This window comes from Eutrema salsugineum, unplaced genomic scaffold, assembly GCF_000478725.1.
Source record: "Eutrema salsugineum unplaced genomic scaffold, Eutsalg1_0 scaffold_7, whole genome shotgun sequence".
Classification (NCBI taxonomy): domain Eukaryota; kingdom Viridiplantae; phylum Streptophyta; class Magnoliopsida; order Brassicales; family Brassicaceae; genus Eutrema; species Eutrema salsugineum.
The window spans coordinates 7,024,161-7,167,547 of record NW_006256486.1 but is presented as its reverse complement, the minus strand read 5'-3'; the positions used below and the strand labels follow the sequence as shown (position 1 = coordinate 7,167,547).

Below are 143,387 nucleotides of genomic sequence, written 5' to 3'. Positions count from 1 at the left end.
GAGCCGACCGGATTGGCTAGGGCTGTGTAGGATCGAGCGTAGAGGAAGCATAGCGAGCACAACAATCGAATGTGATTGAAAGTACGGGCGCATTTTGCGAGCTGACGGCTAGGGCAACCTTCTCGATCTGAGGGTAGCGAGTCTCGGCGTCGGTCAATGTCTGGCTGATGTAGAAGATGGGCTTTTGCTCGGATCGCTCTTCTCTGATAAGCACTCTGCTTACAGCTGTGGGAGATACTGCGATGTAGAGGAAGAGCGGCTCTCCTTCGACTGGTTTTGCTAAGATTGGTGGGCTCGCCAGATAATTTTTCAACTCCTGGAAAGCTGCTTCGCATCGCTCGTCCCACTCAAATTTCTTTTTTCCTCGGAGGGTGTCGTAGAAGGGCAGGCACTTGTCTGTGGAGCGGGAAATGAACCTGTTTAGCGCGGCGACTCTTCCCGTGAGCCTTTGCACTTCGCGCTTTGTCCTTGGAGAGGGCATCTCAATCAATGCCTTGATCTGCTTGGGGTTTGCTTCTATGCCTCGGTGAGTTACCAGATAGCCGAGGAATTCTCCCGAAGTGACAGGGAATCTGCACTTCGCCGGGTTTAATTTCATGTTGTGCTTGTTCAGTTGCTCGAAGCATTCCCGTAGATGAGCGACGTGGTCTTCCTCCTTGAGTGATTTGACTAACATGTCGTCGATGTATACTTCCATGGTTTTTCCGAGCTGAGCCGCGAACATTTTGTTGACGAGCCGTTGATACGTTGCCCCTGCGTTCTTGAGCCCGAACGGCATGACTTTGTAGCAGTATATCCCGCGATCAGTTATGAATGCCGTTTTTTCCCGATCATCAGGATGCATCAGGATCTGATTGTAGCCGGAGAACGCGTCCATAAATGTTAACAGTCTATTCCCTGTAGTGGCTTCGACGAGCCGGTCAATGTGTGGCAAGGGAAAGCTGTCTTTCGGGCACGCCTTGTTGAGGTCGGTAAAATCCACACATACTCGCCACTTGCCGTTCTTCTTCTTCACAACCACCGGATTTGCGAGCCAGTCCGGATATTTGGCCTCGGCGATTGATCCTACTTTGAGTAACCTTTCGACCTCATCGTTAACTGCTTTAGCTCGTTCGGGACCAAGCTTCCTTCTTTTCTGCTTGACTGGTTTAAAGGTCGGTTCCACATTCAACTCGTGACAGGTCACGTCGATGCTTATGCCTGGCATATCTTCCGCTGTCCAGGCGAAAGTGTTGATGTTTTCCTTGAGGAGGGAAAGGAGTTCACTTCTCAGAGGCTCTTCCAGTTTTGTTCCTACTTCGACGCATCACTTCGGGCGCGCCTCGTCTATGCACACCGAGTCCACCGCGTCACATACCGGCTCAGCGCGTGTTTCGCGGCTCTCTACGATCTGTAATTGCTATAAGAGTTTCGAGAGCTCGTTCGCGGGCTCTCGGTTTGTCTTCATCTTTTTGCGATTGATGTCTGCTCGTGCGTCGGGTGACGGGGTTCCTCAGCTTGTGCTCGGCTAGGCAGCACATTCGTGACTCCTTCTGAATCCCCCAGATCGTTTTAACACCTGCTGGAGTTGGGAATTTGAGGTAGAGATGATAGGTAGAGGGTACCACCCTCATCCCGTTGATCCACGGAGTTCCCATGATCACATTGTAGATTGCTGGGTGATCAGTGACGCAGAATTCGACGATCTTAGTGACTCCGCCAGCTACCACAGGAAGCCTGATCGTTTCCCCTGAAAATCCAGTTAGAGGTTTGGGGATTGCTTCCACCTCGGAGAGGTCGATTCCCATTCTTCTGATTATTTCCCTGAAGATGATGTTCACTGAGCTTCCAGTATCGATGAGCACTCTTGCTACATCATGATCCCTGATCGTTAGCTCGATCACCAACGGATCGTTATGAGGTCGATCGATTCCTGCCGTTTCCTCCTCGGCGAAGGAGATCACTGTGTTCGGGATGTCAGTTGGTTCTGTCCAATTCTCCTTTGCTTCGGCTCGGCGCTGATAGGCTTTGATGGAGGACACGGTATCTTGGTAGTATTGGGATCCACCCATGATCATATTAATCCTTTGCCTCGGCTCGGGTCGCTCTTCGGGTTCGCCTCTCCTGTCGCGCTTGGGGTTATCGCCTCGTCGGGGAGGATTCGCAGGTTTTGTCGTGCCGCTCGGCTCGGCTCTCTCTTGTTGTTCGTTAGGGACGAGGTCTTTGAGGCTGACTGCGTTTTGGAGCTCTCCCGCTGTCATCTTTCCTGCGAGCTTTGCTCCTAAGGTTTGGCATTGAGCCGTTGAGTGCCCGTACGTCTGGTGATACTCGCAGAAAGCTTTCTCGTCGTAGTTGGCGGACTTTCTCACCCAAGTGTTGTTGCGCGGCTCTCCTCTTCCGCGTCCGGTGCCTACCTGGTAGTTATGGGCACCTCCGCTTTTAGGTTCATCCGAGCTCTGCGTTGTTGTGTTGCTGGATGGGTTGCCCTTCTTCGCGGGGCGCGGCAAAATTGAGCTTCGGATTGCTGCTTTCGTTGCTTCATACTGCTCGTCCAAGTTTTTCATTTCCTCCTCGTTTACGACGAAGTCTGACGATCGGTGCAAAGCGTCTTGAATTGTTTGCGGCGTGTTGAGAGCCATCTCCCGTCGGAACTTGGATTTGTACCACAAAGATCGTTTCAGAGCCTCGAGCGCAGCCTTGTCGCTTATCCCTTCTATTTTGGATTCGACTGCCTTGAATCTTGCCATGTAATCCCGAAGCGGTTCGTTCGGTCCTTGGGATAGCGTCCACAGGTCGGCATCGGATGTTCTTCTGTCCATAAACATCGAGTATTGTTTAAGGAACAAGGCGGAGAGCTGTTGAAAATTGCCGATTGAATTTCGTTCCTGCCTCGAAAACCACTCGAGTGCGGCTCCCTTGAGATGCTCCACAAAGAGCAGGCAGTATCCGGCGTCTACTTCGCGCTCGGTGAGTTTAGCGGCGTTCTTTGTGAAGGCTCGTTCCATTGCTATCCGAAACGCTGTGATGTGTGCTTTCGGGTCGGTTGTCCCTTCGTAGAACGGGATTCTCACCTTCCCCGGCTAGGGAATCCTGACCTCCGTGATTCTTGCAGTGAAAGGGGTTCTCTGAGTTTCTTCAAGCATTCGGTCGATTTCGGGCGCGGCGCTCGTCGCGTTGTGCACCTGGGAATTCATGGCGCGTATTTCAGCTTCTGTCCGAACCATCGAGGCTCGCAGCTCTTTGAGTTCGAGAGTTTGTGTGTGAGTCATTCCCTTTGATTGGGGGGGGGGTCGTTCCCGCTCCTCTCTCCTCGGCTCGTCTTCGCGTTCTGCCTGCTCGATCCATTGGAGGTTTTCTTCCTCCTCTGTTGGATTGTCGCCGCGAGTCGGGTCAGAAACTTCGTCAGTTCGGATGCCGTTTAGTGCCGAGGCGAGGTCTTCTTGACTTATTCGCCGAGCCGAGCCAGTTTGCTGCGGATTGGCGGTTCCGTCATTCTGCTGGGCGTCTACGTCGGTCGCATCGTTTTCTTCTTCGCCGGCTCGTCGCCTTGAGTTTCGGCGGAGAGGGGGCGGCTCGGTCATGTTGACTCGGGTCGCCGCGGGGGTCTGTTCGTCGAGGAGACGAGACATTGGAGGAGCTGAGGGGTTTCTTGCGCCGCTCCCTGAGGCTTCTGCAGGTGTCGAGAAATCAAAGCGTCTCCGGATTCCATCCATCGGGTCGGGAATTCCGGCTCTCCAAGTTGGGTGTAGTCGCTCAGCCGCCATCGCGTCGAGCCTCTCCGTAATCGCCTCGTTTCTTTTATCCTGTTCGTCGATTTTCTTTATCAACGCAGCCATCATGTTTCGCATCTCCTCTTGGGTTTCGATCGTTGCCGTCGTTGTGCCCGATGCCGGAGCGTCCTTCTCCGCGCCGTTACCGGTGTTGTTGTTGTTGTTGTCGTCGGGGGTGTTGCTCGCCATGTTCTTCGGATCTTAAAGTCTTGTCGATTTTGAGTAAGAAAGTTTCGAGTCCCCACAGTCGGCGTCAAATTGTGTGAGCCAAAACTCGCACAACCAAGGATTTGTGAAGAGAAACTAAGGGATCTGAAACTTCTAGGAAAATCACAAGAAACAGTAAGATTGAAAGAGGATTTTTATTGCTGTAAAGTGTTTAGTCCTTATTGCTTAGGGTTTCCAAAGTTGGCCGAATGAATTGCATACATCATATATTTATACTAACTTTCTAAACCGCCTAGCCGAAAATTTTGGGCGAGATTTTCGGAATATTTCCTTATCGCCTCGTGCGGCTGACCGCCTTTGTATCTCGCCTAGGGTTTTTCATGGGCTTCATCTCTCAAGGCTTTGGTTCGGCCCGTCCAAGCTTCTTTACGGCTCGGCCCACTTGCCATGGAGACATGTTCTAGCCCGCCGCACCGATACACGGCTCGGCCCAAACGTGTTGAAGTGGGGCTCGGCCCATTTCTTTTGAGCGGCTCGGCCCACCTGTCTCCTTTCACGGTTCTCCCTACTGGCCTATCTGCATGGCTCTCCCATTTGTCTTGGTGAGAACGGCTCTCCACTTGTCATGGTGAGAACGGCTCTCCCACTTGGCGACCACGGCTCTCCCACTTGGCGACCACGGCTCTCCCACTTGGCGACCACGGTTCTCCCACTTATCTTTCTTCCATACTTAGCCATTCTGAGGTGGTTTATCTACTTGGGGTGAAAACCGACCCAACAATTGCGAATCGTTTCATATTCTCATTCATTTATTCCATTTTTTCAATAATTTTTTTTCTTCTTAAATTTAAAAGGTAGGAAAAGTGTAACCCAAAATTGAACCCAATAGAAAACGATAATTAAAACCCAATTTGAACAAAAATTTTCATAGAGAGCCCAGTAGCCCCATATCCCAAAGACCGAAGAAGCCCAAAATGCTGAGAAAGGTGAAAACACCAGATTTGTGCTAGACCTATATGCTTGAGTGATGAATGAATAAGAGCATAAAGTAAAGAAGACGAAGAGACAAAGTGAATAGAACTTGTGCGGAACTTGCAGTATACCTTGGTCTTGGAGTCTTGGACAGGTAATGGATTGTGAGCATTGTTGAAATTACATGGCTGCTATGCTCTGCATCTTGTCTAAAGAGGAAGTTTTTCATATGTTGTGCTTGTAGGAGACTAAACTCCACATCAAAACATAACATTGTCCTGCCTTAGGTTAAAAAATGGCAAAGGATGGAAAATCACTTACTTTTCTCTGTAGAATAGCCTTTTGGATTGTGTTTTGCTATACCTGTTCAGATTATGGTAATCGGAGAGTCTGTAGTTAGTGTTTATTTTTTAGAAATGTTTAGGTTCACTGTTGTATTTTTTTTTTTTTTTTGCTAAAATGTAAATATCATATAAATGAAAGCAGATTTACAGACAGCAAATCTAGAGTTTGTTTCTACCTTGGCAAAAAAATAATAAAAAACAAGGTAGAACTAGAGTTGGGAGCAATACAAAAGTGATCATCTAATCCAGAGGGACATAAGATCAGCAAAGCCTTTCCTATGTCTTTTTTGCAGAGATCGTGTTTCGCACCTCACTGTTATGCAGAATGTTGTTTCTCTGTTTCCATAGCTGGAAAACAATCGCCTGAGCTGCCAGCTTTCTAAAGACTGCAGGGGCACTCGCATTGGATTGTCTAATCCAAGATTGGAACATCTGGTGGTGAGGCTTAAGTCTCGCGAGAACCAGTTTCCAGACGATTATACTATAGTCACAAGTACGCAGCAGGTGATCGCAGTTTTCTTCTAGCGTAGAACAGAGACAGCAAGTCAATGGAACCTGAAGACCACAAGAGGCAAGACGAACTCTTGTGGGCAGTCTGTTAAGGTTTGCAACCCACATCGTGAAAGCGTGCTTTAGGACCGATACTTTGAACCAAACCAAATCAGCCCAATCTTTTTTATCCGATCTTGGCCTGAGAACCTCCCAGGTGCGAGAGGAAGAGTATAACTCACTTGAAATGCCATTGGCGGACCATTCGAAAAAGTCATCTGGAGCTTCAGAAGTAGGAGGGGCGATTGTGGAGAGATGCGCATGGAGCTGCAGGCCCTCTTCAGACCTCAGATCCACTAAATCCATCCCTGGTCGTTACACGCGTTCATCACCAGAGCGTGCAAAAGGATACGAGCACTTCTAGGACCCCCCATCGCCGGAAAACTCAATCAATTTCCCAAAGGGGGTCCAACAATCAAACCAGAATCGGATACATTTACCATTCCCGAGGACCGCTTTGGAGAAACTGCTCGCCAGAGGTCTCAATTTTAGAATCTGCTTCCATGTCCAAGAGTCACGGTTGGATTCGTTAAGCGCCCAAAAGCTTTTTGTCTCACAGGTGAACACGTCTGTTCCATTGATCCCACAGAGAATCCGATCCCGAGAATAACAACCAGATAAACCTGAGGCAAAGAGCTCTGTTCCATACTGAATAACTCCGAAGCCCGAGCCCACCTTCAGATTTTGGAAGACAAACCATACTCTAAGCAACCTTTGCACCTTTAACCCTTTAAATATTTCCAGACCATAGAAACTTGGCACAAAGAGCTTCGATCTTTCTGATACAACCCTTCGGCAGAACAAAAGCTAAAATCCAAAAGTTAACTGCTTCAGAGATAACCGAACCAATCAACTGAACTCTGCCTGCAAATGACAGCTATTTGACAGCCCACATCTTGAACTTCAGTGTGATCTTATTAAGCAACGGCTCATACTCATTTATCTTAACCTTACGGCTCATCAGAGGTAATCCGAGATACCTGATGGGGAGTGAACCAACCGGGAAACTGTAGCTGGTGATAGCATTGGATTCCCGGTGGTTCAAACCTGCATAAAAAAGCTCCGTTTTGCTCATGTTCATCTCCAACCCAGACCAACTCGCAAAATCTGCCATACATTTAGTAATCCCATGAAGCGAAGAACTACTCCCATCAAAGAACACCATGACGTCGTCGGCGAACATAAGGTGTGATATTTTAAACTCTGCAGTTCTCGGATGGTAGGAAATATAACCCGACTTATATCTGGAGAGCAGCAATCTCGATAAAACTTCCATCGCTAGAACGAAAAGGTAGGGAGATAACGGATTTCCCTGCCTGCTGCCCTTAGTACTTTTAAAAAACCCACCAGTAGAACCATTTACGGACACAGTGAACATTGGTGTCGATATGCACTCAGCAATCCAATTGACAAATTGATCAGGCAAACCAATGGCTCGAAGAACTTCCAAGATGAAGTCCCAACGGACTGAATCGAAAGCTTTCCTCAGGTCAACTTTAAGCATTGCTCTAGGATCTCTTCTTTTTGCATTGTAGCCCTGAACCAAGTCTGTAGCTAGAAGCATATTTTCCTCCAGCAAACGACCAGTCATAAAGGCCGTCTGTGAGTTGGATATAACAAGAGGGAGGATAACCTTTAAGCGATTTGCCAGGAGTTTCGAGATGACCTTGTATACCGTGTTCAAGCAAGAAATGGGTCTAAAGTCCGAAGTCGACGAGGCGTTTGCAATCTTTGGGATAAGCACTAGAGTTGTTGAGTTCCATTGCTTAAGAAGCTTACCAGAAGTGAAAAACTCAGCCACTGCATCAGAGACCTCAGGCCCTACTACATCCCAGCACTCAGTAAAAAATTCAGAAGAATAACCATCTGGGCCACTGGTTTTGTTTCTTGGCAGTGAGAAAAATGCATTCCTTATGTCCTCCGTAGAAAAGGGCTTCACCAGGTTCCTTTTCTGATCAGGGGAGCAGGTGAACTGAAGGAGCAGATTCAAATCACATTGCTCAAAAACGGGTGGCACTGAATCACACCCAAGCAGCTCCGCGAAGTAACTAACACACTAATCTTGGATGTTCTTTTGCGTTTCAATCTTAGCACCATTTCCATCAAAGAGATAGTGAATGTGATTGAGAGCTTGTCTCGTTGACAGCATTTTGTGATAATACGCTGTATTGCTATCTCCCAATCCTAGCCAAGCAATGCTTGAACGTTGGTGGAAGAATGATTCCTCGGCTTGGGCAAGCTCCTGCCACTTCTCAAGAGCTGCCATCCCGCGCTCAGCATTGGTTGGAGTTGGATTCCCAAACATCATATTTTGGGACCGCAGCAAGAGGTCATGAGCTTCACGAGTTCTTTTCTCGATCCCTGAGTAGTTATCTTTGCTGAAATCTCTGATTGCCTTCTTCAATATCTTGAGTTTTTTAGATACCTGAAACATTAAGGAACCCACCACATTTATAGAATACCAGTTTGCTGCAATAAAGGGCACAAACTCCTTGTTGTGAAGGAGCAAATTGAAGAATTTGAACGGCTTTTTTGGCTTCTCCATGAAAGGATCCAAAGCAACCGTGCAAGCTGCATGATCAGAGAAGTCAGGATTATCAAATGACGCAAGAGCCGAAGGGAAGAAGTTATACTAAAAATCATTCACCAGAATTCTATCTATTTTCTTTTCCACAGGACTAGATTTCCGCTTGTTCCACCATGTAAAGGTGTTTCCCCTGAAGTTAAGGTCGTGTAAATCTGCCTCCACCAAACATTGCCTGAAGACCCTTGTTCTTTTATCAACGTTCATACTGGCAGCCAGGGAATGCTCCAGCGGGTCTAGTACTTGATTAAAATCTCCGATAACTAGCCACGGTTTACCCTGAAGGATACTGCTTGAAGTAAGATCAGTAATGTTGGAGGTGAAAACCGCACCCCCGGTTTTCTCCGGTAAAAACCGAGATCGGCACGACGTAAGCCCGGTTTACGAAGGGAATGTACCGAGAAGACTGGGCCGAGCGCAGCCCATTAAACCGAGGTCGGCTAGAAACTTCTCGAAGGAACTGGGAAGTCTTTTCCGAGTTTGGTGAAAATAGAAAGTTTCCGAATGGAAAAAGGAAACTGTTATGAGAAAAGGAAAAGGACCGAGAGAAAAGGAAAGTCCTCTCGGTCCCATATCGTAGAAGGTGTACTCGATGACCGACTTAGAAGATATATATAAAGGAAGAGGAATCGACAATGGAAGACACAAGATATTCCAGAGAAGACTTAGAGACTGAGAACTCACCACTTTAGATTCCTAGTTTCATAAAGTCTTAGTTCGTTATTCTCTACTTAATAACCGAACTCAGTTGTACTCTTTCAATTCGATCCAATAAAACCCGAGTTTACTGTGTTGCCCCTTGTCGATATTCACTTATCAACAATTGGCGCGCCAGGTAGGGGGCCTAAACAGAATTTTCAGTTTTAGATCGGACTTCGGATAGATCGAATCAGCAATGACGGACCAAGCCAACATTCAGGAGGAAGGAAACCCTCTCGGTGGAGAGAACGCTAACGTCCAAAACCCTGCAGAGCAAGGAGAAGGAATTCCTGGGGAAAACGCGGGGACTGAAGTCGGCCAAACTCCCGTAGCCGTAGGAGGTTTTGGAACTGAACTATTGCTCCAAGTGTTCAACGCTCAGTTCGAGGCCATTAACAAAATGAGCGAGGAACGTTTCAGTCAGATGGCAGCACAAATCGCCGAGCTCAGTCAAGCACGAACTCCCCTTCGAGTTCGGAACATCATTGACGACCTCAATACTGACGGAGACCCAGCCGGAACTATGAGATCTACCGCAGTCGGATCAGCGAACGCACCAGCATCGGATCTAAGTCGTGACGCTGAGTTTGAAGCGATGAAGGCACAACTTCGCGAGATTACCTCGAAAATACATCAAGCAACAAGCGCAGCTCCGGAGATCGAGCGCGTCATTCAGGAAACACAAAAGACACCCTTTACACCGCGCATAGCAGGAACACCAGTCAAACACATGGAGAAACTTAAGATGAAGATCTATGAAGGCAATACTGACCCCCGGCACTTTTTGACATCGTTCGGCATCTGCATGAATCGATACCAGTTCAAATCCGCCGAGGAGAGGGATGCGGTTCAGTGTCAGCTGTTTGTGGAGAGTCTGGGAGGAGTGGCTCTCGAATGGTTCTCACGACTTGAGGCGAACTCGATAGATAACTATAAGGAGTTGACGACGGCCTTCATTAAACACTTCTCAATGTTCATCGGGCAGAACACCAAGAATTCTGAGCTCTGGCAAATAGCCCAAGGAGCAAGTGAGAGCCTACGCGATTTCATCCAGCGTTTTAAGACGATTGTCGCTATACGATCAGCGATGAAGCCGCCCTCTTGTGCCTTCAGAAAGGAGCTCGGATAAAGACTAGCTTCCGAAGCGCGATCACGCATAACCCTCCACAGGCGTTAGAGGATGCACTACACCGAGCTAATACTTACATCGCCGAACAAGAAGAGGAGGCCGCTTATGAGCAAAACTATTCGGCAAAGCAGTCCGAACGTTCTAAAGCAAGAACTAACGAACTACAGTCAGGCTACAGCAGAGGGTACGAGAATCGTAAGAAGTTCTATGCTAATGCGATCCAACAACCAACCAAACAATGGAACAATAAATGGGTCTGTGGCGAAGACGATCAGGACGAATCCTTGTTCTGCGCATTCCACAACTGTAAAGGACATAGCACCGAAGAATGCAGACACCTGCGAGAATATCTACTCGGACAATACCGAAAGGGGCCAATCTCGGTTGACGATCTCCGTCGCTCGAACACGCCAAGGAACAGTGGGCAAATCTCGATTGATGATCTCCGTTGGTCAAACATGCCTCGACCAAATAACGTACAGCTCGAGAACGCCATCGCCAAGGATCCACCAACTCCACCAGCTTGACCGGCGTTACCACCGCCTCCACCGAATCCGCTAGCTTTGCCCGAACAACAGAAACGCAATCGCGACGACCGAGCACAAGAAAACCATGCTCCCAAAGCAAGGAAACGTGTCAACATGATAATGGGGGCTATTGAAGCTTGCAGCTATTCGGTTCGGGCTATCAAATAATACAGTAGACAGGCCGCCAGTGCGCCCAAAATCCCGCACGATCCGCCGAAGGGAACACCCTTGGTATTTACCGAGGCCGACACAATCGGGTTGCATAAGCCGCATAACGACGCCCTCGTCGTCGAACTACTTCTCGACGATGTTGAAGTTAGCCGCATTCTGATCGATACAGGCAGTTCGGTCAACATTATCTTCAAGGACGCACTTGACCAGCTTGACCTACCATCAGATAAGATCGAGCTTTTTATCGAGCCACTTACAGGTTTCGACGGCGAACGCTGCATGACGGTCGGCATGGTTAAAATCCCGATCTACCTCGCCGGAGTCGCGAAAATCATCCAGTTCCTCATCCACGACAAACCAGCGATTTACAACGCTATTCTCGATACACCATGGTTACACGCGATGAAGGCAGTGGCCTCAACGTACCATCAGTGACTGAAGTTCCCAACTCCCGACGGTGTTTACACTCTCCGAGAAAACCAAGCCGTCGCTCGATCATGTTACATAAACGAGTGTAAGCTTCGTTCAGCCAACCAAGCTTGTGTCATCATTTTGCAAGGTACGACGACCGAGCTCATCGTTCAGCAAACAAAACCCAAGCAGGAGTCCATTATTCAAGTTTGCATCGACGAACTAAGGCCGGAGCGTCAAGTCGGTATCGGTGCCAAACTCGACTCAAGTAACCGCGATGCACTCATTCACTTCATGAAACAACATTCGTCCACCTTCGCATGATCGGTAGAGGATAAGCCCGAGATTGATCCACAGATCGCATGTCATTAGCTCAACATCGATCCGACGTACAAGTCGATCAAGCAGAAACGCCGAAAGCTCGGACCAGAAAAGGCACAAGCCGTCAACGATGAGGTCGAGCGGTTGCTCAAAGCAGGATCTATCACCGAGGTCAAATATCCTGATTGGTTGGCAAATCCCGTAGTTGTCAAGAAGAAGAACGGTAAATGGAGGATTTGCGTCGATTTTACCGATCTCAATAAAGCATGTCCGAAAGATAGCTTTCCTTTGCCTCATATCGACCGCCTTGTGGAAGCAACTGCCGGAAACGAACTACTCTCGTTTATGGATGCATTCTCCGGATACAATCAGATTCTTTTGCATCCACAAGATCGGGAAAAGACATCGCTCATCACGGACCGCGGCATATACTGCTATAAGGTCATGCCTTTCGGTTTGAAGAATGCTGGAGCAACGTATCAACGACTGGTGAACCGGATGTTCGCAAGCCAGCTCGGGCGAACTATGGAAGTTTACATTGACGATATGCTCGTGAAATCACTCATCGCTTCCGATCACGTCGGTCATCTTCGCACCTGCTTTGATATTTTAGACCAGTATGGCATGAAGCTCAATCCCACTAAGTGCACGTTCAACGTAACGTCCGGAGAGTTCCTCGGACATATAGTCACACGGCGCGGTATTGAAGCTAACCCGAAACAAATCGCAGCTATACTCAAGCTCCCATCTCCAACAACCAAACGCGAAGTTCAACGACTCACTAGACGCATTGCAGCACTTAATCGGTTTATATCTAGATCGACAGACAAGTGCTTGCCCTTCTACCAACTTCTTCGCGGTAACAAACATCTCGAATGGAATGAGAAGTGCGAAGAAGCTTTTGCCGAACTTAAGAAATACATGTCTACGCCACCAGTCTTATCCAAACCCGAAACCGGCGAGACACTTTACCTCTACATCGCAATTTCGGAGTACGCGGTCAGCAGTGTTCTTGTTCGAGAAGATCGTGGCGAGCAGAAGTAAATCCCTTGATGGGTCAGAGTATCGTTACCCGACCTTGGAGAAGTTCGCCTTTTCCGTGGTTATTTCCGCAAGGAAGTTACGCCCGTATTTTCAATCTCATTCAATCGTCGTCCTGACTGACCACCCTCTTCGCACTTTCCTTCACAGCCCAAGTCAATCCAGCCGACTCGCCAAATGGACCATCGAACTTGGCGAGTATGATATCGAATACCGCGGAAAAACTGCAAAGTCTCAAGTCTTGGCGGATTTCTTGGTTGAACTCCCACCTGAGCTCGTCGAAACTAATCCGGTCATACAACCTTGGATTCTCCATGCCGATGGCTCCTCTTCCCATAAAGGATCCGGCATCGGGATTCGTCTTAAGTCTCCCGAAGGAGAGGTTATCGAACAATCATTCCGCCTTGGCTTCTCGGCATCCAACAACGAAGCCGAATACGAAGCATTGATTGCCGGACTACGACTTGCTAAAGGTATTGGCGCCGAGCATGTACATGCCTACTGCGACTCTCAACTTGTAGCTAACCAGTTTCACGGCGAATACGAGGCCAAGAACGATCGCATGGACGCGTACCTCAAAGTCCTTAAGGATGCTGCTTCGGAGTTCTCAACCTTCTAGCTTACAAAGATACCTCGTGATGAGAATGCAACCGCCGATGCCTTAGCCACTCTCGCGACTAATTCCGATTCTGATCTTCGGCGAACTATCCCAATCGCAGCAATCAAACGACCAAGTATCGAGCCTAGTCCGAACTGCAACGTCGTTACAAAACGACGTGATTACGAACCCCAACCCAATCTCACTCCACCCCTCACCCGGAAGACGAAACCCAGAGAAGTCGTCACCGATCTCAACACCAACATGGACGAATCCGATCTCGAAGACGAGTCCGAAGGCCAACACGTTTCAATCGATATCGAAGCCGAAGGTGAAGATGAGCCTGAAGATTGGACCTTAGAAATTGTGGGCTACATTGGAGATGGAACTGTCCCCGCAGATAAATGGGCGGCTTGGCGCCTCAAGGCGGGTGCAGCTCGGTACGTGGTCATTAAGGGCACTCTCCTCAGATGGGACGCGTCCAGTGTACTCTTGACTTGTGTTCACGGCAACGACATCATGGAAGTAATGCAGAAAGTACACAAAGGAAAAGGAGGGAATCACTCCGGAGTTCGGTCTTTGGCGTTCAAGATCAAAAAAGCTGGCTATTACTGGCCTACTATGCTTTCTGACTGCGAAAAGTATACAGCATGCTGCGAGAAGTGCCAACGACATGGCCCAATGATCAACCTTCCTACCGAGCTCTTGATGACCTTGACCGCACCATATCCTTTCATGCGTTGGGCATTGGACATCATCGGTTCTTTTTGCCGATCTTCAACTCAGAAGCAATACATTCTGGTCGTCACCGACTACTTCACCAAATGGGTCGAGACCGAGGCATACCCCGAGATACATGGAATCGATGTCAAGAAGTTCGTATGGAAATTTATCATCTGCCGACACGGAGTCCCATACGAGATCGTTACGGACAACGGAACCCAGTTCACTTCGATAATTTTCACAGATTTTTGCGCCAAGTGGAAAATCCGACTAAGTTTCTCTACCCCGCGATACCCACAAGGAAACGGGCAAGCCGAAGCCACGAACAAAACCATTATTGATGGTCTGAAGAAGCAACTAGATACCGCTAAGGGAACTTGGGCGGACGAACTCGATGGCGTCTTATGGTCCCACCGAACTACACCACGGCGTTCGACCGGTCAGTCACCTTTCTTCTTCGCATATGGAACGGAAGCTATGCGTCCAGCCGAACTCAACGTCCCGAGTATTCGCCGAACCATGCTCACCCAGCAACCCGACGCAAATAACGACATGATGCTCGACACAATTGACTTAGTCGAAGAACATCGCGAACGAGCATTACTCCGGATACAAAACTACCAACAACTAGCAGCTCGTTACTACAACAACAAGGTTAAAGGCCGTCACTTTGAAGATGGCGATCTCGTACTTCGCAAAGTCTATCAAAACAGAAAAGAAAAGAATGCAGGAAAACTCGGCGCGAACTGGGAAGGACCATACCAAGTGATGAAGGTTGTTAAGCCCGGCGTTTGTCAACTCATGAAGTTAGACGGAACTCTGATCCCCCGATCTTGGAACTCAATGCATCTCAAACGATACTACTACTAGTTCGTTACGAGACCAAAAAAAAAAAAAAAAAAAGCCTCCGAACTACTTAGTCCGGAGCAAAAAAATTTTTGTACTTATAACTATGAATGGCTTGATCTCTTTAAGGGGTACGTAGGCAGCTCGTTACCGAGTCCAGCTATAACATCAATAAAGTTTTATTAAGTAAAAAAACATCCAAGTTTTAGTTCGGAAATCACAAGATACTGAACTCCTTGTTTTTACATCGACTTCCTGGCCAGTTGTTCGATAGCGTTCCACATGAATGCAAACTTAAAAAGCCGAGATCCGTCTCGCGAACACCCACATGGTGCCGTGGTAAAAACCAAGTCGGGGCCAGTCTCGCAATTAAATTTATAAGTCACCAAGAACAATAAGCCGAGCTCATCTCGCATACTTAGGTTCGACTTAGAAAAACCTTGAACTCGTTTCGTGCGCTTACAAGAGTTCGAGTAAATTCACTCTTCCAGTACGACACGATTCACTTGGGTTCCCCAGGCCGAGCTCAAATGCTCGCACGATAAGCCGAACTCCTCAGATTCGCACCGTAAGCCGAGTTCTCAACACTCGCAAATGTAAGCCAAATTATCGCAATTCGTTACCGAAAGATAAAATTATGTTCAAACGTCACTTGCTAAGTTACCGATCTACTACTTGCGAAAAGAACAAAAACAAAAAAAACTAAGGAAAAATTAGATACCATCAAAAGAACGAAAAGACATATTATAAAATCTTGCGAAAAGCAATAAGTTCAAGAACCCACCGAGGGTCCGGAAATAAAACATTACATGTAAAATATGCCCATGAAAGGGCAAGTAAGTTCAAGTATGAGAAGAAAAAGAAAAAGACTAACCCGTCTTGGAAGTCGCAGCCTGATCGACATTGAGCATATCTTCGTTTGAGCCGAACTGTTCGCCCCTCAGTGGATCTTGCGCACTCTGAGTCACATTCGCGATCGGGACATCATCCTTGTCCGGGAAAGGAGACATCCGCTTATCCTCCTCGGTGAGAACGCAAGCATCGATTGAACGAAAGTCTTCCAATGCCTTAGCATGCTTCGCCTCAATGTCAGCTACCATCTCAGGCGGGACCTCGTACAAACCTTTCTTCTTCAGCTGCTTGATGAAGCCGAGAACCCCAGTAAGCTGGTTGACCACCAAGTAAGGCTTGCGGGCTCGATCTGCGTCATCCAAGCTGCAGATCACCTTCTCCAAACGTTTGCAAGCCTTCGCGTGAACGCTCCTTGCTCTACCTTTCCAGTGGGCCACCAAGCCCTGAAGCCGCTCCTTGTCCTTCTCGAACTCCCGAGAAAGCAAGCCATGTGCCTCGGTCAATTCGGCTCTCACTGCCTTGAGCTCCGAACTCTCCTGCTTCAGAAAATCGACAGCAGTATGGAGAGAGTCGTTGATCTGGAGCTCGGTGGCGAGACGTTCTTCCGCCTTGGAGACCCTCTCCTCAAGCTCGGCGACTCTAACCTGCTCGTCGTATAACGCAACTTCATACGCCGCGACCAAGTTGTTGGTCTGACTGGCGAGCTGCACAAAGTAAAGCATAAGTTAGAGCTCATACTTAGAAAAAATATTAAAATAAAGAAAAGGTATAAGGAAAGTACCACGGCAGTTGTGCGAGCAATCCCCTTGTACAGGTTTGGAAACTGGAGTTCGGAGATTGCCGGGAGACTTGGAACCTCAGAAGAAATCTTGTGGTAGAGGTCAGAAGGGAGAGCAGCGTACCTTATATATGCTTGAGCGAGAATAATGAATGCGTTGGGGATTTATTCCTTTATAAACAGTGGGAATCGTGGTTCCTCGATTTTCGTGAAATCCCGGAATTCACGCGCCTCATTAAAGATAGGTTGCAAAACGTACGGGAAAACGAATCGCTTGCCGCTACCGAGCTCGGTTCGTGACTAACTTTTAAGTTTAGATCAAATGAGTTTGACAAAAAGCCGTACCCTTTCATCGAACTGAGGGGGGGGGGAGGCTAACTGTTGGAGGTGAAAACCGCACCCCCGGTTTTCTCCAGTACAAACCGAGATCGGCACGACGTAAGCCTGGTTTACGAAGGGAATGTACCGGGAAGACTGGGCCGAGTAAATTCTTGGGCCAAGCGCAGCCCATTAAACCGAGGTCGGCTAGAAACTTCTCGAAGGAACTGGAAAGTCTTCTCCGAGTTCTGTGAAAATAGAAAGTTTCCGAATGGAAAAAGGAAACTGTTATGAGAAAAGGAAAAGGACCGAGAGGGTCCTCTCGGTCCCATATCGTAGAAGGTGCACTCGATGACCGACTTAGAAGATATATATAAAGGAAGAGGAATCGACACCGGAAGACACAAGATATTCCAGAGAAGACTTAGAGACTGAGAACTCACCACTTTAGATTCCTAGTTTCATAAAGTCTTAGTTCGTTATTCTCTACTTAATAACCGAACTCAGTTGTACTCTTTCGATTCGATCCCATAAAACCCGAGTTTACCGATCTAAAATACTGTTTTGCCCCTTGTCGATATTCACTTATCAACAAGTAATCTCTTTCCAAAGAGTCACTCTTTCCTCAGCCATATTTGAGGCGTATATTACCGAAACAATGACCACTGTTTGAGAGCCCAGCAAGATGAGCTCACAGGTAACCATCTGCAGGGATTTGAAGATGATCACTGATGCGTGCTCGTATCAACTGTGTGAGGGAACACGTTTTACCCTTAACAAAACAAAAGAAAGCCGCAAGTGCACAGCTAATCAGTTGTAGTATTTAGGGATTGAATCCATAGAGATTTGTGTGCCTGGTATTCTTCTACGGTTTTTAACTTTATGTCTAGACTAAATTGGTTTTAAAGGTTGGTTGTTTTTCTTGCGAATTAAACTAAAACAAAGGAAAGCAAATAAATCTATCCTAAAAAGCAGGTAAGAAAATCGAATGGAATGCAATTAGAATAGGCAAATATCGAATGAAAGACTAAATAAGCAAGTAAGATATCGCATGAAAAGTAAATAAGGCAAGTAAATAATGAACTAATGAAATTGAAATGCAGGTCTAAGAAAACAAGTAAAAATCAATGGAATAGTAAACTATGGCTAAAAACGCTGAGCTTTTGGGAATTCTAAGGGATCATAATCGGTTTTAACACTAAGGTAGATAGATTGGGATTGACGGATAACAATATAAGGGTTCTAGAGCTAGAGTACGGCGGTATGACTACGTCACTGTCGTGATCATAACCAACTGTTTCTCGCAACCCTGACCAGTAGGTTTCCACTCTGGCCCTGGAAGGGAGAAAACACAAGAGCTGCACAAGACTCGTCAATACTCACGATCTCGCCGCAGGTAGGTTTCCACTCCTACGGAAAACACGCCTGTTTCATTCTAGGGCTGATACTTAATGAAAACTTTCGCAACACTAACTATCTAGATCAGATACTAGGTGATCAATTAAGCATACATGCAATAAGAACAAGAATAAACAGAGAACAGGTCAAAATCCCAGATCTATAAACTTAGATGTCTTAATCGATTATGAGAGCCCCTTTCGAGAACCCTAAGCCCAACTTGGGATCTACTCAGACATGGCTGAGTTCGACATCATCATTGGTTTTAATAAAAGTAATGAAAAACAGTAAAGAAAAGAGATAAAGAAAGCTTCTCTATTGAAGAACTCGGACTTGAACAATCTTCTACAAAAATCTCATAAAAACGGTTAAAGGAAAAGGGTTTCTGTAAAGTATGAAGGGTTCTCTCTAAACGACCTGATGACATGTATTTATAGTCTCCAATACTCCATGGTCTCTAGGGTTCCGGAATTGATGCTGGGAATGACTTTGGGCTTCAGATAAGTGGGCTTTAAGTCGGAGCTTGAATGCCGCGGTCGGGAGTGTTGTGACCGCGGCAAATAGCTTGTTGGCCGCGGTCGGGAAGCTTCTGACCGCGGCAAATAGCTTGTTGGCCGCGGTCGCGTGAGCTGCTGGCCGACTCTGCGTGGCTCCGGGGCTAATCGAATATCTTGAGATCCAACTGTTGGAATGTCTCCAAACCAAGTGCATTTGAAAGCTGGTTGATTCTTCTATAAGTTTTCCAATTTTGAGGGTGATCAGACGGTGAGAAGGTCTTCGTCTCTCCATGAGAGTTCTGACGGTCTGCATTTATCCAAAAGAGTCTTTTTGTTCCACTTTGTGCCTCTTTATCCCAAATTACCTGAAAAGTCTTTTAAAATCCGGAAACATAGAAATCCTTTGAAAACCTTTGAAAATGGAGTAAAAACACCTGTAAAATATATTAAATGATCCATAAAAATGGTCAAAATCCGGTGTTATCAACTCCCCCAGACTTAGTCTTTTGTTTGTCCTCAAACAAAACAAAGGCTAATCTCGGCGAGAGGTTTGAAAACGCAGGAACTAAACAAAATCTCAGAGACCAAACTTCTAGACCAATATCAATCAGTATGCATCAATCGGGAATAGCCTAGAAAATTCTCACCATCAATACAGGCATAACTAGTCCGTTAATCCGTCATGCAGAAATCTATGCACTAAGATCTAACTTCCAGTCAACTAGCTCTTAACATTCATTAAAAATCTCGGTGGAATTCTCATCAAAGAAAATCTAGGCAAGGCAATCTAGGCTAGGTGTAAAGAAGGATTATTTTGGGGGTATGGCTTAAAGTGTTTAAGGGTTACCTGAAGATCTGGAGGATGCAGGACATTATGCAAAACCGCAAGAGAGAGTGAAGCTGTTGGTATCCACAGTTTTCAGTCACTTTTTTCTTGACATAGATTCATGGTCTTCTTCCTCAAGTTCTCTCCAAACTCCCCCAGACATAGATTTTTGTAAATCTTTCAAAACAATAGCTCCTTAAACGAATAGCGGTTGCTCATTGCTCCACAAATTTCGACAATCTAAGACTCATTAGGCTTTTTGTTTCCCTTTCTCTTTTCACGTTTTTTTTTTTTTTTAGATAAAGAAAGGGAACAGCTTTAGATATAGTCTTAGAGAGCACGAATTTACCAGTTAATATCTGTCTTGTAAAGCTTTATTATGTTTCTGATACTCTTCCTTCCCAATTCCATTCAGTCTCTTTTGCGAGTGACTGAAAACTGCGTCGCTCCTCTTCTCTCCGACGTTTTTGCACATATCTGCTGATATAAACTAAAGAGAGAATGCATGAGGATTGAAAACAAAATTTTTGGGTTTAGGGTATGGTACCAGATAAAGATAAACTGGTCATCTAGGACGATAAAGAGTGGTTAAAGTGATGGTAAAAGACGTCCTAGATGTGTATGTCGATGCCTGCCTAAAATCAATGATGAGAAAATTAGATATCAATATTAAGTCCAAATAAAATGAGCTAGTATATCCTGTCAGAAAGAATCTCCATGAATAGAAGTCCTCTGGTGGGAGTTCGTAGTGCAAGTACTCTAGCTACCGCCTAGTCTAGTGCTAACCACAAATGAGCTATCATGCATAGTGTAGAAGTGTGCAGGTCTAAATCATTATAGTTTTGCGTCAAACATTCCTGAAAAATACTTAATGTCGAATAGGTTACATACTAAAATTTAAAAAGTACTTGAAATTAAAAAGCAAAAGCAGGAAAATAATTAGTACGGATAGACATCCTCCCCCAGACTTAAATCACACTGTCCCCAGTGTGAAAAAGTTGGTGAGAAGATGGTGAATAAAAGCGAAATAAGATAAAGGAAAAGAAAATGATGATAGAACCGTGATGGTAGTGAAGTGCTGATCAATCACTCATCTTCCGAAGTGTCGTCTGCGAACTGGTGCTGCTCCTGTAAGAAGGTGACAACGCGCTCAAAGCATCGTCCCTGTCTCTCAACTCTGCGCTTCAGATCGGAATGAGTGTGTGATGATGTAGATGATGAGGTGTGGCCGGTCGGAATAGATGGCTGAAAATGAGCACGGGCTGCAGCTGCATCACGCCTCGCCTTGGCCACTATGTAATGGCCAATGGTGAATGGTAGACGAGGTACGGATGGAAGAACATCATCGGATTCCGGAGTCCATCGAGGGCGTCCTCCGTTGCACAATCGCGGGATAGACGCTGAAGGTAAGCGGACTCGGTGCTCCTCGGTGCCAGTGCAATACTTGTAACCAAACCTGTCTGGATCGAAAGCGGCACGAAAGATAGTGTGATCGTGAGAGAGGTAAATTAGATCATACCAGACATCGGGAAGTGGTTCGTCAGATGAGAAATCGAATCCTACAGCCTGTAGTATAGCTGTAATAGCACTCCCGAAAGCTGGAGTAGCGTCATCGCAACCATGTAAATCATGCTTCACCTTTACCATATTCTGCGATATGATCCAGGCAAAGCAGGCAAGTCGTGGGTCGTCCATAAATGGGATCTGAAGTGTAATGAGCTCAGTCTTCAAAACACCTCCCATGTTGGCTCTAGAGAAGATCGTGTGTGCTAAGAGTTTGTGCACAACTCTCACTGCTGGGTGGCTAAGAAGGGCTGACTTAGATCTCCCACTATCATAGGCTCCATGACCCATCTCTCTCCACAGGTTAAGATCAGGTTCATCTTCAAGATAATGCCATCAGTGTATGGAAGCTTAAGAGCTTCACAAACCTCGGAAATGGTGAGAGAATAAGGCTGTCCGCGGATAGAGAATGACAAGATGCCATCTGATGCTCTGGGGTTCCTCCTCTTCGTGTGGTGGAGTGTAACGGTCGCTAAAAGCTCACAGACTAGCTCAGGATAAGTCGGAAGGTTCAGCTCCAAGTAGGGTCTCAGCTTAAGTTCATCGATGTACCAGATCACATCCTCTCTGATTCCAAGCATCTCAAGTGTATGATAATCAATGCAAGGCGTGGGTTTGATGTTCAGCTTCTTGAAACGCCTTGCATAGTCCACTCTCGGGTTCGTCTCCCTCCCAATGTATCGAATCTGTGGTGGCTCAGGAGGTGCTCGTGTTTCCCTCGAGTGTTGGAGCAATCTCATCACATAGCTTCTTCTTCTCGGTCTGGCTTGGTTCAGCATGTACTCTCCTAGAGTAGCATCGTCGGGAATGTCATCGGAGCTGCCACCAGTTCGACGGCTCCTTCGGGATCTGGTTTCGTCCATTTTCTGCAAAATGAAATGATTCTTGGAAAAAGAGTGAGTTTGGATGCTAATTTTAACACATTAAGATCTGTTATACTAATACTAGTATAAAGAGATTAATTAAAACTATGAGCAAACAAAATTGATATTAAATCAGAGAAATCAAGTAGTTCATGACTAAATTCGGATTTTTGATGTTCTCAACATAGAAATCTTCTAAAAATCGGTTTTAATGAGCAATTTCCATGTGAATTCTAAAGATTACCCAATACTAATCACTAATCACACAAGAATAAATCAAATTTATCAATTTTGCTCTTCCAAATTCGATTTTTATTAAGCATGTAGAATCCAAATTTCAAAAATTTCAATTCCTCTTAAGCTAGGTGATAACACCGTATTTTGACCACTTTTATGGACCGTTTTGAAATACTTTTTCTATGTTTTTAATTGCTTTCAAGTACTTTTATTACGTTTTTCTAGTATTTGTAGTTCCAAGACTCTTTTCAGGTAACTTAGGGAAAAGCTTAACAAAATGGATAGAAAACCAGATTTTAGCTCAGAGTCAAACCGTCAGAAGTTCACCCCTGATTGAAGGCCTTCTCACCGTCTGATCCAGCTCAAATTTGGAGACCTTAAAGATGGAAGTATCAGCTTTCCAGTGCACTTTACAGCTTGGCAATCCAACGGTTCAATCAAAAGATACGCGAAGATCAAGATGTCCCGTAAACCAGCTGGCAAGTACTTCCACCCGCGGCCAACAAGCATTTTCCCGCGGTCAGGAGCATCCCGACCGCGGCAAACCACCCATTCCCCGCGGTCACAGCACTCCCAACCACGGCCTTCAACCTCCAAGCCCAAAAAGCCCATTTCTGAAGCCCACATTTGGAGAAACCCTAAGTGACGTCCAGAGAGGTCTTGAGCACTATAAATACGTGTCTTAGGAGCCCTAGAAATCGTGTGCAACCTTAGACCACCGAAATATTTACTCCATACTTTTATTGTTTTTGCTTTAGCTTTTAGGGAGAGAGAGATTTGTTCTCTTGAACCCTTGTTCTTTCTTTTTCAATTTCGGTTTCTATTCTACTTCTTAATACTATGTCTTTGATTTCGTTTATTATGTCTGAGTAGTTTTATTGTTGGGATTAAGGGATTTTCGATGGGGATTTATATGTTCGATGAGGATTCCATTGGCTATTGAGCTGAATCTTATAACTTTTTCTTCTGAATTCGTTTTTACTGCATGAGAGTAGCGTCATGAACTACAATCTGATCCAGATGCTTGGTGACACGAAAGTGTTCATCAGGTATCAGATCTAGTTTGGGAGAGAAAAACAAACATAGGAGTGGAAACCTACCTATGGGAGATTTGTGAATTAGGACGAGTCTTAAACATAATGCATCTCTTCTCTTCCAGGGCCAGAGTGGAAACCTACTGGTCAGGGTTGAGAGAGATAGTTGTCTATGATCACGACAGTGGCGTATTCATACGTCCGTGACTCCAGTTCGAAAAGTTTAATCTAAGATCTTACAAAATTTCCTCTCTAGCAATGTTTTGAATCGTTCGTACCCCTGAGAAAAGTCCCTGAACCCCAACGCTTTCTTCTCCATTGTTTTACACCGATTTTTCTTTAAGCTTTAGTTCAATATTGTCTTTCCTTTTTAGTTCATTTTCATTTAAGCATTAGAATATCCGTTTTTATCATTTTTAGTCATTTTCGTTAAGTTTAGTTATTACGTCATTTAATTTCCGTATTCTCTTTTAATATTTCATTTTTTACATTTTAAAGACACCACCAAACCCCCATCAAACCGTTTTTGTTCTAGACTTCCTTACTTTAACTTATTTCAAAGGCTTTTTGCAGCAAAAGATCCTCTTTCCCTGTGGATTCGATCCCTAAGTACTACAATTGATCAGCTGTGCACTTGCGGCTATTGATTTCAATTAGGGTAAAACTTGACACCCACGACACACCACATCAAGTTCACCATCACTAGGGGCTAAAATCGATTTTTAGATAACCTAAATGGATAATCTATCATTTTTAAGCTATTTCCACCATCAATAGACCAAGATTTTGGGTATTTAAAGAAAACCCTATGTTCAAAATCGAGTAAGAATGGTGAGTTTGAGGTTCATACCTTGCTGGAAATAGAGAATTGATGGCAGAATTGAAATCAGCTTTGAAAAAGAGTGAGGTTTGAGCCAAAAATCTCTTAAAAAGCTTAAGAATTGAAAAATGTGTTCTTTCTCCTAAATCTCTAAGTCTTTTGGAAGCGAAGAGAAGAAAGAGTTTTGATCCAAAAAGTTTGTTTCTTTTCTTTAAAAAGCGTTTTTGAAGCAAAAACGGAAAATTTCTGGAAATTTTTAAGTTTACGGGAACTTACCTTTCTTGTTTGCACATTAGGAAAGTTTAAAACTTACGGAGGATCTTTTCGGGTTTTACCGGGAACATTTCCGGAAACACCGGGAATCACTGGGAATCACCAGGCAAACACCAGGAAAACACCAGGCAACACCGGGAAATCACCAGGCAAACACCAGGCAATACCGGGAAATCACCAAGTAACACCGGGAAATCATCAGGTAAACACCAGGCAACACCGGGAAGCGGCAGAAATCTGCGGCGTCACCTCAACGACCAACGGCCGCGGTCAAGAGACGCGCGACCGCGGTGGCTGAGGGCTCGGCCGCAGTCACATTCACGGCGCCGCGGTCGATGCACCCTTGGCCGCGGGTCGAACGGTCGCGACCGCGGCTCTTCCTCCTGCGGCCTATTGTCCGATCTTCTCGTCTTTGCCGGGCCGAGCAGCTAAAAACCTACCTTTTTCTCCTTGGTTTTTTTCTAATTTTCTGATTTTTGTGTTTTTGTTTTATAAAATACCTAATACTTAAAAAGAAGAAGAAAGCATAAACTCTAAAAAGGAAAAGAAGGAGTCAATCTGTGTTACCTGATGAACGAGATGCCTAAAGAGGCACTAAACGATGCAATGCAAGCCCAAGTCATATCTCCTGCTTGGCATATCGCATCCTATCTCCAAGCTGTAGCCTTTTCAGCTCTAGGTCAAGAGAACGAAGCTCACGCTTCTCTAAAAGACGGTGCAATGCTTGAAAGCAAAAGAAACACTTTGTGATCTAATATATAAAAACACTTGTCCAACTATTAATTACACTAAAGAATTATTTTTATTTTTAATTTTAATATTTTAAATCATTCAAAACAAATAAGTTAAAAGAAAGAGTACCTAAATGGGTTGCCTCCCATTAAGCGCTTTTGTTTTAAGTCGTTTAGCTCGACGTAAGCATGAGGAATCAGGCTGATTTGAATGGCACCCAACTTGATGTGCCTTTATCACTTCCGGTTGGTGGAGGTTTTACTTCTTCTCCTTGAAGAGAAGTCTTTTTACCTTTAATCTTCTTTCGGACTTTAATGTTTTTCAGAACCCTTTTTGTGTTTTCGATCAGCTCCTGTATTTGGTCCTCACTGGTTTCTGTTGCATCCGGTGGAATGATGATCTTGATCTTTGCAAAAGCTTTTGGCTTCTCCTTTTCTTTCTCTTTTGGCCTGTTTCCTTTACTTGGAAATTCATCTAAGATAGTAGGATAGTACCTTTTTCTGTCCACATTGAGGAAAACAGCATGCCGGTTTGCGTGATCGATTATTGCTCCTACTGTAGCTAGGAATGGTCTCCCGAAAATGAGTGGCCTCTCCTTGTCTTTATCCATCTCCAGGACTTGGAAATCTGCTGGAACAATCTTATCTCCCACTAGAACTTGTAGATCATGAATCGCCCCTTCAGTATCTTTTTGAGATGAATCTCCAAAGATAACCTTAACTGTCGATGTCCTTAAGGTTTTTATGTCCAATTTTTCGGCAAATGTCTTAGACATGATGTTGACATTGGCTCCGGAATCGCACAAGCAGTCTGTAAACTTGATTCCTGAAATGAAACACTGGAAAACAAAACGTCCCGGATCATCGGCTTTGGTAAGCCTTTGAAACGGTGATCGTTCAGGTACCTTAAACGGTGGCTGCTTGGGATCGGTATCCTTGTACAGTGGTACAAAGATTGGGGTTTCTTCTTTCTTTCCATCGGTTCCGGACTCTTCTTCGGGCAATGTGGTTATGGCGTTGCAAAACTTCTTAGGGTTATCTTCAACTCTTCCTGGAAGAACTCCACTTTGCCTCTTCATAGAGTCGGCTGTTTGGGCGACTTGCACATCTAACTTTTTTACGTGCGAAGATAAAGATTCAAACTTACCATTCAGATCATTGTACATGCAGTCCACTTTCACGTTCACGTCTTTAGATGCTTTTTCGTTCGTCATAACAAGCTGTTGGATTGACTGTTCAAGTCTACCGATTTGTGAAGCTAGCTGGTTCGTCGTGACTCCCTGCTGTTGTACAAATTGATTGTTAAAACCCGTACCTTGGTAGTTATATGGCTGTCGCGGTTGATATGGTACTATTCCCCCAAAGTTTCCACCTTGAAACTTGTTTTGGAAGGATTTTTGCTGAGGTGGGTAGTACTGATCTTAAGGATTCTCCACATTTGGATTGCGGTAAGAGAGATTGTTGTAATTTGCATTCCGGAAGTTGTTGTTGAAGTTGTTGTTGGAGCGATTTTGGTATGGCACCAGTGCTCCTACGTAGTTCACATCTTCTTCTTGAAATGCTTGATTAATGTGATCGATATCACTAGGTCCTTCCTCTTCTGCGCCATTGTTGGTTTCACAAGCATGGATCGGGCGATTGTTGCTCTTCAGAAGCTGGCTCACCATGTTCTTCAACTCGGTTATCTCCTTGTTGTCTATTCCGGCTTGCTTCATCGATCGATCGTATTCAGGACAGTCATTGCTATTGGCTTGAGCCAAATTTTCGATGAGGGCTCTTCCTTGGGTTATCGTCTTTTGCCCAAAATCTCCATTGCTAGCTGTATCAAGTAAAAGTTTGTATTTTGGTTGCAAACCTCGGTAAAATGTGCTCAGTAGGCTTGATCCATGAAATCCATGATGGGGGCAATCACGTTCATACTCCTTAAAACGTTCCCAAGCTTCATAGAAAGATTCAGTTGGCCCTTGTTGAAAGGTTGAGATCTTCATTCTCAAATTGTTCGACCTTGACTTAGTGTAGAAGTGGTTCAGGAAAGCAGTTCTACATTCTTCCCAATTAGTAATCGATCCTGCAGGCAAAGACTTCAACCAACGGTGAGCTTTATCTGCTAATGAAAAAGGGAACAACTTACACTTTAAATAGTCAGGTGGAACTTGGTTTGTTCTCATCATGCTGCAAATTTCTTCAAAAAGCTCGATATGGTCCATTGGGTGCTCAGAAGGAACTCCATGGAACTGGTTTTGCTTCACCAATGAGATGATTTGAGGCTTGACTTCAAACTCATTCCGGTTTGGAAATGGTACTTGAATCGCAGATCGATTCTGAAAATTTTGAGTAGGTGCATCAAAATCAGCTATGCGATGGTTCCTGGCTTGTCTTTGGTGTTGATTTGCTGGCGGAATGGGGCGGTGAACGCGTTCATTCGGCTGCATTGCTGGGTGGTCACCATCGGCTACATTGATAGGTGGATCAAGGTCTTCACGTCCTTCTCTCTCTCGGTTCTGTTGGTTTCTCGGAAGAACCTCATCCTCCTCTCCATCTTGTCGAGCATGATCACCTTCTATGTGATCATTCTCTTTGTTTTCTCCATGTTCGGACCCGTCTTGGTCCATATTTAAATTTCGATTAATAGGATCTCCAGGCTGGTCGTCGTTGGCCATTCCTTGCGTTCGTCTAAGTCTTCGAAGTTCTCTTTCGTGCCTGTCTATCTTGTCTAGAATTGGAATGTCTCCTGCAGGTCTACGCCTGGTACATGCAATTCAGAGAAAGACAAAAGAAGGGAAAGATAGTTCAGAAAAACTTTAAGAAATAACTAGAGATCAGGTGTCTAGAACAGAAGTTAAAACAAGAAAAATAGCAAAAGGCAGCGAAACAAATCCCCGGCAACGGCGCCAAAAACTTGATGCGTGCTCGTATCAACTGTGTGAGGGAACAAGTTTTACCCTTAACAAAACAAAAGAAAGCCGCAAGTGCACAGCTAATCAGTTGTACTATTTAGGGATCGAATCCACAGAGATTTGTGTGCCTGGTATTCTTCTACGGTTTTTAACTTTATGTCTAGACTAAATTGGTTTTAAAGGTTGGTTGTTTTTCTTGCGAATTAAACTAAAACAAAGGAAAGCAAATAAATCTATCCTAAAAAGCAGGTAAGAAAATCGAATGGAATGCAATTAGAATAGGCAAAAATCGAATGAAAGACTAAATAAGCAAGTAAGATATCGCATGAAAAGTAAATAAGGCAAGTAAATAATGAACTAAGGAAATTGAAATGCAGGTCTAAGAAAACAAGTAAAAATCAATGGAATAGTAAACTATGGCTAAAAACGCTGAGCTTTTGGGAACTCTAAGGGATCATAATCGGTTTTAACACTAAGGTAGATAGATTGGGATTGACGGATAACAATATAAGGGTTCTAGAGCTAGAGTACGGCGGTATGACTACGTCACTGTCGTGATCATAACCAACTGTTTCTCGCAACCCTGACCAGTAGGTTTCCACTCTGGCCCTGGAAGGGAGAAAACACAAGAGCTGCACAAGACTCGTCAATACTCACGATCTCGCCGCAGGTAGGTTTCCACTCCTACGGAAAACACGCCTGTTTCATTCTAGGGCTGATACTTAATGAAAACTTTCGCAACACTAACTATCTAGATCAGATACTAGGTGATCAATTAAGCATACATGCAATAAGAACAAGAATAAACAGAGAACAGGTCAAAATCCCAGATCTATAAACCTAGATGTCTTAATCGATTATGAGAGCCCCTTTCGGGAACCCTAAGCCCAACTTGGGATCTACTCAGACATGGCTGAGTTCGACATCATCATTGGTTTTAATAAAAGTAATGAAAAACAGTAAAGAAAAGAGATAAAGAAAGCTTCTCTATTGAAGAACTCGGACTTGAACAATCTTCTACAAAAATCTCATAAAAACGGTTAAAGGAAAAGGGTTTCTGTAAAGTATGAAGGGTTCTCTCTAAAAACGACCTGATGACATGTATTTATAGTCTCCAATACTCCATGGTCTCTAGGGTTCCGGAATTGAGGCTGGGAATGACTTTGGGCTTCAGATAAGTGGGCTTTAAGTCGGAGCTTGAATGCCGCGGTCGGGAGTGTTGTGACCGCGGCAAATAGCTTGTTGGCCGCGGTCGCGTGAGCTGCTGGCCGACTCCACGTGGCTCAGGGGCTAATGGAATATCTTGAGATCCAACCGTTGGAATGTCTCCAAACCAAGTGCATTTGAAAGCTGGTTGATTCTTCTATAAGTTGTCCAATTTTGAGGGTGATCAGACGGTGAGAAGGTCTTCGTCTCTCCATGAGAGTTCTGACGGTCTGCATTTATCCAAAAGAGTTTTTTTGTTCCATTTTGTGCCTCTTTATCCCAAATTACCTGAAAAGTCTTTTAAAATCCGGAAACATAGAAATCCTTTGAAAACCTTTGAAAATGGAGTAAAAACACATGTAAAAGATATTAAAATGATCCATAAAAATGGTCAAAATCCGGTGTTATCAATCACTACCTTGACACTGGGATGCCAAACTACCTAGATCTTTCCCAACTCCGAGTACTCATAATTACATTCAAAAGACTAGCCTGGAAAAATAGCAGTTATGAACTTTTTCTCCTTCGGCTGCTTGGCATGAGTTTCTATTAATCCGCCAAAAATGTGTTTGTTAATATTAAACCACTTCTTAAAACCGCTGCGATGACTATATACATTGAAACCGCGGACGTTCCAACAAAAGATGTCTTTACACATAAACTAATGCGTTTTGGGGCCCTTGCCCCTAGCACCACGTAAACCCACACTCTGATTCTTCGGAAGAGTTTTCTTGGTCTGAGACTTTTCCACAAACTGCCCCTCCTCCTCGTCATCATCATTAAAACCAACCTCACTGTTGTTTTTTTCACACTTAGTTTTAATCTTACTTGAAATTCAGGGTGTTCAATCTGGATTTCAATTCGGGCTTTTTAGTTTTTCAATTATTTTTTCACTTATACACATTCTTATAACGATTCTTCTATATAAAGCACAACAATCTTCTGCACCTCTTCTATGAGTATTTTTGCTTCTTCTACACGTAACCTTCATGACAAGCTTCATCTTTAACTAATCCAACTTAAACCCTACATCTTCCAGATTGAACATCATATTTTCTGCTTAATCTAAATCTTCATCAGTGTTCTCTTAAGGTCGAACAGTAACACTGGCTTCTATTTTGCTTCTGCACCTCTTCTATGAGTCCTCTTGCGTCTTCTACATGTAACCTTCACAAGCTTCATTTTTAACCAATCTGACTTAGACCCTAGATATTGTTTGCCTCATCTAAACCTTCATCAATGTGCTCGCGAGGTGATCAGCACAAATAGGTTGCAGAGCAAATCTATGTATGCTGTTTTGAGTCGTTTTTTTATTTTAAATCAGAGTGAAAACTAGTTTAATACTTACCTTTGAAAATAGAACACGAATCACATTGACGTTCACTGTTTCATCATCACTACCTCCAATCATCGTCATGAACTAAATAAAAGTTGATTGTGCTACAAAACACTTCCTTTAAAATGTAAGAACTTCTTCACCTTCTTAAATTTAAAAGAGCTCTCACTTAAAAATCAAGACGCCAGCAAACAAACCAGAACACCTAGCAGAAGCTAAATATATCCAAGTGACACAGAACTCAAATCTTCAGACAATGTCGTCATCGTCCAAAGAGAGGATAGCTTTAGCTGACGCTGCCTTTGTCTTAGCAGTTTGAGCCTCCAAGTCTAAGCACTTCTGCTTCAATGGCTGAAATTGTTCCACTATTTCTTGCAGCCGAGACGAACAAGCTTCTTCTTTCCTTATTTTCCTTTACTTTATCAAGTTTCATCTCCAACCAACCCAACTCAAACCCCGCCTCTGTCAAGTATGCCAGAGAAGCATATTGGTCTGCCATATCATTCTTGGAGACTTCCTGAGGTGATTGACGCAGTGTCTGGGTTAAGTTTAGGAGGACATTCATGTACGCCGTCTTCAGAAATGGATTCTTTGGATGAAAGTTTGATGAAATATCTTGGTGTCTTTCAAACAAACGGTTCACAGATTCTACCTGCAAGTGGAAAGTGGATATTATATATCGTAAAATCATCAAAGTATTAGACCCACAAACCATATTTTGAGCTTCTCATAATTTCTTACCTGTGAAGGAAGAACAAGAAACCCATTGACATTTATGGTTTCCATTACTGGTGAAGATTCCTCTAGTTTACCTACAACTTCAAGAACTTCAACTTTGACAAGAATTATGAGTTCATCATTAACCAGATTTCATTTTCTGGCATTAATTTCGGTAAGGGTAACCATTTCTGTAAACCCCCAGCCGCTATGACTGTCCTGATCAAACCAGTGTTAGTTTCTGCAAAATCACAAAACATATTTCATCTAATGATTTGCAATTCTGAATAAAACATTGAATATGACATGAGATATACTCCAATATATTTAATATCAACTAGGTGGTAGCACGCACCATCTGCGGGCGGAAATATGTTAAAAATGAGTTTTTTACTTGTTTCAAAAGTGATGATCATATACTCTAATTTTTTTATAAATTTGAACAGTTAATATTGATGCATAAAGAGATCGTATTTAGATGTTTAACTTAAACAGGCGAAAAAATTAATATCGTGAGTAATTTACATAATACTATCCAATGTGAAAATAAGAAAACTTGTAACTAATCAAACTAAACAAAAAACAACAACAAAGACAAAGAGAGTACCGATCCAATATCCCAAAACCCTAAGATAGAATATTTAATGTGTTTTTAAATTCGCTAAAAGATATAATGTCAGAAGATTTAACACAAAATATAATTGGGTGATTACATCATTAAATTATTAACTTTGTTACAAATAAAAAACTAAACGTAAATATAACAACAATGTTAGATATTCAACCAATAAAAAAAATCCAACAACCATAATAAATATATTGTTCTATTTACTAAAATATTGTAATTACAGAAGTTTCTTTTTCTGTAATTTTTTTACCTCTCCCTCGCAAGAGTTCTCTTTTCTCGTAAGTGTTTGTCATTCTAATCGGTTATTCCACATGTTTCCGTTCTTCTTCTTTAACGTATTTGATTTATGTTTCTTCTTCTAGTTAATTGTCTTTGACTTTGACTTATTCTTTATCATCTTTTTTTCCGAACAATTGTTCTTCTCCATCTCTTTCGGTTTGTCATTGTCTTTCTCTTCCGATTATTCTTTTTCATCGTTTTCGTCTTCTCTGACCTATTATTTTTTCCGGTTTTCTTTATCTTCTACATTTTCATCTCTATCTTCTTTTTTTTCTTCCTCTTCTTTATATTCTTATTTTTCTTCTTCATGTTATTTTTCTTAATTTTTTAATCATCTTGAGCTTCTTGGTTTTTATAATCTTTGTCTTCTTCGATTTTTTCTTCTTTCTTCTTATAATTCATCACATTTTTCTTCTTTGTTTTTTTTTTAACTTCGTGTTCTAAGTTTCTCTTAGCTTCTTTTCCCAGCTTCACCTTCTCATACTTTGTGGCGCAGCTTAAGATTGTGAATTGTAGCTCAATCAAGAAACTTAGACAAATCTCTTGAGACCTACTTTCGCTCAATCAAAAGATTTGGTGAAAATCTTTTGAGACCGAACTTCTTGCTTCGATGAAGTTAATCAAATCGACACAAGGCTTAAAAAGAAACTCTCTTATTATTAATTCTCAAAATCTGACTTACAATGAATGAAGTAAAACCCTTTAAATAGAATTCTAAGTCGGTATCAACCGATGCAAGAAAAGGAAAAAGACTAAAAAAAGCTAAACTTGAAAGCCAAGTAATGTTTAGAAAAAAAGGAAATATGAAAGCTCTGAAAAATGGAAATAATAGCTCACGATGCTGCTGCATCACTTTGTCATCTTCAACTTCCGTTTTCCTTCCTTATCTTGAACATATATATCCTCGTATTTTTTTAGTTTTTCTTAATCAGCTCTCTCTTCTTCTCCTCCTCTTTTTTGCTCTCATCTTCCTTGTTTCCTTCTTCATCTTCATCCTCTACAACATTGATTTCTACTTCTTTATCGTCTTTTTCTTCTCCAACACCTGCTTCTTCTTTTACTTTTTTTTCTTCATTTTATTTCTTTTGAGTTTTCTTTAATCTATCATTCTTACTTATCTCGTCTTTGTCTTCTTCCTCTTCTGCTTTGTCTTCCTTTTCTTCTGTTTTGTCTTCCTCGTTTCCTTCTTCATCTTCATCCTCTGCGACTTTGACTTCTACTTCTTTATCGTCTTTGTCTTCTCCAACACCTGGTTCTTCTTTTAGTTTTGTTTTTTCTTTGTCTTATTTCTTTTGAGTTTTCTTTAATCTATCATTCTAACTTATCTCGTCTTTGTCTTCTTCCTCTTTTGCTTCCTCTTCTGATCTTCCTCATTGTATTTTTGTTCTTCTTTTTTTCTTATTTTCTTTGACTTATTTTTCAGAATATTCATAATCTCAACTTCTTCTTTTTTCCACTTCCTTACTCCCCCTCTTCTTCTTCTTATTCTTCTACTACTTTGTTTTCTCATTTTTTCTTTTTCTCTAACCTCTCAAGTGTCTGATTCTTTTTCTTCTTCTTCTTCAACTTCCCCATCTTGTTATTCTTATGCGTCTTCATTAGTTTGGGTTATCCACCTTATTTTTTTTCAGAATTAATTAATTGATATGACTTTATCTTTGTCTTTTTGACTTCTTTGTCGTCTATTCGTCTTCTTTTCTGCTTCTTCTTTTTTTATATCCTTCGACTTCTTCTGTAGTTTCTTTTTCTCTTATTTTGAATATGATTTACAATTGATAGTTGTATGGATTTGTACAAAATCAATTTCTTTAAAGATAGTATAATAATTCTTGTGCAATAAAAAAAACGAGAACGTAAGATTTGTGGGCTAACTTGTTTTTTAAATCGTTGTTTGCTCTGATTATGCTACTTCTAATGAGGTTTTGTAAGACTTTTTTTTCATTCAATTAAAATCAAATTCAGATGAAACACTTACAATACACAACTTTTCAAAATTGATATCTCATTGCTTTCATTGGAAATTTGACCATAATGTCCGTTTCACATGTACAATAATAATATGATCAAAAAATTGCAACAAAGCTGTAGAAGTTCAGGAACAAATTTTCTGTCATGCTTATTTCCTATTTTGTTCTCTTAATTTACTATCAACCATCTTGGCCATCTCTTCATTCTCCTTCTTCATATCAGTTGCATATTTTTTTGACATCAAAACAGCTTCATCATTTTAAGTATTATTTTCTTGTAGCTTACGTTCATGAAACCACTTATATATTTAAATTATCTAAATTTAAAAAACAATTCTAGTTAATATATAAATGTATTATAGTATCTATCATATATAAATAAAATGGTATTAACATGTGTTGCCTCCGATAAAAAATATTGTACAAAAAAAAACAAAATCCTAAAATATGTTTTTTCCTTAATTTTTCTTTCTTCTTCAATATATGTGATTTCTTCCTGCTTGTTTTTATCGTCTTCATTTCTTCCGACTTCTTTTCACTGTCTCCAATTTCTTCATTTTCTTTCTTATCTTTCTTTAACATATTCGTCGTCTCGATATACTATTATTCAGGTTTTTCTTCGTCTTTTACTTTTCTACTTTGTCTAATTTAACTAATTTCTTTTTGCTGTTATCATGTATTATATTAAACTGATGAGAGTGTTGTATCTATTAAAAAAAAAAACCATTAAGACCGTCTTAGATTGATCAGTTGAATTGACTTTAAAAGCTATATTTTTAGTAAGATTAGTGAAAATGAATAAAAAAAAAGCTATAACTTTTTAGGAAAAAATTTAATTAAACTGGTTTCACTTAATCGATTTAAGAAGGATCTAATTTTTTGATCCAAAATCTCAAGCCTTGTATATATATATATATATATCAAGACTAATATAAAAAAAAAATATATAAAGTAAAGCTCTAAAGATGGAGTTTGTTTTTTTTTATTTTGTATGTTTTCTTAATACATATGAAAAGGGGAGAGTCGATCAAGTAGTGTCCCTGTTCTTGTTATGCTCATCAGATAAAATTCCTCAGGTATATATTTTTTTACTTTTAAACATCTGATAAGCAAATATCAAAACATAAACGTATTTCAAAGTCCTCGGTTAAAGGAATAGTATCAACAGAAGGACACAAAAAGGATTATACTAATGTTTTGTAAATGTTAAGAACCAGAGAGATTCAGTAGTCAGTCACATTGTTGTCGCTTCTAAGATTGACAAATTTTAAATCACGGTCAGTGTTTACTTACACACATGTACATAATAGGTGCCACATAAAGCACCAGACACAGAATACAAAGAGACTAATTTTAGCTCATGATTTTAAAACTAACGTGAGCTCCAATCTAAATCAAAGAATGCTACTACTCTAACAATGTTTACATATACACATTTCCCGCTTTTGTATATTTGAACTGGTAAACCGTAGTTATGGAACACCCTAATCCTACCGGCCTAAGTTGCTGACACGATCACAAGCCCCCACAGGTGCAGCGTACAAGGGTTGACGTTCTCGCATATGTTCCTCAAGAGCCTCAGCTTAGACCTGATGCTGGTTTTAGCTGAAATCGCTGCTGCACCTGCACCTGTTACTACGCCAAGCTTCTCTTCTGACCACGTTGTTGCTTCTTTCATTGGAGAGAGACAGTCCATCCGCAACATGAAATGAGCAACTTTTTTCGCAAATCAACAATGAAACTGTCCCCCTTTTTCCCCTTGCCTAGTCAAGGTATGACAACAGACATAAGACCTGATTGTTTTTGGTTTCTGAGTAGAAACAACCTTCTTATTTGGTTGAGAGTAGTCCCATACATGAATCACTAAGCCCTCTACTGCTGACACAATGTGTTTCCAACAAAGCAGAGGTTGGTCTCAGTGTTGTCCTAAGACTGGAAGCTGCAAAACATCCACCAAGAAAATAAGAAAAAATATTATATCAAAACAAACTCATAGAATAATGTACCTCAGCACTGAAATTCCACTGTCTTTAGAACTTCAAACAAAACCGAAGCAATTATGCGTGCAAACCCTCAAACGTGATACATAAGAACTTGTACCTCGGTAAACTAAAAGAGCAACAAAGAAAAATAATCCAATATCCCAAGAGTTAGATCCACCAATAAAGAAACAAACAAAGTTCTTTTATCAAACACAGTTTTATCTAATAATACATGGCCTATATCTGCTCATGTATTCTGTTAGGATCTAGAACATAAGTAAATGTAACAATGGAAGAAACTAACGACAGAACCATGTATTTAAAAAAAAAAAGAGGAGGGAGGCGCACGCTATACAAAAGTTTTTAGGAAATGTCTCAAGAATCTAGTAAACAAAAAACAGAGACAGCAGAACAGAATACACAAAGATTGTGCCATTAAACGTTGAGTGATGGGAATTCTGAATACTAGAGAATTCGAGCTTCGCAAAACAAACGATTATAATCCATCCAACCCATAAATCGTGTGCGCCTCTCAAGGTGTAAACTTTGACATGTCAAAATTGTAATAATCTTTTAGAAGAACATCAAACTATACATGTAAGTGAATAATAACGAAATACAAACGCAAGTAATCACGAAGAAAAGAAAGTAGTGGAGCCAACTTACTTTTAGGGAACAATAACGTTGTAACAAAAAAAAGGAATATGGACTTACGCTTACCCTTCAGGTTCACGATCAGGTTGAGGTAGGTGGAAGCTCAAAACAGGAACATCTGAATTAAAGAGAGAGAAAATTCAGACAAATTACTTGAAGCTTTAAAATTCAAACGATGCATCATTCAACTCGACTTTGCAATATTAGCGATGCATCTTAAAATCATAACCACGAAGTATAGAATTATAATTTTTTTATACAAAACGATGCATCTCTAAAAAAATATATACGATACACCATAAGTTGTCTAACTGTATAAAAAATAAACCGAACGAATATAACAACAGAACAAATCGATAAGTCTACCTCTTGACATGTTGTCCATTCTATAAACCACCAACGAATATAACCTAATCAAATCAGCATGGTGGAAAGTATATATCAATATAAGACTACAAACTCGAATTAAAAGAAACAAATTCAAACACAAAACAATGAAAAGAACATAACAGAACTAAATATGTGCTCGGTCATGAAGATTGTTTTAAGGAAAAACAATAAAGAAGCTCAGGTCAATTTCTATTTACAAACAATAACTGATTACTCCAAAACATTTACGAACACAAATATATAAAAATATGTTTAGGAACAATAAAGAAGACGAACACAATACGAGCATATATAGAGTAGGATATATGCTTTAGGGTTTAGAGTTTTTATGCTGGTGACTCTTAACAGATTTGGTTGCTATGATCGAGATTAAAACCGCTGGTCTATTAACAAATTCAATGGCCCATAATCGATGAAAAAGATCATGTCATACATATTGACACGTAGGATTAATGATCGTTCTATCAGAATTAATTAAAATGACACATATATAGATTTTAACAATGACACATAAGCAAAACGCTTTAGAGACGACACATAGGATTTTTGACTTCGCAAATAATAGTATAGATAGTAACAACTAAACAAGCTCTACTTAACATGTAAATAAGAATCTGAAACATACTTTCCCACCTTAATAAAATAATCATCAAGCAACAATCACCTATAAGTTGGGACAGTTTATTCGAAAAATGATTTAGGCCCTGTTTGTTTCTGTATCTGGATGCTGCATCTAGCTGCAGCATCTGGATGCAAATTGATTAGCATCTCAAAAATCTGGATATTATAGATGCTGAGAAATAGAGAGTTCAGATGCAACGTTTGCATCTGGTTCATGTAAAAAACGAAAAATCTTAATTTTCCATCAAAACGTTAATTTTTAGTTTTTCGCCAAAAATAAAAACTCTCGTTTCCTGCCAAAGACGAAAATCTCGGTTTCTCGTCAAAAACGCAAAATCTCGATTTCTCGCCAAAAACAAAAACTCTCGGTTTCTTGCCAAAAACCCAAAATCTCGATTTTTCGCCAAAAACAAAAAATCTTGATTTTCTGCAAAAAACAAAAATGTTTGTTTCTCGCCAAAAACGCAAAATCTCGATTTCTCGCCACAAAAAGAAAAATCTCAGTTTCTCGACAAAAACGCAAAAATCTCGATTTTTCGCCAAAAGCGCAAAATTTTGATTTTCCTCCAAAAACGAAAAATCTACGTTTTTCACAAAAAATAGGTTTTTCGCCAATAAACAAAATCTCGGTTTCTCGCCAAAAACGCAAAATCTCGATTTCTCGCCAAAAACGAAAACTCTTGGTTTCTCGCCAAAAATGCAAAATCTCGATTTCTCGCCAAAAACGAAAAATCTCGGTTTTCTGCCAAAAACGAAAAATTTATGTTACACGCCAAAAACGCAAAATCTCGATTTTTCGCCAAAACGAAAAACTCTCGCTTTCCCGCGAAAACGCAAATCTTGATTTCTCGCCAAAAACACAAAATCTCGATTTCCTATCAAAAATGAAAAATCTAGGTTTCTCGCCAAAAATACAAAATCTCGATTTCCCGTCAAAAAAGAAAACTCTCGATTTCTCACTAAAAACGCAAAATCTTGATTATCCGCCAAAAACATAAAACTCTTGCTTTTCCGTCGAAAACGCAAAATCTCGATTTCTCGCTAAAAAAAATAATCTCGGTTTCTCGCCGAAACGCAAAATCTCGATTTCTCGCCAAAATAGTAAAATCTCGATTTTCCATTAAAAACCAAAACTCTTGGTTTCTCGCCGAAAACGTAAAATCTCGATTTCCTGCCAAAAACACAATATTTTTATTTTCCATCAAAAACTCAAAATTCCAGTAAAAAATTTTCTCGTCAAGTATAAAAAATCATGTTTTCCCACAAAAAATGCAAAAAAAAAAAAATTCATGTATTTTTAAAACTTAATTGGGTAAAAATATTATTTATTAAAAGGGAAAATTCCATATAAAATCATCAATTTAATTTCAATAAGCTTTTTAAATCCTCAACTTTTCTTGTGCCCAGAAAAAAAACTTCAAGTATTTTTTCTACTTATTTTGAATCCTCAATTATTATCCGTGTGATCATTTTGCTTCAATTTGATTTGGGAATTTGCTTCAGTTTTGTCAAAATTTAGTTTATATCGAGTTTCATGTTAACCATTGCTTAACCACAACGAGTACTGTAGCTAGTTTGTTAACGGAATTTGAACGATGTTCCCATTTTTGTTTAGTATCATTTGTACATGGTGTAAACTAACTATACGAATAACAATTGAAGATTTAAAATGGATAGAAAAAATTCTTAAGGTTTTTTTCTGAGCACACGAAAAGTTGAAAATTTAAAAAGCTTATTGAAATTAAGTTGATGATTTTATATAGAATTTTCCCTTATTAAAAGATAATAATTCTTTTTAGTCATTTTATATATTTTGCATCCAACTATTTTTCTAAATTCACAAACGAACAATTAGTATCTAGATGTAGCATCTTGATGCAAAATTTAGTTTTAAAAACAAACAATATCTAGATGTTGTATCTAGATGCTGATCTAAATGCAAAATCTAGATGCAGCATCTAGATAAAAAAACGAACAGAGCCTTACTATAGTAAAGAAAACTTTAGCGTGTCTTCTCCATCCAATAGGCAAAATATCGTTATTCGGAACAGCCAGAAACAGAGAGAAATGATTCACCTTTTTCATTCCCTTGGGATAGGCCACAAGACGCCTGCAAGCAAACAAAAAGACATAAGAAGACAATCAGCAACACGAAGACATAATTATCCTGTAAAACCTAAACTGGAAGAAAAAAAACATTGTTAAACAACTTCTCGTCTTCTTATCATGTGCAGCTACCCACTACGAATATATCAGAATGTATTGTCCTTGGATTCCAAAGAGGAGAAAATTTTAATCACCCAAGTGAACTTTTCCTTAGGTTGGTTTCCCATGGCACCTAAAAGACTTAGATTGTAGCCCAAACAATCAAACAACAATATCTAGAAACAAAACAAAAAAAATATTGGGACTACACTATGAAACAGTATTGTAATGTTTCCAATAGTGGCCAGTTTTGAAACAGGACCTTCATTAGTGGCCAGTTTCCTATTTCCAACCTTGAAGACAAGGTTGATTTCAAAGGCGGGGGTAATGATACGTATGAAGTCTCTGCACCGTCGTTTTATCTAAGTAGAAATGAATAATCCACAGTCGTTTTATGTTAAGTGTGTCTAAAGTTTAGAGAGAGGTTACATTAAGAAGTAGTAGAGCATGTTCAATGCAGGTGGCTTAGAAGGAGTGCTAAGACAATTTAAAAAAAAAAATCTAAATAATACATTAATTTAAGCAGCGACGCTTAAATAAGCGTCTTAAGCACCGGTGCTTGCCAGACACGTGTCAAAAGTGATAGGCTTCAAGATGTAGAAAAATTTTCTCTCTCTTCTTTCATCTTCATCGCTCAAAATTCTTCGATCAATATTCTCCGTCACCATTCTTCTTTCTCCGTCAACTTTTCTCGCCGCCGAGGGTAAACGACCTTCTTCCTTCACTCTGCATCAATGGTGTCTTCTTCTCTATCCAACTTTTTGCAGCTTGACCTCATCTTCTCTTTGCAGCTCGACCTCATCTTTCTCCGTCGCCGACCGTCTTCTTTCACTCTGCATCAATGACGAACCATTCTGAAGTTCTAGAAGCTCTGTCTCGAGCTCTGAGGAAGACGGAAGAATCATATCTTGACACTGCAGATAAGATGCTCGATGAAAATCCTGAACTAGCTTTAATGGGTTATTTGTGTTCTGGTGATGTTGATGGAAGGTGAAGACATTTATGTGATGAATGTTGGAGATTCTACCATTGGAGCTTACACAATCAGAATTGCTTAACAAAAATTCTTAACTTCAAATTAATAATTAAATAATACTTAAGCATCCTTTAAAAGTTGCTACCATTGAACATGGTTTTAGCGTGTCTAAGGTTTAGAGAGAGGTTATCAAAGAATTGGAGTCTTTGTTCAAAGAGGGGGAGTGGGAGGAGCTCCATTATCAAATTCCTCAAGTTCCTTTGTAATCCAATCGTTACCTTTAATACATCAGATATTTCTATCCCTACACGTATCAAGCTTGGTATCAGAGCCGTCAATCTTCGGCAATGGATGTGATCGATGTTTCGTTGTTCTACGGCGACGACGATCGGAAAGAGTGGGTGTCTTGGATCGAAGAGTTTTGTGCTCAAGGCTATTCTGATCTGGAAAAATTGCAGTTCGGTTTCGTGGAAGAGGATGCTCTCGCATGGTACAATGGTGAGACTTCACAATCTCCGTTCACTAGTTGGGTTGACTTCAAAATTTGCTTGTTCCAACGATTCAGCAAGGACAGCGAGATTGAGGCTCTTCTCAAACAGAAGAGAGCAATTGACTTTGAGAGAAGGATGAGAATTCTGGAGAGGTTAGAGAAATTACTGCTTCCAACTGAAGATCGCTTGGAAAAGGAGAATCTGGGTGGTGAAGAGAAGAAGAATACATCTCTGGGTAATGAGGAAGAGCTGTTTGAGTTTGTCAATACAAAGCGAAAGGAAGAGCACCAGGAAGAGGAGCAAAAACAGATAGAGGATGAGATGGATAATTGTGCCCACCAGGTGTTCGACAAAATGATTCTTAGTGGAAAAAGGGTGAAGAAGAAGAGAAAGAAGAAGAAGTTCATGGAGCCTAAGTGATCTAAATACAAACATGGAAAAAGGGAACCTATGCCTCATCAAACTCAAGAGGAGAAGTTCAAAGAGCAAAACAACAGAGTGAAGAGATGTAAGTTAGTAAATTGTCATGCTTTTTACAACAGCCAAAGGTCTTAAAAAAGGCGTATGGGGAGATTTACAAAGAAAAAGAAAAAGAGAACAAGGCTGAAAACGCATGAGGGAAAGTGTGCCAAGCCAAACCAAATGCGGCAATCACAATGGGAGCATGAGAGGAACGAAAATGGAGTATGAGAGGAAGGGAATCCAGCATGAACGGTTGTCTGCAAAGCTGCTATTTGGACAAGGGACAGTTTTGAAGAAGCTTGCAAAGTGGAAGAAACATAAATTCAAGCAGAAGCTCAACAAGCATAGGGAAAAGATCAAGGCAAGGTTGTTGAGTATTGTAAACCTTTGGGAGCTCAAGGCTGAACCTGGATTTTTAAGAAAGAACTTCAGCGAATGGTGTAAGAAAAAGCAGGGCCGTGAGAGAGCCTACTTACGGTGTGATAAACTGCTGCAGCTGAATGGTCTAGTGATTCAGAAAAGGAAGTTGTTAGTTGCCAATACCAGAAAGAGAAGAGAGTCGAAGTAAATGTGTGTGGTTTGTGGCAAGCTACTTTCGTTTGTTACAAGAGCATGGATGAAGTTGATGGAATGGAAGAAACAAAAGGCCAAATACAAGTACATGAACAAGCACTATGCTATGAACAAAAGGAGGTCTTCTAGAAATCAAGATACCTTTTCATTGAATTCTAGTCTTAAGCTCAGGTACTCTGAAAAACACTCTAAGAAATGGGGTAAGTACAAACCATGGAAAGAGAAGCATCTCAACTTTCAGTCTCTTATAAGGAGAGATTTCAAAAGTCAAACATGAGGAGAATGAAGGGCTGTAAAAGAGCGAAGTGTTGCTGCATTGTGCTTGATGAACTGCTGCTGTGGGAAACTCAGTTAAAGAAAAAGAAGTCACAAATTGGAAACAAGATGTTGTCTCTGCCAGGAGTTACAAGGAAGAGAGAAGAGGCTTATGCACAGTCCAGGAAGGTTAAACACAATATGTGGAGTAACTCTCAAGAAGAGGTTGTTGAGTTGATGAGTTTCAAATTTCCAAGAGTAATTCTCCTTGAATATCCGAGAAAGCTACACATTATATTGGGTTTTAAGGAGAACACTTACTGTCGGGAAGGTTGCTGGAACTTGATACTGCTTAACCTATTGGTTGGTCAGAAGGGACTGAACTGTATTTGGCCTTATGTGGGGAAAGTAAGGATTGCTGGGAATTGGGCAGTAAGAGAGCAAGTGACCGAGGAGCTGGACACAACGAGGAAGGGCATGATGATTGAAATGTTCAAGAACTTTTGCTCTTTCTTGATGCATAATTCTGAAAACCAGAGCAGGGAATTTGCTTCACGTATGTTTCATGTTAAACACAGTGATGTTGGGGCAGTAAGCAAGAACGTGGAGCTCACTTTGAAAAATTACAAGGGGATTGTTGATTTCTTACCTCGGGAGTTGGGCAGCGCAGGTGTAACTATGAAAACGCCATGGCTTGAGACTTCAGGGAACATGGAAGTGAATTGGAAGAGGCAAGAGATGAAGTTCCAAGTTAATGGAGTTCCTATCTCAATTCATGGAAATCCTGAACAACTAAGGGATAGACGTTCCAAGTTCATGGACAGCAGCAAGGAGAAAATGAACGACCATCCGGTCACATTTGTAGCGTTGAAGCGACTCACATCAGATTGAGTTCTCAAGGCTGAACCAGAACAGACTTTACAGGTTCAAGACAATCAAATGACCGGTCATGAGGAAATGTTGGTAAAATGGAATGAATTTCCAGATTATGAATCCTCGTGGGAACTCAACCTGTACTGGCTACACAGTTTCAACACGTCAACCTTGAGGACAAGGTTAATTGATTTTTGAGGGCCGGGTAATAATATGTGGGCTATATGAGGGATTAGATTTGGAGATGCAGCTACAAGGAAGAGATGCAATGCTTGCACAACTCAAGGACCATCTTTATCGAGCCAGACAAGGTGTAAAAGCTCAAGCAAACCTGCAGACATGAGACTCGATTTGAAACAGGACCTTCATTAGTGGCCAGTTTCCTATATCCAACCTTGAAGACAAGCCTGTTCGTTACGTTGTCGCTGCGTCAGCGTCCGGCGACACAAAATTATAACGTACTTCACAGCTCCAAATTTGTGGTGAGTGTAGAACGGCAATCAACACGCAGCGCCGATCGCAACCGATCGCAACCATTAAAGTGGACGCTGTTTTTGTTGACTTAAACTTGAAGTTAACTTGGTAAACAAGTTTGATATTTCCTTTTAGGATTAGGAATATGTTTAGGAGTTATCTAGACATTCTTAGGAGTTATCTAAAGAAAAGAAAATTCATAATTCTATTAGGAAAAGGTTTAGGTTTTGTGTTATCTATATAAGAGTTGCCAAAGTTGTGGTAAACCTTATGAGTTGTGGATTTGAGAGCTTTAGTTTTTGAGTGATTTTTCTAAAGCAATAAAGAAAAGTTGTTCTTTAATCCTTGAAGTTCTTAAACTATTTTGCTTGAATTCTAGAATTGGTATCAGAGCTTTATCTAGGGTTCATATACGAAGATCATAAACTGCAACGATGGGTGATATAGTGCCAGCGGCTGACAAACCAAAAGAAGGAGGAGGATTGTCCTCAATACAATGTCCTATGCTGACTACAACAAATTACACAGTTTGGGCGATGAAGATGCGTGTATGTCTTAAAGTACACAAAGCTTGGGATGTTATAGAAGCAGGGACAGCGGATGAAGAGAAAAATACTATGGCAATGGCATTATTATTCCAATCTATACCAGAGACCCTAGTTCTACAAGTTGGTGAGCTAGACACAGCAAAGAAGGTTTGGGATGCGATAAAGTCGAGACACATGGGAGCCGAAAGAGTCAAGGAAGCAAGATTACAAACTCTCATGGCAGAGTTCGATCGCTTGAAGATGAAGGATGATGAAACAATCGATGACTTCTCTGGAAAGCTATCTGAGATTTCATCAAAATCTTCTGCCCTAGGAGTAAACATCGAAGAACCTAAGCTGGTCAAAAAGTTCCTCAAAAGTCTTCCTCGTAAGAAGTACATACACATAGTGGCGTCCCTTGAACAAGTCTTGGATCTTAATTCCACAAGTTTCGAAGACATCATTGGACGCCTAAAAGCCTATGAAGAACGAGTCTTTGAGGAAGAAGAGGAATCTCGGGAAGATCAGACCAAGCTAATTTATACTGAATCTCAAAACCGAGACTTCAGTAGTAACAACAGGGGCAGAGGACGTGGAGGTCGGTTCTCAAGAGGAAGAGGCCGTGGACGTTTTTCGGGTGAAAGAGATCAGGCAAGGAATGTTGACTTATCTAAGATTACCTGTTATCGATGTGACAAGCAAGGTCACTATGCGTCAAGTTGTCCGGACCGTTTGCTCAAATTGCAGGAGACACAAGAAAACAGTAAAGAGGATACCGAAGAAGCTGATGAACTCCTAATGCACGAGGTGGTATACTTGAATGAGAAAAATTGCACGCCAAGCAAATATGAGACAAACACCGGGGAAGAAAACATATGGTATCTAGACAATGGTGCTAGTAACCACATGACAGGTGATCGAAGATATTTCACTAAGATCGATGATTCTGTTACCGGAAAGGTACGTTTTGGAGACGATTCAAGGATTGATATCAAAGGAAAAGGATCTATATGCTTTACCGATAGGAATGGTGATCCAAGAGTGATGAAAAACGTCTATTTCATTCCGGAACTGAGGAGCAACATAATTAGCCTCGGCCAGGCTACTGAATCGGGATGTGATATACGAATGAAAGGGGATTTTCTAACAATGCATGACAGCGAAGGAAAACTACTTGTCAAAGCAAGTAGATCACGAAATCGTCTCTACAAAGTTCGTATGGGGATAACCGATAATGCATGTTTACATCTAGCAACAATGAGTGATTCAGGAAGATGGCATGCCAGATTGGGGCACATCAACCTTCAAAGCATGAAGAACATGATCCAGAAGGAGCTTGTCGAAGGAATTCCTCAGCTAAGTATCGAAAAAGAAATCTGCGGGTCATGCTTACTTGGTAAGCAAACAAGACATGTATTCCCACAAGCTACTTCATACCGAGCTAGCAAGAGGCTGGAGCTCATACATGGGGACCTTTGTGGACCTATAACACCAAGCACAGCAGGTGGAAATAGGTATATTTTCGTCCTCATTGATGATTATTCGAGATACATGTGGACAACCTTATTGAAAGAGAAAAGCGATGCTTTTGATAAGTTCAAGAGGTTTAAAAACTTGGTGGAACACGAATCCGGTGCAAGAATTCATACATTCAGAACCGATAGAGGGGGAGAGTTTGTATCACAGGAGTTTAGTTCGTTTTGTGACGACAAAGGCATAAAAAGGCACCTCACCGCGCCTTATACCCCTCAGCAAAACGGGGTAGTAGAGAGACACAATAGGACGCTAATGGAGATGTCGAGAAGCATAATGAAGCATATGCATATACCGAACTATCTATGGGGAGAAGCAGTGAGGCATTCGACCTATCTTCTAAACAGAGTGGCCACAAGAGCAAACAAAGATAAAACACCGTATGAAGCATTCCGAGAAAAGAAACCAAACATCACTCATCTACGGATTTTTGGATGCATAGGATATGCAAAAACAGAAACGCCACATCTAAAGAAATTAGATGATAGGTCACGCATGCTCGTTCACCTTGGAACAGAACCAGGATCCAAAGCATATCGAATGCTAGATCCACAAAACCGGAAAATAATTCTGAGTCGTGATGTTGTTTTTGATGAGACTAAAGGCTGGAACTGGAACTCGAAGAACTCAGATCAGAAGCAAGACGGAAGTTTTAAAATTACGCTGGGAGAGTTTGGAAATCGAGGAATCCAAGAACCAGGGGGAGATGTCATTACAGAGCAAGAAACAAAGACACAAGAACAGAGCTTCCCGAAAACAACTTTGAGGAAGACGATCATGGGTTCAATGGTGAACAAAGTACAGAAACTGCAGAAACTCGAGATCAATCGCCTTTAGTTCTGAGAAGATCGACAAGGATACCAGTAAAACCCAAGCACCTGGAAGATTTTGTAATGCTCGCTGAAGAGGAAGGAGAAAGATTACTTTTTACAGTAAACGAGGAACCAAGGAATTTCTTAGAAGCAAAAGATTCAAAGGAATGGATGCTTGCTTGTGAAGATGAAATTTGTTCTATCAAGAAGAATAAAACATGGAGCCTTGTCGACTTACCAGCTGGAGCAAAGCCGATTGGCCTAAAGTGGGTCTTTAAACTCAAACGTAGCTCGGGAGTATTAACAAGCATAAAGCCCGATTGGTTGCTAAAGGGTATGTGCAGAGGTTTGGTATCGACTTTCAAGAAGTGTTTGCACCAGTAGCTAGACTTGAAACAGTGCGACTTCTTATTAGTCTTGCAGCATCAAATCAGTGGGAGATACATCACCTGGATGTTAAAACCGTTTTTCTACATGGTGAATTGAAGGAGACCGTTTTTGTGATGCAGCCTGAAGGGTTTGAGGAGAAAGGATGTGAAGGAAAAGTCTATAAGCTTCATAAGGCTTTATATGGCTTAAGACAAGCCCCAAGAGCATGGAACAATAAGCTAAATCAGATATTGCAGGAACTAAAGTTTGAAAAGTGTTCAAAAGAGCCATCAGTGTATCGGAAAAGAGTGAACAAAGAACTTCTCCTAATAGCTGTTTATGTCGATGACCTATTTGTCACAGGGACAAGCATTGTTGTCATTAATGAATTCAAGGAAAAGATGGCATCAAAGTTTGACATGAGTGATCTTGGAAGGTTAACATACTATCTTGGGATTGAGGTTTGTCAACACAAAGAAGGAATAACTCTAACACAGAGAAGGTATGCGCAAAAGATCTTGGAAGAAGCTCAAATGGAGAACTGCAATCCTGTTCACACGCCAATGGAGGTTGGATTACAGTTATCAAAAGCTGATGGTGAAAAGGAAATAGATGCAACAAAATACAGGAAGAATGTGGGCTGTCTTAGATATCTCTTACACACAAGACCAGACTTGTGTTTCTGTGTTGGTGTATTAAGCAGGTATATGCAGAGTCCAAAGGAGTCTCATGGAGCGGCCATGAAGCAATGTTTGAGGTATCTGCGAGGTACTACCACACTCGGCTTGGTATTTAAGAATACCACCTCAAAGATACCAAAACTAGTAGGCTACAGCGATAGTTCTCACAATGTCGATCTTGATGATGGCAAGAGCACTGGGGGACATGTGTTTTACTTCGGGGAAAGCCCAATTTCTTGGTGCTCACAGAAGCAGGACACTGTAGCATTATCAAGTTGTGAAGCCGAGTTCATGGCTGGAACAGAAGCAGCAAGACAAGCAATATGGCTTCAGGATTTGCTTTGTGAGGTTACTGGTTCATCGAGTGAGAAGGTAGTCATAAGAATCGATAATCAATCGACCATTGCCATAACAAGGAATCCGGTATTTCATGGAAGAAGCAAGCATATACATAGAAGGTACCATTTTATTAGAGAATGTGTAGAGAATGGCCAAGTAGAAGTAGAACATGTTCCAGGTAATGAACAAAGAGCAGACATCTTGACAAAAGCTCTTGGTAGGATTAAATTCAAGGAAATGAGAGAGTTACTTGGTGTTCGAGATCTAGAAGATGAAGGCTTCAAGCTTAAGGGGGAGAATGTTGACTTAAGCTTGAAGTTAACTTGGTAAACAAGTTTGATATTTCCTTTTAGGATTAGGAATATGTTTAGGAGTTATCTAGACATTCTTAGGAGTTATCTAAAGAAAAGAAAATTCATAATTCTATTAGGAAAAGGTTTAGGTTTTGTGTTATCTATATAAGAGTTGCCAAAGTTGTGGTAAACCTTATGAGTTGTGGATTTGAGAGCTTTAGTTTTTGAGTGAGTTTTCTAAAGCAATAAAGAAAAGTTGTTCTTTAATCCTTGAAGTTCTTAAACTATTTTGCTTGAATTCTAGAGTTTTTTTCAGCGTCACCTGCGATGTCGACAACACAAACGCCGCGTCATCTATTTTAATTCTCCACCATTTGTTTTGCCTGTGATGATGTTGTAATTATTGGTCGCGATCGCTGACGCAGCGGCGACAGTACAGACCCAAGGTTGATTTCAAAGGCGGGGGTAATGATACGTATGAAGGCCCTGCACCATCGTTTTATCTAAGTAGAAATGAATAATCTAAAGTCGTTTAATGTTAAACATTAAGATGTAGTATATAAGCGTGTCTAAGGTTTAGAGAGAGGTTATCAAAGAATAGGAGTCTTTGTTCAAAGAGGGGGAGTGGGAGGAGCTCCATTATCAAATTCCTTAAGTTCCTTTGTAATCCAATCGTTACCTTTAATACATCAGATATTTCTATCCCTACAGTCCTACACGTATCAATATACTCCAGTGGATTTAATATCAGTGGTAACAACTTAACATATAAATAAGAATCTAAAACTTACTTTCCCACCTTATTAAAAGAATCATCAAGTAACAATCACCTTTAAGTAGGGACAGTTTATCAGAAAACTGATTTACTATAGTAAAAGAAACTTTAGCGTGTCTTCTCCATCCAATAGGCAAAATTTTACAATTCGGAACAGTCAGACACAGAGAGAAATGATTAGCCTTTCCCTTGCAAGCCAACAAAAAAAGACATAAGAAAACAATCAGAAAAACGAAGGAGATTACCCAGTAAAACCTAAATTTGAAGAAAAAAACATAAGTAAACAACTTCTCTTATTCTTACCATTTGCAGCTACCAACAACGAGTTGATCAGAATATATTAACTCGGATTGCAAAGAGGAGAAATTCTTAATCATCCAAGTGAACTTATTATCAGGTTGACTCCCCACTGATCTTGATGATGGCTGGTTCGCAATGTTTTTAAACCCGACCCGGACAACGACCCGGAGTGTTCTTCGGGTTGCCGGGTCACTAGATCAACCAGGATCAATCCGGATCAACCGCGGATCAACTAAGTATATATATTTGTTATGTTTTTTAATAAATTTTATCACTTTTGTTACATTTTTTCTGTTGTGTAAAAAAAATATAAATTTTACTAAAAAGTTTTGTCACTAAATCGCATTAATTATCATATATCTTTTTCTGTATAATTTTTTTTTCAATAAAATTTAAATAAAATATACACTAAATATAGTGATCATAACTATATTTTTGAACATTTATAATTATATATTTTATTATATATTCTTTTTCCTTCTATTTGTTTTCTTTTTTAAACAGTTAATTTTTTACTAAAAAATTTGATATTATAAAACTTACAATTGTATAATTGTGAGAAAGTAACAAACCATTCAATAAAATATAGAAAAATAAACCGTTATTACTACTAAAAGCATTAAAATAAAAGTATATTAATTATCTCATAAAATCTAAAAATAATATAAAAAATTCTAGCAATATTTTTTGATTTTGCTACCGCCTCGTTTTCTTCATCTTCTGTTATTCTAAGTGTTCTGCATCTTGTTCTAATTTTGTTTTTCAAAACTATATATATATATTTTTAAAAAATATCATATATTCATAAATAAAGTTATAAAACTATTAATTTTTTTTCAAACCAGAAACCCATCCGGGTCGGGTTTTTACCGGTTCACCGGGTTTAAGCGGATTTTTCTGGATATAAGCGGTTTAATAGCATTCCGGGTTTTTAACAAAAACCAAATCGGAAATCTTGCCGGGTCACGGTTTAACCGGTCGAACCGTCCGGTCCGGTCCGGGTCTGAAAACATTGCTGGTTCGTAAACGCCAAAATTTTGTAACTCAAACAAACAAAAAAAGATATTAAGAAACAAAATCAATATAAAATAAACGAGACAACTCTATGGAATAGCATCGTAAACAGTTTGTTTCTTGCACAAGTTATACCAAATTTAACAAAACGAACAGAATCAAAGCGCACGAATGAGTAGAAATTCATACCCCTCTGAATGTTGAAAAAAGAGAGACACGGACGTTTTACTCAAACAAGTTTGTTTACTAAGTCGAGCGCTTCAACTCCTCTTTCTAAACCCTAAACCCACCAATTATATAATTTTTAATAATTTGTTCCTTTATTAATTTAATATAAAAAAATCCATAATAATACACAACTAAATTTTTATTACCATTTTTATACACTAACTTTTTGCATACCAAATAATACATACACCAACTATTTTTTGTATCCATTTTAATTCACCAACTCGTAACCGTCTTGGGGTCATAAAATATTGTCTATTGTATGGCTTTGTAGGGAAATCGGCGAGTTGCTCATTAACATATTGACGCCATTTTCAGAGTTACAAGGATAATGACGTGTCATATACTCAAATACATACTTGTATAATCAGTAGTAGAAAACGGTAGTTTTATACTGGTTTATATACAGAGATGATTTTTCTTTATTGAAGAATTATATCTTCCGTATCCAACTTCTTCTGTTATAAACTGCCTTAGCCAATTCACTCTTTAGACAAAAATTTGATGCCGACTCTGGATGTCTTTCAAAGATTCGCTTCACTCGACCAAACTTTAAACAAAAGTAAATGGAAACCAGATGATTCGGTTTAGATATTCTCTAATCATGTAAACTTTACTTGGTTTTAACAGCAATAGTACCATATCTTTTATCCAGGAGAATCAGAGTATGTTATAACTTATAACGCTTCACTTATATTTGAATGAAAAACCCAAAATTCCATTGAAGTTCATGGTTTTATCACTGTCATCTGTCAACTCCTCACCTCAATGTAGTATTAGGATAAGAGATTGTTGATTCAGTCCTCCACATTGCAATCAAATTAAGGCAATACAGAGAAGCTGTAATTACAGAGTCGGTGACAGAGTTTTGCCTTCCTTGCAACAGGAACATTCTCAAGACGATGAGCGAATGTGAATAGTTCTCGCTCATCTTGATTTGATACTGACCTGTCATAATTACGATTTAAAATAATTGCAAGACCGATGGATATTATTGGTATCGACGTCAAACTATTCTTCGAGTGACACTCTTCGTTCAGACACAAAGACATCATTTTCCAATAAGATACTTTACTTTACAAAATGTGGAAACTTACAAAACAAGTCTCCACAAAATGTGAAAACTCTACATCCTTCTCATTCGCCAGTTTGTTTTCAAAGTGCAACAAAAGCTTCTACTTTGCTTATGCACCTCTTCTTCCAGTTCTCTGATCTAGGCGCTAGTCTCTTGCTCTTGTTTCTTCTTCACGTAAACTTTCACGAGTTTCATCTTTACAAAATCCAACTTAAACCCTACATTCTCCGGGTACAAAAGCGTGGTTTCTGCTTCATCTAAAATTCTAAATCTTCATCAATTTGCTTTTGAGGCGACCATTACAAATTAGGTCACGTAGTACATCAATGTCTGATGTGACAACAGGATTAAAATTAACATGTGTTAAAGAAACATGAAACCCATTGAAGTCCACTGTTTTATCATCAATATCTCTAATCATCTTCATATGCATAATCTTCATGAGCTAAAGTAATGCTCCTTTTGCAGGAAAGGAACGGAGATAGAGAGGCTAGAAAATTTTTATGCAAAATGTTGGAGCATCCTTTACAAGTCTCTTCATTTTCTTAAACTCAAAAGAGATCTCATTTAAAAATAAAGACACAAGCAAACAAACCAGAATACTTAGTAGAATCTAAACATCAGACAGCATCGTCATTGTACAAGGAGAGTGGAGATCTAGCTACCAACAACTCGACATTCGCCTTATCAATTTGAGCTTCCAGGTCTAAGCACCTCTGCTTCAATGGCTGAAGTTGTTCCTCCATTTCTTGAAGCTGTGCCAAACAAGCCTCCTCTTTATTCTTCTTTTCCTTTACTTCATTAAGTTTCTTCTCCAACCAACCCACCTTAAACCCTGCCTCTGTCAAGTACGCTAGGGCACCATATTGCTCTGCCAGATCATCCTTGGAGATTTTCTGAGGCGATTGACACATCGCCTTTGTTAAGCTTAGGAGGTCATTCATGTAGGCCGTCTTCAGAAATGGGTTCTTTGGACGAAATTTTGATGCGATATCTTGGTGTCTTGCAAACAAACGGTTCGCAGAATCTACCTGCTAATGGAAAATGGATATCATATAAAGTAAAACCATTGCGTAAGAAATAGACCCAACTTTATCTTGGGCTATAAGACCATTATTATCGGAGTCTTTAAGGGGTATTTAGGAGCGTTTCTTTAATTAATTTAATATTAACTATAATCAAGAAGTTAAAAATTGTGTTGGAAACATTTCTTATCTGGCGACGATAGGAATCCGTCTCTTTTGCCACGTGTAGATCGGTGAGAGGGTAAAAATTTTTGGGCAAAAAATTATTTTCTCATAGCCAATGTTTTCAGACCCGGACTGGACCGGACGGTTCGACCGGTTAAACCGCGACCCAGCAAGATTTTCGATTTGGTTTTTGTTGAAAACCCGGAATGCTATTAAACCGCTTAAATCCAGAAAAATCCGTTTAAACCCGGTGAACCGGTAAAAACCCGACCCGAATGGGTTTCTGGTTTGAAAAAAAATTAATAGTTTTATAATTTTATTTATAAATATATGATATTTTTTTTAAAACATATATATAGTTTTGAAAAACAAAATTAGAACAAGATGCAGAACACTTAGAATAACAGAAGAAAATGAGGCGGTAGCAAAATCAAAAAATATTGCTAGAATTTTCTATATTATTTTTAGATTTTATGAGATAATTAATATACTTTTATTTTAATGCTTTTAGTAGTAATAACGGTTTGTTTTTCTATATTTTATTGAATGGTTTGTTACTTTCTCACCATTATACAATTGTAAGTTTTATAATATCAAATTTTTTAGTAAAAAATTAACTGTTTAAAAAAGAAAACAAATAGAAGGAAAAAGAATATATAATAAAATATATAATTATAAATGTTCAAAAATATAGTTAATATGATCACTATATTTAGTGTATATTTTATTTAAATTTTATTGAAAAAAAAATTATACAGAAAAAGATATATGATAATTAATGTGATTTAGTGACAAAACTTTTTAGTAAAATTTGTATTTTTTTTACACAACAGAAAAAATGTAACAAAAGTGATAAAATTTATTAAAAAACATAACAAATATATATACTTAGTTGATCCGCGGTTGATCCGGATTGATCCTGGTTGATCCAGTGACCCGACAACCCGAAGAACACTCCGGGTCGTTATCCGGGTCGGGTTTAAAAACATTGCTCATAGCTCTACTTCGTCATCTTCTTCGCCGCCTCCATTAGGTAAGAAGAGTATCTCGATCTCTGTCTCCTCATGCTCGCCAAAGACCAGCCCTCTGATCACCAGCCGCAGATGCGATTTCAACCGTCACCGTCACCATCGATGATTCAACAGCTCCGAGCATCTCCGTCATCGGAGACAAACCTACCAATTCCAACGCCGTCGCTCCCTCGGGAAGATCCACGAGTGCTCCATCTGTCATAAAGTGTTTCCGACGGATCAAGCTCTCGGCGGTCACAAACGCTGTCACTACGAATGCAACCTCAGCGGCGGAGGCGGCAGATGAAGCAAATCGTCGACGAGGAGATTCATTGACCTGTAAAAATCTAGGATTTCTACCATTGGAGACATCAAAACAATTGAGTCTCTTATTCAAGTTTTTAAATCAGATTATTAATAAACAATTCTATAAGAAACCCAAATGGATTTCTCCGATAATGATGCTCTAATATAGTAAGAGACTCTTTTATTATTTGTTATTTCCACTTTCTTTATTGATATCATCAAAAAAACAAAGAATCTTGGATTTCTCATAATTACTTCTGACCTGTGAAGGAAGAACTTGAAACCCATTGACATCTATGGTTTCCATTACTGGTGAAGATTCCTCTGATACTACTACTTCACCTTCAACTTCAAGAACATCAACTTTGACAACAATTATGAGTTCTCCATTCACCAGAAGTCCTTCTGTGGCATCAAGTTCAGTAAGGGTAATCATATATTATCAAACCCCCAAGCAGGACTCTGCTTATCAAACCGACGATCATGGTTTTCTGTTAAGTCACAAAACAAATTTCATCTCATGATTTGCATTTCCGAATAAAACATTGACAGTATGGCATGAGATATACTCCCGTGGAGAAATTTAGCAATCATATCACCTCGAGTTTGGGACAGTTTATCCGATCATTGATTTACTATAATAAATGAAACCTTAGCGCGTCTTCTCCATCCAATAGGCAAAATTTCGCAATCAGCAACGGCTAGATACAGAGAGAAATGATTAGCCTGTTTATTTCCCTTGGAAAAGGCCATAAGATGCCTGCAAGAAAAAAAGGAACATAAGAAAACAATCAGCAAAACGAAGGAGATTATCCTGTAAAAGTAAAATCTAGTTTGGAAGAAAAAAAAACATTAGTAAACAACTTCTCTTCTTCTTACCATTTGCAGCTACCAACCACGAATTGATGAGAATATATTCCCTCAGATTGCAAAGAGGAGAAATTCTTAATCACCCAACTGACCCAAATAAACTTCTTATCAGGTTGATTCTCCATTGATCTTGATGACGGCTCCTAAACAACCAAATTTGCAACTCAAACAATCAAACAGTGATCAAGAAACAAAACCAAAATAAAAATATTGAAACTAGACTACGGAAAACAATTGGATTTTACTTTCACAAGTTACCAAATTTAACAAAAGGAACAGAGTCAAAGGTAATGGAAGAGTAGAAATTGTAAAGTAAGAATAGTTTCTTGATATTGAATGAGAATCGAAGGTACAAATATATACATCATCAAAGGAAGGTACTAGAAGAAACTATTTAGGGAAGGAGAATATATATTACGACATTTATACAGAGGATTCTTCATATCCTTAACAGAAATTACTTGCCTCTCTGAGTCGCTTCAAAAGAGACACGGACGATGTAAAATCAAACAAGTGCAGATACACAGCTTTAAAGGCATCCAAGTTTGATTACCAGAGGAATGTGAATCGCTTCGACTCCTTTAATTACTTATTTGGTTTTTATTTTTATTTTTTTTCTTCATTAATGTAAAATTGTTGTTTTTCTTCTCAAAACAGAATACTCTGTTTTGATATAGTGCATAGCTCGTTTAGAAAGAAGGAGAACAAAGAGTTTGAACAAACTTGTTTTTCATTTTTGCCAAAAAGTGTTATCGATTACAATGCAAAACATTAGACTTATACAAGAAATAAAAGACAACAACTTTTCTCTAGCTTACACCTTTTCCACAAAATACTCGACATAGTCAAAAGGCTAGATATAGCTTTATCTTTTTCTATACCTTCAACTGTTCCACCAACTCCTTCTTAACTGGATTTCTTCTAGTTTGGTTTGAAACCAAAATGGTATTGTTCAACACTCCCACTTGCCATTTTGTGAATCAAACCGAGCTTGTTACAAAATCTCTCAAAGCTTAGTCCACTCAAAACTTTTGTAAACACATCAGCTAGTTGTTCCTCTCCTTTGCAGTATCTCAACTGAATTTCCCCGTTCCTCTCATAATCTCTAACGACATGGTACTTGATTTGAATGTGTTTAGTTCTTCTGTGCTGAACTGGATTCTTCCCAATAGCTATAGCCGATTGACTGTCACAGTAAATAGGTACTCCCTCTTGAGAGTTTATCCGCAAATCTTCAAGTAATCTCCTTAACCATGTTGCTTGGTTTGATGATGCACATAACGCCATATACTCTGCTTCTGCTGTTGATTGTGCAATGGTATCCTGCTTGCTAGTTTGCCAAGTAAATACTGCAGATCCAATACTGAAGCAATATCATGTGGTTGATTTCAAATCCTCTCGGCATCCTCCCCAATCACTATCAGAGTAACTGACAAGACTTGCTTCGTTCGCTCTAGTAAACCATAGACCCATGTCAATAGTTCTTTTGATGTATCTCGGAACTCGCTTTGCATCCTTGAGATGAGATGTTGTTGATTCCTTCAAGTACCTAGACAAGTAAGAGGCAGCAAACATCAAATCCGGTCTTGTAGCAGTTAAGTATAACAGACCTCCCACTAGACTTCTGTAAACCTTGCCATCAATAGATTCTTCTTGTTCTTCCTGATGTTTGCGTTGAGGTATCAATGGCGTAGTCATGATTTTACAGTCCTCCATGTTGAATTTCTTCAATAACTTCTTGGCATAACATTCTTGTGAAAGAAATATCCCATTCTGTTTTTGCACAATCTCCATTCCAAGAAAGTAATTCAGTAGACCCAAGTCTGACATTTCAAACTCATCCTTCATAGTATTCTTGAACTCATTTACCATGCCTTCATCATCTCCTGTGACAATGAGATCATCAACATATATACATACGACCAAAAGCTTTCCATTGCTTTCTTTTGTGTATAGAGCATGATCATTGTCACTTCGCTTGAACTTTTCTCTTTGGAAGAACTCGTCTATTCTGCTGTACCAAGCTCTATGAGCTTGTTTAAGTCCATAAAGAGCTTTGTGCAGCAGGAGGACATGATCTTCCTTTCCCTTCATTTCAAACCCGAGAGGCTGTTCAGCATAAATCTCTTCTTCTAGCCTCCCATTTAGAAATGCCGATTTGACATCGAGTTGGAAAAGTTTCCAACCCTTTTGAGCTGCAACTGCTATGAGCAATCTGATAGTTTCATGTCTTGAAACCGGAGCAAATGTTTCCAAATAATCAACACCATATTGCTGAGTAAAACCCCTTGCAACTAATCTTGCCTTATGTCTCACCACATTTCCTTTTGCATCTGTTTTCAATATGTAAATCCACTTTACTCCAACTACATTTTTGTCTGATGGTCTTTTAACCAATTCCCATGTTTCATTCTTCTCTATCATTTTGATTTCTTCCTCCATTGCCTCACTCCATTCGCTGTGTTTGACTGCTTCTTCAAATATGGCTGGTTCCTCCAAGCCACTGTAACATCCTTCCATTACAGCCGAGTATTCTAAGTCTGCATACGGAGCCGTAAGCAGAATGTCTGCGAGTGATCTTGTTCTCTTATTAACACGACTAGAACTTCCTCCTGAGCTTGTTTCATTTGAACTTTGAGAAGTAGGTCCTTCATCAGCAAATTCATCATGGTTTGGCTCGACATCTTCAGTTCTTTGGTCTTTTTCTCCTTCCTCATTCTCAATAGATATCTTGTAATCCTTTACAGCTTCCTTCCTGGTTCAATCCCACTGACTTTCTTCATCAAATATGACATCTCTTGAGATGTCTATTTTGTTTTCATCCAAGAGATATACTCTGTATCCTTTAGTTTGTGAACTATATCCAACAAATATAGCTCTTCTTGACTTGTCATCCCATTTTCTTCTCTTCTCATCAGGGATGTGAACATAGCACAAGCAATCGAACACCTTCATATGTCCAACTGATGGTCTTGTACCGTTCCATGCTTCAAGAGGAGTTTTATTCTTGAGAGCTCTAGTCGGCGTTCTGTTTTGTACATAAGCTGCATTATAGACAGCTTCTGCCCAAAATTTCAATGGAAGACCTTTGGCTTTAACCATTGCTCTAGCCATCTCCACCAAGCTCCTGTTTCTTCTTTCTGAAACCCCATTTTGTTGTGGAGAGTAAGCCGCTGTCAGTTGTCTTTCAATGCCACAATCCTCCAAGAACTTGGTGAATTCTCCTGATAGATATTCTGATCCTCTATCTGTTCTGAGCCGTTTAATCTTAGAGTTTGCTTGATTCTCAACAAGATTCTTGAACCTCTTAAACGTTTTGAAGACCTCTGACTTTGCTTTAAGAAAATATACCCATACCATTCGAGTAGCATCATCAATAAAAGTAAGTATATACCTGTTTCCGCTGGAGGAAGTGTTTTGCATTGGTCCACACAAGTCACTGTGGATAAGTTCCAGCTTTTCATTGGCTCTTGACTCAGACTCTCTTGGGAATGAGTCACGGCTGTGTTTGCTGATGATACAGCTTTCACATCCTTCTTGAGTTATGTTGAACTTTGGTAAGCCTGTGACTAACCCTTTTGATTGCATAACCTTCAAGTTGTTGTAGCCGGTGTGACCGAGTCTTCTATGCCATAGTTCTGCACTTTTATCTTTGGCCACCATTGCAGTTTCTTCATTTGCATTCCATTTGATGTGGAAGCTCTTGTTTACCATTGGCACTTTCCCTATTTCTCTCCCCATTTTGTCATGAATGATGCAGTATTTTTCTTGAAAGATGACTTTGTATCCATTTGTGATCATTTGCGGTACACTTAGCAAATTCTTACCAAGTTTAGGAACAAGGAAGACTTCTCTTATGATCCTTTTCCCTTTCTTAGTCATTACTTCAATGTCTTCTTTTCCTTCTGAGATTAGCACAGCTCCATTTCCAACCTTTATGGGAACCTTTATGTTTGTGTTAAGTCTCACAAACATTTCTTTGTTTGGCGTCATGTGATTAGTGCATCCACTATCAATGAGCCAAGCATTTCCTTTGCTTGATTCTTCATCTCCTTGTTCTGTGGTGAACATGTAATTCTTCTCTTCTTCATCATGTTCAACATTCACTTGAGTTGTTCTTTTGCCGAGTTTGTATCTTCTTTCACCATCTTGTTCTTGTTGTTTCTTTGAACCATCTTGATTTTCTTTGTTGCTGAGTCTTCTACAGCCACCATCTTGTTCTGTGAGTCTCCATGAATCATCATGAGCTCTGATACCATGTTGTTTTTCTTCTCAAAATAGAATACTCTGTTTTGATATAGTGCATAGCTCGTTTAGAAAGAAGGAGAACAAAGAGTTTGAACAAACTTGTTTTTCATTTTTGCCAAAAAGTGTTATCGATTACAATGCAAAACATTAGACTTATACAAGAAATAAAAGACAACAACTTTTCTCTAGCTTACACCTTTTCCACAAAATACTCGACATAGTCAAAAGGCTAGATATAGCTTTATCTTTCTCCATACCTTCAACTGTTCCACCAAAACAATAATTAGAACCCAAATTGAACCAAAAAAATTCCATAGAGAGCCCACCAAAGAAGCCCTGAATGCTGAGAAAAGTGAAAATATTAGAGATTTGTGCGAGACCTATGTGCTTGAGTGATGCAACAAGACCGAGAAACAAAGTGAATGGAATCTATGCGGAACTTGCAGTATACCGTATACCCTGGACAGTTAATGGATTGAGAGAATTGTTGAAATTATAGAGCTGCTATGCTCTGCAAAGAGGAAATCCTGATATAATGTGCTTGCAGGAGACCAAACTCCACATCAAAATATAACACCGGTTTGTTCTCGAAGTACAACAACATTAGCTTCTACTTTGCTGCTTCGGCACCTCTTTATTAGATAAAATGATTTTCTTATTCAATTCCTCAAAGATTGTTTGTTACAAGATACATATATATACATGGTAAGCAAAAGGAAACTTAACCATGATATAAACCCGGAATTACATTAAACCAATAGTAAACCGACTATTTACATCTAATACACCCCCCCTCAAGCCTCTGAAATCAAAATCGGTGTTGGAGGATCAGAAACCGGAAACAGAGTAGACTTCGAAACTGGTTCGGTATCTGGATGAAAGAGGCTTGAAATGGACATACGATTGAGAAGCGAGTGAAAAAGACCTGGATGTAAAGCTTTTGTCAAGATATCCGCATGTTGATTGTTGCTTGATACATGAAAAAGCTTCATAAAACCATTCTTGACTTGATCTCTCACAGTGTGACAATCAATCTCAATGTGTTTAGTCCTCTCGTGGAATACTGGATTCGTTGCGATGTGAATAGCCGATTTGTTATCACAGAACAACTTTGCAGAGCGACGAACTTGAACCTTCAAATCTTGTAGCAACTGAGCTAACCATAGCAACTCACATGTCACAAGCGCCATACCTCTATACTCAGCTTCAGTACTACTTCGACTCACAGTCTGTTGTTTCTTTGACTTTCAAGAAATCAGGGATTTGCCAAGGTAGACACAGAAACCCGTGATCGATCGTCTTGAGTCTGGAAAAGTTGCCCAATCCGCATCAACAAAAGCGTTTAGACACACTTCAGAATCAGCTGCATAGAATAATCCCTGGCCTGGATTTGTTTTCAAATACCTCAGTATCCGATGAACAGCTTGAAGATGAACATCCGTCGGACAAGAGAGGAATTGGCTCAAATAATTCACAGCAAATGTGATATCTGGCCGAGTGATGGTAAGATATAGAAGACGACCAACAAGTTCCCGATAAGATGTAGGATTCTCTAATAACGTACCTGAATCCTTACTCAAATGAACAGAAGGATCCATAGGCACAGAACATGGTTTGCAGGCTAACATTCCTGTGGAAGCCAAAATATCCAAGGTGTATTTCCGTTGACATATCGAAATTCCAGCAGCACTACGTGCAATCTCAATGCCTAAGAAAAATCTTGGAGCTCCCATATCTTTTATTTGAAACGCACCGTGTAACGCTGTCTTCAACAACTGCAACTCATGATCATTGTTAGATGCTATGAGGATATTGTCAACATAAACCAAGAGAGCAGTGAAGGAAGTTCCAGTCTGTTTCACGAACAAGGTATTATCTCCTGGAGATTGGATAAAACCAGCTTGCAAAACCACCTTTGAAAAACAATGATATCACTGGCGAGAGGCCTATTTTAGGCCATATAGAGATTTGTGCAAGCGGCAAACAGGATTAGAAGGAAGAGATCCTAGCGTGGCTGGTGTATAACCTTGTGGAAGGCTCATGAAAATCTCCTCATCTAAGTCACCGTGTAAGAACGCATTGGTAACATCCATTTGCGTAAGAGTCCAGTTGTGACATGATGCTAATGCGAGGATGAGTTTAACACTGCCAAGTTTGGCCACAGGGGAAAATGTATCAATATAGTCGATTCCCTCTTGCTGCATATAGCCCTTGGCAACCAGACGCGCCTTATAACGATCAATAGATCCATCTGGATTGTACTTAATGGTGTATACCCACTTACACCCGATCACATGTTTACCCGAAGGTAATGTTTCTATACTCCATGTCCCTTTGGACTCAAGAGCATTCAATTCCACATCCATGGCTTTTGGAAAGTGTGGATGAGCCATAGCTTGCTTAAATGTAGTAGGCTCCGTTTCAATTGTGCAGGAAAGAGCAAAGGATTGATATGTAGGTGATATTTTTGAATATGTAAGGACTGATGAAAGAGGATAAAGAGGTTGGGAAGTGGGAATAACCTGTGTAAAGTTGCAATGGAAGTCAGACAAATAACCGGGCGCCTTCACCTGTCTCCGAGGTCTGTCATTGCGTAATGCTACAGGACCTGTACCATCAGTTACAGTCTCTAGTGGTAATGATGAGGCACTAGAGTATGATGCAGATGATGTAGATGCAGGAATATGTGTAACAGGTACATGTGCAGATGATGTAGATGCAGAGTCCATATATGAGGTATTATGTTCATCAAGAACAACAGGTATGGGTAAAGGTAAAATGGACTCAGAAAATATGTCTGATTTCGAAACAGAAGGAACATTCTTAAAAGGAAATATCTGTTCATGAAAAACAATGTTTCTAGAAATGCAGACTTCATTCGTGTCAAGATCAAGAACCTTATATCCCTTATAACCAGCTGGGTATCCTAAGAAAACAAAAGATTTAGCTCGAGGAGTAAACTTATGTCTATCCTTAACCAAAGTAGAAACATAACAAAGACACCCAAACGATCGTAAGAAAGAATATTCAGGTTTCTTCTTAAACAACAATTCATAAGGTGATAATTTCTTCAACACAAGAGATGGGGTTCTGTTAATCAAGAAGGCTGCAGTAAGTACACAGTCAGACCAGTAAACTAAAGGAACATTCGACTGAAACATTAATGCACGTGCAACATTAAGAATATGCTGATGTTTGTGTTCAACAACAGAGTTTTGCTGTGGTGTATATGCACAAGAGAAGTAATGAATCATTCCATGTTCTTTGACAAGATTAGTAAATGCAAGTTCAGGTGCATTATCGGTCCGAATTGCCTTAATAACTGACTGAAACTGTGTCTTAACATGCTTGAGAAAATCAGGAAACAAACGAATGACATCATTTTTATTTCTCATCATGTAGATCCAAGTAACTCGAGTACAATCATCAACAATAGTCAAAAAGTACTTATATCCTTCTACAGACTCAACAGAAAATGGACCCCAAACATCTAAGTGGACAAGATCAAATGGTGAAGATGAGAAATGATTATTAGACACAAAAGGCAAATGTTTTTGTTTTGCTAATGGACAGACATTACAAGAAGACTGACTCAGACGTAAACCTGTAATATGCTGTAACTTGGCAGTAGATGGATGCCCAAGGCGTTGATGCCAAAGTATACCATCATCTATCAAGGATCCACATATGTTGGTAGAGGTAGAAATTACTCCAGTCTCCAAGATGTAAAGACTGTGTATAGTGATTCCTCTACCAATCGTCAAGTCCAGAAAATGGTCCTGAATATAACAAGCATCAGAGTAAAAATGAGCAGAGTATTTGTTATGACGTAAAAGAGTGCTAACACTAAGTAAATTGAACTTGAAAGATGGCACAAAGAGAACATCATGTAAAATGAGATGCGCAGATATATGAATGGTGCCTGTGTAACTAATAGGTACTCTAGTGCCATTTGGGAGAGAGACTGTAACTCCTGTTACAGGAAACGTTTCACTAAACAATGCCAAATCCGAACAAACATGGCTAGTGGCTCCACTATCATTTATCCAAGCTCCATTGGGAAGGATAGAATAAAGAGTTGAAAGGCATTGGTGTTGAAATGTAAATGAATGGTTCTCATAGCGAAGGCTAGAGGATGGAAACACAATTGAAACATTACCAGATGAAGATGTGGCAGCCATGACTCCATTTTCAGTAATAGAAGCCGTAGGATAAGAAACAGAAGCCGTAGGTTGCTCTGGAATCCGAGCATGAGCCGATAGTTGTTGAATCAAGGATTGCACTTGATCAGGAGTGAACTGGCTTAAATCCAGATTGGCAGAGACAGCTGGAGTTGAAGAAGTTACTGCATTCGCAACAGCTCCAGGCTTTGAATAAGTCTGTTGAAAGTGAGACTGTGGAGGAAATGCAGGACGAGGATTAGTCGGATACTGGCCACGGGCTTGAAACTGGTGCTGCTGAGAATTAGCACCAACATTATTATTCTTATTAGCCATCTTATGACCCGGTGGATAACCAGTCAACTTGTAGCACTTCTGAATAGTGTGACCAGAACGGCCACAGTGAGTGCAAATAGGACGTTGTTGTTGAAGTCTATAAGTAGCCGCATAAGCCATATTCTCAGCAGGTCCATTATAGAATCCCTGAGGTACATTGTCAGATCCGTTGTAAGGAGCAACATGAAGATCAGTTGAAGTAGAAGCTTGAAATGCCACATTATCTTGTCTCGTTGGTGGCTTGATAGACTTCTGTCTCTCATCTTGTGCAACCATGTTAAAAACATCTTCAATAGATGGTATTGGCTTCAGCATCAAGATGTGTCGACGAGTTGGTTCATACACTTCATTGAGTCCCATTAAAAACTTAGTAACACGACTCCTTTGTTGAAGTTGCTCCCATAATCCAGCTGCATTACACTCACATTTGCCACAAGTACAAACAGGAAGTTCCACATAGTTCTTATACTCTTCCCACAAGGTAACTAATTCTGTGTAAAATGCACTCACATCCATTGAACCTTGTTGAATCGAACTCAGACGCTGTTCTATTTCATAGACTCTAGGTGCATCATTTTGCTTAAATCGAGACAGCAAGTTCTTCCAAATAGCTTCAGCAGTTGACATAAAGAGTAAACTCTGACCTATTTTCTTAGATACAGAATTCATAAGCCAAGTCGCTACCATATCATTGCACCTAGACCAAGAACCAGCATCACGATGAGTATCAGAAGGTTTTGGAATCGTAACATCGATGAATCCAAGCTTGTTTCGAACATTCAGAGCCATACGTACAGACCGACGCCAAGAATGGAAATCGGAACCAGAGGCTAATCGATCAGATACCAGAACAAGACCGGCATGATCAGACACATGAAGAAAATAAGGATTCTCGTATTGATCTAAAGATCGAAGGACGGTAGATTCAGTTGACGCATTCGCTGTGTTTGATTCAGTATTCGATGCCATTTCTGAGGTAGAAATTGAGATCGACGAAGAAGAACCGAATCGTAAAGACGTGAATCTCAGAAACGAAATCGGATTTAGGTCAAGAAAGAAAGAAAAATCGGAAAAAGAAAGATGAAAGAAAGAAATGAGAGAAAATCAACAACAGCGAGAATGAAATTGGTGAGGAAATCGATATACAGCTGAGAAATTGAAGAACTCATAGCTGAATCGAGGCTCATAATCCAAATTCCATAAGAAAAACGAAGGTCGAAGCTCGTAACAATGGCGGAAAAGCGAAATCTCTATTGTAGCCGTTAGAGATGCTCTGATACCATATTAGAGAAAATGATTTTCTTATTCAATTCCTCAAAGATTGTTTGTTACAAGATACATATATATACATGGTAAGCAAAAGGAAACTTAACCATGATATAAACCGGAATTACATTAAACCAATAGTAAACCGAATATTTACATCTAATACTCTTCTATGAGTTCTCTTACTTCTTCTTCACGTAACCTTCACAAGCTTCATCTTCAACCAATCCAACTTAAAACCCTATATCTTCCAGGTCGAACAACATATCTTCTACTTCATCTAAATCTTCACTAGTGTTCTCGTGAGGGGATCAGCACAAATTAGGTAGCAGATAGCACATACATGTACAGCTATTTTGAGCCGTTGTTTATTTGGACGGTGCAATGTCTGATGTGAAAACAGAGTTAAAATTAACCGGTGAAAAAAGAACATGAAACCCATTGACACTGTTTCATGATCACTATCTCCAATCATCGTCATGAACCAAATTAAAGTTAACTTTGCGGCAAAGGAACGTAGATAGAGAGGCTACAAAACACTAGCAAAGAGCCCTTATATAGAAATCAAGAAGCAAGCAAACAGAACATAACACCTAGCAGAACCTAAATCCAAGTGTCTAAAAACTCAGATCTTCAGTAAACATCATCAATGAGAAAAGAAATTGAGCTGCCAACAACTCGACCTTCTCCTTATCAATTTGAGCTTCCAAGGCTGAGCACTTCTGCTTCAATGGCTGAAGTTGTTCCTCCATTTCTTGCAGCCGGGTCAAGCAAGCTTCTTCTTTCTCCTTCATTTCCTTAATTTTATCAAGTTTCTTCTCCAACCAACCCAACTGAAACCTGGCCTCTGTCAAGTATACCAGAGCAGCATATTGGTCTGCTATATCATCCATGGAGATTTCCTGAGGCGATTGACACATTGTTTGGGTTAAGCCTAGGAGGACATTCATGTACGTTGTCTTCAGAAATTGATTCTTTGGACAAAATTTTGATGCAATATCTTGGTGTTTATCAAAACAAACGGTTCACAGATTCTACCTGCAAGTGGAAAATGGATATATAAAGTAAAATCATAGCGTAATCGACCCACAAAACCATATCTTGACTCTTACGATTTTATATATATCAAGAACTTGAACTATTTTTAGCGAAAGACTCTTCTACGATTTCTTGTAAGAACAGGATATCAATAAAACAATAAAAAGTGTTATATTTCTCAGTTGTGACCTGTGAAGGAAGAACTTGAAACCCATTGACATCTATGGTTTCCATTACTGGTGAAGATTCCTCAAATTTACCTTCAACTTCAAGAACATCAACTTTGACAACAATTATGAGTTCTCCATTCACCAGAAATCCTTCTCTGTCATTAACTTCGGTAAGGGTAATCATTTCTTTCCACCCCCAAGCAGGAGTCTTCTGATCAAACCACTTTTGTTCAGATTCTGCAAAATCTAATAAAAAAAATCTTCTCATGATTTGCATTTATGAATAAAAAATTGTCAGTATGACATATTGACATGTGATATACTCCAGTGGAGAAACAATCACCTTTAAGATGAGACAGTTTATCCGAAAACCGATTTACTATAGTAAAGGAAACTTTAGTGTGTATTCTCCATCCAGCAGGCAAAATTTCAGAATTTGCAACGGTAAGAAACAGAGAGAGGACAATTTATCTTTGTTGTAGTTTTTTTATTGTGTGTAGGACTAGGTTAATTCTTCTTTTCCCTCTCCGCCATTATTATTTGCTTCTTCGCCATTCTTCCCTTCATCTTCTTCTCTGCTTCTTTTGTTGAACACATTATGTTAATTTTCAGATAATGCAACACTGATTTGATTAATCTAATTTTGCGATTTAGCTTTACGATTCATATTTTCTCAAAAAATTATACATGGTGCCCATTAAACCTAAGTCTATTTGAAATCTGTGATAACTCTATGGTCACAGTTGACTATTTTCATAAAAACAATCATTTGCTCAGAGTATGCGACCGCATAGTAAACGACTATTTTCATAAAAAAAAACTGCATCCATTTAAGACGAACAGCATCTCACTCCGAAAATGTGAGACATTGTGGACGATACTTTCTATGGTTGCACCAAGGTAAATAGATATAACCAACTAGTCGCATATCGCCTATGTTGTGTTCATATATTTATAGTAGATGACTACTAATAGGTGATTATGTTTAACATGTAGGTGACTGTTTTGGGCACGATGAGTATAAAGTTTACAACAGGAAAGGGAAGAGGTTCAAAGTGAACCTCTGTTCAAAGATATGCAGCTGCAGAAAGTTTCAAATGCTCCTCATACCATGTCCTCATGCAATGACAACTTCTTCTTACAATAACATTGCAAATGAGAAGTTTTTGGGGAGTTGTACACAACAAGTTTTCAGATATCTTTTTATGAAGGACATTTTCACCCAGTACCATCTCATGTATGTTCTGGTAACTCAGAATTACTTCCCCCATTAATGTGCCGACCACCTGGTCGACCAAAGAAAATAAAGATCCCATCCCGAGGAGAAATGAAGGTAATGTAGTCAACTATTTAGTGTTTGTAACGTAGTCAGATTTTTTATAGAGTTGTAGTCGACTACTTTGTGGTAGAAATGTGGTTGATTCAATTTGTTTGTATGACACAGAGACGTTTAAGGAAGGCGGCAAGGCTTCGCAGCAGGTGTCTTGGGAGAGGTCACAATGGTAGTTCTATGGCCGTAGTTGACTATTTTCATAGAAAATCATTTGCTCAGAGTATGCGGTTATGTAGTAGATGACTATTTTCATTAAAAAAAAAGCTGAAGGTATGTTCTATAGTTACAGTGAGTTGAAGGTAAATAGATATATACCAACTAGTCACCTATCACTTTAGTATAGACATCCTTTTTAGTTTCAATTCTTTTGTTTGTTGTCTTCATATATTTATAGTATACGACTACTAGTAGATGACTATGTTTAAAATATAAGTAGTTGTTGTCAGCCGTGATAAGTATGAAGTTTACAATAAATAGGAGAAGATGATCAAAATGAACCTATTTTCAAAGACATGCAGCTACAAGGAGTTTCATGCAAACTTCCGGTGCAGGAAAATGACATAGGCAGGTGTTATTTAGAACTATTAGACATATACAAGTAGATAGTAATCCACATTGAGTATTAATAGTTGCATATTTCGATTAGATAGCTACTACTCAAAGTCGATTATTAGTAATTGTCTATTTTCTCCATATAATTCAAAGTTGACTCTAATACTTAAGTCAGTATTAATAGTTGTCTGTTTCGATTAGATAGCTACTATTCAAAGTCGATTATTGGCAGTTGTCTATTTTCCCATACAACTCAATGTTGATTCTAATTAAGTAAGTAACTAAATAACTTTTACATAATTAAGTTTTGATTTGAAAAGTACATAACTTTGTAAAAAAAAAAAAAGTCTGAAAACAACTCCAAATAGAAAATAAATAAATTCCTAAAACAAAGAGATGGACCCCCTAATTTAAAAACACAAAGGTAGAAAACAATCAAATAGATGGTTATTTTTTGGCGACTTCAGATAACGTAGGCAGTTCGATCTGACAAAGAAGATCAAAAGCAAACTTCAGGGAGGCGTCACGAACAATATCCTCACCAATAGCAATGTCCATAGGGTTTTCTTCAGCATGCAACTTAAGAGATATGAACATCAAAACATCAAGGTGACCTGCAGTAGTAGACAGAGACTCGTAAGAAAGTGTTACATAGTTGACTACTAGGTACATGTGTACTGTGTAAAAAAATTCTTTTACCTAAGTTATGTGTTTGGCAACGGTGTGGGATTACATTGTTGAAGAAAACACATTATCCCTACACAGGAAAATTGGCAAATAGTTAGCTATTATAGACTGACTACCATTGTATTGTAAATAACTATCGTAAAAAGAGTAGTTGGTTATAAGTGTATAGTAGTTGAGTAGTTGGTTATAAGTGTATAGTAGTTATGTAGACTATATGAATATGGAGTAGCTATTTATTGTATGTGTTATAGACGAGTAGACGATTAACGATATACAATATAGTTACTACTGTCTCGTTATGCATCTAAAAATAGTTAACTACTATAGATCTACAAAATCTAGAGAACCAGATATTGATAACAACGAAGAAGACGACGGAATTAGGTGGATACAGGTAACAATACTCGGAACTAGGGTCTTCAATGAAAACAAAAGTCAGATCTACAGTAAATCGATTGTAAAAAGAATGAGGGTTTTCTATGAAAACAAAACTCATATCTACTGTAAAGCTACAAAATACTAATGAATTAGAAGATGTAGGACCTGTGTTCTGTCGCCGAAGGAGAAAATGTCAAGACATTGAGGAATGGAGCATGGCGGCTTGACGGTGAAGATAGTGAGGATACAGGTTCGATGGGTAGCGTAGATGGTGAATGAGATGGTGGTGAAGTGGTTTCAGGTGTAGCTCAAAGAAGTGATCTACAGAGAAAATAGGGATTAAGGAGAACTTTTGAAATGATGGAATAGATTTCAAAATTTGAAATGTTGAATATGAAAAACAGAAATAAAATATCAATTTAAAAAATTTGGAGTGTTACTAAGAAATTAAAGTTTGCCAGAAAAAAAAATAAAAAGTTTATGTTGTTATGATATAAAATGGATGGTATAAGATTAGGTAGTTGGGGTTGTGTTGTGTTTTTGCACATAAATAAAAAATTGAGGTTTATTCTTGTAACTAGAACGAAGATATTCACCAGAACCATCTACATCTTTGCACAATCCGCGGGCTTAAATGACACCGTTTTAGAAACGGTGTCATATCCAACAAGAAAGTTCATCTGTGATAAATTCCCGTAAATGGCTAAGTCCTCGCTCCCACGGAAGGCGAAGCAAACCAGCTCCTCTGAGAGCTGCACAAAGGAATTGGAGGAGTCTAACTTCACATCTGCTCCATCGAAATGCATAGTAATTACTGGGACTTTCAGATTAGCGGTTGCGCTGTAACACAGACTCAATGGACTCTCTGGGTCGTTTTGCCTCTCAGCATCAATTGAGGACGCAACCGCATCCTCGAGCTCGGAGTAAAATGTGGTGGGTAGCATCGTCAGAGTTGTGCCCGAATCGATGATGATGTTTCCCTCTCCCTCGCCGCTTCCAGGATCTGAGACTGGGAATTTGATATTCTTGCTTCCCACGCTAATGGATTCTAGGGTTAGGTAATAGAAGGTCTCTCGTGATTTCGTGATCAAAGGAGTTGAGACAGCTCCTGTTCCTGACACGACGGCACTGGTTCCGAAGTTGATCTTGCTCGTTTTATCGTTTTCTGAAGATAGAGGGATCAAGCAGTATGAGAATTTGCCATCTATCGACTCACCGAGTTGCGAAATGAGCGAAACGGGACCACCACCAAGTCCGACGATTCCGGAGCCCTCCTTGTTAAATGTTCCATTGTTGTTGTGACCACATCCGATGATAACATTTTTGAGCTGCACTGGGCGCTTATTAGTCGACCCGAGCGTTAAGGTGTCCGCAGCGACATTACCGTTTGTATAAGAGTGATCTCCGTAAGATATGGAGTAAGGGCAAGTATTGTCTTCTGTGGAACAAGAGGCTTGATTTCCAAGGGCGCTACATTGGCTTGAGGAGCAAGAAAAATATTTGTATGTAGAAGACGCTTTAGGGTCAAAGAGAGGATCATTCTGAGTGTAACAGTCATCGCATGGTTTGCATTGCGTCCAGATGAGATCGCTTCCCGTGTCAGCAATTGCCATGATCGGGAATGGAGGTGTCCCGAGGGATATATTCATGAGATATTCACCCCTATTTGAGGTGATCTCAGTTTGGGGCGAGTCAACTGATGCATCTTTGCTAGAGAAATGGACAACACGGTTTACGGATCGGCGGATAGCGTTTCTCAAACGCTGAGATGAGGTTTCCGTCGGTTTGTAGAAAGGAGATTTAGGAGAATCGCGGTGGATCAAATCCGTGGTGAAGCCGAGTTTTGTATGTGCGTTTGCGTTTGAGAGAAAAGGTGAAGAGAGTAGAGAAATAAGAACTGAAGAGAATAGAGAAGCCATTGTATTCGTATTTTAAGTCAATGGTGAGTTTTCTGTTTGTTTCTTTGACAATCTAATGTACTGATATTTATAACATTAATGGGATAATGGAAAATTAATGGCAATACATGCTGAGAGATTTTGATATTTTGAGTAAGTAATCTACAAATTTTTCTCATTTGTGTTTAACGAATCTGACAGATAAGAAAATATACTAGAGAAGATTTTCTCATCTTAAAATAAAAGAAAATAGATTTCCTCATATTAATGCATATATTTCACTACTGCATTCATTTCATGTGGACGTGTTTCTTGTTGCCTGTATCTTCATGTTGTATTTTCTTTAAATGCTAACATATATTCCTCCTCTTTGGATCTTATATTCTTCAAAGCATTTAACATATATATACACGGAAATTCTCATGAATTAGTGACTTAGTTCTCATTTTGGTTAATGTATCATTCACCTAAACACGTGTCTACATATGATTTTCTTAATTTATTTGGTATATTAATCTCCTCAGTTTAGTGCACTACGTATAATTTTCACTATCTTATTTTTATAAAAATTATGTGAAGACCCGCGTATACACGCAAAGTTTATGTATTATTTATATTTTTTAATTTTTAGTTAATAAAATATAGTAAAATATGAATTTTCTTATCAGTCTATAAAGGTTAATATTTTATTTCCCTAACAAATACAATATAATTCGTGATAAAAGATATTTGATGAATTTTTTTAATTATTGCATAATAAATTTGTTTTTCTAAACTAAATTAAATAAAAAAAAATAAAAAGTGGTTTGTAATATTGTGATGAGACCATATGTATTTATTAATAAAGTTATCATACTTTCATCTTCTTGTAAGCTCTTTACCTTCTTTTCTAAGGTTAACATCTGTTTCCCATAAGCCTCGAAGCCATTCACCATGTATTACACATTTTCTGATGGGATCGCAGATCAGATATTTTCATATCTCATACAATTTGTTTTGTAAATTATCATTATTTGTAGAAATATATAGCCCACATGGTTTAGATTAAAACCTCTAGATTATCACCTTTTCTTCCATACAAATATCCAAACCTCTAGATTATCACCTTTTCTTCTTAAGATATTTATTTTCTTTAGCCTCCAACTCAAAATCGATCTCTTGCGTACAGAAGTTATTCATAAACTATAATAAGATCTGTATATGGATTCAAATGCTGGAGTCACCAACTTTGTTCTTTGCCTTAGATCTTCCAATAAAACTAAAATAGACGAAAAAGATAACGCAAAGGCTTCTTTTTAAAGTATATAATCTCTACTTACAAATAAACCGTATACAATTATTTTTTACAACAACTCACTTAACAAACTCTCCAACTAATATCAACTTCAGCTCGATTTTAACCTCCTATTCTCTTGTTAGTAACATTTTGTTTTGCGTACATAAGTCTTGAGTGACTAATCACATGTATAACTTGTTTGTGTCTCAACGGTGTTGTAACTTGTGTCTTCTAGAAGAAAAGATCTATTGAAGACGTACGCTAGCTACAACTCTGGTGATCCATATATGTTCACTGCTTTGCAATAGCTTTAATGATCTCAAGATAACGTAACGCTAGAAGTCCTCAGTTTTTCCTAGATCTAATTGTTGATTTTGGCATATTTTCCTTTTTTATATAAAGCCATCATCATGGTGACGATTGAATAACTCGGTCATGACTTTTTGTCAAACATCTGATGCATTAACTCTTATGTTGTCAGATTCCCAATTTGTGAACTTCATTGTATTGTTATTCAACCTGGGATCGTTAGTATAACTCTCTTCATCTTATTATAAGAATAATAAGAAGACCGAACAAACCAATAAGAACTGAAATACAAGATTTCCCAACCAAGATAGATTGATTTTTGCTCAATATATATCCAAAATTATGCCTCAACAAAGAGTAAAACCTTTTTCTACTCGATTAAACTGATAATCATGACTCTATCTTTCTACTACTCAAGAGCCTATAATATGATGATAACAAAGTTTGTTCGAAAGAGACACAATCTTAACCAATTTTTTCTGAAATCAAAACTCTTGGCTTGAATAAATTGGTATGTATAGGTAACATGTGAATTGTGAGCTAACTTAAATAATTTCCAGTTTGTCAAAATACAAGCATTTAAGAGCTCTGTTTACAATATTATGTGATTATATTTACTTGCAATCTCAGAAGTGTTTTTTTGTTCTTCAGAATTATCTATTTGATTAAAAAAATTTATTCATATCAGGATAACCACACAAATCTTGTGACCAATGGAAGCTAGTATCTAGATGCAACTTGGATAATATGAAGCATTTCTATTGTTATTCACTTTTTCAGTTAACTGAAAGAATTGCGTTCCAAATCTAGATATATCGACCAAAAGATATATATGGGTAGATATACCATGTGCATTGACCAAATTCCCTTTTCACAATATTATGATCAAACGGCTAATACAATAGCATATACTTCTACTTATATCTATAGCTAATTGACTATAACTCCAAAGTAAGATAATGTCAACCATAAAGAACATTAGGGAACTTTTAAATTATATCGGGAAGCTAAGAGAGCAAATATCAAACAATAAAATTGCTATTGCGCATCATTTATTTTAGTAAACTTAGTTCACAACAATGTAAAACAACAAACAAACTTTATTACCCACCAAATCAGAGGGCAAAACAAAGTACTGTAAGTGAGAGCTAATTTGCAAAAACTATGTGAATTATAATATGGTTTGATTTATATGTTTCAAATGGTTTAAAACATTCCTCAGTCTTTCCCAATGTTGCTCGTATTTCCACCAGACTGTCATTCCGAGTTTTGATCCCTAGTCTTCTCTTTTATATAACAAGCTTACAATTTTTCCATATTTGAACGCTTACCTTGTCCTGATTTCTTCGGGCGGTCAAAGTGATTTTCATAGGTGTTGTCTTTCCTTGCCATGTCCAACTAAAGTGAAAGTGAAGCAACTGGAGAAGGAATCGATCTTTTTTCATCAATCCCTTCATTCTCAAAGACATGGTCGAATCAAATCTAGCGGTCCATGTACTTATTGGTCAGGCTGTTTTAAATTCGTGAAAATAGCTATAAGCTTTCATCTTTAGAATGCTCAAACAAATGATAACGAACTCAGATGAATTGGAAGTTTCCTGCAAGTAAATCGGCTTGAGATAGATATTAGTGGGCGAGGTTCAAACTATGTGATCATAAACCTATTGTTAAGCTACCGATTGTGTTACATATCACACACATAAGCAAAAAAAATATATTGGCTTCAAATCCCATGGAAGTAAAGCAGCCAAACACAAGTAATGAATTGAACTCTAGAACGTGACTTTTCTTGAATTAATACAACTTACCTATAACTTGAGAGTGCCCAGAGCCATAATGGTAAAATGTTTAAAATAAAAACTTCAAAATATACGAGATCTAACGAACGCTAAGGTTTTTACCTTTTTTTGTTGCCAAAGATCTGACCACAATCAATGTGCCGATATCCGGACATAAGGGAAGTATATTCAGTTAGTTTACGTGAATGACTGACCAATTTAGCTACGGAGTTGACGATAAGTCTTAAAGCTCTACAATCAGTGACCAATCATCAAGGTTTATTTAAAAAGGTCAAGATAAACCTAAACAGAAACAAAAATAAAAAAGAGGTCATCATGACGAAGCCGCAAATTACAGACAAACCTTAACAACAGCGTGGAAAGCGTTTCTCACGAGATCAAGATCACCCTCCAGTGTCTTGAGATGACCGATGGTATATTCGCTCCAGAGTTAAAATAAAAAAAATCTAAATTCATCTGAAATCGTCAATGCTAGCGAGATGGTTTCGCCCAATGGAGGTAGGCAGAGAGGAACATTTACCTCATAATTCGTAGGGTTTAGCTTGGAAACAAGTTTAGGATTCCGATTTTTAATCTTTTGCTTTGGAGGAGTAATGAAAGAATCGTCGAAGGTGGAAGAGGACAAGGCAAAGATGCAGAGAAAATATAGGATTTTACCAATGAGGATTCTCAGCATCTCAATGATAAATTTTTTTTTTTAGGGAGAAGGAAGAGGAAGAAGTTAAGGATCGATTATAATACATATATTAGACCATGTACATCAAAGAAACTCTTTGAATGATCCTTAATAATATTTTAATATTTTTTTTGATGTTAAGAAAAATTAACAAATTTTCATACTTTTCTTCATCCATTAGTGAACCTGAGAAAGGTTTCTTATGAATAAAAAATAATATTTATAAAAAAAAAAAATTTCTTCAATAATTTAAAATTTAAACATACAATACATATATAAGAAGATTTTAAAACATGACATAAAATTTTAAAAATACAAAGAACAGATATTTAAATTATAGAACATGTAAGTTTTATTCTTGAGAAGTTCCAAACTTGTAGACATGCTCAATCAAATCCGCTTTCAAACGGTCATGCATTTTTCTATCACGTATATCATTTCGATTGCTGATTAAATTGGTGAGGTTTGTAGGCATATTCGTAGAGTACGTCATGTCTACTTCTGAAGTTCTGATTGATTCTCCTTGTTGGAATTCTTGAATGTTATACTGGGTGTAGCCACTTCGTTCGTTTTCTACTATCATGTTGTGTAGTACGATAGATGCTCGCATAATTTTTCCAATTTTTTCCTTATCCCAAAAAAGAGCTGGATTTCTGACGATTGCAAATCGGGCTTATAGAACTCCAAAAGCACGCTCGACATCTTTTCGGTATGATTCTTGAGCCGTAGCAAAACGTGTTGCCTTATCACCTTCAGGAATTGGAATAGATGGTATAAAAGTTGTCCATTTCGGATAAATTCCATCAGTGAGGTAGTATGGCAACTTATACTTGTGTCCGTTAACCCAATATTGCACTTTAGGAGCTCGACCTTGTAAAATATCGTCGAAAACAGGTGAACGGTCAAGAACGTTAATATCGTTTAGAGTACCTGGAGGCCCAAAGAATGCATGCCATATCCAAAGATCGTATGATGCCACCGCTTCTAAGACAATTGTTGGTTTTCCAGAACCACGTGTATATTGCCCTTTCCAAGCGGTAGGACAATTCTTCCACTCCCAATGCATACAATCTATGCTTCCTATCATCCCGGGAAATCCCCGTGACTCTCCTTTTTCGAGTAGTCGTTGAAGATCTTCTGGAGTGGGTCTTCTTAAGTACTCATCTCCGAACAACTGAATTATTCCTTTAGTGAAATTTTCCAAGCATAACAGTGCAGTACTAGTACCTAGTCGGAGGTATTCATCAACCGCGTCTGCCGCACAACCGTATGCCATCATGCGAATTGCTGCCGTGGCCATTTCTTCTTTGTTGAAAGTACGGAATTTCTGTGGAAAAGCAATGAACAATGTGCAGGAACAACTCCTTGTTCATTCGAAAACGGCGTCGAAATATATGAGGCGGATATGTTGCACCTTCACTAAAATAGTCGTTCCATAAGCGGATGTGGCCTTGCTCGCGTTCTCTTTCTATGTATGCGCGTTTTTTTTCTGCCTTCTTTCAGTCTGACGGTCTACAACAGCATCAAACATATCATCATATTGTTGTTCGTACAACTCATCAAATGCTTCATCAAAAACTTCATCCAAGGCTTCGTCCAAACCATCGTGTGATGATGATGCCATAATTATAAACAAAAATTGATGACGAAATGAGGAAAAGAAATTTATAAGCTTTTTGTGTTTTTAGAAGTTATGGAAAAATAACAAGAAATGTAGAAGTTATGGCATCATAGTTCGAAAGGAAATAGGAGAAGAAGCTATGAATATCGAAGGAGAAGAGTTCTTTGCGGATGAATATAAACTTTGCTTTGTCTACAATATATAGAGAATGGAAATCGATGTTATAGAACTACCACATATGTGGATTACAATATGTGGTCTACAATTCAAAGTGTGGACTACCATACATTTACAAATCCCGTGACATAAAATTACAATATGCAAAATCCAAAAGCAAGGACAATATCTCAAAAAAACCAGAAATTACAATATCAGAAATGATTGTAAAGGACAAGACTAAAAATAAAGCTTGGACAACCAATCAACTTGAGCTCCCACTTGAACCAGCTCCCATCTCACTCCTACAAAGAAACACGAACAAAGCATTAGTGAAAACAACTCCAAATCACATATTCCATATCAATATCAAAGAATCAAATTCAGCAAACAATATATTACATACGAAACTGGATCATACAACCGATATTACATATCCAGAAACCGATATCACATTTCCAAAAACAAACCACAAAGCCACCAACGGATATGACATAGCAACACAGGAAACTTAACAACTTGAAACAAATACAAACCACAAAGCCAACAGAAACAGCAACTTAAACTTAAAAAAACTTCAAACTTCTTATCCCAACAGTTCATTCAACAGCTTCATCTTGACTGCTTCTTCAGTCTCAGACAATGGTGGAGGTTTAGCGAGTAGAGTTTCTAGCACTTTGGTCCTAGCAACCTCATTTTTCAAGGCAAGGTCAATCTGCTTGAGTTCCCACATGTTTTTAAAGCTCTTCTCACGTTCTTTAGCAACCTCCTCTTTAGCACCGCCAGCATCAAGCCCTTTCTTCTTTGCAGCCTTCGCGGCCTTCACACCAGGCGGCCTTGCCATGCTAACATCTTCTCCATCAGATTGGGTTTCTGAACTTGATGGATGCACCGAAGTCCCACCAGCCTTCCTTCTTTTTTGGCTGCCACCATCTTTAACCGTGGAAGCAGAGCACCACTTCTGGTCGTGTCTCAGTTCCCTCCAACAATGTTCAAGGTTGAACTTGAACATGTAATCGTTGTAGAAGATGTTATGTGCTGCCTTCATCACGTCATCTTCATTTTGTCCACTCCTTTGCTCCTTCATGGCAGTTTCATAACACCCAACAAACTTACAAGTGAGGTCGTTAATCCTCTGGCACCTCTGCTTAAGCTGACCAGACTCTCTGTCTTGTTCAGTTGCTAGCGTTTTTGAAGAGTTGAAGTAATTGGTGATTCTTTTCCAAAAAGTAGATACTTTTTGTTCATTTCCGATGACAGGGTCCTTAGATGTATTCAGCCAAGCGCTTATCAGCACCACATCCTCCACATGAGACCACTTCCTCCGTTCTTTGCGCTCATCACCAGGAAAACTCGGCTGCTCAGTTACTTGGCTGCTAAACAATGGAACTTGAGAGGAGCCAATGTCTACCATCGGAGAAAAACAGAGAGTTTGTTCCTCTTGACTTGTCAAGAGGTTTACAAACCCCTGTGATTGACTGTATTGGTTAGTACCATCCATGTCCGAGAGATTTTTTGAAGAGAAGTGAAGTGTTTTGGAAAGTTTAAGAGAGTTTATGAAGAGAGGTGAAGTGTTTTGGAAAGTTTAAGAGAGTTTATGAAGAGAGGTGAAGTGTTTTGGAAAGTTTACGTGAGTTTATGAAGAAAGTAAATGAGAGTGCTGAGAGTTTTTGATAGGTTATAAAGAGAGAGAGTGTAGAAGCGGTTAAGACTTTAAGAGAGTTTTAAATTTTTAAAGTTTAAGAGTTGGAGTTTTAATAAATGAGAGATTTGAAGTTTTGGAGAGTTGAAATAAATGAGAGTGTTGAGAGTTTTTGAAGTTTAGAAGTTTTAAACATTTAAAGATTTACAGTTTCAGAGTTTTTAAGTTTTAAAGTTAAAGAAATAGGAGAAGAGTTGAAGTTGAATGTTTTTAGAAAGCTTTTGATGCAATCAATGCTTGAAAATAGCTTTAAGTCAATCACTTGATATCCTAAACAACCAAACCATTAAAACCCTAAACCATTAAAACCACAACTCAAAAACAATAGCTTTATGTTAAACCAATATTTACTCTTCACCTAACCCTAAACAACTACCACACTTTAACACACAATCCTATCTAACCGAGACTTAACTATGAAACTAACTACTTTTTAAGTTCTTGTAAGGAATGAACTAACCTCTTCAGAATGAACAATCTTATGTACTAGATCATGTGAGCTTGCAAAGCCAACCACCCTGCCAAACGAAATAACCAAATTATCATAGACAACACTCACAAAACCAAAGTATCGGTGAAGATGAAACAGCTTATGAAGATGAAATACCTTGAAGAAAATCAGCAATCATCATCACCATCATTATGCATCTTCATCATCTCACCATTAACCCTCGCAAAACAATTACAAACCCAAATACCTTAGCATTGTCGATCAATGAAAAACCCAAAAAATCTACACAATACACCAAATTCGATCACTGAATGCGTAAGAATGTCTTCAAACAACACTAAAATCAACTATTAATCATTCAAATTACAGGAATATCGCTTACAACAAAATTTCTCAATCCAAATTACAACTCAACTACAACGATCAAAGAACAGACAATCAAATATAAAATCTATACAAAATTCGAACAATATATGCATAAAAACGTCGCAATACAACTCTAATGTCGACGATTACTCATCCAAATTCCAAATTTATCGATGACACCAAAAATCCCCAATTTAATCTTCAAACCCAAACCCTAATTTCAAATAGATGAATAATAACAAGGGAAAACAGACTAACCTTGACGAATCCATGCCGGAATCTTCGTAACTCATCCGTTCACGTCTTCGCTTACTCCGTTACAGTCAGAATCTTCATCGCCACTCACAGAAAAATCGTCGATGTCGACGAGGGAGAGAAAGAAGTTTTCTTCCAGAAATTTTTTTTTGCCCAAAACACATCTCTCCTCAGAGCCAATAAAAACTTAACACGTGGCTTATAAAACTTGTATGGATCGGTTCATAAATAACTTATGCAAGGAGCGATCCATAATAAATGGGCTTTTATTTATTTATTTAAATTATGAAAATGGGTTTACAAACTCTTAACAAACCCATAAAAAACTTCAATAGACATGCTCTTAGAGATGACAAGTGGCTGATTTTAACTTGGTTTTTAAAGCTGATGTGTCTTAAGTGGAGAAGCTTATGTGTCAAACTTGTGGGACACAACTGAATCTTTATATAATAGACTAGATTTTGCGTCCACGCTACGCGTGGATATTTTGTTGATAAAAATTGTATACAATCAATCATATTTTTAAAAATATATTTCTATATTAGAATTTTAATAATATATTAAAAATATTATATTGTTAATATAATTTTTATATAAATTGTGAGGTCTCAACAGTTTTTTTTTTTAAATTTATGTACAATATTTTTTTTTTCAAAAATGTATTATTTGGTCAAATATTTATAAGTTAATATACTCAAACAGATTAAAAATTTTACAAAATAATCAAATACTACTATTTAAACATAGTATTTATATGACGATAAACTATTATACATTCACTTCATCAAATCAAGAAGATAATTATTTTTCATCATTTTTACTTTCATTCCAGTTATATACGTGATCTTAAAAAATAATAAAATAATAATATTTTAAATTTAATCTTTTTTCTTATTTAACAAATACAATTTTTGATATATTAATAAAAAATAAAGTAATAAATACAAATTTTGCTTTGAGATTAATAACAATTTTAAATTCGAAACCAAAAAAAAATTGAATATGAAATGATTAAAATCACACAAAATGTGTGAACTAAATTTATTTCTGTCAATTGGTTGTGTTAACTTTTAAATTATTTTTCAATGAATGCATGTCCACAGATTTGTAAACTGATTCTTACCTCATCCATACTTCACACTCAATATTTTAAATACACTTCACACTTAAAAGTTATAAATTTAATTTTTAAAAATAAATAAATATTATAAAAAATAAATAAATATTTAACAAACGGATAACGGATAACGGATATCCGGTTTCAAATTTTTATATTATCCGGATCCGTATCCGAAATAACCGAATACTTAATTTCACTATCCGGATCCGGATTTGAACTACACGGATATTCAGCTTTTACAGATCGGATAGGACTGGATACCGGATGGGAGATCGGATACCGGATAATAATTCCAGGTCTAATTATACCTCATCTCTTCTAATAAGAATGAAAAATAAATTTCATCATGTTCATTTTTATTCTTGTTAAAGCTGTTTTTTTTAATAAATATATCATTTTTATTTATTTAATAATTTGTTTTATGATTATATTCAGTTTCATCATATTCATTGTCACTTCTTCTAATTATAACTAAATAGACAAAATTGGTATAATTTAATAAATACAAATTTAGAAAATGAATAAAAAAACTGAATAACTCAAAACTAAGAAATTCTTTATTAATCTATTGTAATTCCAAGTCGAATATAAAAATATATTTTTTTCCAATCATTTTTACATAATATATTATATAATATTATGTGGAAATATGTTTTGTATATGTGACAGAAATTTAGATGTATATAAATCATAAATATTATTTATTTGAAATTTTACATGAAAAGCCTTTAAATCAAGTAACTTAAACTTGTATAAGTAGTATATTTTTAATATATAAAAAATAATTTTCTAACTAAAACAGTGATAATAGAGATTTTAATATTATGGTGGTTTATTTTGTTGTTAACGGAAATCTTTTTTTTATTTTTTTAACCATTATATTAGGATTTGGAAACTTTTTTACTTTTAAATGTTGATGATGCCTTAAAAATAATATGGCTAAACTGTTATTAATAATAGAATAGTTTAAATTACAAATTTTTCTATATTGTTTTGTATTATTAATGTAATTTTATAATTTAAAAAAAATTTAAATTTTAATTATTGATGTGGACTAAAAACACTGACTTTTTAAATCTTATGTGGATGTTTTTGGAGGTATATAGCTTCAGCTTTTATTTTTCTATAAATATTTTTTTTGTTAACAATACAGTTTTAAAATTTGAAAATTTTCTTAATTTTAAATATTGATATGAACCAATAGAATTAAAAATTTAAATCCTATGTGGACACTCTTAGAGGTATATAGCTTCAGGTTTTATTTGTAATATATTTATATATTAACGCTGGAAGATCCCACACGAGGTCTGTTGCGGCAAGTGATTTTGGTTTTTCTTCCATATTTTGAGGCTTACGGAATGTATTCTGATACTGTTTGGTTCAGCTAATTGTTACCTTTGTAGTTCAGGTTGGATTGCTAAACCCTTGTCAAATGCCATGTTATTCCAAAGATTTTCCTCGGATACCTCAGTCTCTTTCGTCTTAATGCGGAACCTCTTTCTCTATTTTTAGTAGTTCGTTTTCAAAACTTTTGGGTATCAATCACTTGACATGTTTTTCGGATTATTTGAAATTTATCATTTTTTCAAATCTGGTGGCAAAACTTTAGAGATTTTACGGTCTCTTTTTCAATATCAGTTTGTAGTGGCTTTATTTTCATCGTATTCTTTTTAATTTAGCTAACAGTTAAACATATAGTTTAGTCAAGTGGTTTTTAATTTTACATTGTAATGATTCATTCTTTAGAAATATAACTCTATTCTTTTTTGCTTTTTTAATTGAAATTGTTGTACACACATCAAAAAAACTTAAAATTTATTATAGTTATGTGACAAAAATTTGGATGCTAATGTAGGAGTCTGTAAATATATGTGTATATAATATTTTATTTGTTCTTAGTTATTTATATAATTGAAACATCTCATTTAAATTTAAATTTTCCTATTTTAAAATTATTTATTTCATTTTATTATTATTAATATAAATTGTATATATAATTTATTCATCTTTAATAATTTTTTTAAACAATAATAGAATTTAGAAACTTTTCTATTTTTAATGTTGAGGTGAACCAATAAAAAATTTATACAAAATTTCTTTATTCAACAATAATATTAGAATTTATAAATTTTCTTAATTTCCTTATTTAACACTAATATTAAAATTTGAATTTTTTTTAATTTTGAATGATGATGTGGACCAATAAAATTGTTAATTTCCTTATTCAAAAATAATATTAGAAATTGTAAAATTTTCCTTAATTTTGAGTATTGATGTGGACCAATACAATTGCATTTTAAAATCTTATGTGGACGCCTTGAGAAGCTTATAGCTTCAACTTTTATTAGTATAAGATTTGTGCTTAGAAAAATATTATTTCTTATAATTTTTCTATGTTTTATTGCTTTTTTCGTCTTTTAATTATTTTTAGAGAATAATAAGATAAATAACACTAAGAAAAAAAAATGCTAACTCATTAGATTTTGATATGTGTCAAGTAGAACAATCAGATTTTGATAAAAAAAAGTTCTAATTAAATTTTGACAAAAAAGTTCTAATTAGATTTTGATACATAATCTATTAATAATAACAATAGGGAAAATTACGAATAAACTATTGTGTCTTCCTGTTTAATACTATTCTTTTATCCATTTTCGTGTATAATTTATGAAAAATTATTATTGTGTACTTAATATTTTTCTTTTTTAAATTGTACTTTTTGTGAAAAATTACGAATAAATTGTTGTGTCATTCTATTTGATATTATTTTTAGTTATATTTTTGTGTATAACTACTAATTTAATGAATAAATATTATTGTATAGTTGTGTTTTTGTTTATTTTTTATTAATAATAATAGAAAAATTACGAATGAATTTTTTTATCTTTCCGTTTAATATTATTTTTAATAATATTTTTTGTATATAACTATTAATTTTACGAAATATTATTATTTTATAGTTGTGTCTTTCATTTATTTTTTTTAAATTATACATTTCTATGAAAAATTATGAATAAACTGTTGTGTTGTTTTTCCATATTTTTAACTAATTGAATCCTATAGGTTTACAGAGAATGCAGATCTTAAGAAGAAGCAAATATAGAAACTTAATAATTTTTCTACATAAATACACTAATGTAATAATAATCACTTTATACATTAATTTAATGTGAATAAAAAATTCACTTTTAGCCTATGAAATAAAAGAATTAGCCAAAAAAATTGGGAGAATTGCTAAAAATAGACCATAATTTGAATCTAAATGCAAAAGTATACCCTAAATTCAACCTATTGCAAAAATAGGTCAGAGGAGTAGAGAAATTACTATTATCTCCTACATGAGTAAACAATAAAACGGATGGCTCAATTACGATTATAATCATGCGAAGTCTGCAAATATTAATGAAGTCTGCAGAGAAGACTTATAAAGAAGTCTGTTATATTATTAAATATTATTTTTAAATTTAAAAATTATATAAAAATAATATAAACTGAAATTTTTTTCTATAAATCAAATGTCAACAAGTATGATCTATAAAAATTATAATTTATTAAAAATGATTCATTTTTAACCATTTAAGATAAACATCAAAAATGAATAATTATAAACTAGGGCTGCAGACTTCTTTATCAGTCTGCTCGGCAAACTGATAAAGAACGAGCAAACTGATAAAGAAGTATGCTATATTATTAAATCTTATATTTAAATTTTAAAATTAGATAAAAAATTATTTAAACTGAAATATGTTTCTATAAATCAAATGTCAACACGTATGATCTATATAAATTATAATTTATTAAAAATGATTCATTATGATTCATTTTTAACCATCTAAGATAAACATCAAAAGTGAATAATTATAAACTATGGCTGCAGACTTCTTTATAAGTCTGCTGGGCAAACTGTAAAGAAGTCTACTATAAATGTAAACTGTATATTTTAATTTGAAAATTATATAAAAAAATTGTGAGCGGAAATTTGTTTTCAAAAATCATATATAAGCAATTATGAGGTTTATAAATAAAGATATAATATAACCGAATCAATTTAGAACAACAAATATAAACTTATTCAAAATGGGGTTTAAATTTGGGTTTGCAGACTACGGATCGAAGTCTTGTCAAACCGAAACCGAAATCAAAATTAAATATTGATAGAAATCGGGAATAATTAACTTAACTGGAATTTTTTTTAACATAGTATATCAAGAAACTTACCAGTCGTTACCATAAATAAAAAACCCTAGATCACTGTAAAACGGCGCTGCACTCTCGTCTCTCTCGCCGCAACTCTCTCTTGCAGTAAGCCTTTCCCGGCGCTCCCCATCTCTTCTTTTTCGTCTCTGATGCATATGTTGTTTCATATATCTCACTAGATATATTGTTGCTGCAGATCTCACCCGGTGTCTTCATCGTTCTTATTTATCTCTCCAGATCTGTGAGTTATTCGCCATTATATTCTCTGTTTAGTCTGTAACTTATTGTATACTTGTTTGTTCTTTAAAATTTGTCCTTTAAAATTGTTCTTTTGTTCTTTTGTTCTTTTGTCCTTTTGCTTTACTATTTTTTCACAGATCTAAGGCCAGTCCCGTGAGCAAGTAAGTAAAAATATTTCTTTATTTCAAGATGTACCTTTTTGTTATTTTGTTGTCTAGCGAGTAAGAAATACTTATTTGGAAAGTTTGTTTTTTGTTGTTTTGTTTTTAGCTGCAAAGTTATTATTTTGTTTTTTTTTTAGTTGTTGTTTTCATGTCATTTTGGCCTTTAGCTTGAAGTCTATATATAATTTTCCCAAAAGCATGCATTTCTTACATAAAAAATCTTTTTAGCTGGAATGGGTCAATACAGCTACACTCAACCTTCAAGCAGCTCGAGAGAATGTATGAGTTCGACTGCTCGACGTCGATCTGGTGGAAATTTTGGATTTCCTATCCGTTGTTACTGCGGTTTGGTGTCAGTGCTCCAGACATCTTCCACAGACCTGAATCCAGGTAGAAGGTTCTACGGATACCGTAATAATTGAGTAATAAGTCGTTTGCTGTATTGGTTTGTGATAATTTGTTGTGTTGAATAGTTATGTTTGTGATTGTTTCCCTTTGTGATGGTTTGTGATGGGTTCTGAGTGTTTGTATAGGATGGTGGCTACCATATATTCAAGTGGTGGGATGAAGCTATGACCGAGGAGTTTCAAGAGCTTAGGTTGGTTGTGGAGCAACACGCAGACTCCATTCGTTACTTCAAAATTGGTGATTGCAAAGCTGTACAGAATTGTATTGATAAGCCAGCAATGGAGGCAATGCGTCGCAGGATCATGAGCTTGGATGCAGATATAGCACAACTAAGGGACAAACTTTTGGAGTCACGTTTTGGAGGCTTAAAGTTGAATCATGCGATGGTGGCTGGTGCAATCCTGATTGTTGTTATTGTCTTTCTTGGTGTTTGTTTAACTCGATCGTAGTTGTTCTCGGAAGAGATATGAACAAATGTTTAATTATGTAAACTATGTGTCTGACATATTTGTTGACTAGCAGATTTATTATGCAGACTTCTTATGCAGACTTATTATGCAGACTTATTATGCAGACTTTTTATGCAGACTTCTTATGCAGACTTAATACGTAGATTAAACTAAACCCGACAGTTTTAAAATTATATTGCAAACCAGCTATACCAATTTAAGGCTAAACCAATTGCGTTTTAAAAAACAGTACGATTAACCAAATCTAATTGATCATACTGGATCGAATTAAACTGGTAGGACGGTTATTGAACTGGTACGACGGTTATTGAACAGGTACGATGGGTATTGAACCGGTACGACGGTTATTGAACTGGTACGACGGTTAAATAGGTTTCTACGGACATATATAAGCGTTTCAACGGACACTGTATTAACACAACATCGGTAAAAAAAAAACTACAGAGGTTTGGAAAATTTTTCTCTGCAGTTTCGCCGGTTTTTACTGTACATCCGTTTACCGTTTAAGCTAAGTCGAAATTAATGCCGACTTCTCTTTTGGATCGAAGTCTATGATATGCACAAACCCTAATCCCCTTCGCTTTCTATTCTAGATCTGGGGTCGTTTCCGTAACTATTCGTTTCCGCCGTTGGTCGTGGAAAGATATTTGGCTGAACTAATTTCTTATAATTTGTTCATAAATATCTTTACGGGTTCGAAGTTCCTAGTCATTTGGGTTTCTACACCAGTTTTTCTAAAAATCGGACAACAACGAGTAGATATATGTTCCAAAGTCGGACAAAAATCGAACACCCGTTTTCCAAGTTTCTAGTTGCTATGTTATAGATAGTACTTCTTTTTATTTATTAACCGGATTTGTATAGTGTTAGGCGAACTATTTTGGAAGTATTATCTGGTAAACGGAGTTAAAAACGGGTTGTATTTTTTTAGAGAACTTTGTCGGCGGCTCGTTTTTTGGAAACTGTCTTAATTACGCTATTAGGGCTACAGACTTCAATTGCTGACTTAGTTGGTTGACTTCGTGTGTAGACTTCTTTGTGAGACTTCATAAGTATACTTCTTTTAAGGCTGCTATTTTGAATATTTGACTTCGTTTTGCAGACGTTAGAACAGCCAATGGAAAACCCAGAATTCCCCCCGCGTCTCTTCACAAAAGGCGATGAGCCGTATCCGCTGAAAATCATAGGATACTATAGCGGTGAGACAAAGCTGATGACTCACTCGAGGAAGCACTCACACAAGATGAGTGGGAAGAGATAATGAACTCTAAACTGGGAGTGTTCTTGAAGTTCAGTCAGCTGGATTTCGGCTGGACATCTAGACTAGTGCATTACATTCTCGGCATGCAGCTAGTTTGCAAGAAAAAATTTGAGATTTGGAGCCTCTTAGGTCTAATCCCGATCCGCTTTTCTTTGAATGAGTTCGAACATATTACTGGCTTGAATTGCGAGTACATGGACAACCTCGAGGATCCGGTGGTTGAGATAACTGAGGAGATGCAAGATTTCTGGGAGTGATTGGGAGTTAATCAGGATTTGGGCCCGAGCACTGAAGATTTGATAGAAGCTTATAGGGAATGCAGGTCGTGGTCTTCCGAGGATCGGCTGAGGCTGGGATACCTTAGCATTTATGCTAGTTACATTGAAGCACGAAAGCCATCTTCGGCTACTCGGGTTAGGTTGGCAAGGCTTGTGATGGATTTAGATGCGGTTGAAAACTACCCTTGGGGAAGAGTGGCCTTTAAACACCTGATGTGGTCGGTGAAGGAGAAAGAAATTTGGAAGTCATCGTACACCATTGAGGGATTTGTTCAAGTACTACAAGTCTGGGTTTACTTTGCTCTTCCCGACTTTGCTACTAAATTTGGTGAACCACTTCCAAACGACCCCGAGGTACCGCTGATAGCTTACAAGGGATCCAGGGGGAGGAAATTTATGAAAGAGAATATGCTCCGACAGGTAAGTAGTCTGAATTCATACTTGGTTGATTATTATTTCGGCAGACTTCTTTAGTAGACTTCTAGTGCAGACGTCTGTAATATACTTCTATCGCAGACTTCCTTAGTAGACTTCTAATGAAGACTTCATTTGTAGACTTCTACATTGGACGTTATATAACACAGTTTTTATTTTCATGTAGACACGCATTAACAACTACGTTGTTAAGGACTTCTTCGACATGTTTTTGCGCTGGAAAGTTGAAGACAATGATGAAGAAGACGCGAGGACTGACAACATCATCAAAGCGATGTATGGTCATTTTGGTCGTAAACAATGGAAATGGGATAGGAGTCATTGGCCTCCAACAGGTGTGACGAAGTATGTCAAGTCCGAAGTGTCTGTCGATCTGAAGAGGCGATCGGAATCAGTTGGTGATCTAGGAAGTCGGAAGCGGTTCTGCCCAGTCTCTGGTGATGAAGAGGAGTCAATGGTCACGATTCTGAAGGACCACATGGACGACTGCTTCAACAAGATGATGGATGGGTTGAATCTCAGATCAAACTACTCAACACAAAGTTGGGAATGGTGGAGCAGAAATTAGAGGCAGTGATCTTTCAAGCTGGGACTGGAGGTACAAAGGAGGATGTGGCTCAGACTGGTGTAGCAGACGCCGATGGCGCAAAAACCGGTGGCGACGATCCAACGAACGCGGACGCCGATCCTAATATCGGGGTTAGTTCAAAACCCGCTCCAAAGAAAAGAGGAAGGAAACCCCGGAAAATATAAAATTCCATATTTGTTTTTAAACTTCTTATCGAACTTTACCAATCTGTTTTAAAACCTTAGAATCTGTTTTTCGTGGAGTTGTTACCACTAAATATTTAATCCTTTTATTTGTACTCTTTAATGTTGTTTGATGTTTGGTTTTGTATCATTGATGGGTGTTTAAATCTTTATATTTGCAGAATAATTTTATGTCTAAGCAAAATGAACAAACTGATGTCCCGAGTGAGAGCGTGAACGATGGTAAGCAGGGAACTCTAGAGCCAAGCGTTGTTATGGTGGATCCAGCAAAATGCGACATCGACTTCGATCAGGTCCAGAGAGAGAAGTGTGAGAAAGGCAGGAAGGCGCACAACTGGTTGCCCGTGCGAAGAGTGAACAACTGTGAAAGCTGGCTCCTACAAAACAAAGCCCTTTCAAACCCAACAGCACAGCGAAGGAAATCATCCCAAACAAAAATGTCCAAGGGTGCGGATATGAACCCTTTTATATGACAGACATGAGGCAAAACATCGGTGTGCTCACTGATTGTCTGAAAAAAAGATCTGTAAGTCTTTGTTTTGGAGTTATTATTGCAGACTTCTTTCTATTGTATATGTAGTGGATGATATTAGACAAGTTAATGTTGGTGTTTTCAGGAACTATCCGAAGCGGATAAAATGGTCATCCACGGACTGGTACAACATTCTGAGAGTCCCTAAAAAATGGCTAGCAGACACTGTAAGTTACGCAAGTATATATATGATATGACCACAACATATTTCTCTCTTCTTGAATAATTGTTTTCATTGAATATGCAGCACATGGAAGCTGGGATTAACCTACTCAGACTGCGATTTACAAAGCATCCTGAGTGGTTTAGGTCGGACAGGATAACCTTCCTTGACTCTTACTTTGCTACGATGTGGAGGCACAAGTACCAGGAGTTCTTGGACTCTCACGCCAACCCTGATGGTTCAGGCAAGCTCCTTCACGCTGGCTCGTTCGAGTACTACACTGGCGCAGCACCAACTTACTGCGTTAGTAACAAGACGTGGGGGTATGATGTGGATGACATGTACTCGATGTTACACATCCCTGGTGATCACTGGGTGGCAATGTGGATTTCTATTCCGATGAAGCATATTGTCATTTGGGACAGCCATGCGAATACTCATGCATCGGATCTTCAGATTGAGGCTGCTGTGACTCCGATTACCGTCTTGGTTCCCTATATACTCCGTGAATGTGCCCCTACTGAAGACCGGATCAATTTGACTTATGATCCATTCACGTGGGAGCGAATCAAGGGCCATTTGATCCCACAAAACAGACAAATCGGTGACTGTGGTGTTTACTGCCTAAAGTACCTTGAATGCCATGCTCTAGAGTTGCCATTTCCTAAGACCTTGTGTGATGCAAACATTAAAAACATCTGAGACAAGATGGCAGCTGAGATATTTGACGAGACAGGAGTAACCGGCGAAGAGAAGTATGATTATCCATGGTTGGACGTATACGAAGGTAAGTGATATGTCCAACTATGTATATTCTGTACTTTGCTACGATGTGGAGGCACAAGTACCAGGAGTTCTTGGACTCTCACGCCAACCCTGATGGTTCAGGCAAGCTCCTTCCCGCTGGCTTGTTCGAGTACTACACTGGCGCAGCGCCAACTTACTGCGTTAGTAACAAGACGTGGGGGTATGATGTGGATGACATGTACTCGATGTTACACATCACTGGTGATCACTGGGTGGTAATGTGGATTTCTATTCCGATGAAGCATATTGTCATTTGGGACAGCCATGCGAATACTCATGCATTGGATCTTCAGATTGAGGCTGCTGTGACTCCGATTACCGTCTTGGTTCCCTACATACTCCGTGAATGTGCCCCTGCTGAAGACCGGATCAATCTGACTTATGATCCATTCACGTGGGAGCGAATCAAGGGCCATTGATCCCACAAAACAGACAAAGCGGTGACTGTGGTGTTTACTGCCTAAAGTACCTCGAATGCCATGCTCTAGAGATGCCATTTCCTAAGACCTTGTGTGATGCAAACATTAAAAACATCTGAGACAAGATGGCAGCTGAGATATTTGACGAGACAGGAGTAACCGGCGAAGAGAAGTATGATTATCCATGGTTGGACGTATACGAAGGTAAGTGATATGTCCAACTATGTATATTCTGTACTGTAAGAGAAAGGACTCTCGTTGGGTGTGGTATGGTTGGAAGTTTTTGGTTAACCTGCCAGAATTGTTGTTCTCTTATTTAACTGTAATTTCCTAACTAATTTCGGTTTGTTTGGTAATATTATAAACAATGGTGTGGTTGTATCTTTTGTTAGCCTAAACGCTTGTAATAGACTAGTGTGGCTTTTGTGATAATTCACGTACTCTAAGGGTAGCCTAATCATATCTTCTTATATCGCATAGTTTATAACAATAATTAAGAATGATCGTACATAGACATGAAACAGACATATTTCAATATGATCTACCTTACCTGGTCTACAGACTTCTTGGGCAGACTACGTTAGTAGACTTTCATGTGTAGTCTTCAGTGTAAATCTGCTATTATAGGTAGCCCCCTGTTATCCTAACTTCCATGTCTGCAAAAACAGAGGAAATTAACTTCAACCAATGTAACCCTTAAACGTATGAGGTAACATAACACTTACACAATTCGGTCTGGTATGTCCTGGTTGGTGACATTTCGAACAACTGTACTGCTTGTGGATCTTACGGGGTTTCTTCTGCCTATGTCTCGAAATTTCCAGCCAAGTTTGCCATCTTGACTTCTTTTGCCTGCCTTTTTTACGTCGGACTTCCGGAGGTAGACATTGTGTTGTTTCATCGGTTTTCATTGCAATGCTTGGAGGATATATATTATGCGAGTACGCTGCATACAAGTAATCTTTGTAGTATGTCGGGCATACAAGAGTGGCCAGATGCATATGCATTGCATCTGAAACGGCTATAACATGAGAGCAAGGTATTTTCTCAATATCATACACGCCACACCCACACTTTCGAAGTTCCAAATCAACGACACAGTTATGTGATCCTCCTTTCACATTGAATCGCCAACCATCTATGCCTTCAACCGTCAAATTATCAGCATAATGTGAACGAATTGCCAACAAATATTCAACTCCCCGAGTATGGATGGTTTTAAGACTCAAAGCATCTTCCCGCCTTTTACAAAACCACTTTGTTAGCTTCTCCCGTAAGTACTCCAACAGGAATACTATGGGAAATCCCCGTGCTCGTTTGAGAGCGGAGTTGATAGACTCTACGATGTTGCTCGTCTTTATATTGTATATATCACCCGGAAAGTGAACTCTTGACCACAACTGAATGCCTGCCTCCTCCAGGTACGTTGCAAAGTCGGGTTTTATATGCCTTATCTCGTCCATATACCGGTTAAAATCATGTACTGTATATGCATACACAACACGTTTGACCAAGTACATAAGATGCTTCCCCTTAAACTTAGTGACAATATTGTGCTGCAGATGATAATAGCATATCCCGCGTGTTACCCATGGTAAAACAGTCTCACATGCCTTCTTAATGGAATGATGCCGGTCTGAAACTATCACCAACGGATATTCGTCTGTAAAACACTCCCGCAATTTTCTAAAAAACCATTCCCATGCATAATCATTCTTAGAGTCCACTATTCCAAAAACTAATAGAAATATCTGGAAGTTACCATCTTGTGCTGTCGCCACTAGCAGAGTCCCTTCATACTTTCTAGTCAGATGACACCCATCGACAACAATGACCCGTCTGAGATATTGAAAACCAGTTATGGAGGCTCTGAAGGCTAAGAATAGGTATTTGAACCTATTCTGACTGTCGCATTCAAGGGCAGTTATAGTACAGTAAAACCTCTATAAATTAATACTTTATAAATTAATAATCACTATAAAATAATAAATTTTGCCGGTTCCAAGTCGGGCCAATGTAAAATTTCATCAAATTCCATAAGATAATAAGATAATAATTTTTTTTGAAACCCCTATGTAAATATATGGTCCCAACAAAAATATAAATTAATAATTATACAAATTTATGCAAATATATAATATACTATACTAAAATATGACTAACGTATTTTTTTTTACTAAAAGTTGAAATTTCATTGGTGTTCATCTTTTATTTATTACATCTATATCTTTTATTGTTGTTTTTCGATATACATTCAAATTTGTGAAAAAAAAAATTAATGTGATAATTGATTTTCTTACACGTAAATGATTACAAATGTATTGTAGTATTGTTTTCAATTTCATTTTTTATAATAGCCAAGATTTCTTATAAATTTTAAACTTTTAAACATGTATATTTTTAATATACAAATTAATATGCTATTAAAAACTATTTTGTTATGATAACTATGTTTATTAATCATAATTTTAATAAGATATTCGCTTAAATTCTTAAATATAACAGTATTTGAAAGAAAATTTTAGAAAATTATAGACGAAAACAAAATTATTATTAATTTATAGATAAATTAATATCATGATAAATTAATAAAATTTCATGGTCCCAACATTATTAATTTATAGAGGTTTTACTGTACCCGGATTTGCTTCAGCGATCAGATGCAAATAAGAAGGCAGTCGGCTATATCCATCCTCCGGATTTCCCTCACACATTCTTGTGCATACATCAAAGCTCTATATGAAGTTGTGTAGTCTATTTTCAGTTCAAACATCACCTGCATTGAATCTTTGATGTGTTGCGCAGTAATCCCATCAATTATTCCCACACGCTCTATAAATAACTTCCCAATGTATCTTGGAGTCGTATGCTTTCGGTGAGCCAACCGATCTAAAACAGAACAGGTATGAGTTTTGACATATTTTGTGACCCAAAACGTCTTTGCTTCGTTCTTTACAGCTGCTCTAACTCTCCATAGGCATCCTTTAATAACACATTTAGCAACAAACAGACGTTTCGATGACTTATAGCTCTGAATGCAAACTTCAACATAACAGTCGTCAACCTGATCTCTGAAATCAACTCGTCTTTTGTAGCAAAACTTCCGTTTACTTTTATTTTGTCAACCCAATTTCTTTCATATCCTCTTTGAGGAGCCTTAACCGGTTCTTCAATCCACTCACCCTCTGAATCAGAATTTGAATCCTCATCCTTCATTTTCCCATATTGGTTGTAGTCCTGATCCTCAGAGTCAGTACCGTCTTCCTCCTTTACTGGATCATTTTTGATGTCCTCGTTTATCTCATCATCATCATACTCATCAACATTTTCATCTTCACCTTCCTCTGTAGTTTGATTACCACCTTCAACAGAACACCCATCAGCAGCATCAACACCACCAGTACGTCCATCATGGTCCTTGCGAGTAGATACACAAAGACGTATAATGTCTTACTCAACCCAATCAAGCTCTGTACTTGTCTATCATTTGTACTATGCATAGGAGGGGTATCTGGAGCCATGTTTGCTAACATTGAATCTGGCAATGCATAAGTGATAGACACGCTTTCCGTATTTCCATCCAGCATGTAATCATCTAGAGTCATAGCTACGAGTTCTCCATGTGTACAATCATCATTCAAGAAGACCAACCTCCCTCCTTTGCGATTATCCACCACAAAATGTCACGACTGAGCACCCATAACCCATTCTCCAAATACAATAGGCAACTGAGTCGGCATCTGCAAAAAAGGTAAACCACATAAGTAACCGTGTTTTCCAAGTAACATAGAGTTGGCATCTGCTATAATCGGCTAAAAGTCTAAACATTCAAGAAAATTCATCACTTTCTAATTATAACACATATCAACGTCAAACTCACGTATATGTAACAAAAAAAGGCAAATCAACATGTCCAAACAAGAAATATATTTTAACATATACCATTAATTCGAAAACGAATTTTTTGTTAAAATAATTAGGCAGACTTCAAGTGTAGTCTTCTGTGTTATTCTCCTTCGCCAAGCAGACTTCACTAGCAGACTGCTCAGTCTGCTGATATGTGCTAATTATCTTTCAAATCTAGAAAATCATAACTATTAATGTATAACACATAAGCATACCAAATTAATATAAGTGAAGGAAATATACCTAGACAACAAGAATAAAAATTAAAAAAAAAAATTCATCACACAAAGTTTTAAAAAATTGCTTTTTAAAAATGAAAAAAATGCAGACTTCCAGCAAAACTCCACTAGGTATATTTCACGAAGAAGTCTGCCAAAAAGACAGGGTTACTTTTGCAATTGACCAAATGTTTGACTTTCGTAGTAGACTTCTCTATAAAATCTGCATCAGAAAAAGGTTATTTCTGCAGTTGACCAAACGTTTGACTTTTACAACAGACTTCTTTTGAAGTCTGCTGTAAGAGGCAAGAAGTCTTCTGTTGTTGTGAAGTCATCAGAAGAAGTCTACACTATAATCGAAGTCTGTTTCAGGTTATTTCTGCAATTGACCAAATGTTTGACTTTCGTAGCAGACTTCAAAAGAAATCTGCTGTCAGCAGACTTATAAAATAAGTCTGCTATAAGTCTGCTGAAAGGTTATTTTTGCATTTGACCAATTCTGAATTAAATTAATAGCAGTCTGCTGGAACAGTCAAAGGCGGTCAACATCTTGGTTAAATGCAAAAATAACCTTTCAGGTCAAACTTCTCTTTCTCAGACGTCTCAACGAAGTCTGCAGAAAAAGTCAAAGTATAATATTTTCCGGTCAATTGCAAAACTATCCTCGCTTTTCCGCAGACTGAAATAGAAGTCTACACGTTGTTTTTTTGTATTCAAATGAAAATTCGCAGACTTACAAAGAAGTCTACTTTCAAAAAAATACCAAAAAGGTCAATTGCAAATCTAACTTTTTGCGTTGACTAGCAGACTTTAAAAAAAGTCTACTTTCGCGAAACATAGCCCAATGTTAAAGAAAAGAATTAGATGTTTACCTCCTTCCAATTTGAACTCGATTAACTTTGACACAAGTTCAGAATTTTTGAAACACACGAAAAGCAAACCAGCCCAGAACTTGGTTATCCAAGAATCGCACAAAATATATGATTTGCGAATTCAAACATATCAATGTCGACCAAGAAAGAGATTTTTAGATGAAACTGGAGAGAAATTTGAAGATAGAATAATGTTTTGAGCGGCAAAATAAGCATTTAGAGCTTCAAATGCGGATGGGCAAGCCTTAAGAGCTTCAATTTTGGTTGGTAATGGTAGTTGGCGAAATTGAAGATGATGACATTTTCGTGAATACTTAATATATCTTAGGATGATTATGTCTTTTTCAAATTTTCTTAAAAAATCGATAATTATAAACATAATGGCATTTATGTTATTATATGTGGGTTTAGGGAGATAGTAGGGAGAAATTGGCTAATATTGAAGAGGGAAAAAAAAAGAGGTTACATTTGCATTTGACTCCAATTTATGGGTCATATGTGAAAGAACCCCAAAAAAATTTTGGTTGTAAATTTATATTTTTTATTATTTAATTTTTTATGATATGCTAAATTGAAATACATTTTTTTTTTATAAATTGTAATTTTTTAATAATCTATATAATTTTTTTTACTAGGATTAAGATCCAATTATAAAATTTCATTTTTAATAAAATTTGTTAAAAAATATAATAAAAATCAGTAAAATATGTTTTAAAATCTTATCATTTAATTTATCATGTGTTACTAGTTATTAACTTTGAGTAATTGTTTTTTCTATTTTTAAAAATTTATAATAGTGGTCAAAAGATAAAAAAAAATCGAAGACACTAGAATAAGATTAACGAAAAAAAATACATTTAAAAGTTTGGTCTTAAATAATTGGTAGAAACAGGCAGGTTCATTTTTCATGTGAGACCAGCAGCCACATCAATAAAACAATTTTATTATCGGCAAACTTCAATGGGCTTCATCGGCATTCCTCTACAGAGACGCACGAGACGGTCACTGACGGTGACGGTAACGGTGACGCCGGCGTAAATCTAACGGACTAATGAAGACGATGCTCCGTTCTCCTTTCTCCGTCGTACTCTCCCTCTTCATCCAAGCCCTTACACTAGCCGTAGCTCTCGATCCTTCGCAGCCGGACGAATCCACCATCACCGCAACGCCGATTTTACAGGTAAAAGTCAATCAATCAATCAATCTTCTTCGTCTCCGGCGATATTCTTATCTTCATCGTCTGATTAATCTCTCGCCACTTGTAGGATGTGTTGAAGGAGATATCGGTGAGGCAGAAGTGGAATCTAACGGAGGTTAGATTTTCGAAATTGGAAGTCAAGAAGCTTCGTGTAGGTACTGGCCGGAGTTTCGAGATCCGGATCCGATTAGGGAAGAGCAGATTCGTTTTCGTCTTCCCTGACGAAGTGACCGATTGGAGAAGAAGCGGCGGAGGAAAGCAGGTGGAGTTGATGGAGGTGGTCCGGGAAGTCAATTCGAGTAAAGTTCTTGATCCGATCGTGTTGAAAGGTCCACTTGAACTGCGAGTCGCCGGAGAAGATAACCTTCTCTCGCTTGCCTTGCCGGTATGAGTCTCTCTTACTGCTTTATGACCAAATTGTTCTAGGTTACACTGATGGTAATGATCTTTTGATTGCTCAAATGGGATGTTCTAATGAAAGTATGTGCTCTCTTAGTACAATAGCTTGCTCCTGTTACATTGAAACTCTGTTATCGTGTTCCTTCAAGATGCAAAATGTAGAGAAAGTTATGATTAACTTTTCCAGGAGGACTAGGTTTTTGTGTGTTCGAATCTAAAACCAGACAGTGTCAGTGGTTGTCTACATTTTGAGTATGATAAATCCTAAAAACCTCTACTTTGCTTAAATCTGAAAGAGTATGTGAAAAATCCTAAAAACTTAAGTCTTGTTCTTCGAGCAGATGTTTAGCAGCTAGCACTTTAGCTTGCTCCTGTTACATTGGATTTACATTGAAAACTCTGTTATACTGTTCTTTCAAGATGCCAAAAGTACAGAAAGTTATGAATAACTTTTACAGGAAGAGTTGGGTTTGTGTGTGTTCGAACCTAAAACCCAGACAGTGTCAGTGTTTATCTACATTTCGAGTATGAGAAATCCTAAAAACCTCTTGCTTAAGTCTGAAAGTTCCTTTCAAGGTTTTGAACCTGTCACTGATGATTCAAGTTTTATGATTTGTTTACAGATGAACATCTCACACAACGGTTTAAAACGAGTCCTAGTCAGTGAAGGAATCTCAGTAGAAATAAGGAAAGCTCAGACAGTCTCACTTTTCCACTCATCAAATCGAAGATTCGCTGCTTCTGTAGAACCTGTAGATATGAACGAAAGAAGTTGTTTATGGTCGTCTCTGGGTGGCTCTGTGTGCGTGCCACTGCCTCCCATACAAATCGATGGATCAGCTTCACTGGTTGCCTTTAGGACTCCATATAAAGATTCCCGAATCAAGACTTCTTACTTAACCAACGAGGCAATCCAGTTACTTCCAGAGAAATGTTATCATAAAGCTCACACTTACAAGCAGAATCATCTTTCGACTGATCTTCTTGGCTTGAAGATTAAGAAGTTGGAAAGAGTTTTAAGCTCTTTAGGGAACAAGGGAAACGCGGAAACGGTAAGCTCTATGACAGCTAAGTTAAAAGCATCAGGCATGGTACGGTTTCAGTTAGAGATCGAGAGAAGAATTGGAAGCAACGAGAGTGTGACAAGTAAAAGATTAGAGTGGAGAACGAAACCGAAGATCGAACGGGTTTGGTTCGAAGTAGCTGCGAAAGTCGAAGGTGATAAGTTGAAAGCAGTTGGGATGAGAAAAGTGGTGCCTTTCATTGAAGTGGATACAGAAGCATGGAGCAGTTTGATGTCTAATATGTCATTCACTAAGTTCCCATCAATACTTGTTCCTCAAGAAGCTTTAACACTCGACGTCAAATGGTAGACGCAACATGAACACTTTGTAAGTATATATATGAAAGCAGGTTTTGTCTTCAAAGCCCTTTTGTTTTTTCTTTCTTTACGTTTTGATAATCTTTTAAAACTGAGAGTTACCATCATTTTGATGAACTGTATTTACTCTCCCTTGTATATATATACTTCGGGTTAGTTATAAAAGAATATTTACCACGAAAATTGGTAAATCGTGTTGTTAAGAATCATTGGATGAACCAGTTTTGCTTTTTGAGCTTTTTTTCATCAGCCTTAACTCAAATTCAAATCGGAATTCTTAACCGGGAAAACCAAACTAAACCATACCGAAATTTTTCTTGTTAAATGTTCGACTTAACCGAATTGTATCCATACCGAAATATAATTGACCAAACTAAAATTGTATAACACGAACCAAAACTATACCATAGTACGAATTGTATGTTGTTCATGATTTTTAACCAAATGGTGAACCGAATTGTCCACTTAGTTGAATTATGTCAAATTTGAAAGAAGTCGACCGATTTTTTACTTCCAGAAAAATATTATTCCCAAATTATTATTTTAGTTGAGGTCTTTTTTCATCAAAGACTAAAGAAATTTTGATTAAAATTCTTAAATATATGTACACTTGTTTTAATCATTGCTTGCAACGAGAGGTAACACATCAAGTCATTTATAAGCAAAGCACAGATTCACAATAAACTTTGTTCATAATAAAATTCTTAGCTCTTCATAATCTTTATATATTTTGTCAGTTCTCAAAAAAGAAAAATTCAAAATATTTTGTCAACTGTTCATTTTCCATTTGCCTTATGTGTCATCTTCTTCGCTTGGCGCTTCGACGCGTGCGGTGCGTGTAATTCTCTTTTTCATATTTTCTTTTGCCGACATGTCATTTCACAAATCATTTTTAATTTTTCAATCATATAATTATTCTCTTTCTAAATAAATATCTCTCAATCGTCGTCTCCTTCCCCAGTAAGTTAATCAACGACCAGTCACCTCCTCCGGCGAAAATGGACGTGCGAGAATCAATCTCGATGCAAAACCAAGTCTCCATGAACCTCGCCAAGCACGTAATCACCACCGTCTCTAAGAACTCCAACGTCATCTTCTCTCCGGCGTCGATCAACGTCGTCCTCAGCATAATCGCCGCCGGATCCACCGGCGCCAGTAAGGACCAGATCCTCTCTTTCCTTAACTTCGCTTCAATCGATCAGCTCAACACATTCTCCTCCGATATCGTCTCCGCCGTCCTCGCCGACGGAAGCGCTAACGGTAGCCCGAAACTCTCAGCGGCTAATGGCGTCTGGATCGATAAGTCTCTCTCATTCAAGCCATCCTTCAAGAAGCTCTTGGATGATTCATACAAAGCTGCTTCCAATGAAGCAGATTTTCATACCAAGGTAGTTCTCAATTCCTGAGATTCTCGAAAAAAACTTTCGCTTTCTAGATTTCGATTTCTTGATTGGGATTGTGAAAACCTAATCTAACTCTTATCACGCCATTTGATTAATATTAGGGTTTTAGAACATCGAGACTAAGATTTGTGAATCAAAGGCCAAAATGTGGGTTTTAGAACATTGAGACTTAGATTTGTGAATCAGTGGCCATATTGTGGATTTGCTGTGTTCTTAATTTGACCTTGTGGATTTGTGAATCAATAGTCAAAATGTGAAATTGTTGTGCTCATAGTTTGACCTTGAGGAATTGTGAATCAATAGTCAAAATGTGGATTTGGTGTGCTCTTAATTTGACCTTTGAGGATCTGTATCATCTCTATTGTTTCTCCTAAGATCAATGTTTAAGCTGCTGTTTCACTCATCCACTTGATGATTATGATTTATGCATCTTTGCTTTGCTTGTGATTGATTTTGATAATTTAGCTTTATTGTTGATGGTTTTATTTGAAGGCTGTGGAAGTGATTGCTGAGGTGAATTCATGGGCTGAAAAGGAGACAAATGGTCTGATCGCTGAGGTTCTACCAGAAGGATCAGCAGACAGTATGACCAAACTGATATTCGCAAATGCATTATACTTCAAAGGAACATGGAACGAAAAATTCGACGAGTCGCTAACGAAAGACGGCGACTTTCACCTTCTTGACGGTACCACCAAAGTGACTGCACCGTTCATGACCAGCAAGAAGAAACAGTACGTAAGCGCTTACGATGGTTTCAAAGTCTTGGGACTTCCTTACTTACAAGGACAGGACAAGAGACAATTCTCCATGTACATGTATCTTCCCGATTCAAGCAACGGCTTGTCTGATCTTCTTGAGAAAATAGTCTCTACTCCTGGGTTCTTGGACGACCACATTCCACGAAGACAAGTCAAGGTCGGTGAATTTAAGATTCCCAAGTTTAAATTCTCTTTCGGGTTCGAAGCTTCTGATGTTTTGAAAGGATTGGGGCTTACTTCGCCGTTCTCGGGTCAAGACGGTTTAACTGAGATGGTTGAATCACCAGAGATGGGTAAGAATCTATCTGTATCGAGCGTTTTTCATAAAGCGTGTATCGAAGTGAATGAAGAAGGAACAGAAGCTGCTGCTGCATCAGCTGGAGTTATAAAACTAAGAGCTTTGGTTATGGAAGAAGAGGAGATAGATTTTGTTGCAGACCATCCGTTTCTGCTTGTGGTTAAGGAGAACATAACAGGAGTGATTCTGTTCATTGGTCAGGTCATTGATCCGTTGAATTAACACTAATCTGGTTTCTTACTGAGAGTAATCAATAAATTGAGTGTCATTATGACTTATGAGTGATATGTGGATCTTTCTACGACATCTTTTGTTCACTTTGATGTGTGTAATAATTAATAAAAACATCCTTTCTATTGTACATTTCTCTTTAATGTAATTTCCTTTTCGGCTCCTCAACAATACGTTAAAAAAGGTATTTTAGAATACCTCACTTGAGGTCACACACACACACATACATACATATACGTGTGGAGATGAAGACTCTTATTTGTTTCAGTGCATGCTATTCGAACCCTGGTGGGTAATTACTGACCCATGAATTATCCCAACACAGAACTGGTCGAATAGTTGCGGACAAGGAGGTTTCATCAAATATCTATACACTAGCGGAATTATGGAATTTGTTTACCAATCAGGTTTATTATTAGTCACTTACTAAAAGCACATTTGAAATAAAAATAATCGATATTAGGATTTTTTAAAATGGTTATCTTACGACAAACAAAGAAAAAAGGAAATAGTTATAGAATAGAAAAAAAAAATGAAAAAAGTCTTTAAGAGTACCTTGATTAGTGTTCAGATGGATGTATATATGTACATACACACATACATGTATGTGAAAACTTATTATTGTTTCACTGCATACTGTTCGAACCGTGATGGATTAACTGACCCAAGACTTATCTCACCACCAAACCGGACGAATAGATGCAGAATTTGTTTACCGATAAAGATATATATAATCTTGTGGAAATATGACAATTTTAACCAAGTATATATATTACTTTTTCAGATTAGTCACTTATACAACAAATTATATAATTTTTATAGAGAATATTATCATTAGGTGTATTTTTAAAAAGTGTAATTGCCCAAAAATGTACTTTTTTGAGATGGTGTACTTATCTTATTTTGCTCCCATTTTTGGATTTTTTTGTCTTTCTTTTTCCTTTACCTTTTATTTACTTACTGAAAAATATTAAAAATATATGACCTACTTAAATTCACTCTTCAGCTTCCACACACTAAATTGCATAAAACCCGTCTTAATTCATCAGTTTCCATACACTAAATTGCACGGGATCCACCCAATATGTATGCAACTATATCTATATGGATATTCATGTAAATATGCACGTATATTTATATAGTTACATCTATCTATAATATATACATGTGGATATGCATATAAATATATATGTGTATCTATATAGTTACATCTATTTATACTCTATGTACGTGGATATGCATATATATTTGTGTTTATGTGTATGCTATTATATGGATACGTATATGTATATATATCTATATAATTACATAGATATACATATATTTGTGTCTACGTAGACGCTACTATATGAATACATATGTGTTTATCACTATACGACAAAAGAAATTAAGTTAAAAAATATAAAATGGGTATAAAAGTATTAAAAACAAAATTATATAATTTATAGTGTCAAAATAATTATTCGATTATTTTTTAAATAATAGATAAATAACAACAAACAATTATTGGAGGATGTGTGATATTAATATAATATTAAATAAATAAATAATATAGATAAGTAGGCAAAAATGTTAAAACAGTCATTTGTCTCTTCCAATTAGAAAAAAATGTGTCTTTTGGTAATTAAAATACAAAAGTTCATTTTTGGACATTATATAACTTAAAAATACATCTAATGGTAACACACTCAATTTTTATATTACACGAACCCAGTAAATCATAGACATTATAATCTTTCCTTGTAAAATGTATTAACTAATCTGGTTTTACTCTTGAGTATCTATTATATAAAAGTTGGGTTGTGTCTCACAATCTTGACACATCAGCATCTATTATTTTGACACATCAGATTTACAAAATAATTTATAATTTATTTTATTGATTTTTAATTTGTTTAGAAAACACAAAAGTCATAAATCATTAAATACAATACAAAAAACTCTTAGAAACAATAAACTTCTTATCTTTTTTATTTTTTTTTGGGTTAAAATTCTTCTGCTTTGATTTTAGTGAGAGAGAATAAACCATTATTTATTTTTATTCTATTGATTATTGATGAAGATAATCCAACAAAAAATCAAATGTAATTTGAGAAAACAAAAAAAGATCAACTACATAATCTCTGAAAAGCTTAATGAATATCAGGAAGTCAACAACATAAAGTTATGGAACTAAAAGTGAATGATAATCTCTTTGTTTATAGCCTGCATTTGGATTACAAATCTTTTTAGTTTGTATGTTGCCTTCCTATTTTAAATCTTGACAAATTCTTGTTCTGTTGTAATCAAACTTATTTGTATGCTCAAAAGTCTAAATAATATCCCTTTAAAAGGAGTCAAGAAAATGAATACAACATATTTAGAGAAAAAAATATTTTTAGTTGTAATGACTAATGATGACTAAGGAATTTTTGTTTTGTAAAAAGTCGTATTTCTCTGATGCAACAAATTATTCGAAAGTACTTGTAAAATTTACCAATACGTTTCTCTTATGCATAAAACTTCGCAACTTTAGCTAAAATTTGTAACCAAATGAAGGGAATAATAAATCTTATTAACTTTAAAAATTCGAAATAATACAACTAAAATCATGGAAGTAAGTAACTATTTTGGAAAGAAATTTAAATAAAATAAAAATCTCATAACTGTAGAGTTTGGATTTTTAAATTATTTTTTCGTATTCTGTAGTCTTTTCAGACGAATTTCATAATTGTAGGATTTGGATTTTTAATTTGTTTTGAATTTTTTATATGTTTCTTTGCCTAAAGTTGTAGATTTGGGCTTATATGCCAATTTTCTGTACCAAAGTTTTCTACTTCTACGTAAAATATCCCAAAAAGTAAAACAGATGTTAAGAGGATGAAATTGTGTGACCAAAGCCTCGGTAATATTTTCAAGCATGCAAATGTTCTTAAGATTTAGCATATGGAACTATGAAACCATAAGACGTCACTTTGAGAAAATTTGGGCTGATAGTTTTTAAATTCGCTTTAGTTAACGAATATTAAAGGTAGCGATTAAATTCAAGTGAAAGATTTAGCATAGAAGACTATCTCCAACGTAAGATCTATAGTGATTTCATACTAAAAACTTGGTGAAGAAAAGTGGTCATGGGTTTAATACAATTTGGGATATTAGTTAGAACTCCATTATATTCATTTTTGATTTCAGAAGAGTTTATGAAATACTTTACCAATTAAAATAGGAAAATCCAAATAAATTTATCTATTTATTTATAGGATATGCCTCTTGAGTTTATAACCATAAGTTGATATTTTATACTTAGTATTTGTTGGATTATCAACTCTAGATTTTGTTTAGTATAATATGTGTTTGATTAGCTTCTTTGAAGAAAATAATAGCTAAAAATAAAGTGATAAAAAATTACTTTTAAAAGAACTAAATAACAACTTTTTTTTATATGTATATGATAACCTTAAAAAAAATTTTGAATTGAGTTTATTTAAAGTTACAAAAAAGCTTTAAAATATTTTAAAAAACATTAAAAAGACTCCGTGCATTTGCACGGGTAATCATCTAGTATTTAGTAAAATGAGAGCCATCATGAGTGGTGATTAGAGGACTCAAAGCTTCCGCTACATCTTTTGTTAAATACTAATATCGATAACATCCTTTCTTTTTTTTTTTCAAATCAACAGTTCCATTTCTATATGTAATTTCTAACACATGAAATATAGGAAATGGTTGTCTGACGACCAAAAGAATTGAAAAAGGTACTTTAGAATACCTCCATTGGACTCAAATATATAATATATATATATATATATAACATACACACACACATGCATATGTTGATATATGCGGTGCAATGCTCTACTTCTCGAACCGTGGTTGCTCTACTGTCCCCTGAAACAACTCACCACGGAACCGATGAGTTAGCTGCAGTCATTCTTCAACCATCAAATTTATATACGCTTGCTCATAAATTTTATAAAAAATACATCGTATTAAATTTTAAGTTGATCGTACACTTTTCTAATATTTCACTTATTAACAGCAGATTTAAAATCAATAGAATCCATTAGGAATTAATGTAATTACCAATTTTAATCTCTAGGAGATGTTCAAACCGGGCTCTGTCGATCACGAGGAAGAAGAAGATGATCTTCAAAATCGAAGACGTAACTGTCTGCTTCCCTTACGATTACATATACCCAGAACAATTCGAATACATGGTTGAATTGAAGCGAGCACTAGACGCTAAGGGACATTGTCTTCTCGAGATGCCCACCGGAACCGGCAAAACCATCGCCCTTCTCTCTCTCATCACAAGCTACCGTCTCTCTCGTACCGATTTTCCGATCAAGCTCGTCTACTGCACTCGTACTGTCCCCCAAATGGAGAAAACCCTAGCTGAGCTCAAGCTTCTCCACGACTACCAAGTACGCCATCTCGGCGACCAAGCCAAGATCCTTTCAATTGGTCTTTCCTCCCGGAAGAATCTCTGCGTTAACCCTAAGGTTTTGGCGGCGGCGGAGGAGAATCGTGATTCCGTCGATGCCGCGTGTAGGAAACGGACGGCTAGTTGGGTTAGGGCATCGGAGAATCCGAATGTACAACTCTGTGTGTGTGTGTGTGTGTGTGTGTGTGTGTGTGTGTGTGTGTGTCCTTACTTCCTTGCTAGACATGGTTAAGTTTGCAAATGTAATTGTGTGTAGCTACCAGTATCTGCTGGATCCTAAGGTCGCTGGAACTATATCCAAGGAGTTACAGAACGAGTCTGTTGTAGTGTTTGACGAGGCACATAACATCGATAACGTGTGTATTGATGCACTCAGCGTCACTGTGAGGAGGTTTACTCTTCAAGGAGCTAATCGGAATCTTAATAAGCTAAGGCAAGAATTCTATAGGTAGGGCCATTCTTCTGATCCCATATGGATGTACCCATAAAAGATCTGGTTTTATGAGTTTGCCTCTTCTCAAGCAAGTGAAAGTTTAGGGAACTTAAAATCTACAAACGCTCTTGTCAGCAACTTGAAAGAACATGACTCTGTCTTGTTTAGTGATCCCTATGGTTTATAGTTGTCTTGGTTAAAGATTGTCTAACTGGTAATGAAGGTTCAAGGCTTCAGATGCAGGAAGATTGCAAGCTGAATACAACCGACTGGTTCAGGGTTTAGCACTGAGAGGGGACGTATCTGGTAAGAAAGGTGATGCGTTGGTTCTATATGTGAACTTGACACAAAAAATATGTTTTTGTTTTCTGCAGGAACGGATCAATGGCTTGCAAACCCTGCACTGCCCCAGGATATTCTAGAGGAAGCTGTCCCGGGAAATATTAGACGAGCTGAGCATTTTGTGCATGTTTTACGATGGTTACTTCAGTACTTGGAAGCACGGCTGGATGCTGAGAACGTGGAGAAAGAAAGCACTGTTAGCTTTGTATCATCGCTTACTTCTCGGGCTGGAATTGAGCAGAAGACGCTCAAGTTCTGTTATGACCGTCTCCGCTCTCTCATGTTAACCCTTGAAATTACAGAGGCAGATGAGTTTTTGCCTATCCAGAGAGTGTGCGACTTTGCAACTCTTGTTGGGACATATGCGCGTGGGTTTTCCGTCATCACTGAGCCTTATGAAGAGAGAATGCCTCATGTTTCAGATCCTATATTGCAGGTCAGTATGTTTCTCTGGTTTTCACATGTTGTGACTCGATCACTCGAATGTAAAGTTATACCATCTTATTGAGAAATGTATCTGAAACATATCTCCTTTTTGTTTCTTAGTTGAGCTGTCATGATGCGTCTCTGGCTATAAAACCGGTGTTTGACCGTTTCCAATCAGTAGTGATTACATCAGGCACCCTGAGTCCAATTGATCTGTATCCACGTCTTCTTAGTTTCAATCCTGTTGTTAGTCGAAGCTTTAAGATGTCAATGACGCGAGACTGCATCTGCCCTATGGTTTTAACTCGAGGAAGGTACGCACAGTGACGTTGTTGTTTTGTCTTTTATGTATTTACGTTAAGTGATCTTTTAATTTTCTTACTTTTTTTTTTCAGTGATCAGCTTCCTGTTAGCACCAAATTTGACATGAGAAGTGATCCTGGCGTTGTGAGGAATTACGGAAAGCTTTTGTTAGAGATGGTATCTATTGTTCCTGATGGAGTTGTGTGCTTCTTTATTAGTTATTCATACATGGAAAGCATTATTGCTACATGGAATGAAACTGGAATTCTACACGTAAGGACTTCTTCTACGCTTAATCTTTAAATGATACCTAAATGTATTTTTAGTTGCTAGAGTCATTAGCGTATACTTTGTTTCCTGTGGTGACCATTGCTCTTAATTTTATGTAGGAAACAAGGCAGCAGAAACTTGTCTTCCTTGAGTCACAAGATGCTGTAGAAACAACATCGGCACTGGATAATTATCGCAGGGCTTGCGACTGCGGAAGAGGTGCAGTATTCTTCTCTGTAGCCAGGTGAAAAGAAAACTATCTGTTGGGGCTACATTGTTTGGGAATTTCAAAGACATTGATCAAAGTTTTGTATTTGAATGGCAGGGGAAAAGTTGCTGAAGGTATCGATTTTGATCGTCATTATGGAAGACTGGTTGTAATGTTTGGAGTACCTTTTCAATATACATTAAGCAAGTAAGTTATCCTATGATTTTCTCGTTTCCTGGTTCCATATTTTCAATCATATGTGGGAGATGCTAAAACGAAAAAGGGAATAAAAAAATCAGGATATTACTCGCACGATTGGAGTATCTGCGTGATACATTTCAAATAAAGGAAGACGATTTCTTAACTTTTGATGCCTTGGTATGATTAAAATTATATAATCTTACGGATATTAATCTTTTATCTGTTTGCGACTAATATTAACTTTTTGCCACAAAACAGAGGCAAATAGCTCAATGTGTAGGACGAGTAATCCGGTCAAAGGCTGATTATGGTATGATGATATTTGCAGACAAGAGGTATATACATACTTCTTAAAGACTCCCTCTCTCTGAGTCTGGTCAGTTAGGTTCTTGCTATTTAGTAAACGTGGTTCTTACTGTTAGTTGCTTAGGAATGGGAAGAAATTCGTAGAATAGAACAAAGACAGATATGCTTATGTTTCGTTTATGATCTCACTTCTCTTTGCTCTAATTGAAGATTGCCCATTCATGTTTAAACTTGCAGATATAGCCGTCACGATAAGCGGTCCAAATTACCCAATTTGGATACTTTCGCATCTGGGTGATGCACACTTGAATCTAAGCACTGACATGGCTATCCCCATTGCTAAAGAGGTAAGAGACCTTGAATTCACTTATTACTTACCACTAAGTATTACCATGAGCATTAAGAACGTAGTAAGTTAAAAAAATTGGGTTTTGTGCAGTTTCTAAAAAAATGGCTCAACCGTACGATAAGGCGGGTACTATCTATGGGCATGAAAACTCTGATAACACACGAAGATTTGGAAAAGATGGCTGATACTGGTGTGCTAGACATGGTTTGTTAGTAAACCGGTTTGGTTTTCTGGTTTAGGTTAGGTCTATCCAAAATTCTTCCAATAGCAGATTTTTTTATTTTATTTTTGTTCACAATAGGGTGCCATTTCGGTTTGTTTTAGTTTTAATTTTATTTTTAAGAATCAAATTGAAATTTGAACTCGTAAAGTTCAGTTTTGGCTGTGATTAGAGTTTTGGCTGTGGAGTGTAGCATTCTAAGTATAGTGTTGGCAAAAAATACTAATAGACACTGCCTTTTCTGTATAAACGGTTTAAGATGGTTACTTCTCTAACTCTTAAGATAATAAACATAAGCTGATGAAACACACTTAGCAATATGCCAAGAACATCTCGTCCTAAAGCCAGTCAGCAAGATTGCCACGACGTGTTTGTTTTTGATCATAGCAGCTCTTGTTTGCGTTTCTCTGGTCGAGCAATTCAAGTTGTCTACTAACCCAAACCGGTGTATCTGAGTGAAGCCAGAGAGCTTCACCTGTATCTTTGTGCTTGAAGTCAGGCCATCTCGGGTTGAGCTTATCTCTCCTGTTGTCCCACCATTCCTGTGGATTCGCAAAGAAGACTTGCCACAAGTAAATCTCAGCACTGTTGGATTCTTCTATACCATCTGCTCTTCCTTGGTCGAACAGTTCAAGTTGTCTAATAACCCAAACTGGTGTATCTGAGCCAAGCCAGAGAGCTTCATCTGTATCTTTGTTTGTGAAGTCAGGCTGCTTTGGGTTCTTCTTATTTCTCCTCTTGTCCCACCACTCGTCTGGGTTCGCAAAGAAGGCTTCCCACATGTGAATCTTATCGTTCTTGGATTCTTCTATACCATCTGGTCTTTTCTGGTCGAACAATTCAAGTTGTCTAGTGACCCAAACCGGTGTATCTGAGCCAAGCCAGAAAGCTTCATTTGTATCTTTGTGCTTGAAGTCAGGCTGCTTAGGGTTTTTCTTATTTCTCCTCTTGTCCCACCACTCGTCTGGGTTCGCAAAGAAGGCGTTCCACAAGTGAATCTCATCGTTCTTGGATTCTTCTATACCATCTGGTCTTCTCTGGTCAAACAATTCAAGTTGTCTAGTGATCCAAACCGGTATATCTGAGTCAAGCCAGAGAGCTTCCCTTGTACCTTTACGCATGAAGTCAGGCTGCTTCGGGTTCTTCTTATTTCTCCTGTTGTCCGACCACTCGTCTGGGTTCGCAAAGAAGGCTTCCCACAAGTGAATCTTACCATTCTTGGATTCTTCTATACCATATTCTCTCGCCACTTTAAGTGACACCAAACGCACAGAAACAAGGTCAAGTCAGCGGAATTTTTTTTTATGATATGTTCTTGTAAACTGTATGCAACTCTCGATAGTCAACATTCAAAACTACCGAATGAAAACTTACTCATAACCAGAAGATATAAACCTGTTTCAAATATGGATTCAGCATGGTTCAAGGTTCTTTTAATCAATGTGGAATCATTCAGCTTCATATACATTATCAGTAGAGTCATTTGATGAGTAGAAGATATGATAATAACCTGTTTCTGATTTTGGCTTTTGGGGTGTCTGAGAAACTAAGACATGACTTGGTGGAGCCATCACATAATTCACCTCTGTCACTTTAACCTGCAATAATCAACGAGTCTGGTAAATCTTAGCTACACACAGAATAAATACATTAACATTACAGATACATGAAGCTGCCAGTAACATATATATACTCGGATCTTGAGTTTGTGATAAATGGGTCAAGAAGAAACAAGAACCTGGTATTTTAAACCTAAGCTGCTATTTTCATTGCCGAAAGAAACAAGGCGGCCCGAGACATGTATGAAATCATTTGGCTTCAGATGCGCAATGCACTTCCTTGCCATCGCATCCCACATGCTAAGAGGTATACTGTCAATTAAATCAAACAAGAAAGGATGCACAAATTTAAACTCTAAATTCATAATTATGGCTAACCACATCAATCCTAAACTCTGAGAGCTATGCAAATTGCAATCAGAATCCAACTCTAACCAATCCTCAAATGAATCTACACTGTGCTATTGGAATATAAGACTTTGATCATCACAAGATTTAGGAACTATGAATCTACACTGTGCCATAAGTATATAAAAACTTTGATCATCATAAGATTTAGTAACAAGACTAACCATCGCATAATAAATCCCAGGAGTTAGTTTTTTAATCCCAAACTCATGAACCCTACTCGTCTATTAAGGCACATACTATGAACAAAAACTGAAACCACACATAGTCGAGCAAGAAACTGAAATCGAACAAACCTGACCTAAAGCTCCGATTTTGATCACACGGGTCTTTCACTATAGGCAAAGTGGAAACTGAAACTACATAGTCGAGCAAGAAACTGAAATTGAACAAACCTGACCTAAAGCTCCGATTCTGATCACGCGGGTCTTTCACTCTAAGCAAAGTGGAAACACCGAACCTATCGGGTTCAACAGTGTCGATGACTCGAATGGGTCGATTAACGAAACCCATAAGGCTCACGGAGTTGGAAAGATTGGATGTGAAACCGATTGATAGTGGTTTCCTGAACAAACGCGCGTGGTGATAAACCGCACTTTCGCCGTCAGCTTCATTGGAAAAGAAACGAGATTTAGAAATTGACGCAAAGGATCCGGAGAATCGAAGGAATTGATTTGAAGAAATCTGGGAAGCAGTGCGTCGGATCAAGGTTCCGAGTCTGAACGTGTTCATCTACACGGCGGTGCGAATTTAGGGTTAACTTGGCGGGCAATTTTTTTTGTCTCGACGACTTGATCGTCGGAGACGGAGGAGAATTCTGGGGTTTGGGTTTTGCCTGATCATAGAGGCCCATTATTGTTTTTGACCCAATAGATTTGCATTCTAAACTTTTTTTTTTCTAAATTGTCTTTTGATACTGTTGGATTCATACTTAGGTTTGGAATGTTTTACCAAATATGAGATGGTATTTGTTGATTACTGTATTCAACTATTCGAGGTCGGTCCGGTAATTTGAGTTCGAAAGATCTTAAGTCGATCAAATTTTATTTAAGTTCTTAGTTACCGTTCGTTCAGTTCGGAGGATTCTCGACGAACTCGATACAATATTCAGGTCTTTATTCTCCGGGTCCGAAAAAAGATCTCTTCTACAGTAACAATTCTACTATTTATAGTACGCAAACGAGGAGACGTTCTAGGGCTTCTCGCTCGGTTCTCATCGCCTCTCGTCGCTGGGCCTCTCCTTGATGGGCCGCGCTGTCACGCCAGACCCATTTCGGCTAAGACCATCGTAAACCGGAGTCAATTGGGCCGATCTCGGTCTTTAACCGGTCCGGACCGGGGAGCGGAGCGTACCACCAACAGTATTGTAAGTTTGTAACATACTACATTAGACAGAGAATCCTTATTCAGCATGTAACTACATTATATAGGTTACGATTGGTGACGTTGTGGTATTATGTACAATGTCTTTCTATAACCAATCAGTAAAGCGGTAAGAAGTTAGTTCAAAAATGTGATATCACTATTTATCTTCTATCAATTTTTTACAAGGTAATTAAGGCCTTGAATTTTGAAAAATTAATTTGTAGAAGTAAGGCTATAATTTTTAAATTTACAATAATATAAATCAGGTTTTCGAAAAGAGAGTAAAGTACTCAACATAGGAATCAAATATTATTTGAGCTGAGCCTGCTTGTAGCATCAAAATATGTGTATTACCAATAAGATTCATAATAAGAAAATTGTAAAAAAACATAACATTTAAATCATAAAAGTTTAGATCTAGCAATATATAATGTGAGCCACAATTGTTTCACTGAATTTTTGTTTGAGTGAGCCATATATCATAATATATATGAAAATGTATCCGCAAATTGGTTAAGGCTAATTTTGCGAAATGACGGAAAAAATATTGCAGAATAGATTAATTTATTTATAAGTTTTTTTTGCGGAATGATTTTTCTTTTGTATTCTTTTTTTAAGCGAATACACAGTTTACGTTTTTATGTGTATCTTTTCATTCCGCGGATTTTTGTTGATCGGCAAAAAACCTGCAGAATCGTGTTTAAATTGTCTTGTTAAAAGTGAATTCTTAGGATTGTTACAGACTTACTGGAAGAATGTTTACGACAAACTAAAACATTATTGATATAAAACATTTCAATATATTTTGACTTGTTATAGTTAAGTTACATTCTAATTTAAATCGTTTATTACATTAAAAATTTTCACTTATCGTTTACACTAAATTTCACAAGAGTGAGATCAAAGACATTAACTTGCGAGTTGGGACCACCAAAATTTGGTTTACCATTAACAAAAAAAAAAAGTTTGGTATATACCATTGACAAATAAAAAAAGTTTGGCGTATATGGACCCTTCTATAAATACACTAGGTTAATTTCCTTATCTTAATAGGTTTACTGTTATGTACAAATTAAAAGGAATCAAGTAAGAGAGATAGGGCACATAAGATACGTGAGTCTCCAACTCCTAATAATCCGATAACCAAAAAAAAGAAAAACATGCCTCTCTGCAATAACTCCTCCAACAACCTCGCCGTGGCCGTTGCACTCCTCTTCGCCGGCGCCTTATATATCAGCTTCTCCTCACCACGTTCGATTTCCAATCTTATCTCCGATATTCAACACAATGCCAACACTCCTCAGCCGCTGGTAACTTATTTGATAATATATTGGAGTGTTGAATAATTAATTGAGATAATAATATTGATATTATTAAGTTGGTGGACAGAGAAATATAGAGTTTCCGGTGGACGAGCTAGAGGCGGTGCTAGACAAGGCGGCGGCAGGAAACAACAAGACGGTGATAATAACGGTGGTTAACAGAGCGTATGTGGAGGATGTTAAAGGAGAGAGGACGATGTTTGATTTGTTCTTGGAGAGTTTTTGGGAAGGAGAGGGAACTCTGCCGCTTCTTGACCATCTGATGGTGGTGGCAGCGGATCAAACGGCCTATGATCGTTGTCGTTTCAGGAGGCTCCAATGCTACAAGATGGAGACGGATGGGGTTGACTTGGAGGGAGAGAAAGTATACATGTCACCTGATTTCATTGAGATGATGTGGAGGAGGACTCGCTTGCTCCTAGACGTCCTCCGCCGTGGCTACCATCTAATTTTCACGGTTAGACTTTATTACACTACAAGAAAATAGGTTGATTTGTTTTTGTTCTGTACTAAAATCGTCGATAATTTTTTAGGTTTTTTTTTTATTTTTAATCGTTTTTCAAAGGGTATTTTCCGACGACCGACGGTCCAAAAACTATCGGAAGTGTTTTTTCCAACATGTTATTTTGTAGCGTTTTTATTTTTGTAGAATTAATTAGGGTTTTTTTTTAAATTTTTTTCTATTATTCTTAACGAACTCATGCGCTAACAAAATCTTGCAAAGGTGGCAACACACTTTTGATAAGGTTTTTGGAATTGCATATTTATAGTATTGATTTTAAAATTTTATCAGGACACGGACGTGATGTGGTTAAGGAGTCCTTTTTCCCGGCTAAGCAACAACGGGAGCTTGGATATGCAGATAAGCGTGGACAACAACAACGTGGGAGATGGACACTTGATCAACACGGGTTTCTACCACGTCCGGTCCAACAACAAGACCATCTCCCTCTTTCAAAAATGGTACGACATGAGGCTCAACGTGACAGGCATGAAGGAACAAGACGTCCTCAAGAATCTACTCGACTCGGGCTTCTTCGATCAGCTCGGCCTCTCCGTTGGCTTCCTCAACACCAACGAATTCAGCGGTTTCTGCCAAGACAGTCCCGACATGGGGGCTGTCACAACGGTCCACGCCAACTGCTGCCGCCACATCACTGCCAAAGTCTTTGATCTTACTCTTGTTCTCCATGACTGGAAACGCTACAAAGCCTCACATGTCAACAACAAGTGGAGCCCTCATGCTAAGTGTTCGGGTTCATGGAATGATAACCACTATATCCCCAAGCACTGACACTCTTCCCCTTTATGTTAATTAATGAAATTGTTATATATACAAAACATAATTAGTTAACTTCATATCTTCTTTCTTGAACATAATAATCCTAGCTTGTTCCCTTGTGACAAGTAATTACCAGTCGTATTCTAACTTACTTGTGCTACAACAGTATTGTTTATAGCTCTTGGTTACAACTTACAGCTAAGTACACAACTAATTAATAGCATGTATAAGATTACTACTACCTTCAGTTAAAATCTACCTGTTTACCAAAAAAAAAAAAAAAAAAAAAATCTACCTTACCCATTCCAAAATGTTTATAAGAAAATAATCTTTACGAATAAGGATGCTTTGTCAAGGCAATGAGTAAATATGACCGTTGTAACGTAACTTCTTATATCGTTGTGATTAATTTAATTTTTTACCATTATGTATATCTGTACGTTTTTTCTAACCAAGAAGTGTAAGACGTTTATTTTTTAGACCGGATACTAGAATAAGTGTGAACGAAAGTATAAAAGTGTGATATGCTTTCTTAATTTATTAATATAGTTTAATATGGAAATACAAAAAATATGTAAAAAGAAAAGATGGAAAACGGAATTAAAGAAAATAAAATGTAATCAAAAATACATAGTGAAAATTAAAGATCTCTTAATATATTTTTTTAAAAAGAAAAAAAATTGTCAAAGAGACTAAGAAGAAAAAAGTTTTGTTATGAAAAGAACTACAGAATCGCTACTTTGTCTTTTCTTGCTCCTGTCCATTGCCTCTGCTTTGGCATTTCTTGGATTTAGCTGGAAATGTTCTAGTTCAGCAGTTTTTGTTTTGTAAGATTTTATAATTTCTTTGGCCTTTCTACGATCTATTTTCATACAGACTTTTGTATTCCTCTTTCATATTATATACTAATAATAAAAAAGTTTCAGATTTAATCTATATTTCAAAATTAAGCACCAAACTAACCTCTTTTTTTTCTTTCTCCAACTTTTGCCATTTTCTCTTAATTTTATCCTTCCACCTAAACTATTAACGAAAATGTCATTATACATCTATTATTTCGATTTTTCTTTAATTTTGGTAAAGTCTCATTGGTCCTCCTAAAGATCATTTATTTACGAAAATGCTATCTTTTTCAATTCCTTCAACCACCATGAGCAACCACGAAATGAGAATAAATGCTTCTCAACCAATTTTAAAGCTGTAATAAGTAAATATCTGAGCTCATTCACTCATAACCTTGCTCATTCTTTCATAATTTCTTCTACAAAACATCTGGGCTAAGTTACAATGCGTCGGGCCATGCATTTTCGGTGATTTTGTGGTTACTCGACACCTGGGTTGTTTATTTTCGGTGAAATCCTGAGTTCTGGATGCTTAAGAGAACCTTAGGCGAGCTCAATTTTGTTAAAGGTAATCCTCGCACTTCAATTTCTCCACATTTCAGTTTTTATATCGCGAAAGTAGACTTCTCGTGAAGTATACTGGAGTCTACTAGTCAACATAAGGTTATTTTTGCAATTGACTTCGTAAAAGTAGACTTCGTTAAACTTCACGAGAAGTCTACTCGACATCCTTTGAAAACAAAAAAAAGCTTAGTAGACTTCGTTTGAAGGCTCAAGAAGTCTACTAAAGAAAAGAGGTTATTTTTGTAGTTGACCGTATTTTGACTTTTGGATATAGACTTCCGTATGAAGTCTACTGTTTACGTCTGCAGAAGAAGTCTACCTTAAAGTTACTTTTGTAGTTTGACCAAAAACGTATAGGTCATTTTAGTGTTTGACTACGGTTTTTAAGAAATTAAAAAATTAAAAAAATTCCGAAAAACTTCTGTAGACTTCTTTGTGAAGTCTACTTACATTTTTCGGTCAAACTTAGAAGGAATCCTTTTTTGAGTAGACTTCATTGTGAAGTCTATTAAAAAAATTCAAATGCAAAAATAACCTATTTTTTTCGTAGACTTCTATTAAAAAAGTAGACTTCAAAAGGAGACTGTCAGAGAAGTCTACTCTTACATGAAGTCTACAATAGAAGTCTACTTTGTTAGTCAATACATCGGTCAAATGCTAAAGTAACCTTTTTGGACGGAAGTCTAATTCTGAAGTCTACTGAAGGAAAAGTCAACAGATTGGTCAATTGCAAAAATGACTTGTTCTTTAGTAGACTTCATTAGTAGACTTCTCTATGAAAAAGCAGACCTCTCCTCCAGTCTACATTTAAAGTCTGTCGTAGAAGTATACTTTTTGGCGTTTTTAAAAAAATGCGTTTTAGGCAAATTTATAAAATATTTTTCAAATTTTTTGGATTAGAATTGCTTCTTAGTAAGTGATTGAACTACCCAGTGAGTTTCATTTCATTTCATTTCATTCGATATTTATTGTTGAATCAGAAGTTTCGATTTTTAAGCTACTTATCGTGTAGTCTACTAATGTTCTTTTCGGGAGAAGTCTACTCTTGATACAAAAAGTCTGTATGCAGTGTTTGCTAATATAATATGGTTTATATGGTTATTTTTTTCAGAGAATGGCTCAAATTCCAGTTGTGTATGGGGAGTGGAAGATTGAGGAGAATTCATGGCATTTTGTTGTTGACATGGGCAAAGGTGGAAGAATGTGGTTTTTGAACGATGGTTGCACCTTGGGGGAGCTTACTGAGAAGGCGCGAGATGATTATAACTTGGGCAAGAAGACTGAGCTCATCAAGTTAACCTACTCACTACCAGTCTCAATGTTGCAAACTATGGCTCCAGATACACCTCCAATGCATGTCACCAACGATAGACAAATTTCAAGCTTGATTGCGTTAAGCAGAGTGCATATGGTACGTCTTTGTGTGTCCAGTCGAGTGGAGATGGATACTGAGGAGAATCAGGAAGGATCAGATGAAGATTTAGGTGAGGAGTCTGAGGAAAATTCAGAACATTCCTACCGATGATGAGGCAGACAGTTCTGATGTGAACGAGGATGGAGAAGATGTCGACGATGCAGCTTACTCTGACAGAGAAGATTACAGTGTCTACGGTAAAGTGAAAGATGAAGATGAAGTCTGTATTGAAAATGTCAGAAACAGATATGGTGAAACCAGAAGCACGCCCATGTCATGGTCTGATAATATATATGTTAGGGCAAGTTTCCCTACAAAGGAGAAGCTGTTATCAGAGGTTAAATTGACTGCGATAATGTTAAAATTTGCTTTTAAAACAAAGAAGTCTACCAAGACCCTGTTTGTGGCTAAATGTCGAGTGGAAGGATGTGCTTGGATGGTTAGAGCGAGCGTGAAGAATTATGCATCCACTTTTTGGGTGACAAAATATGTGAAAGACCACACATGTTCAATAGGTCATCGAAAGGCTCAGCGTGGGAAGTCTACTCCTAAGTATATTGTCAAGCTGTTTATAAGCCATTTGGGCATCATTGATGGAATTATACCAGAACATGTCAGGGTTTCAATGAAGCATATGTTTGGCATCAAGATGGATTACACTACTTCATACAGATCTTTGATATATGCCCAAAAATTGGTCAGGGGAACGGCTGAAGATGGATATGCGAGTCTCCCAGCTTACCTACATTCAGTGAACAAAGCCAATCCGGGAACTGTATCAGCTCTTCATGTAGATTCGAATAACAAATTCAAATATCTATTTCTCGCATTTGGAGCATCGATTGCCGGTTTTCAGTACATGAGAAGAGTTATTGTGGTTGATGGATGTCATCTAACAGGGAAATACGAAGGTACTTTGTTGGTTGCCACCGCACAAGATGGAAACTTTTAGATTTTTCCTTTGGCCTTTGGAATTGTTGATGGCGAAGATGATGTTTCATGGGAATGGTTTTTCTCAAAACTGCGTGAATGTGTCTCAGATGGTTATCCTTTGGTGATAGTTTCTGACAGACATCTTTCTATTAAGAAAGCTTGTCAAACTGTTTTCCCATTGATAACACCGTATTTTGACCATTTTTATGGATCGTTTTGAAATACTTTTACTATGTTTTTAATTGCTTTTAAGTACTTTTATTACGTTTTTCTAGTATTTGTAGTTCCAAGACTCTTTTCAGGTAACTTAGGGAAAAGCTTAACAAAATGGATAGAAAATCAGATTTTAGCTCATAGTCAAACCGTCAGAAGTTCACCCCTGATTGAAGGCCTTCTCACCGTCTGATCCAGCTCAAATTTGGAGACCTTAAAGATGGAAGTATCAGCTTTCCAGTGCACTTTACAGCTTGGCAATCTAACGGTTCAATCAAAAGATACACGAAGAGCAAGATGTCCCGTAAACCAGCCGGCAAGCACTTCCACCCGCGGCCAACAAGCAATTTCCCGCGGTCAGGAGCATCCCGACCGCGGCAAACCACTAATTTCCCGCGGTCACACTTGTCCCGACCACGGCCATCAACCTCCGAGCCCAAAAAGCCCATTTTTGAAGCCCACATTTGGAGAAACCCTAAGTGACGTCTAGAGAGGTCTTGAACACTATAAATACATGTCTTAGGAACCCTAAACGGAGTGTAACCCATCACCACCGAAATATTTACTTCATACTTTTATTGTTTTTGCTTTAGCTTTTAGGGAGAGAGAGATTTGTTCTCTTGAACCCTTGTTCTTTCTTTTTCAATTTTTGTTTCTATTCTACTTCTTAATACTATGTCTTTGATTTCATTCATTATGTCTGAGTAGTTTTATTGTTGGGATGAAGGGATTTTCGATGGGGATTTATATGTTCGATGAGGATTCCATGAGCTTTTGAGCCGAATCTTAGAACTTTTTCTTCTGAATTCGTTTTTACTGCATGAGAGTAGCTTCATGAACTATAATCTGATCCAGATGCTTATGCAAGGACGTGAAACGAATGGTTCGACGCTTCTCATCGAAGATCTTAGCCTAAAAGAGGAGAAGACAGAGTTAGAAGGTGCAGAAATCAGTTTAGATGGCAAAGGAGCAGACGAAACGGAGGAAACAACTCGGAGCCTCCTTCCCGCGGTCGGAACTCTCGTGACCGCGGCCAACAAGCTTCCAACCGCGGTTGTGAGCATCCTGACCGCGGAAAAACCCTCCTCACCCGCGGTCGTGAAGCCTCTACCCGTGGCAAATGCTCCGTCAGATACCTTTCAGCCCTTTTCCACTCCTACAGGTCAATGCTTATTTGATACATCTGCTGGGATGGTCAAAGCCCCTCTTCATGAGCAAACGGTGTATGCTATCAGCTCCAAAACATCTCAAGAAGAAAATGAGGTACTCCCTTGCAACATAGTTTTAGCATATGAGGATGAATATGAAGGGAACTACCTCGAAGATGAAGACTATCGTCTATTCATAGAAGGAGGGAATCCAGACAAAATGGCGGAATTAGGAGCACCAATCTTCAGAGAAAGGCTCATTGAATTCAACAAGTTTGTGAAATCGATCCCTCATTACACAGATTTCGATGATATATGGCATCTTGGTTGTTTGCAAGTTTTCTTTAGGTACAGCAAAGAGACAAAGGAGGATATCCGAACCTATTTTGTGAGGGCCAGACGTATGACTTTTCCCAGAACATCACCTGATGCTGCAATCTATTCAATCCACCTTCAAAGACCTGAAGACTGCAGCCACTACACCAACAAAATCAGCAAAGAGAAGCTCGATGAATTCAATGATGTGGTTCGAAATTTGTCTGAAGGAATCACGTTTGCGAGAGCTTGCAAGGACTTTATGATAGGCCACTACTTTTGTGAGAGCAAAGAATCAATCCCTGAGATAGAAGACTTGTTCAATCATGCCAGAAGAGGTAAACCTGTTCGAACACTTCATAAAATCGAAGGTGTAGGTCAGTTTCTTATCTCTTGTTCTATTAGAGGAGAAATGTTTAAAAACGTGCTTTGTGATTCTGGAGCTTGTCTTAACATGATGTCCAAGGCAATTGCTTTGAGACTTGGTATTAAACACCTGCACAGGACTAGAGCAAAGATTAGCCTAGCTGATGATTCAAATGCAACACCTCAAGGAATAGCTCATGAAATTCCTTTGAGAATAGGAGATTGCATAGTGCCTGTCGACTTTTACATTCTCGAGACGAGAGATGCAACTTATCCAGTGATTCTCGGATGGTCTTTTCTAGCAACTTCCGGAGCTATAATGGACTGGCCAAACCGGAGGATTTCATTTGCTAATATCGACAAAGATGTCTTCACAGAAGCTGTCCTATACAACAGCAAAACAGGAAAACGTTCTGCAACAGAAGAGTTTGAAGAAGAACTTTGGAGTGACAAAGAACCTGCTAGGCAAAGCAAGGAGATGTCGAAAAATACTTGTCTCAGGACAAGGTCTTCTTCATTGGAATAAGTCACGTCCAAGACCAAAAGTCGAGCTAAACGACTTAAAACAAAAGCGCTTAATGGGAGGCAACCCATTTAGGTATTGTTTTCTTTAGAATTTTTCTTTCTTTTTCTTTTCTTAGTTTCAGGTGTTTCTTATAAAACAAAAAAGCCAAAAAATCAAAAAACCAGAAAGAACCAAAAAGAAGGATGGTACCTGACTGCTCGGCCCAGCAGGAATCAAGGAGAAGCAGGAAGAGGCCGCGATATAAGCCCCCGCGGTTGCAGGTGTTCGGACCGCGGGAAACACCCCTTCAACCGCGGTCGCGTAGTCCTGACCGCGGCCAAGCAATGGTTTGCCGCGGTCGTGCAGCCCCTGACCGCGGCACTTGGTCGTTGACATCAAACCCGACCCCAAACCACCGCTTTCACCTCATTTCACCTCACCAATCACCCTCCACCTCATTCATCACCTTCCACCACCTTCATCACCACCTAATCACCTTCCCAAACCCCTTCGAATGAATACGGTTCATCTCCACCAGCATCCCGGATCCAGGTAAGTTCTCTTTGTCCTTACCAATTCGATTATCTATGCATTTTTCTCATCCAATCTCGACTTGTTTCACACTGAGGACAGTGTGATTAAGTCTGGGGAAGGATTTCATCCCTTTCTAACCACTTTTCTTTCATGAGTCTTGCATTAGCTACATTTTTTGCATTTTTCTTAAAGTTTTTCAAAACCGGTTTTCAAAACAAAATACGTTTTAAAGGGAATGGTGAACATGAATCAATGATAGTTGACTGTGTGCTTTAGAATGTTCCTAGTGACTTGCTCATTCATGATTTTAGGACTAGACTAGGCAGTAGTTAAGCACATCTGAAACGAAGTACCCCAGAGGAATTTGAATGATTTCGATTTAGATGAAGGGATACACTAGCTCTGTTTTATTTGGACTTAATTTGGACTTAATTTTCTCATTGAAGCATTAGACCAGGGAAACGAATCATACATTCAGGACTCCTTTATCCTTTTACCACTCTTTGTTGATCCTGAATGGCTAGTTCATCTTTAGCTAGTTCCCCACCTTAACCAATCCTCTTTCAAACCACATGCACTCTTGTTTTCTATTGTCTTATATGCAGATAAGTGTAAAAACGTTGGAAAGAAAGAGGAACGACACAGTTTTCAGTCACTAAGGACAGAGACCTGCGATTTGCCGGAAAAGTTCCCGGAAGGATTCAACACCAGAGAAACTCAGTTTGCCTTAGAAAAATCTCAAATTTTGGTACAATCTCGTCCTCTAGTCTCTCTCTCTCTTTAAAAGGCATTTCCTATTCGAAAAAAAAAAATCCGAAAATAAGAAAAGAAAGGAAATAAAAGCCTTAGAGAGTCTAGAGAGGTCGAATTTTAAGTCCCAAGGCAACTGGAGTTCGATTTTATGGAGTTTTGGAGATTGTTTTCTGATTCCCGAAAAGAATCTAAGTCTGGGGGAACAGCTGTTTACAACAAAGGAGGAAGGATTATGCAACAACATTTGGCAAGAAGAAATGACTGAAAACTGTGGTCATCAACAGGTCCTTATCTCTCTTGCGGTTTTGCATATTATCTTGCATCCTCCAGATCTTCAGGTAACCCAAAACACTTTAACTCCACCATTTAAATAGCCCTTTAATGCCAAACGCCGTCTACCCTGGATGATGTCTTTAATGAGAACTCACTATTGAACTTAATGAATGTAGAGAGCTAGTTGACTGGAATCAAGATTTAAATTGTTTAAGTTTTGCATGACGGAAAAAGTGGACTAGTATCTCTTGTGCATTGGTGAGAATTTTCTAGACTAAGTTGTGGATTGATGCACTATATATCTTTGGTCCTAGTTTAGGAGTTCATGTCTATGAGATTTGTGCATTCCCTATTTTTGTTTTCGCTTAACCAGTTTAGGCTTTTGCTTTGTTTGAGGACAAACAAAGGTTTAAGTCTGGGGGAGTTGATAACACCGTATTTTGACCACTTTTATGGATCGTTTTGAAATACTTTTTCTATGTTTTTAATTTTTTTTAAGTACTTTTATTACGTTTTTCTAGTATTTGTAGTTCCAAGACTCTTTTCAGGTAACTTAGGAAAAAGCTTAACAAAATGGATAGAAAACCAGATTTCAGCTCAGAGTCAAACCGTCAGAAGTTCACCCCTGATTGAAGGCCTTCTCACCGTCTGATCCAGCTCAAATTTGGAGACCTTAAAGATGGAAGTATCAGCTTTTCAGTGCACTTTACAACTTGGCAATCCAACGGTTCAATCAAAAGATACACGAAGAGCAAGATGTCCCGTAAACCAGCCGGCAAGCACTTCCACCCACGGCCAACAAGCAATTTCCCGCGGTCAGGAGCATCCCGACCGCGGCAAACCACTCATTCCCCGCGGTCACACTTGTCCTGACCGCGGCCATCAACCTCCGAACCCAAAAAGCCCATTTCTGAAGCCCACATTTGGAGAAACCCTAAGTGACGTCTAGAGAGGTCTTGAGCACTATAAATACATGTCTTAGGAACCCTAAAAGGAGTGTAACCCATCACCACCGAAATATTTACTTCATACTTTTATTTTTTTTGCTTTAGCTTTTAGGGAGAGAGAGATTTGTTCTATTGAACCCTTGTTCTTTCTTTTTCAATTTCGGTTTCTATTCTACTTCTTAATACTATGTCTTTGATTTCATTCTTTATGTCTGAGTAGTTTTATTGTTGGGATTAAGGGATTTTCGATGGGGATTTATATGTTCGATGAGGATTCCATGAGCTTTTGAGCCGAATCTTAGAACTTTTTCTTCTGAATTCGTTTTTACTGCATGAGAGTAGCTTCATGAACTACAATCTGATCCAGATGCTTGGTGACACGAAAGTGTTCATCAGGTATCAGATCTAGTTTGGGAGAGCAAAACAAACATAGGAGTGAAAACCTACCTATGGGCGATTTGTGAATTAGGACGAGTCTTAAACATAATGCATCTCTTCTCTTCCAGGGCCAGAGTGGAAACCTACTGGTCAGGGTTGAGAGAGATAGTTGTCTATGATCACGACAGTGGCGTATTCATACGTCCGTGACTCCAGTTCGAAAAGTTTAAGCTAAGATCTTATCAATTTTACTCTCTAGCAATGTTTTGAATCGTTCGTACCCCTGAGAAAACTTCCCTGAAGCCCAACGCCTTCTTTCCCATTGATTTACACCGATTTTCTTTCAAGCTTTAGTTCAATATTGTCTTTCCTTTTTAGTTCATTTTCATTTAAGCAATTAGATATCCGTTTCTTACATTTTTAGTCATTTTCGTTAAGTTTAGTTATTACGTCATTTAATTCCCGTATTCTCTTTTAATATCTCGTTTTTGCATTTTAAACACACTACCAAACCCCCACAAAACCGTTCTGGTTCTAGATTTCCTTACTTTATACTTATTTCAAAGGCTTTTTGCAGGAAAAGATCCTCCTTCCCTGTGGATTCGATCCCTAAGTACTACAATCGATCAGATGTGCACTTGCGGCTATTGATTTCAATTAGGGTAAAACTTGACAACCCCCACAACACATCAAGTCACACATCACCCATGGGCAAAACGAGGGATATGCTATTACCATCTACAACATAACATAGTAACAAAGTTTAGGGGGAAGCAGTTGCTGTACTTGGTAAAACGTGTGGCTTATGCTTACAACCTCTATGACTACAACCGGTACATGGCGGAGCTGAGATAGATCAAGCCTGACCTTGCTGACTATTTGGAAGAAGCCGATGTCTCCCTTTGGTCCTGAGTTCATTTTGTTGGAGACAGATACAATATTAAGACTAGCAATGTCGCAGAGTCTATAAATGCTACACTTAAGAAGGCCCGTGGCTACCGCATTTCACTCCTATTGGATTTCATACGAGAGAAGCTCGGTCGGTGATTTTTAAAATGCAGAGAGGATGCTTTGAGTCTCACAACACATAATACTCGGGGAGTGGAGTATTTGCTGGCGATTTATGGACATTATGCAGATGCAATGGAGGTGGACCAAATTGACACTTGGAGATACTATGTGAAAGGAGGAACCACAGATTCTATTGTTGATTTGGAACATGGAATGTGTGAATGTGGTGTGTTTTATATCGAGAAGATCCCATGTTCACATGCTATTGCAACTGCATTAGCCGGTGGGATAGCTGTGGATTCCCTTGTATGTCCGAGTTACTAAAAAAACTACTTGTTTGCTGCATACTCCGCCAACATATATCCCCAAATTTCAGAGGTCCAAGGAATCCAATTATCAATATGTCTGCCACCATACATTCGCCGCAAACCAGGCAGACTGAAGAAGTCTCGGTGGCAATCATGGCTAGAAATTGCTAGGAAGAAAAGCAAAAAGCTAAGGAAGCTGCACAAACTATACAACTGCTCACAGTGCAAGCAACCTGGTCATACCCTACCGAATTGTTTAAGTTGAGCTAAACTCATCTAATAATGTCCTATACAATATTAACAGTTTTATTTACTAAACTTTATGTCTCTCACTTAGACGTCGAAGATTCACCAGGACAATAACAAGAAGGCTCCAGAATAGGAGGAAAAAGCTGCTATTGTTGTCAAGAAGTCTATTGTGGAAGTTTACTATCGATGTCTACTATGTATGTGATTTTTTTTTTACGATTATATTTGAAACGACTTCATTTAAGTAACTGCTTTAACGACTTTAACGGTGCGTATAACCGTTGTACCTGTTTGTCTACGGTATTTCTGCTTATAAATTTTCGGGTTTAGATGAATTATAGTTTCATTCCAGACCCTAGAAGATGTCGAACCTGATAAACGTCAACTCTCTCCCTTCCGACATTCTGTGGGATATCCTCTTAAAAATCACATCTCGTTCCTACGCTGCGCTCTGTAAAGCAAAGATTTTCTCCAAACATCTAAATGAGATTTCTAATGAAGAGGGTTTTTAAGAGCCGTTGATCTAATAACCTTGACCATTCCATGGGTCTGGGATCAACATGGGAGGGTTGACGCATTCTTTCGGCGCTGTTTGGAGTGTAGAAATCCTACAGCGCAATACCTACAAGGCGTTTCTCTAATCTTCTATGAAGACAGCATCCAAGCAGGGTTTTAATTTAATAAAGGTGTCATCAAATGGAGGATGCCTCATGGATACTTACTCCATGGTTATGTTCTCTTTAACCATGGATGGCAGCCATGATGTATTTAACCACATTCGTGGTCTACTTCTGGCAGAGGCAACGAAGATGAGGAAGACTATGCAGCACATCAACAGGTGTCCGACCACTTATAAGAAGCCTGACGAGTTTCACGAACCGGCCTTCCATGTTTTTGCTAAGGCACAATCAAGGAGTTGTGCTTGTATGAATCTGCCAAACCAGCACTGGATGGATGATGAAAGCCTTGTCGAATCATATGGTGACAAACTCTGCAGTCCTTGCTTCTGAAAGTTGGAATGTGTCATATTCTGGAAAACAATACCTGGATTTGCAAATGAATGGCCGCGTTAAAATTAGTTGACTCCATGTTTTATGTTTTTGTGTTTACTTATATGTTTAACTGACATTAGTAGACTTCTGTAGTAGACTTATATTTATTGTTAGCAACATATTTATGAGTTCTACTAAACTTTTTCCGTAGACACTATCAGGAGTGCATTTTTAATAATATTTCACAGGATTCCGTGTTACGTAGAATTCGAAACTTATAAATACAGACATTTAATTACTTAGTAGACTTCAGTACAAATACAAGTACAGCTTAGTAGACTTCAGTCGAAGACTTCAGTTTAATTACAATATCCTAAACGAAATTACAACATATTTGGCATTTTAATTATACGATAGGTGGCCAAAAAACTTCCACACTATCATCTACCAATTGCTAAAATGACCTGCAAGCACATTGAAGGTCATTTATGCAAGTAGCCCAAAAGTTGCCATAAAAATCAAAATTAGTTTTAAATACGGATACCCTAAACTTTCCTATCATAGACATCCAGCCCGGTTGCATCTAGCTTATCATGGCCCCTAGCACTTATTTCGTCAAAGATCTCTGCAGCCATTTTCTCCCTGATTTGTCGAATGTTTTTATCAAAAAGTTGTGGAGGAAATGGCAAATCCAAAGCATGACACTCGATGTACTTTAGGCAGTAGACTCCGCAATCACTACTCTGAATGTTTTGAGGTATCTCTGTACCTGGTACTCGCAAATGTGTGAACGGCGTGTAGGGGAATCTCCACTTGTCTTCATCAGGTGCACATGTTTGAAGAAGGTAGGGTATCATAACAGCGAGAGGCTCCACAGCTTCGTCAATTTGGGCGTCAGATGCATGTTTGGTTCCCGCATGACTATCCCATATCGTGATATGCCTCGTCACAAATGAAACCCAGATAGCTACCCAATGGTCCCCCCTGATGTGCAACATTAAGTACAAATGGTCGACTTCATAGGCCCACGTCTTTTTAGTCTGGCAGTAGATAGATAATTCGCCAGTATAGTACGAATACGCTCCAGGTAGAAGTTTGCCAGAACCATCTTCATTCGGCTCAGAGTTTTTGAAGTCATTGTAGTCACGCCTGCAAATCGTAGCAAAAATGGAGTTGAGGAAGCAAATCCGGTCGGATACAAACCACTCCGGATGCTTGGATAATCGCAGCCTGAGTACGTTAATATAAGCTTCTATGTGCTGCACATTGATGAAAATAAGACATGAGTGAAGTCTGCATACGATGTCTACTAAAGAAGTCTACATATTAGGTCTACGTATGAAGTCTATCTATGAAGTCTAATATGAAATAGTTAAACACTAACCGTATTAGCTAGCTATTTCTTCGGTGTCCGGAGAATGTAATACCAGTCGATCGAAGAGCTTTTGGACGTCTTGGATAAGCACTGTATAAGTGAAAAAGTTAAACAGGAAAAAATAATATGAGGAAGTCTACTTACATAAGTATAGAAGTCTACTTACGGGTTTGCTTTCAAAAAGTTCATTAGAGTCGTATGCTTCACCCTGACACTGGTTTGATCGAAAGGATCATATCCATGGACACGGCCGGAGTGAGATACCGACGTTGGAATGATCGCCTTTGCGGTGCTATTTCCTAAGAAAGGACTCTTCTGTGTCGCAACCAGTTGTCGGTTTCTGGTTGCTCGGGTAACTATCTGAGCCGCTGCTCTGGCTTTGGCATTTTTGGCTAATGCAACTGCGTCAAAGTCAACATCACACGTCTTCGGGTCAATTTCACAAAAGCTAGGCTCGGAGGCCTCTTCTTCCTTCATGGCAGCCTTCTTTCCTTTTGCATCCCGGAGGCATTAACACTCTCACTCGCACCAACGTTGACATTATCTTTCATCGGAGCATCTTTTTTCTCTGAATTACTCTACAGTTTATTGTCACAAACAGGCATGAATATACAAAGGACAACACCAATGCTATAATTTAGTAACATGTTTCATCATAGTCTGAAAATTGGAAACAACTAATTTTTAAAACATAAGTAAATAATCTCACATGGTACATAGCCCTATTAAACATGTTCGAATTCAAATGACATTAGTATTAAGTGTTCCTATCTTTTGATGATCTTGTTCGCATGAAATGTTTTCGTATAGGCAGAGGGTTTTTGGTACTAACCCCTTCATGCTTCTTGGATCCAGTGACCTGCTGCTGGGTTGGCTGAACATTGTCTTTAACCTCTTCCTCAGTGTGCTTCGCCGACCCTGTAGTCAACTCCTCCACCGCGCGCTCTACAGATTCAACCTTGTCGGTGAGAAGTTTGATCTGCTTTTCACAGCTACCAAGACCATTCAGCATCTTGGTTGAAAAGCTTTTGAAGCATTAGTCGAAGTGCGCTTTCATAGTAGCAACAACTCCGACCCCTTCATCACCAACGAAAGAGGCGGCAGAGGCAAAGGCTGTGCAGTTTCTCTTGCGACTTGATTCATCTGAGGGAAGGCTCCTCTTTCCTGCTTCTCCCTTGATGATGTGTGCACCCAGAACACCTTCCAAAGGCCAATGGTTTTTTTGAGAACTTGAAATGGGGGTCATGGATTGCATTGACAATCTTGACAATATCCGGATCCTGTTCCTCATCATCCCAAACTGTAAACATATCCGCCAAGTCCTTAGCCACGCAGCACTGTATGCGAGCCTGGAAAAACATAATAAGTAAATGAATTACTAGCCATATGAAGCCTGGAAAAATTACGTATGAAGTTTACCATTGAAGTCTACTACTAAATGAGAATAACTAGACTAATACAGTTCCTGTTTTAGCATGTTGGCTTTGACGTTCTGTCGTCCTCTTGATCCTTTGTAAGCCAGCAGAAGAGGTGTAGGATCATTTGGCAATGGTTCGCCAAATTCAGCAGCAAAATTCGGCAGAGCATAGTACACCCACACTTGAAGAGCTTGCACAAATCCTTCTATATGAATGTTTTTGCTGAGATATTTCTCCTTAACAGACTTGATCAGATGCTGAAAACCAATTCTACCCCATGGGAACTTCTTAAAACCTTCGAGATCCATCACTAGTCTGGCATGGTTGACATTTGTGGATAAGCCTGGTCTCGTTGCCACTATGAAACCAGCGTAGATCCCAAGATATCCCAACCACAGCCTATCATCCCGAGACCATGATGAGCAGTTGGAACATGCTTCAATAATTTCGATAGTGCTTGGGCCGGACTCGACATCGACCCCCATTAGCTCCCAAAATGCCTGCATGTCATCGGAAAGCTCAAGATCAGTTACAGCCAAGTCATCCACGTACCCGCAGTTGAGTCCGGTGATCTCCTCAAACTCATGCAATAAAAACTGAACTGGAGTGGTGCCAATCAGGCTCCATATCTCGTACCTCTGCTTGCAAACTATCTGAAAGGTTAGCATGTGGTGCACCAGCCTAGAAGCCCAACCAAAATCCAAGTCGTGGAACTTTAAAAAGACACCCAACGGTGACTCGTAAATCTCTTCCCATTCATCCTCTTGTAGAGCTGACCGTAGTGCAGGTACCAGCCTATAATCATCAGCATAATAGCCGATGCTTTTATCCGGGGCTGGCTCACCGCCTTTGGTGTACAATCTTCTAGGGAATTCAGAGGCCACCATTATCTAGCACAGATTTCTGCATCAACGGTAACAAAGCTCTAATGAGAAAAACTAGTTATAACTAACGGTTTGAAACTATACACGAATGAAGTCTACTTTTACAAAATGAAGTCTACTTTTTGATACAATGAAGTCTACTTTTTCAAAATTGAAATCTACTTTTTCAAAATGAAGTCTACTTTTACAAAATGAAGTCTACTTTTGCAACATGAAGTCTACTTTTGCAACATGAAGTCTACTTTTACAAAATGAAGTCTATTTTTTTGCAAAATGAAGTCTACTTTTGCTAAAGGAAGTCTACTTTCGCCAGAGGAAGTCTACTTTCACATTCTAAGTACAATCTGAGTCGAGAAGTCTACTGAAGCCAACCGAAGCAATCAAAACATCAAAAAAACAGTATATGAAGTCTACGGAAGCCACATGAAGCAATCAAAACATCATAAATATGCAGTCTACTGAACCCAACCGAAGCAATCAATACATGATACATACTATATATGAAGTCTACTAAAACCAATCATCCAAATGGAATCTACAAAGTTTATAGTGTTTACAGCCGTGATTAGATGAAGCCGGCGTCGAGAAAATGCAACCAGATCTGGGAAAAAAAACCTAAGTACTCAAACCCGACGGACAAAATTACAGGAAGATAGAAGAAATAGAGGAATAACTAAGTATATATCTTCGGAAGGACATCTACTAACCGTTTTGAGGCAGGAAATGACGTTAACCTCCAGCGGTGAAAGTAGATCTGCAAAAAAAAAAAATTCTTAATTTCAGATCTGGACAATGGTGGTTACGAAAACAGAAAGGTGATGAATATGGAGGAGTAGGGAAGCATGGGGGTGTGGTTGGAGGAAGAAAACTTGCCTGAACGGATTTATCGGCGGCGGTTCTGTAAGTCGGCGGCGCCGGAGAAGAGAAACAGAAATCGCCTTTGACTTTTTTTTTTAAACACGAACTTTTGACGGTTTTTTTTACAGGATCTATAAAATTCCTTTATATAGTCTGGTAATTTCGTTCGGTTCGGGTAAGTTTTTTTCGGTTAGGGTTAATAATTTTACGAGGACTAGGTAAATTTACCCGGTTACAGGCAGTTTTCTTGGTTAAGGAAAGTTATTCCTGGTTTAATTTCGGTTTAAATTTCGGTTAGGTTAATTTATTTGGTTTAGCAGACTTCAATATAGAAGTCTACAACTTTTAAAACCTAAATAATAAATTTTCTTTTACCTAATTTAAAAACATAAATTTCCAATTAGCAATATGAAAAATAATATATGTACATTCGGGTTACGATTACAGAATTTATGAATATAAATTTGATACTAAAATGATTTTTTCTAAATTTTAAAATTAAATTTTCAGATTTAATTACTTAGTAGACTTTTTTTGATAAAAGAAGTCTAATAGTAGACTTCTTTCTGTATTTAGTAGACTTCGTCAGAGTGTAAACGGTAATTAAGACATCAAATTTTTGTTTACTCATACAGGATTAAATGGTCTTTTCGCTACCATTTTAGGTTATTTCTGCCAAATGTTTTTTTAGAGATCTACTTTCGAATTCAAAATCAAATTTTAGGTTATTTTTAGCAAAAACCCCATAAAAAAAACTAGAAAAAAATGATTCAAGACTTTGTTATCTCAAAACTCAAAAGCACGACTTTGAAGTTTAAAGAAATATTGATTGCGTCAAAGAAATATTGGTTGCGTCAAAGCGTTTTAGCAACCGTAAGAAGTTTGACTTGGGTTCTCTATTTAATATATGGGTAGATGAAAATATATATTAATGTCAATAATGTTGTTTTTCATTAAAACGTATAATTTTTTTGTCTGAATAAAGTGTATATGAATTTTCAATGTGTGTGTTAGATTTTTATATGTACAATAAAAGTTTTATGTATGTAGATCACACAAAACGCTGTAAAACGCAATTTTAACCATCCCTTTTGGTCGGGAGGATAAAATAGATAAAAAAAAAACAAAACAAAACATGCAAAGAAAAAGAAGAGACAAAGAAGATACACGGGAGAGAAGAGAGAGAGAGAGAGCGAAAGGGATTCGTTCTTTTCCCCTTTCTCTCTATCTTCTTCTTATGATTCTTAGAAAACTAAAAACTCAAACTCCGTTTAAGAAGAAGAGAAAAAACAAAAAAGAAAAAATCCTTCAAAGTTTCAGTCTCAGGTGGTTTCACACTGTTAATACTGATGATAAGTTTTGCTTCTTTGCGGCATTACGTGTAATGGTGAATCTATCCGAATTTCGTAAGTTATATAACTCTTCTTCTCTGTTAATTTCGTTTTCGTTCGAAGAAAAGAAAATTTGAATTTGGTGTATCAAATCTTAGATCCTGAATAGATTATCCGGTTTATATGAAGAACCCGGCTCCAAATTTCTCGAATTTTATGGTTTTTCAGTCTTATTTTGGCAGATCTGGAACACTAAACCCTAGAACAGACCATATCACTGTCAAAGTAAATGTGTTAACTCTTTGAGGATTTAGTCTCTTAAATGTGCTTCTAAATTGACGGTGCGTTAATGGGTCACGTCTGATTTCCGTAAAAGACTTCACTTTTGGTTAAAGCTTACACTTTTCAGGATTTACCAATTTGGGGAACGAAATTTTAGTTCAAATTTTGGTTTGTAGATTTTATTAGATCTTATTAGACTCTTGACATCATAGCTAACACTGTTTTAATTTCTTGGAATCATTGATAGAAAGTGTTAGGAACTGTTCATCTTAATTGAAATCATTTGCTTTATTGTCAGACTCAATTATAGTTGGAATGAGTTGTTGAAGGTTTGACTTGTCTCCTAAGCTCTTACTAATCTATCTGTATCATCTTCTCCTGTCTATTCTTCATTATTTAATACAACACACATACCTACATCTTTTTGTCTTCATGATTGCTCCTGACATGGTAGCAAGTCTTTGGGAACTAGAACCTGATTTTTATAACACTAAACCTTGCCCACATTTTTCTTTTGATCTCTGTATATTTGGAAAGTTAACATAGAGGGTTTAGTTTCTTTAGTGTTTAACAACACTTTTATAGTCTACCAAATCCTTGTAGTATCACAAAAAAAAAAACAGATATTCAGATGACTAAGTCATTTTAATATTAAGATGAAAAAAATGAGACCAATCTTGGTTATTTTAAGATGCATGTACTCTTGTATAACTGATTGAAGCCGGCCAAAAGGGATTGGTGTTGACTTTTAAATGAGCTGTTGTTGTATTTCAGCCAACTAGCAAAAATAGAAATACAAAAAAGAAAAAAAAAATTCATTTGAGTCTCTTAGTTTCTATGAAAACATAATGTGGCAGAGGGCTCTTTGCTTGTGCACCTTTCAGAATGTTTTATTGATTGATGCTTACATACAGGATAACCTCTAGTGAGGCATCCAATGTTGAAGGGAAAGGCAGAGCCTGAGCAGAAGAAAGGTAAACTTTTCATTTGAACATCTGTGATCAAAATGTTTCCTACTTTTCTTCTATTTCCACTTTCTGTCTTAATGTGACTCGGTTCTTTATAGCGAGTCTAACATTTGAATTCTGAATGAGCAGGTTGGTCAGAGTCACTGCTAGAGTTTAGGTCAGGGTTTGGGGAAAAGATGAAATTTGTGTCAAAGAAACGTTGGAAATCTCTTGCACCTCTTCATCTGAAAAGCAAATCAGTTGCGCGGTTTTGCTTCTTTTCGAAATTGAAGTCAAACAACCATGGTCCAGGCCGAGCACCAGTCTATCTCAATGTTTATGACTTGACTCCTATTAACGGATATATCTATTGGGCAGGCCTCGGTATATTTCACTCTGGTGTAGAAGGTATGCTTTAAAGGCTTGAGGTTTCCTTGTTGATATGGTCTTAAGAGTCCCAACATGTCTTATCGTCACTTCTAGCTAACTCTGAACATTTTGCTTTGATTGGCACAGTTCATGGAGTAGAATATGCTTTTGGTGCACATGATTATGCAACCAGTGGTGTATTTGAGGTCGAACCACGGCAATGCCCTGGCTTCAAATTCAAGAAATCGATATTCATCGGAACAACAAATTTAAACCCGGCACAAGTGAGGGAGTTTATGGAGGACATGGCTTGTAGTTACTATGGGAATATGTATCACTTGATTGTTAAGAATTGCAACCATTTCTGCCAAGACGCTTGCTACAAGCTCACAGGCAAAAAGATCCCCAAATGGGTGAATCGTCTTGCACAAATAGGTAGTTGAGGTGTTTTTTTTTTTGCTGCATTAGCAGAATTTGACAGATGATTTGTCTGTTAACACAACAAGTTTTGTTCTTTCTCTCTGCAGGTTCTGTGTGCAGCTGTATACTTCCTGAGTCGCTCAAGATCACAGCGGTTTGTCATGATCCAGACGGGCAAATCCCCGAGGAAGAAAACGAAAAGAGAAGTCTTAGGAGCTCATTCAGCTGTTTATCATCCATCTCCATGAGACAAAAACAGCTTTCTACATCATCATTGCTCTTACAATCACCTCTCAGAGGCTGTTTGCCTCCATGGCAACTGAAACGATCTAAATCTAACAGCAGTTCCTTGAAAGAAAGGTAGAAAAAGAACACATTCCGACATAAACGTCGTTTCTCAAGCACGCCGATGGTTTATCTTTCTGTCTGTGTAAGGGAGTTCGAAAACAGGTTTCTTCTTCTGGGTTTTTTTGTTTGTTGTAACCATTCTTCTTTCTGTTTGTATTGCTTCCAAAATTTGGATCCACTTCCATCTTTAACTGATAAAATTATGTATTGTCTCAACTCTGTTTATATCTAAATTAGCTTATCTTAGTTGAATGAAACACCATTTCTATTTTGCTTTCTACTTTCTATATCTCTCGAGGGTATAAACATTGAAATTGAATCAAGCAGACATAAAAATGAAATCTTTTTATAGAATATAAAATGATGATCATCATCAACAAGAAACCCAGTTCTTATGAGTACTGATAATGGCTGAAAACAAACCTGCTGAAGAAATCACATTCGGGGCAGATAACACTCCCTTACCATCTCTAAGATCTGCAATTGTCATTAACCCATCAGCAAGATCTTGAAGAATCGATAACACCTTCAATGTTTTCTTCTCTCTAAGCTTCTTTATCTTCTCGTCTTCTTCTTCGCAAGATATCCCTCTAGAAACAGAAATCTCAATCGTCGAAGCCACACAAGTCTCTTCTTCCTTTATCTTCCTCAAATCCTTGATTTTCAACGAAACACTCCCAACGTAACCAATCAGCTCTGCCCAAGCACTGATCCTCTGCAACCATTTCGAGTGTTTCGCATCGATCAATCCCGATTTCGCTAACCATATGAATTGCTCGACGAAATAGTACAATCCTTCGCCGCCGTACGCGATTATCAGCATCAGGAGATCGCGGTTCGTGTCCCATCGAGAGGCTCTGAGCGCGTTGATGTCTTGTACGAATTTTCCGAGACGGAAGGCTTTGCGGCTTACTCCGACGCTTGATTCGAAGCTCTTGAGTCGGGTGTTTAAGGATCCAGTTTCTGGGATTAGGGAAGATGCGAGGATGATCTTTGTTGCGTAACGTGAGATCTTTAAGAGCTTGTCGACTCCATCTCTCTTCGCGAGGTATGTTTCGAGGTGGTTTAGAAAGTCTCTGTTTTTAGGATTTATGATTTTCTTCTCTGAAGGTTTCGTGTCCATGGAAACGATTGTTTGGCAGATTTTCGATTAGGCACGCGAGGAGAAAGAAGAAGAAGAAGTAGTGATATCGAAACGCAGAGTTTTGACTAATTGGCTTGCGTGCCAATGTGGATCCCATCCAATATATATATATTTTTAATTGCTGTCTGTTTGAGAAAAAGAGTGCAACACGCTATTACTACTCCTCATGAAAACATCACTTGAAATGTTTGAGAAAAATGTGATCCAACATGTTAAACAATCTTCTTGAAAATAGTAGTTGGAGACGTCTTGGTATATAAGTCCGTCAAATCTTCACTTGAACGAATTTGTAGTAGATGTATATCACCATTGTGTTTTCAGTTGTCTCGTTAAAACTTTGTCATAAAAAAACATAATAGGATAAAAACCATGATAAAGAAAAAGAGTACAACTATCTATATTTCTATATGGAAACATCTTCTTCAAGAGATGGATACAAATCATATATATCATTTTTAGAGAATCATAACCTTTGTTTATACACTCATATGATTTTCACATTTTTTTAATTTATTGGAACTTATTAGACTTCTAGTCCATAACACCATTTTCACATAAATTATTTTCTTCGTATAGTGTTCTTCAAGAACAAGAATTTATTACTCTTAGCAATTTAAATTCTTCTTGCCTGCTTCGGCAGTTTAAATTTTCTTTAGACTAAATCAAGTATCTTTCTCATTATCAAACTCATAAAAGATCTAAAAAATAATTGCATCCACCACTGAAAAGAATATCATTTCAGATATCATTTTCATTTATCTTTTGTATAAAGATCTATTTATGTCTTACTAGTTTTACACTTTCAAGTGTAGGGACTACTGGTCCAAATAATTCTCTGCAAGAGATTCTAACTTTGCCTTTATGGCTTTTCCATGATTGGCCAATCATCACTTCACGTACGTTTTCTAAAACATCATCTTATACCATGGTTTCTGATCCTCAATTCTCATCATCAACTGCTTTACTGTATGCAAAAATATTATCGACGTTGATTTGCTTTTGATTCCATTTATTCCAGACATGACTTAGCTAGTTGAAATCTCTTATCATTACTAGGTACCTAGATTTCTTTCTCTCGTGTCTATGTCTCTTCTAGAGATTACTTCCTCGGCCTTGCCATTTTATATATGCTCTTTTTTCTTTTCTGGGGATTCTTATATATGGAACCATTAGGTCTATCACGTTTCATGTGATCTTTAGCCTAAAAAGCAGTTGATATTGTCCATCCGGGACATCAATATTAATTGGAACACAACTGGTATCACTCAATAGGGTCAGGAAATGCTTTTGGCATAGCTTTTCAAATAAATTATCTTTTTAACTTTTAGTGCACATCTTTAGTGAGGATCAAAATAATTTTTATTCACTGATTTTTCATCTGTTTATTTTCTTCTCCCCTTATAATTGTTGGAAAATATGACTCACTGAAATGACAGTCTGTAAATCAAACCTTATTAAAGAAGTTTTATATCCAACAATTCTTAACCTCTTTTGAGGTTCCATCTAAGATCAATGTGGTGGAGCAACATTATATCCAAAACTTTAAGATGGGAAATATCTGGCTTAGTAAGATTATTTGTTGGCTTAATGCGAATTAATGTGGTTTCACTCTAATCAATTAACCAAATACTTTCGAAAAATATAATGGATGATCAGTCCAAAATATCTCTCGTATAAGTACCAGAAAATCAATAATTTCAACTTTATTAGAGAGTGAAAACCGAACACATAAAAATCTTCTGGATCTTATTCGCATTATTATTTAACTGGAATAGCTTAACCAGTTATGCTAAAATAGTGAGATTTCCAGTAAATTTCTGGTTTACAATACACATTTATATCTTATATGATAGTGTTATACAATCCAATAGAGAATGAAATAACTTCTCTAAAATTTAGTGCCTTGGATAATACTCATGATGTGAAGATATTTAACATTATATTCACTCATTGTCTCGATTTGATAAATCTTAAAATCTTTTAGATTTGCTTTACACAGAATTTATCGAACGTGCATGTGAACATAATCTTCTGGATGTTTCATTTACTATGAATTGTGGGATTCGTCAATTCTCCCCTTCGAAATGATGACACTTCAAATCCATTCATCTCGAGTTGAATCCCATTATAGAATCAACAACATATCCAACTTGGGTCATTTATTTTATCTTAAATTCTCAATTTTTTGAGATTTGAGGCAATATAATCCATCAATGATTTCAAATCATTCTTATAGAGAATCATATATGCTCTTCTGGAGCATTCAATATTCTTTCGTACCTTAAATCAGAGATAAAGGATAAAATTGGTGGATCAAACTGGTGATGTTTTGCTTAAAGATCACAAAAAATTTATAATTAAAGCATTCTAAAAAAACAATAAACTTTCGTCTACAATTACAAACTCATTTTATATAATTAATATTTAATTAACCATGTAAAATTTTGAAATGTAAAGAAATCAGAACTGAGTCTATCAAAATAACACGGATCTCTATTTACCAAATATTCTCAAACAATTAAACATAATTTTATCAGATCACGTATACTAAATTTATGCTGTTATGTCAAATTAGTTTGGTGAATAATATTCTCTTGATAATATATTCAAACAATCGTCAATAAATTCAAATATTTTTAGAATTTACTAAACATCAGACCAAAAGAAAAATTCAAGTTTGTCAAGGTCGTGCACTTAACAAATTTTTTTCTATTAGAATTCAAATAATCAAACTAAATAACATTGGACGTAAAAACCAAACAATATATGAATTCATTATTTTAAAATAGAAATCCTTTTTAACCAAATTAGTGATTCATTAAACCATGTTACACCAAAAATATTATCGAACCAGAATAATGCATCAATTTATCCGATTAAACAAATAATTATTTATACCAATTTAAACCGATGCTCTTCTAAACTAACCAAATTAGCATGATAATATTGACCAAATGGATTTAATCAAACTAACAGATTCGGTAGCTCATATGTCCATGATTCAATAACGAAGCAATAAGACAATTGACTAAACCAACCCAAATTATTGATTCATTAAATCAAGCAATTCTCTAAATCAGCTAAACCAAACTAAACCATATATATAAAATACATGTGACAACAAATCGATCTCCTTTTCATAATAATTAGACGAACATATCAAACAATAAAACATAATCGATTCAAAATATCAAATTGATTACTCAGATTAATATTTAAAATAGAGTTTGATATATATATATATATGATAAGGAAACGATCAAATTAACCAACCAAAAATTTTAGATTAAATTCTAATTAATGATTTTCATGATAAATTCATAAATAAAACCTTAATTGATTCATATAACAAATTAAAATCGTTTTTGGTTTATAAAACAAAAACTCATTATCTAATGAATTTTAACAAAACTCAACCAATCAATAATCATTATTCTACCACACATACTCATCATTTGATTTTAAGTTTCGGTCGTGGTAGTATTCTAATATGCAAAGGCGAACTTATATAATATTATAATTGAATTTCCAGTATTTATGCATAATTAATTCAGTAATACGAATTGCTATGATATGTGGTATGACAATCATATAAGAGATGTGCATGTAAGAAACATGTTATATTTCGAGAAAGCTAAAGCAAGCAACATGAAAGACACGTACTCAAATTATTTATATGACCGTGTGATTTCACTCATAAAACCCTAATTGGTTTTTAAAACTATTACTTATAAATTAAAATTTCACAATCGATTATTTTTAATAAAAACTTTTTAAGCAGTAAAATATAAAGTATCGATTACCATCTTTTTATAAAATATAATCGGAAAAGACATAATCTATCATATGATTATATAATCGAAGAGGTATAACCTACCATAACGATTGATTTGGGAAAAAAAATATCACATATTATCCCGGAATAATATAAACATGAACAAAAATTAAATTTCACATTTTTGGTGGAAGAACAAAGAAAAAGACTATCGTGCTGATAATTGTTTTATCTTATTTCATAAATAATAATAGGTATTTATAGTATTTATAGTATTACAAAGACTTGAGAAAAAGCTAAAACTTAGAAAATAAGGAAACATAAAATATTCTAAACCTCCTTATGATATGAGAGTTATAATGGACATCCATAATATTAATTCATAACACTGTTGTTTTTTTTTTGCTTTTAACATCTATTTTTTATTAATATAAAATTCAAACATACATACAAAATATATAAAATAGGTGTCGCTGTTCGTTATTTGTCAGGAAACAAATATTTCCTTTTTTTAAAAAAAATTTCCTTTTTAAAAAAAATATTTGCATAACCTACCTACAGTTATTAAAACCAAATTCGATGGAAGTTTATACTTAATCTGATTTTCTGAAATTCTTAGATATCTTACGTTTTTTTTTTAATTTATTTAATGTATATGTCAAATCAAATTGGAAATAAATCATAACATGAAATAACCTTCTATTGTTGGTGTTTACCAAAAGCGATTCTATTGTTGGTGTGGGTCAAATTTCTGAAAGTCAAGAGGAAGCTGAGATTATTAAAACAAAATACATAAAATTCAAAGTTGTTTGTGGTTAATATTAATCTAGTTATGCAATCAAAGATAAAGAAAATTTGAAGATTGTAATGCTACTTTTAACCTACACACTTTTCATATACACACACAGGCAAATCTTTTTTTCTTTTAAATTACCACTTTAAAAATACAGTATGTTCTTCACATTGTACTCCCATCTCTAAAGACCCAAATTCTAAAGGTAAATAGCAAATGAGACAAAGGCTACATCAAACAGAAAATACGAAGAAGCAAATGAGACTAAGGCGACATCAAACAGAAAATACTAAGAAGCTAACGGTGCGATGCGACGATGAATTATGAGAAGAGGAGGCAATAGATTGATCAGAAGAAGACGTGGTGTGACTTGTGAGTCAATTTTGAAGCTAGATGAGGTTCACGCTACTTCACTACAAGAAAACAGAGATTTAGCGATAGCAAATACAGTCGCATATCAGTCGCTAACCCTATATATGCGACTAATTCACGATTGAATTTGTTTGTAGGTAACTCTTCGTCGCAAATTACTGCAGTCGTAATTTCGTCGCAATTTTGCGACTGATGAACTAATCTGTCGTCGATGGAAAACAGTCGCAAAATAGTCGGTAAATGTTACGACTGATTAACGACTGAATTTTGACTATTGTGCGACTTTATATTAGTCGTAATGGTCTGTCACCGAGTAGTAGTAAATCAGTCTTTATTTGTTACCATTTTATGACTGAATTATGACTACATTGCGACTAAATAATGACTGAATACCAACTGTTTTGTAACAATTGTTAACATCAGAATTACAATTTGGTATTGCTTATATGACTTATCCTAAAACAATACTGATCTGAATTCAGAAACACATAAAAACAATATTCAAAATTGTAAAAGCATATGAAACCGAATTAAATTACATTACATAACCCATACATTGTCTTTGTAAACAAAAGATATAACCCATACAATCTCCAATGGTACCATATACAACCATTGGAGATAAGTTCAAAAAAGGGCTACAAAAGATAACATTCTACAACCAACATCAGTCGACAGACAAAAAAGAGATAAGAGGAACCTAGGATCAGTTTGAGTTTGGATCAGCAGTAGTAGTTTATGCATTCGAGGCAGATTGTGTAGCCCAAAAGTCTGCAAACTTAGGATCAGTTTGAGTTAAATACCTTTCAACCAGTGTGAGTTGATCGATCTTTGCTTGTTGTGCAGCTTGTGTAGCCAAAAACTCTGTTTCACGTCTTGCATTTTCAGCCGCTTGTACTTCTATCTCTTGCTGAGATTGTTGTAGCTGTTTGTGAAGGCTGTTGTATGCTGAGGAGCTTCCCAGATACTTCCGCTTTCCATTAACATGTGATTGTGAGAGGCTTCCAACTCCATACGGAACTCCTCTTTCACTCATGATAGTGGACTGCAAAGAAACATATCATTCAAACACATCATTCAAACTTCACCAAAACTCATAGAAAAAAAACACTTATTGGAGAGAAAAAAACCATAATATACCTGAAGAAATAGGTCATTCTCCTCTTCTACAGATAGCTGTGAAGACCCGAGTGCAGACAACTTCTCTTGCAGGTTCTTCTTATATGTTTCAACAACTATCTGCGCCTTTCCATCAACATAAGTACCATCTTTTTTGTATGAGTCTTGATGAAAACTTCACCAAGACTCACAGGTCTTCCCAATTCATCTTCCTGAAATGATAAGAAAAAAGTTAATGAATAAGCAAGAATCTTCTTCCCAAGACTCAAACAATTATATACTAAGAGAAAAAGATACACATAGCATTTCCTGTTGGATTTGTACATAGGACTTTTGACCTGAATAATGAACATGAGGACCTAGACCGCCACGTTCAGACATCCGAGCTGCTGATGTGGTTGAACTCTTCTCTTTTTCTTTCTCTGTGTCCCAAAACGCAGTATCTTTCTCCGCAGGGTATCTCCAATCCAGTGTGGTTGCTCGCGTGAAGTTCTTGCTCTGCTGACCATATCTTTCATCCTGTTTTTACATATGCTCTCAAAATTCGCCTGAACCATACCGATAATTAATGGATCCCAGGTGTGAGTTTTCTACAATAACAATAGAGAAGGAGATGATGTTAGTAAGTAAAACACTATACTTAGAGAGAAGAAGATATTAGTCATCAAAAACTGTTGTAAATGAAACACTATAACATTACCGCAAATTCAACAAAGTATCTCTCTTGTCTTTCACGAGGCACTCGTCTCCAGCTATAAAAGGGACCATCAAATTTGTTGGTGAAGACTTTGGTAGTCTTCCGGGTCAGTGCAGACTTGTCACGACCAAACCTACAAACATTAAGCAAAATGG

The 143,387-nt window shown here is 37.8% G+C and overlaps 13 protein-coding genes, 1 non-coding gene and 4 pseudogenes across 18 annotated transcripts; 8 read left to right on the top strand and 10 right to left on the bottom strand.

Moving 5' to 3' along the window:
• Window positions 1-1,361: 1,361 nt before the first annotated feature.
• Window positions 1,362-2,618, bottom strand: LOC112083023. The gene is made up of 2 exons (XM_024150744.1): window positions 2,099-2,618; window positions 1,362-2,005 (listed from the first exon to the last, which is right to left on the bottom strand). Exons 1-2 carry the CDS (start codon window positions 2,616-2,618, stop codon window positions 1,362-1,364), a joined length of 1,164 nt encoding a protein of 387 aa, XP_024006512.1.
• Window positions 2,619-5,509: 2,891 nt separating this feature from the next.
• On the bottom strand, window positions 5,510-6,088 carry LOC112083022. The gene has a single exon (XM_024150743.1). The coding sequence runs from the start codon at window positions 6,086-6,088 to the stop codon at window positions 5,510-5,512; it is 579 nt and encodes a 192-aa protein (XP_024006511.1).
• A 20,824-nt stretch (window positions 6,089-26,912) lies between these two features.
• LOC112083165 lies at window positions 26,913-27,019 on the top strand. The gene has a single exon (XR_002897464.1). It is a non-coding gene; the product is annotated as a small nucleolar RNA R71 (small nucleolar RNA).
• Window positions 27,020-30,710: 3,691 nt separating this feature from the next.
• Window positions 30,711-31,438, bottom strand: LOC18010751 (annotated as a pseudogene).
• Window positions 31,439-40,468: 9,030 nt separating this feature from the next.
• On the top strand, window positions 40,469-44,293 carry LOC112082889 (myosin-M heavy chain-like). 2 transcript variants are annotated; one of them, XM_024150546.1, is made up of 2 exons: window positions 40,469-40,607; window positions 40,696-44,293. In XM_024150546.1, exon 2 carries the CDS (start codon window positions 42,620-42,622, stop codon window positions 43,550-43,552), a length of 933 nt encoding a protein of 310 aa, XP_024006314.1. In that variant the 5' UTR covers window positions 40,469-40,607; window positions 40,696-42,619; the 3' UTR covers window positions 43,553-44,293. Both variants share the same exon structure in this region, with proteins under 2 accessions (XP_024006314.1, XP_024006315.1).
• Window positions 44,294-52,573: 8,280 nt separating this feature from the next.
• Window positions 52,574-55,450, bottom strand: LOC18010586 (annotated as a pseudogene).
• Window positions 55,451-65,956: 10,506 nt separating this feature from the next.
• Window positions 65,957-67,014, bottom strand: LOC18010591 (annotated as a pseudogene).
• Window positions 67,015-70,102: 3,088 nt separating this feature from the next.
• LOC18010590 (aspartic proteinase CDR1) lies at window positions 70,103-71,416 on the bottom strand. Its single transcript, XM_024150569.1, has one exon. It carries the CDS (start codon window positions 71,414-71,416, stop codon window positions 70,103-70,105), a length of 1,314 nt encoding a protein of 437 aa, XP_024006337.1.
• A 6,402-nt stretch (window positions 71,417-77,818) lies between these two features.
• LOC112083021 (glutathione S-transferase T3-like) lies at window positions 77,819-78,646 on the bottom strand. The gene has a single exon (XM_024150742.1). The coding sequence runs from the start codon at window positions 78,644-78,646 to the stop codon at window positions 77,819-77,821; it is 828 nt and encodes a 275-aa protein (XP_024006510.1).
• Window positions 78,647-91,951: 13,305 nt separating this feature from the next.
• Window positions 91,952-92,734, bottom strand: LOC112083020. The gene has a single exon (XM_024150741.1). It carries the CDS (start codon window positions 92,732-92,734, stop codon window positions 91,952-91,954), a length of 783 nt encoding a protein of 260 aa, XP_024006509.1.
• Window positions 92,735-97,166: 4,432 nt separating this feature from the next.
• Window positions 97,167-99,436, top strand: LOC18010441. Its single transcript, XM_006393469.2, has 3 exons — window positions 97,167-97,447; window positions 97,533-97,850; window positions 98,488-99,436. Exons 1-3 carry the CDS (start codon window positions 97,319-97,321, stop codon window positions 99,235-99,237), a joined length of 1,197 nt encoding a protein of 398 aa, XP_006393531.1. The 5' UTR covers window positions 97,167-97,318; the 3' UTR covers window positions 99,238-99,436.
• A 740-nt stretch (window positions 99,437-100,176) lies between these two features.
• Window positions 100,177-102,101, top strand: LOC18010466 (serpin-ZX). Its single transcript, XM_006393468.2, has 2 exons — window positions 100,177-100,633; window positions 101,141-102,101. The coding sequence occupies exons 1-2, from the start codon at window positions 100,244-100,246 to the stop codon at window positions 101,927-101,929; spliced, it is 1,179 nt and encodes a 392-aa protein (XP_006393530.1). The 5' UTR covers window positions 100,177-100,243; the 3' UTR covers window positions 101,930-102,101.
• A 3,900-nt stretch (window positions 102,102-106,001) lies between these two features.
• LOC18010463 lies at window positions 106,002-109,660 on the top strand (annotated as a pseudogene).
• Window positions 109,624-112,166, bottom strand: LOC18010465 (protein OSB1, mitochondrial). 2 transcript variants are annotated; one of them, XM_024150247.1, is made up of 4 exons: window positions 111,787-112,166; window positions 111,158-111,290; window positions 110,930-111,017; window positions 109,624-110,668 (listed from the first exon to the last, which is right to left on the bottom strand). In XM_024150247.1, exons 1-4 carry the CDS (start codon window positions 112,116-112,118, stop codon window positions 109,758-109,760), a joined length of 1,464 nt encoding a protein of 487 aa, XP_024006015.1. In that variant the 5' UTR covers window positions 112,119-112,166; the 3' UTR covers window positions 109,624-109,757. The 2 variants fall into 2 exon arrangements, with proteins under 2 accessions (XP_024006015.1, XP_024006016.1); XM_024150248.1 differs by having other exon boundaries at window positions 111,158-111,278.
• A 1,745-nt stretch (window positions 112,167-113,911) lies between these two features.
• LOC18010595 (uncharacterized protein At1g28695) lies at window positions 113,912-115,372 on the top strand. Of its 3 annotated transcripts, none has more exons than XM_024150563.1 (3): window positions 113,912-114,002; window positions 114,130-114,530; window positions 114,867-115,372. In XM_024150563.1, exons 1-3 carry the CDS (start codon window positions 113,912-113,914, stop codon window positions 115,365-115,367), a joined length of 993 nt encoding a protein of 330 aa, XP_024006331.1. In that variant the 3' UTR covers window positions 115,368-115,372. The 3 variants fall into 3 exon arrangements, with proteins under 3 accessions (XP_024006331.1, XP_024006330.1, XP_006393526.1); XM_024150562.1 differs by having other exon boundaries at window positions 113,912-114,061; window positions 114,153-114,530; XM_006393464.2 differs by having other exon boundaries at window positions 113,912-114,061; window positions 114,141-114,530.
• Window positions 115,373-117,875: 2,503 nt separating this feature from the next.
• On the top strand, window positions 117,876-119,127 carry LOC112083019. Its single transcript, XM_024150740.1, has 2 exons — window positions 117,876-118,172; window positions 118,270-119,127. The coding sequence occupies exons 1-2, from the start codon at window positions 117,876-117,878 to the stop codon at window positions 119,125-119,127; spliced, it is 1,155 nt and encodes a 384-aa protein (XP_024006508.1).
• Window positions 119,128-132,747: 13,620 nt separating this feature from the next.
• On the top strand, window positions 132,748-135,578 carry LOC18010601 (deSI-like protein At4g17486). Its single transcript, XM_006393462.2, has 5 exons — window positions 132,748-133,041; window positions 134,163-134,222; window positions 134,346-134,603; window positions 134,712-134,999; window positions 135,092-135,578. The coding sequence occupies exons 2-5, from the start codon at window positions 134,186-134,188 to the stop codon at window positions 135,346-135,348; spliced, it is 840 nt and encodes a 279-aa protein (XP_006393524.1). The 5' UTR covers window positions 132,748-133,041; window positions 134,163-134,185; the 3' UTR covers window positions 135,349-135,578.
• An 86-nt stretch (window positions 135,579-135,664) lies between these two features.
• Window positions 135,665-136,478, bottom strand: LOC18010606 (peroxisomal membrane protein 11A). The gene has a single exon (XM_006393461.2). The coding sequence runs from the start codon at window positions 136,453-136,455 to the stop codon at window positions 135,706-135,708; it is 750 nt and encodes a 249-aa protein (XP_006393523.1). The 5' UTR covers window positions 136,456-136,478; the 3' UTR covers window positions 135,665-135,705.
• Window positions 136,479-143,387: the final 6,909 nt, after the last annotated feature.

Excerpts from the sequence above, each read along its gene's own strand:
- LOC18010606 (XM_006393461.2), bottom strand. The coding sequence starts at position 136,455 with ATGGACACGAAACCTTCAGAGAAGAAAATCATAAATCCTAAAAACAGA.
- LOC18010466 (XM_006393468.2), top strand. The coding sequence starts at position 100,244 with ATGGACGTGCGAGAATCAATCTCGATGCAAAACCAAGTCTCCATGAAC. Across the intron at positions 100,634-101,140 it reads AAGCAGATTTTCATACCAAG|GCTGTGGAAGTGATTGCTGA; the intron begins GTAGTTCTCAAT and ends TTTTATTTGAAG.
- LOC112083019 (XM_024150740.1), top strand. The coding sequence starts at position 117,876 with ATGGCTCAAATTCCAGTTGTGTATGGGGAGTGGAAGATTGAGGAGAAT. Across the intron at positions 118,173-118,269 it reads CGTTAAGCAGAGTGCATATG|AACATTCCTACCGATGATGA; the intron begins GTACGTCTTTGT and ends AGGAAAATTCAG.
- LOC112083021 (XM_024150742.1), bottom strand. The coding sequence starts at position 78,646 with ATGGTAGACATTGGCTCCTCTCAAGTTCCATTGTTTAGCAGCCAAGTA.
- LOC18010601 (XM_006393462.2), top strand. The coding sequence starts at position 134,186 with ATGTTGAAGGGAAAGGCAGAGCCTGAGCAGAAGAAAG. Across the intron at positions 134,223-134,345 it reads AGAGCCTGAGCAGAAGAAAG|GTTGGTCAGAGTCACTGCTA; the intron begins GTAAACTTTTCA and ends CTGAATGAGCAG. Across the intron at positions 134,604-134,711 it reads ATTTCACTCTGGTGTAGAAG|TTCATGGAGTAGAATATGCT; the intron begins GTATGCTTTAAA and ends TGATTGGCACAG.
- LOC112082889 (XM_024150546.1), top strand. The coding sequence starts at position 42,620 with ATGGAAAGAGAAGCATCTCAACTTTCAGTCTCTTATAAGGAGAGATTT.
- LOC18010595 (XM_006393464.2), top strand. The coding sequence starts at position 113,912 with ATGCCTCTCTGCAATAACTCCTCCAACAACCTCGCCGTGGCCGTTGCA. Across the intron at positions 114,062-114,140 it reads CCAACACTCCTCAGCCGCTG|AGAAATATAGAGTTTCCGGT; the intron begins GTAACTTATTTG and ends GTTGGTGGACAG. Across the intron at positions 114,531-114,866 it reads GCTACCATCTAATTTTCACG|GACACGGACGTGATGTGGTT; the intron begins GTTAGACTTTAT and ends AAATTTTATCAG.
- LOC18010465 (XM_024150247.1), bottom strand. The coding sequence starts at position 112,118 with ATGAACACGTTCAGACTCGGAACCTTGATCCGACGCACTGCTTCCCAG. Across the intron at positions 111,018-111,157 it reads GCTTAGGTTTAAAATACCAG|GTTAAAGTGACAGAGGTGAA; the intron begins GTTCTTGTTTCT and ends TGATTATTGCAG. Across the intron at positions 110,669-110,929 it reads AAAGCCAAAATCAGAAACAG|TGGCGAGAGAATATGGTATA; the intron begins GTTATTATCATA and ends TGTCACTTAAAG.
- LOC18010441 (XM_006393469.2), top strand. The coding sequence starts at position 97,319 with ATGAAGACGATGCTCCGTTCTCCTTTCTCCGTCGTACTCTCCCTCTTC. Across the intron at positions 97,448-97,532 it reads CCGCAACGCCGATTTTACAG|GATGTGTTGAAGGAGATATC; the intron begins GTAAAAGTCAAT and ends CGCCACTTGTAG. Across the intron at positions 97,851-98,487 it reads TTCTCTCGCTTGCCTTGCCG|ATGAACATCTCACACAACGG; the intron begins GTATGAGTCTCT and ends ATTTGTTTACAG.
- LOC112083022 (XM_024150743.1), bottom strand. The coding sequence starts at position 6,088 with ATGGATTTAGTGGATCTGAGGTCTGAAGAGGGCCTGCAGCTCCATGCG.
- LOC18010590 (XM_024150569.1), bottom strand. The coding sequence starts at position 71,416 with ATGGCTTCTCTATTCTCTTCAGTTCTTATTTCTCTACTCTCTTCACCT.
- LOC112083020 (XM_024150741.1), bottom strand. The coding sequence starts at position 92,734 with ATGGACGAGATAAGGCATATAAAACCCGACTTTGCAACGTACCTGGAG.
- LOC112083023 (XM_024150744.1), bottom strand. The coding sequence starts at position 2,618 with ATGGCTCTCAACACGCCGCAAACAATTCAAGACGCTTTGCACCGATCG. Across the intron at positions 2,006-2,098 it reads CCCCAAGCGCGACAGGAGAG|CCTATCAGCGCCGAGCCGAA; the intron begins GCGAACCCGAAG and ends CCTCCATCAAAG.